Below are 144,179 nucleotides of genomic sequence, written 5' to 3'. Positions count from 1 at the left end.
ATGTTTATTAACTCTGAATGTCCTCCAGATCTCTAAAAACTTTATTAAACTGTTCACTAAGGTACAAAAGCAGCTTTTTGAGCTCGTTATCTGTTTGGAGATACTTTCTTACCAGAATTTACTTTTAAAACATGACTTTTCACGTACGTCACTAAAATGTAAAATAAAGCATTCCAAGTTAAAATGCATAATCATGACATGTTTTCATATAATATTTGAGATAATGACATTCATGAAGAACTGTAAAAACCTCATGATACAGCACACAATTGCACAAAAGCAACTGTTTGAGCTCAGAAAGCAGTCGATCCATTTCTCTCCACTGCAATTAAGCTATAAAATGCAATACAAAGCCAAAAGCCATAATCACAACATGTTTTCATATAATATTTGAGATAAAGTGATGTTTATTAACTCTGAATGTCCTCCAGATCTCTAAAAACTTTATTAAACTGTTAACAAGGTACAAAAGCATCTTTTTGAGCTCGTTATCTGTTTGGAGTACTTTCTTACCAGAATTAACTTTTAATACATGACTTTTCACGTACGTCACTTAAATGTAAAATAAAGCATTCCAAGTTAAAATGCATAATCATGACATGTTTTCATATAATATTTAATGACATTCATGAAGAACTGTATAAACCTCATGATACAGCACAGAATTGCATAAAATGTCCTCCAGATCTGTAAAGACTTTATTAAATAGTTCACAAGGTACAAAAGCATCTTTTTGAGCTTGTTATCTGTTTGGAGAAATTTCTTGCCAGAATTTGCTTTTCAATAAAACATGATTTTTCACTTTCGTCACTAAAATGAAGCTATACAATGCAAAATAAAGCATTCCAAGTTAAACTGCATAATCATGACATGTTATCATATAATATTTGAGATCATGACATTTATGAAAAATTGTTAAAACCTCATGATACAGCACACAATTGCACAAAAGCAACTGTTTGAGCTCAGAAAGCAGTCGATCCATTTCTCTCCACTGCAATTAAGTGATCAAATGCATAATCACAACATGTTTTCATATAATATTTGAGATAAAGTGATGTTTATTAACTCTGAATGTCCTCCAGATGTCTAAAAACTTTATTAAACTGTTCACTAAAAAACAAAAGTAGCTTTTTGAGCTCGTTATCTGTTTGGAGAAATTTCTTACCAGAATTTACTTTTAATACATGACTTTTCACGTACGTCACTAAAATGTAAAATAAAGCATTCCACGTTAAAATGCATAATCATGACATGTTTTCATATAATATTTAATGACATTCATGAAGAACTGTAAAAACCTCATGATACAGCAAATAATTGCACAAAAGCAACTGTTTGAGCTCAGAAAGCAGTCGATCCATTTCTCTCCACTGCAATTAAGCTATAAAATGCAATACAAAGCCAAAAGCCATAATCACAACATGTTTTCATATAATATTTGAGATAAAGTGATGTTTATTAACTCTGAATGTCCTCCAGATCTCTAAAAACTTTATTAAACTGTTAACAAGGTACAAAAGCATCTTTTTGAGCTCGTTATCTGTTTGGAGTACTTTCTTACCAGAATTAACTTTTAATACATGACTTTTCACGTACGTCACTTAAATGTAAAATAAAGCATTCCAAGTTAAAATGCATAATCATGACATGTTTTCATATAATATTTGAGATTATGACATTTATGAAGAACTGTAAAAACCTCATGATACAGCACACAATTGCACAAAAGCAACTGTTTGAGCTCAGAAAGCAGTCGATCCATTTCTCTCCACTGCAATTAAGCTATAAGATACAATATAAAGCCAAAAGCCATAATCACAACATGTTTTCATATAATATTTGAGATAAAGTGATGTTTATTAACTCTGAATGTCCTCCAGATCTCTAAAAACTTTATTAAACTGTTAACAAGGTACAAAAGCATCTTTTTGAGCTCGTTATCTGTTTGGAGTACTTTCTTACCAGAATTAACTTTTAATACATGACTTTTCACGTACGTCACTTAAATGTAAAATAAAGCATTCCAAGTTAAAATGCATAATCATGACATGGTTTCATATAATATTTGAGATTATGACATTTATGAAGAACTGTAAAAACCTCATGATACAGCACACAATTGCACAAAAGCAACTGTTTGAGCTCAGAAAGCAGTCGATCCATTTCTCTCCACTGCAATTAAGCTATAAAATTCAATATAAAGCCAAAAGCCATAATCACAACATGTTTTCATATAATATTTGAGATAAAATGATGTTTATTAACTCTGAATGTCCTCCAGATCTCTAAAAACTTTATTAAACTGGTCACTAAAAACCAAAAGTAGCTTTTTGAGCTCGTTATCTGTTTGGAGAAATTTCTTACCAGAATTTACTTTTAAAACATGACTTTTCACGTACGTCACTAAAATGTAAAATAAAGCATTCCAAGTTAAAATGCATAATCATGACATGTTTTCATATAATATTTGAGATAATGACATTCATGAAGAACTGTAAAAACCTCATGATACAGCACACAATTGCACAAAAGCAACTGTTTGAGCTCAGAAAGCAGTCGATCCATTTCTCTCCACTGCAATTAAGCTATAAAATTCAATATAAAGCCAAAAGCCATAATCACAACATGTTTTCATATAATATTTGAGATAAAGTGATGTTTATTAACTCTGAATGTCCTCCAGATCTCTAAAAACTTTATTAAACTGTTAACAAGGTACAAAAGCATCTTTTTGAGCTCGTTATCTGTTTGGAGTACTTTCTTACCAGAATTAACTTTTAATACATGACTTTTCACGTACGTCACTTAAATGTAAAATAAAGCATTCCAAGTTAAAATGCATAATCATGACATGGTTTCATATAATATTTGAGATTATGACATTTATGAAGAACTGTAAAAACCTCATGATACAGCACACAATTGCACAAAAGCAACTGTTTGAGCTCAGAAAGCAGTCGATCCATTTCTCTCCACTGCAATTAAGCTGATAAAATGCAATATAAAGTCAAAAGCCATAATCACAATGTTTTCATATAATATTTGAGATAAAGTGATGTTTATTAACTCTGAATGTCCTCCAGATCTCTAAAAACTTTATTAAACTGTTAACAAGGTACAAAAGCATCTTTTTGAGCTCGTTATCTGTTTGGAGTACTTTCTTACCAGAATTAACTTTTAATACATGACTTTTCACGTACGTCACTTAAATGTAAAATAAAGCATTCCAAGTTAAAATGCATAATCATGACATGGTTTCATATAATATTTGAGATTATGACATTTATGAAGAACTGTAAAAACCTCATGATACAGCACACAATTGCACAAAAGCAACTGTTTGAGCTCAGAAAGCAGTCGATCCATTTCTCTCCACTGCAATTAAGTGATAAAATGCATAATCACAACATGTTTTCATATAATATTTGAGATAAAGTGATGTTTATTAACTCTGAATGTCCTCCAGATCTCTAAAAACTTTATTAAACTGTTAACAAGGTACAAAAGCATCTTTTTGAGCTCGTTATCTGTTTGGAGTACTTTCTTACCAGAATTAACTTTTAATACATGACTTTTCACGTACGTCACTTAAATGTAAAATAAAGCATTCCAAGTTAAAATGCATAATCATGACATGGTTTCATATAATATTTGAGATTATGACATTTATGAAGAACTGTAAAAATCTCTTGATACAGCACACTATTGCACAAAAGCAACTGTTTGAGCTCAGAAATCAGTCGATCCATTTCTCTCCACTGCAATTAAGTGATAAAATGCATAATCACAACATGTTTTCATATAATATTTGAGATAAAGTGATGTTTATTAACTCTGAATGTCCTCCAGATCTCTAAAAACTTTATTAAACTGTTCACTAAAAACCAAAAGTAGCTTTTTGAGCTCGTTATCTGTTTGGAGAAATTTCTTACCAGAATTTACTTTTAAAACATGACTTTTCACGTACGTCACTAAAATGTAAAATAAAGCATTCCAAGTTAAAATGCATAATCATGACATGTTTTCATATAATATTTGAGATAATGACATTCATGAAGAACTGTAAAAACCTCATGATACAGCACACAATTGCACAAAAGCAACTGTTTGAGCTCAGAAATCAGTCGATCCATTTCACTCCACTGCAATTAAGCTATAAAATGCAATACAAAGCCAAAAGCCATAATCACAACATGTTTTCATATAATATTTGAGATAAAGTGATGTTTATTAACTCTGAATGTCCTCCAGATCTCTAAAAACTTTATTAAACTGTTAACAAGGTACAAAAGCATCTTTTTGAGCTCGTTATCTGTTTGGAGTACTTTCTTACCAGAATTAACTTTTAATACATGACTTTTCACGTACGTCACTTAAATGTAAAATAAAGCATTCCAAGTTAAAATGCATAATCATGACATGTTTTCATATAATATTTGAGATTATGACATTTATGAAGAACTGTAAAAACCTCATGATACAGCACACAATTGCACAAAAGCAACTGTTTGAGCTCAGAAAGCAGTCGATCCATTTCTCTCCACTGCAATTAAGCTGATAAAATGCAATACAAAGCCAAAAGCCATAATCACAACATGTTTTCATATAATATTTGAGATAAAGTGATGTTTATTAACTCTGAATGTCCTCCAGATCTCTAAAAACTTTATTAAACTGTTAACAAGGTACAAAAGCATCTTTTTGAGCTCGTTATCTGTTTGGAGTACTTTCTTACCAGAATTAACTTTTAATACATGACTTTTCACGTACGTCACTTAAATGTAAAATAAAGCATTCCAAGTTAAAATGCATAATCATGACATGGTTTCATATAATATTTGAGATTATGACATTTATGAAGAACTGTAAAAACCTCATGATACAGCACACAATTGCACAAAAGCAACTGTTTGAGCTCAGAAAGCAGTCGATCCATTTCTCTCCACTGCAATTAAGTGATAAAATGCATAATCACAACATGTTTTCATATAATATTTGAGATAAAGTGATGTTTATTAACTCTGAATGTCCTCCAGATCTCTAAAAACTTTATTAAACTGTTCACTAAAATACAAAAGTAGCTTTTTGAGCTCGTTATCTGTTTGGAGAAATTTCTTACCAGAATTTACTTTTAATACATGACTTTTCACGTACGTCACTAAAATGTAAAATAAAGCATTCCAAGTTAAAATGCATAATCATGACATGTTTTCATATAATATTTGAGATTATGACATTTATGAAGAACTGTAAAAACCTCATGATACAGCACACAATTGCACAAAAGCAACTGTTTGAGCTCAGAAAGCAGTCGATCCATTTCTCTCCACTGCAATTAAGCTATAAAATGCAATACAAAGCCAAAAGCCATAATCACAACATGTTTTCATATAATATTTGAGATAAAGTGATGTTTATTAACTCTGAATGTCCTCCAGATCTCTAAAAACTTTATTAAACTGTTAACAAGGTACAAAAGCATCTTTTTGAGCTCGTTATCTGTTTGGAGATACTTTCTTACCAGAATTAACTTTTAATACATGACTTTTCACGTACGTCACTTAAATGTAAAATAAAGCATTCCAAGTTAAAATGCATAATCATGACATGTTTTCATATAATATTTAATGACATTCATGAAGAACTGTATAAACCTCATGATACAGCACAGAATTGCATAAAATGTCCTCCAGATCTGTAAAGACTTTATTAAATAGTTCACAAGGTACAAAAGCATCTTTTTGAGCTCGTTATCTGTTTGGAGAAATTTCTTGCCAGAATTTGCTTTTCAATAAAACATGATTTTTCACTTTCGTCACTAAAATGAAGCTATACAATGCAAAATAAAGCATTCCAAGTTAAACTGCATAATCATGACATGTTATCATATAATATTTGAGATCATGACATTTATGAAAAATTGTTAAAACCTCATGATACAGCACACAATTGCACAAAAGCAACTGTTTGAGCTCAGAAAGCAGTCGATCCATTTCTCTCCATTGCAATTAAGTGAATCAAATCAAAGCCATAATCACAACATGTTTTCATATAATATTTGAGATAAAGTGATGTTTATTAACTCTGAATGTCCTCCAGATGTCTAAAAACTTTATTAAACTGTTCACTAAAAAACAAAAGTAGCTTTTTGAGCTCGTGATCTGTTTGGAGAAATTTCTTACCAGAATTTACTTTTAAAACATAACTTTTCACGTACGTCACTAAAATGTAAAATAAAGCATTCCAAGTTAAAATGTATAATCATGACATGGTTTCATATAATATTTGAGATTATGACATTTATGAAGAATTGTAAAAACCTCTTGATACAGCGCACAATTGCACAAAAGCAACTGTTTGAGCTCAGAAATCAGTCGATCCATTTCACTCCACTGCAATTAAGCTACAAAATGCAATACAAAGCCAAAAGCCATAATCACAACATGTTATCATATAATATTTGAGATAAAGTGATGTTTATTAACTCTGAATGTCCTCCAGATCTCTAAAAACTTTATTAAACTGTTAACAAGGTATAAAAGCATCTTTTTGAGCTCGTTATCTGTTTGGAGTACTTTCTTACCAGAATTAACATTTAATGCATGACTTTTCACGTACGTCACTTAAATGTAAAATAAAGCATTCCAAGTTAAAGTGCATAATCATGACATGTTTTCATATAATATTTGAGATTATGACATTTATGAAGAACTGTAAAAACCTCATGATACAGCACACAATTGCACAAAAGCAACTGTTTGAGCTCAGAAATCAGTCGATCCATTTCAATCCACTGCAATTAAGCTGATAAAATGCATAATCACAACATGTTTTCATATAATATTTGAGATAAAGTGATGTTTATTAACTCTGAATGTCCTCCAGATCTCTAAAAACTTTATTAAACTGTTAACAAGGTACAAAAGCATCTTTTTGAGCTCGTTATCTGTTTGGAGAAATTTCTTACCAGAATTAACTTTTAATACATCACTTTTCACGTACGTCACTTAAATGTAAAATAAAGCATTCCAAGTTAAAATGCATAATCATGACATGTTTTCATATAATATTTGAGATTATGACATTTATGAAGAACTGTAAAAACCTCATGATACAGCACACAATTGCACAAAAGCAACTGTTTGAGCTCAGAAAGCAGTCGATCCATTTCTCTCCACTGCAATTAAGCGATAAAATGCAATATAAAGCCAAAAGCCATAATCACAACATGTTTTCATACAATATTTGAGATAAAGTGATGTTTATTAACTCTGAATGTCCTCCAGATCTGTAAAAACGTTATTAAACTTTTCACAAGGTACAAAAGCATCTTTTTGAGCTCGTAAGCTGTTTGGAGAAATTTCCTACCAGAATTTACTTTTAAAACATGACTTTTCACGAACTTCACTATAATGTAAAATAAAGCATTCCAAGTTAAAATGCAAAATCATTTCATATTTTCATTTAATATTTGAGATTATGACATTTATGAAGAACTGTAAAAACCTCATGATACAGCACACAATTGCACAAAAGCAACTGTTTGAACTCAGAAAGCAGTCGATCCATTTCTCTCCACTGCAATTAAGCTATAAAATGCAATACAAAGCCAAAAGCCATAATCACAACATGTTTTCATATAATATTTGAGATAAAGTGATGTTTATTAACTCTGAATGTCCTCCAGATCTCTAAAAACTTTATTAAACTGTTAACAAGGTACAAAAGCATCTTTTTGAGCTCGTTATCTGTTTGGAGTACTTTCTTACCAGAATTAACTTTTAATACATGACTTTTCACGTACGTCACTTAAATGTAAAATAAAGCATTCCAAGTTAAAATGCATAATCATGACATGTTTTCATATAATATTTGAGATTATGACATTCATGAAGAACTGTAAAAACCTCATGATACAGCACACAATTGCACAAAAGCAACTGTTTCAGCTCAGAAAGCAGTCGATCCATTTCTCTCCACTGCAATTAAGTGATAAAATGCATAATCACAACATGTTTTCATATAATATTTGAGATAAAGTGATGTTTATTAACTCTGAATGTCCTCCAGATGTCTAAAAACTTTATTAAACTGTTCACTAAAAACCAAAAGTAGCTTTTTGAGCTCGTTATCTGTTTGGAGAAATTTCTTACCAGAATTTACTTTTAATACATGACTTTTCACGTACGTCACTAAAATGTAAAATAAAGCATTCCAAGTTAAAATGCATAATCATGACATGTTTTCATATAATATTTAATGACATTCATGAAGAACTGTAAAAACCTCATGATACAGCAAATAATTGCACAAAAGCAACTGTTTGAGCTCAGAAAGCAGTCGATCCATTTCTCTCCACTGCAATTAAGCTACAAAATGCAATACAAAGCCAAAAGCCATAATCACAACATGTTTTCATATAATATTTGAGATAAAGTGATGTTTATTAACTCTGAATGTCCTCCAGATCTCTAAAAACTTTATTAAACTGTTAACAAGGTACAAAAGCATCTTTTTGAGCTCGTTATCTGTTTGGAGTACTTTCTTACCAGAATTAACTTTTAATACATGACTTTTCACGTACGTCACTAAAATGTAAAATAAAGCATTCCAAGTTAAAATGCATAATCATGACATGTTTTCATATAATATTTAATGACATTCATGAAGAACTGTAAAAACCTCATGATACAGCAAAGAATTGCATAAAATGTCCTCCAGATCTGTAAAGACTTTATTAAATAGTTCACAAGGTACAAAAGCATCTTTTTGAGCTCGTTATCTGTTTGGAGAAATTTCTTACCAGAATTTGCTTTTCAATAAAACATGATTTTTCACTTTCGTCACTAAAATGAAGCTATACAATGCAAAATAAAGCATTCCAAGTTAAAATGCATAATCATGACATGTTATCATATAATATTTGAGATCATGACATTTATGAAAAATTGTTAAAACCTCATGATACAGCACACAATTGCACAAAAGCAACTGTTTGAGCTCAGAAAGCAGTCGATCCATTTCTCTCCATTGCAATTAAGTGATCAAATGCATAATCACAACATGTTTTCATATAATATTTGAGATAAAGTGATGTTTATTAACTCTGAATGTCCTCCAGATGTCTAAAAACTTTATTAAACTGTTCACTAAAAAACAAAAGTAGCTTTTTGAGCTCGTTATCTGTTTGGAGAAATTTCTTACCAGAATTTACTTTTAAAACATGACTTTTCACGTACGTCACTAAAATGTAAAATAAAGCATTCCAAGTTAAAATGCATAATCATGACATGTTTTCATATAATATTTGAGATAATGACATTTATGAAGAACTGTAAAAACCTCATGATACAGCACACAATTGCACAAAAGCAAATGTTTGAGCTCAGAAATCAGTCGATCCATTTCACTCCACTGCAGTTAAGCTACAAAATGCAATACAAAGCCAAAAGCCATAATCACAACATGTTTTCATATAATATTTGAGATAAAGTGATGTTTATTAACTCTGAATGTCCTCCAGATCTCTAAAAACTTTATTAAACTGTTAACAAGGTACAAAAGCATCTTTTTGAGCTCGTTATCTGTTTGGAGTACTTTCTTACCAGAATTAACTTTTAATACATGACTTTTCACGTACGTCACTTAAATGTAAAATAAAGCATTCCAAGTTAAAATGCATAATCATGACATGTTTTCATATAATATTTGAGATTATGACATTTATGAAGAACTGTAAAAACCTCATGATACAGCACACAATTGCACAAAAGCAACTGTTTGAGCTCAGAAAGCAGTCGATCCATTTCTCTCCACTGCAATTAAGTGATCAAATGCATAATCACAACATGTTTTCATATAATATTTGAGATAAAGTGATGTTTATTAACTCTGAATGTCCTCCAGATCTCTAAAAACTTTATTAAACTGTTAACAAGGTACAAAAGCATCTTTTTGAGCTCGTTATCTGTTTGTAGTACTTTCTTACCAGAATTAACTTTTAATACATGACTGTTCACTTACGTCACTTCAATGTAAAATAAAGCATTCCAAGTTAAAATGCATAATCATGACATGTTTTCATATAATATTTGAGATTATGACATTCATGAAGAACTGTAAAAACCTCATGATACAGCACACAATTGCACAAAAGCAACTGTTTCAGCTCAGAAAGCAGTCGATCCATTTCTCTCCACTGCAATTAAGTGATAAAATGCATAATCACAACATGTTTTCATATAATATTTGAGATAAAGTGATGTTTATTAACTCTGAATGTCCTCCAGATGTCTAAAAACTTTATTAAACTGTTCACTAAGGTACAAAAGCATCTTTTTGAGCTCGTTATCTGTTTGGAGTACTTTCTTACCAGAATTAACTTTTAATACATGACTTTTCACTTACATCACTTAAATGTAAAATAAAGCATTCCAAGTTAAAATGCATAATCATGACATGTTTTCATATAATATTTGAGATTATGACATTTATGAAGAACTGTAAAAACCTCATAATACAGCACACAATTGCACAAAAGCAACTGTTTGAGCTCAGAAAGCAGTCGATCCATTTCTCTCCACTGCAATTAAGTGATCAAATGCATAATCACAACATGTTTTCATATAATATTTGAGATAAAGTGATGTTTATTAACTCTAAATGTCCTCCAGATCTCTAAAAACTTTAATAAACTGTTCACTAAAAAACAAAAGTAGCTTTTTGAGCTCGTTATCTGTTTGGAGAAATTTCTTACCAGAATTTACTTTTAAAAAAAGACTTTTCACGTACGTCACTAAAATGTAAAATAAAGCATTCCAAGTTTAAAATGCATAATCATGACATGTTTTCATATAATATTTAATGACATTCATGAAGAACTGTATAAACCTCATGATACAGCACAGAATTGCATAAAATGTCCTCCAGATCTGTAAAGACTTTATTAAATAGTTCACAAGGTACAAAAGCATCTTTTTGAGCTCGTTATCTGTTTGGAGAAATTTCTTACCAGAATTTGCTTTTCAATAAAACATGATTTTTCACTTTCGTCACTAAAATGAAGCTATACAATGCAAAATAAAGCATTCCAAGTTAAAATGCATAATCATGACATGTTATCATATAATATTTGAGATCATGACATTTATGAAAAATTGTTAAAACCTCATGATACAGCACACAATTGCACAAAAGCAACTGTTTGAGCTCAGAAAGCAGTCGATCCATTTCTCTCCATTGCAATTAAGTGATCAAATGCATAATCACAACATGTTTTCATATAATATTTGAGATAAAGTGATGTTTATTAACTCTGAATGTCCTCCAGATGTCTAAAAACTTTATTAAACTGTTCACTAAAAAACAAAAGTAGCTTTTTGAGCTCGTGATCTGTTTGGAGAAATTTCTTACCAGAATTTACTTTTAAAACATGACTTTTCACGTACGTCACTAAAATGTAAAATAAAGCATTCCAATTTAAAATGCATAATCATGACATGTTTTCATATAATATTTGAGATAATGACATTCATGAAGAACTGTAAAAACCTCAAGATACAGCACACAATTGCACAAAAGCAAATGTTTGAGCTTAGAAATCAGTCGATCCATTTCACTCCACTGCAGTTAAGCTACAAAATGCAATACAAAGCCAAAAGCCATAATCACAACATGTTTTCATTTAATATTTGAGATAAAGTGATGTTTATTAACTCTGAATGTCCTCCAGATCTCTAAAAACTTTATTAAACTGTTAACAAGGTACAAAAGCATCTTTTTGAGCTCGTTATCTGTTTGGAGTACTTTCTTACCAGAATTAACTTTTAATACATGACTTTTCACGTACGTCACTTAAATGTAAAATAAAGCATTCCAAGTTAAAATGCATAATCATGACATGTTTTCATATAATATTTGAGATTATGACATTTATGAAGAACTGTAAAAACCTCATGATACAGCACACAATTGCACAAAAGCAACTGTTTGAGCTCAGAAAGCAGTCGATCCATTTCTCTCCACTGCAATTAAGCTGATAAAATGCAATATAAAGTCAAAAGCCATAATCACAATGTTTTCATATAATATTTGAGATAAAGTGATGTTTATTAACTCTGAATGTCCTCCAGATCTCTAAAAACTTTATTAAACTGTTAACTAAGGTACCAAAAGCATCTTTTTGAGCTCGTTATCTGTTTGGAGATACTTTCTTACCAGAATTTACTTTTAATACATGACTTTTCACGTACGTCACTAAAATGTAAAATAAAGCATTCCAAGTTAAAATGCATAATCATGACATGTTTTCATATAATATTTGAGATAATGACATTCATGAAGAACTGTAAAAACCTCATGATACAGCACAGAATTGCATAAAATGTCCTCCAGATCTGTAAAGACTTTATTAAATAGTTCACAAGGTACAAAAGCATCTTTTTGAGCTCGTTATCTGTTTGGAGAAATTTCTTGCCAGAATTTGCTTTTCAATAAAACATGATTTTTCACTTTCGTCACTAAAATGAAGCTAAACAATGCGAAATAAAGCATTCCAAGTTAAAATGCATAATCATGACATGTTATCATATAATATTTGAGATCATGACATTTATGAAAAATTGTTAAAACCTCATGATACAGCACACAATTGCACAAAAGCAACTGTTTGAGCTCAGAAAGCAGTCAATCCATTTCTCTCCATTGCAATTAAGTGATCAAATGCATAATCACAACATGTTTTCATATAATATTTGAGATAAAGTGATGTTTATTAACTCTGAATGTCCTCCAGATGTCTAAAAACTTTATTAAACTGTTCACTAAAAACCAAAAGTAGCTTTTTGAGCTCGTGATCTGTTTGGAGAAATTTCTTACCAGAATTTACTTTTAAAACATGACTTTTCACGTACGTCACTAAAATGTAAATAAAGCATTTCAATTTAAAATGCATAATCATGACATGTTTTCATATAATATTTGAGATAATGACATTCATGAAGAACTGTAAAAACCTCAAGATACAGCACACAATTGCACAAAAGCAAATGTTTGAGCTCAGAAATCAGTCGATCCATTTCACTCCACTGCAGTTAAGCTACAAAATGCAATACAAAGCCAAAAGCCATAATCACAACATGTTTTCATATAATATTTGAGATAAAGTGATGTTTATTAACTCTGAATGTCCTCCAGATCTCTAAAAACTTTATTAAACTGTTAACAAGGTACAAAAGCATCTTTTTGAGCTCGTTATCTGTTTGGAGTACTTTCTTACCAGAATTAACTTTTAATACATGACTTTTCACGTAGGTAACTAAAATGTAAAATAAAGCGTTTCAAGTTAAAATGCATAATCATGACATGTTTTCATATAATATTTGAGATAATGACATTCATGAAGAACTGTAAAAACCTCATGATACAGCACACAATTGCACAAAAGCAACTGTTTGAGCTCAGAAAGCAGTCGATCCATTTCTCTCCACTGCAATTAAGCTATAAAATGCAATACAAAGCCAAAAGCCATAATCACAACATGTTTTCATATAATATTTGAGATAAAGTGATGTTTATTAACTCTGAATGTCCTCCAGATCTCTAAAAACTTTATTAAACTGTTAACAAGGTACAAAAGCATCTTTTTGAGCTCGTTATCTGTTTGGAATACTTTCTTACCAGAATTAACATTTAATACATGACTTTTCACGTACGTCACTTAAATATAAAATAAAGCATTCCAAGTTAAAATGCATAATCATGACATGTTTTCATATAATATTTAATGACATTCATGAAGAACTGTATAAACCTCATGATACAGCACAGAATTGCATAAAATGTCCTCCAGATCTGTAAAGACTTTATTAAATAGTTCACAAGGTACAAAAGCATCTTTTTGAGCTCGTTATCTGTTTGGAGAAATTTCTTGCCAGAATTTGCTTTTCAATAAAACATGATTTTTCACTTTCGTCACTAAAATGAAGCTATACAATGCAAAATAAAGCATTCCAAGTTAAAATGCATAATCATGACATGTTATCATATAATATTTGAGATCATGACATTTATGAAAAATTGTTAAAACCTCATGATACAGCACACAATTGCACAAAAGCAACTGTTTGAGCTCAGAAAGCAGTCAATCCATTTCTCTCCATTGCAATTAAGTGATCAAATGCATAATCACAACATGTTTTCATATAATATTTGAGATAAAGTGATGTTTATTAACTCTGAATGTCCTCCAGATGTCTAAAAACTTTATTAAACTGTTCACTAAAAAACAAAAGTAGCTTTTTGAGTTCGTTATCTGTTGGAGAAATTTCTTACCAGAATTTACTTTTAAAACATGACTTTTCACGTACGTCACTAAAATGTAAAATAAAGCATTCCAATTTAAAATGCATAATCATGACATGTTTTCATATAGTATTTGAGATTATGACATTTATGAAGAACTGTAAAAATCTCATGATACAGCAGACAATTGCACAAAAGCAACTTTTTGAGCTCAGATAGCAGTCGAGCCATAGCAGTCGAGCCATTTCTCTCCAGAATTTACTTATATTTCAATAAAACATGCCTTTTCACTTGCATCAGTCAAAAGAAGCTACACATTGCAAAATAAAGCATTTCAAGTCAAAACGCATAATCACAACGTTTTCATAAAATATTTGAGATAAAGTGATGTTTATTAACTCTGAATGTCCTCCAGATCTCTAAAAACTTTATTAAACTGTTAACAAGGTACAAAAGCATCTTTTTGAGCTCGTTATCTGTTTGTAGTACTTTTTTACCAGAATTAACTTTTAATACATGACTGTTCACTTACGTCACTTAAATGTAAAATAAAGCATTCCAAGTTAAAATGCATAATCATGACATGTTTTCATATAATATTTGAGATTATGACATTTATGAAGAACTGTAAAAACCTCATGATACAGCACACAATTGCACAAAAGCAACTGTTTGAGCTCAGAAAGCAGTCAATCCATTTCTCTCCATTGCAATTAAGTGATCAAATGCATAATCACAACATGTTTTCATATAATATTTGAGATAAAGTGATGTTTATTAACTCTGAATGTCCTCCAGATGTCTAAAAACTTTATTAAACTGTTCACTAAAAACCAAAAGTAGCTTTTTGAGCTCGTTATCTGTTTGGAGAAATTTCTTACCAGAATTTACTTTTAAAACATGACTTTTCACGTACGTCACTAAAATGTAAAATAAAGCATTCCAAGTTAAAATGCATAATCATGACATGTTTTCATATAATATTTGAGATTATGACATTTATGAAGAACTGTAAAAACCTCATAATACAGCACACAATTGCACAAAAGCAACTGTTTGAGCTCAGAAAGCAGTCGATCCATTTCTCTCCACTGCAATTAAGCTATAAAATTCAATATAAAGCCGAAAGCCATAATCACATGTTTTCATACAATATTTGAGATAAAGTGGTTTATTAACTCTGAATGTCCTCCAGATCTCTAAAAACTTTATTAAACTGTTAACAAGGTACAAAAGCATCTTTTTGAGCTCGTTATCTGTTTGTAGTACTTTCTTACCAGAATTAACTTTTAATACATGACTTTTCACGTACGTCACTTAAATGTAAAATAAAGCATTCCAAGTTAAAATGCATAATCATGACATGTTTTCATATAATATTTGAGATTATGACATTTATTAAGAACTGTAAAAACTTTATGAAACAGCTCACAATGGCACAAAAGCAACTGTTTCAGCTAAGAAATAAGTTTGGAGTAATTTCTCACCAGAATTTACTTCTTTTTCAATAAAACATGACTTTTTTTGTCAACAGAGAGGGGACTTATTAATACATAATTTGGGTTGAGCCATATACTTGAGGCAACATTTAAATAAATGTCCGAATTAAATACTGTGGCCACTCGTCTCCAAATCACATGCAAATATGAAATAACGGGGTGTGACAACTTCTCCAGTTAGTTTGATCAAAAGGATTTGCAATGGTGAAATAGAGGCAGGACTTCCTGTTCAATAAGAAACCGGGAGGGGCTCTCTCAGGTGGAAGCGACCAATGAGCCAAATGTCTGAGACCGAATGCATAATTATAAAACAAAATCTTGGGTAGGCCTAGCCCACCCTTGTCAATCGGCGTATGTAACATATTGAAATGTAACCTGGGACGTTTTCCATTCCAAATAAAGGACTTCGCTATGCAATCATATTGTTTGAAATAAGAGAGGGGTACATCTACAGGGAGAGACTGTAGCGTAGTTGAATTTTGGAATACAATTCATTTTAACATTAACCTTCCCAAATCATAGATAAATGTAATGAAGCCCACCTGCCCACAAAACCTTTTTATTAAAGGGTCAAAATGAACTGACTAAATCAGACAAATTTGTTTGGAATAAAATGCCCAAATACTTAATGCCCTGTTTGGGCCACTGGAAGGCGCCTGGCTGGAAGGCCGTTACTCGTATGCTGTCAAATCCAAGGCTTCGAATTTAGACCAATTGACTTTGTATCCTGAGAACTTGGAAAAGGAATTAATAATTCTGTGGAGGCAAGGCATAGATCTAGTGGGGTCGGAGACGAATAATAAAATATCATCTGCATAAAGCAGAAGCTTATGCGCCACATCTCCCGCCATCACCCCTGGAAAATCATCATCTTTTCTTATCGGGGCTGCTAATGGTTCCAGGGCAAGACAGAACAGTAATAGGGAAAGAGGGCAGCCCTGATGAGTGCCCCAATCCAGAGTAAAATAATCTGAAATTAATCCATTTGTTTGTACCGCTGCTACAGGGTGTTTATAAAATAACTTAATCCAACCAATAAACGTACTCCCGAACCCATATATTTCCAAAATCTTAAAAATATAATTCCATTCTACCATATCAAACGCCTTTTCGGCGTCAAGTGAGATGGCAGCGACCGGAGTCTGATCATTCGCCACTGACCACATGATGTTGATGAGACGCCTAATGTTGTCAGAAGAGCTGCGCCCCGAATCAACCCCACCTGATCTATATGTATAAGAGTACATATTTAACCACAACTGTGTAATTCCACAAAACAAGCTCCAGCCGTTAGGCAGAGCCAGCACGAAAAACAAAACCGGCATCCAGGTTCCTCGGATGATCAACAGCCAAACTAACTCAGAGGCCGCACCAAAAAAAACCCACCAAAACTTACTCAGCCCATCAACTTTATAAAAGACGTCCTTTATGTGAGCATATAGATATTTTGTGGTCATCCAAAGTGTCCATTCTCGATCTGGACGGAAACTTCAGTGTAACAAAAAAATCTTCCGTCAATGCAAAATCTCTCAATCTCAAAATTTCTTGGAGTCATACCATAAAACAAACTCCAGCCGCTAGGCGGAGTCATCACAAAAAGAAACAAAAATGGCACCCACAGCTTCCTCAGATAATAGAGTGCCTCAACCGCGAGTCAGTCCACTAATGTAAGAAATATCAAATGGCTTGCTCCAATGTATTTATAAAGGAGAGTGCCTATTTTGGACAAGTAAATACTTTGCGACCATTCTTCGTTTCTATTCTCAGTTTGGCCGGGAACAACAGAGCAAACGAGATCTTTTTCTGATGTAAGAGTTTCTTGCATTTCTCTCTTGTGGAATTCACAAAGTCCGGGAAAAAGAAAATATTATGGTTCTTCCAAGAAAGCTTTCCTTTACTCCTCGCCTGGTTCAACACGAGCAATTTATCGGATGATTTCAGAAATTTGGCCAGAATGCATCGAAGCCTATCTCCCCCAGTAGTTCTGCGAGCAGGCACTCTGTGAGCTCGCTCGATTTCTAGCTTGTGGCCTGTTATGTCGACCAGACTCGGGAAAAACTCGTCCAGGAATTTCACCATATCTCTGCCCTCTTCATGCTCAGGAATTCCAACAATTCGTATGTTATTCCTTCGGCTCATATTTTCGAAATATTCCAGTTTTTCCGAAATTAATTCCAAATCTGTTTTGGATGCGGGCGGATTAGCAGATAATTCCCTTTCCGATGACTCAAGATAATCGATTCGTTTTCAACTTCTGTCACTCTTGTAAACAGCTCGGAGAATTTTGTTTCCATCGCCGTAATCGATTGACGTATTACAGCGAGATCATTCAAGTCAGCAAGAACCTTTGTCAGCATCACCGACATGTTGGACAACTGACGCTGAATATCTTCTCCCGATGTGCCATCCAAATCGAGTCCCCGTCTTGCAGTCCTGTCAGAGGCCTCAGCTTGAACACGTTAATGTCTTTTAATGTCTCCAGAGTCTGAGAATTTTGACTTCTTTGTCATATTTACCTCAAAGAGCATGTAATTGGGTGTATCGAATCTCACCGGATCACAACATGAAAATAATTAAAAAACTAGCAAAGTTCGCAGAGCTCGTCATTCACACGTCTGTCTCTCGCATGGCGTCACGTGAACCCCGAAGCTTTCCATTCTTTAATGATTCCGTAGCGGTACACCCAACCAGCCACCCGGTCTACCTGCTGTTACAGCGTAATACTCGGGTCAAAACCGGGTCTATGCCTAGGTTATAAAACCTTGGGCGTAGCCCAACCCGCAGCTCTGCATATGTCTGCTAGAGAGGCCCCCCCCTTGCCAGTGCCCAGGAGAATGCATTGCCTCTAGTGGAGTTCGCCCAGACTCCCAAGGAGCCCGGACTCTGAGTGAGAAGGTCCTGCCTCAGGGGAATGCGCCAGGGAGGTGCTACTGTCAGGAGCATCAGATCCAAGAACCAAGTCTGGTTGGGCCAGTACGGCGCAACGAACAGGAGTGGCTCACTCAGAGTGGACGAGCCCGCGACGCGTGCCTTCCACGACTTCGTTAGCTCCTCGTGCACTTCTGGGAAGAAAGGCACCAGGGCGGGGCAGTCGCGCTCCGATCCCAGAAAGTCGCGCTCCGAACCCAGAAACCAATCATCCAGCCGCGAACGCTCAGGGCAGGGTGGAGGGTTCCACTTCAGCCCAGTGTTCGCAGCCGCCCGGGCAAGCATGGCTGCCATCTCTGCATTTGCCTCATCCTGTGCTCTACCACCTGTGGGCGGGAGCTCAGACGATTCGTCCGCTTCCGATAGCAGAAGCCCACCCTCCGATGCCGCAACCGAAAGGTTAAATCCGCCCTGAGGCAGACCGCCTGCATCACTCGACAGCTCGTCAGGACAGAACGAGCGTGCTGGGGGATGGGAGGTCCACGGGGGCTGAGCCCGCGGTGCTTGCCAAACCGGCCGGCACCCCAGACACTCGAGGCAGATTTCATGAGTATCTGGAGGGGAGAGATAACAGCCACATCCAGTAGGGCAAACGCAGAAGGACATCTTTAAAAACAAACAGTTTGTCTGTTTGTGTGAGCTCTTTTAAAAGGAAATATACTCTTTCTAATATACTCACACAACACTCAACCGTGTGAGGGTGACCGCTGATATGCGCCGTAAGAATCCAGCAGCGTAGCAAAGGGTGAGAGGAGGAACACACAAGCATTCGGCTCCGAAGACAAAATTTGAATGAGTGATGCACGCCATCTCCTTTTATACCCGTATATCCGGGGCGAAGAGTGGCATGCAAATTCCACTCGCCAATTTTCATTGGCCTTTTCTATTTTGAGCAAAGGTGATTGGGGCTCTCAAGATTGAACCCCTAGAGTCACTACATTGATACAATGTCAAGTGAGTGACAGACAGGGAACCTGCATTTATACAAAGAATCCCTAACATTCACTTAAAATCTCCATTAGTTGTGTAATAAAATGTGATTAGAATTTGAAGTGCTATTATAGTATATTTTTTATATAATATATAATAATAAAGGTACTAATGCAGAAAAAGTTTGGGCATTGTGTAGGCCAGAAACCTGTACATGTGACTACGTGGCTATGCTATGGCAAATACACATATGTTGTTTTTAACTTAGGTAATGCGAAACACACATATGTTTTTTTTTTTTTTGACAGATAAAGCACACTCAGCAAGGTTAATGTACACTCAGCAATGTTACAGTTGCAATCAAAATTATTCAACCCCCCTGACCAGCAATACATTCTGGTGATGTGAATTAAAACACATAAACTAAAACCTCAGTAAACAGTCAAAGTAAGTTTTTAATACACATTTGAGTGATTTTGAGAACAAAGAGTTCAGTTTACCCAAATTTTAAAATAAAAAATAACTAATTCTCTCCACAAATGTCATGTCAAAAATATTCAACCCCCAAAGTCAACCATTTGTGGAGCATCCTTTATCCTCAATAACAGCAAATAAATGTTTCAGGTAAGTGTTCTCAGGCTTCGGACACCTCTCTATTAGAATTTTTACACATTTCTCATGAGCAAAAGCTTCCAGCTCATTGACATTCTTTGGTTTCTGTGCTGCCACTGCTTCCTTGAAATCCCAACAAAGGTTTGCAATGGGATATTAATGATGGACTGAAAGGGCCATTTAAGGACATTCCACGACCTATCCCTGAACCAGATTTTGGACAACTTGGATGTATCCTTGGTGTCTTGCTGGAAAGTCAAGTGATCACAGAGCTTCAATTTACACACTGAAGGCATCACATTTTTCATGCCAAAATGGCCTGATACCTGAAAGAATCCATGGTGTCAGTCACATAGTCAGGATAGCCGTTTTCTGCAGCTGCAAAACACCCCCATAACAGGACTGACCCACCTCCATACTTGACTGTGGGGATGGTGTCGTTCTTGTCATCACCATGTCATCTTACTCCAGATGTACTGCTGACCCATGGGTCTAAAACTCATTTTCAGTTTAGTGTCATACATCTATAAAACCTTCTTCCAGGACTCCACAGGTCTTTCCTAATTACTTGAATAATCAAGTCAACATTTCCCTTGGTGAAGTTTTGCTTTCTTCCACACCCCAAGAAGGTTGCTGTTGTACTATATTTAAAAAATGTATGACTGGTGCTGCCAGCTTTGTCTATTGGAAATTGAAGTGCCTTGGAAATGTACTTTTAGCCATGACCTTTCTTGTGTAATGAAATAATCTCCTCTATTAGCTTTTGAGCTTTTTAAATTTTAAAACTTAAGTGCCATTGCAGACTGATGACTTAATTTTGTTTTAAAACAATTACTTGTGTAGCCTTACATATATAAGAAACAGCTACATGCAATAGGGGTTGAATAATTATGACATGGCTGTATTTAAAAAAAAATTCTGCTATTTAGAAATATTAGGTTATATATTCACACTATGACTTTAAATGTGTCACTCAACTGATATAGATGTAAAGTTTACAAATTATGGGTCATCAGAAAAGCTTAACTTTGTAAATCCTTACTGTCTGGGGGGGGGGGGGGGGGTGTTGAATAATTTTGATTGCAACTGTGTATTTAGAATGGTTTGTTATATTCCATATACTTAGAATGTAGACTTTCATAATAAATGATATACATTTAAAAAAAAATTTTTTTTTAAATAAGCTACGTGTTGAGATTTCACAATTAAAAAGAAATCAGATGGTCTGATAAATAATAGTGGTGAGCAGAGACAGGTGGGGAAGCAAGCCCACTGGTTAAGATAACAAGAATGTATGATTAATGGCTCAAAAAGAGATAGTAATGTACAAGAATGAGAGTTTGGAACTGGGAAGACAGAACAGACAGCTGGCCTTTTCAAGTTTGTTGGTTTACTCAATAAATTTTCATAATTAAAATTATATACAGTAGATATATGCAATATACACAGTATGACAAAAATTAAAATTTTCATATATCTAACATGTTTTTTAAACACTTGTGGAATTTAAATGTGTATGTAAATACTCAAATACATGAACTCTAATTGTATTTGTTCCTATATGGCCAGTGGCAATTTCTCAGGGCCAGCAAAGCCTTAACATAGCCTAGCTAGCCTAGCATAACATGCCTAATAAATAAATATTTTTTCATCCTTTCATTCTCATTGACCTTTTGCCTATGTATTTTCAATCACTTTCCACTCCTAAATTTTTTTATCCAATTCCTGGATGCTTACAAGCAAAGCCACATAATGTATGATGGGCATACGGGCTTATTCATTGTGAAACTGTGTTTTTATTAATGGCATGAATCGCACTGAAGGCCTAGTCTTAAAATGCACGGCTGTATATGGCCATATACCAGATTTAAATATCAGACAATGTAATAATGGCAACAGGCCTAATTACTGAATCCTCATTTGTGTTTTTAGCTTACAGATTTATTGTGTCTATTTTAAACTTGGACAGGTTTTATTGCATTCTCTGAGGCAGAAAATGATAATACAAAAAGAATTAAGGGTCTTTCAATACCAAAAGCTTTCACCTAAATGTATGCTATTTTTGTGTGTATTTCTTTTTTTTTTTTCTTCTTCTTCTTCTTTTTTCTTTTTTGGTTACTAACTGCATATTCAGTAATTATTTTCTAAAATATTTACATGTAATTGCAATTAAAATGTAATTAACACAATTACAGATGTATATAATGATGATTTGTGAGTTTTCACTGCAAAACAACCCCAAAAAATGCAGCAAATTGCATTGCAAAATTTGAGAAAAGCAGCAGCAAATTCAGCCATTTTGTAATTCCAGCTAGCCAAATTACGTGGTCATTTCCTAACTACAGTGTAATTTGATGACCAAACTTTAGTTGTGGCAATGTAACTGATTATGTTGTGACAACCTGAAAAGTGAAATTTCTGTATTCGTTACCACAATGTAACTCTGGAGCGGTGCCAGTCTGTCATGACGACATTGTGGCAAGGTCGTAGTTCAGTAGTGTCACGGGGGGGACACGGGGGGTGGGCAAAGGACCCAAAAGCAGAGATGACGGTTCAATGGTTTTATTAACAAAGTTCTCAATGTCAAGATAAGGCGCCAGCTGCAGAAGGCTGAAATCCAGCGAGCCGCAATGGGCTAGTGAAGGGTGTGTTTGTATAATAAGGGTGTGCTTTGTGGAAGTCAGGAACAATCCGAAGAGATTCCGTTGAAGCCGGTGTGTTGCGAAGCAAAGCCCAGATGATATTGTCCCCGAGATACGGGCAGAGACCGAGGAATCCTCCTCCACAAGAACTGGGCACAGAACTGGCGAGGGTGACGGCAAGCAGGAAGGTGCAACCTCTACAAAGGGGCAACAGACAGACACACGAGCATGCTCCAACTACACAAGAGTGCACAGTAAACATGACAGTGAACAATAAACTTGCAAATAACGAGGTAACACACAAGGAATAAGTAGGGAGTGCAATCAGAGTGAAGCAGATGGTAACAGGCGAGTAAATCATTGCTGTGATCAGCATCTCCCTGAGATCCGTGCCGGCTCCACCTGTGAGACACGAGGGAAAGAGAAAAACAAACAACAGTATGAGCTGGCACAAATCATGACAAATAGTTGTTTGTTGGTAACCAACTGGTAATTTATGCTTTGAATAATTATTCTATGGGCGAACATGCAGTATTCTAAACTAATTTATGTCCTCATTTGCCCTACATTAATTTAGAAAGTCTCCACTCCCCGCGGAGCATTACCTGCCATGAAAGCACGTCCGCTGCACAGATGAGGGTGCCCAGAAGGTGAGTGGATCACAGAGATTTCAAGGTCTGCTGACTCCAAAGGAGGAGGTGGCAGGCGAGTTGCGACATGCGACGCGAATGTACGCCGCCTTGGAGGTTTATGTACAATACGGTCACCGTGTTGTCGGTCCGGACCAACACATGCTTGCCCTGAATCACTGGCCGGAGCCTCCTTAGGGCCAGCAATACTACCGGCAACTATAAGCAATTGATGTGCCATTGGATTTGGGGCCCCGTCCAGAGCCCCGACACTACCTGCCCATTGCACACGGCGCCCCAGCATGAGTTCGAGGTGTCTGTCGTGACCATGACGCACTTTGAGACCTGATCTAGGGGAACACCTGCCCATAGAAACACCAGGTCCGACCAAGGGCTGAAAGTCTGACGGCACTGTGGCATGATGGTCACACACCAGGTGCCGTGGCACCATGCCCACCTCGGGACTCGAGTCTGTAGCCAGTGCTGAAGTGGTCCCATATGCATCAACCTGAGGGGGAGAACCGCCGCCGAGGATGCCATATGCCCCAGGAGCCTCTGAAATTGTTTCACTGGCACCGCTACCTTCTGCCTGAAGGTCTTCAGGCAGGTCAGCACTGACTGAGCATGTTCGGTTGTAAGACGTGCCCTGAGAGCGACCGAGTCCAACTACATACCGAGAAAAGAGATACTCTGCACAGGGGAGAGCTTGCTCTTCTCCCAGTTGACCTGAAGCCCGAGTCGGTCGAGGTGCTGAAGCACAAGATCCCTGTGTGCACACAATAGATCTCGCGAGTGAGCTAGGATTAGCCAGTCGTCAAGATAATTGAGAATGCGTATGCCCTTCTCCCTTAGCGGGGCCAGGGCAGCCTCTGCAACCTTGGTAAAGACACGAGGGGACAGGGACAGACCGAAGGGGAGGACCTTGTACTGGTATGCTCGTCCCTCGAAAGCAAACCAAAGAAAGGGTCTGTGTCGAGGAAGAATCGATACGTGAAAGTATGCGTCCTTCAGGTCGATGACTACGAAGCAATCCTGATGTCGTACTGATACCAGGATGCGCTTCTGCTTTAACATCCTGAACGGAAGCCTGTGTAAGGCCTTGTTCAGGGCATGCAGGTCCAAGATTGGGCGCGACCCTCCCCCTCTCTTGGGCATGATAAAATAAGGGCTGTAGAAGCCCTTGCGCAACTTGGCTACAGGGATGGGCTCTATTTCTCCCTTCGCCAGAAGGGTGGCGACTTCCACCCGAAGGACGGAGGCACCCTTGCCCTGCACCGTAGTGGAGAGGACACCACTGAAGTGTCCTGAGGGCGTCTGGCGAACTGGATCACGTAGCCAAGGCAAATCATCCTGATGAGCCACCGTGAGGGGCTGGAGAGCTCTAACCAGGCCTCCAGCCTCCGTGACAGCAGCACCAGGGGGATGACTGGACTTACTGTGCCCGGGCAGGGTGGTTCGTGACAAGGCAGAGCAGGCGCCCCATCTGGATGACAGTCCGGGGGACGTGCTGCTCCGCAAGCCCGCAATGGTGGCCGATGACTGGGGTAGGCGAGCGGCCCCTGAGACCAGCACACTTACTTGTTCGCTGGCTGTCTCTCGACGGAGAACGAGGGAACAGGAAATACTCGCGTTCGCCTGATTGACCGGAAAGACTTCCAGAGCCTGGCCGTTGTGAGTGCACTGGCCCAGGGAATGAGGAAATTGCTCTTTTATTGACCATGTGGGTGCCGAGGCCCAGAGGGTGAGAAGCAGATGGGGTACGGACCTCGGTGGCCTGAAGGCGGCCGGGTCACGCCGTGGCAGGATGTGTTTAATTGCCTCGGTCTGCTTTCTAACCGTCTAGAACTGATGGGCGAAATCCTCAACGGTGTCGCCAAAAAGCCCCCCTTGGGAGATGGGTGCATCAAGAAAGTGGACTTTCTCGGCGTCATGCATCTCCAAAGGTTGAGCCACAGGTGCCATTCTTGGACCACAAGCGTGGACATTGTCCGCCCCAGGGCGCGCACCGTGACCTTCATCGCACGAAAGGTGAGGTCGGTTGCAGTGCGCAGTTCCTGCATCAGCCCTGGGTTGGTCCTACCTTCGTGCAGGTCTTTTAGCGCCTTGGCCTGGTGGACCTGCAGGATGGTGTAGGGCTTTACTGGTTGTTTAGATCATTGTTACTATCAGAAATAATTAATAATTATTTCTGTAGTTATTAATCAATATTTAAATTAATTAATTGGATCTAAACCATTAAAACCTCATATGGGACTCCAGTAAATGTAGTGTGCTACGTTTAGGAGCAAGTTTGGTTATTAGCAATAATTAATAATTATCAAAGATAATTATTAATTATAAAAATCAATAGAACATTGATGAGAATCAATGTTAGCTTTTTTTAATCCTTTAAAATCAACACTTATCAAAGATAATCGTTAATTGTTAACATCGATGAAACATTAAAATTAACACTAGCTTATTGATCATTCAAATTCAATCAAAGATAATTATCAATTATCAAAAATCAATAGAATATTAATAAGGATTAACATTGATGGGGCACCACCCTGGAATCAGGGACTAATAACCAAATATTAAAACAGTCTCAATATTAGATCGTTTTCTTAGGAAAATCGACATCCGAAGAATATTGATTTTCGGGAAAAAAAAAAAAAACAATGAATGAAGGTTTGAATCCGAGCACTGACATCCCGTCAGCATGACACAGGCGTATGCAAAACAAACCAAAACACTTCTCTTTGTAATATAAACAAAGTTTATTTATGCAGTAATATCAATTAATAATTAATACAATGCAGTCAATAAACTTCCGACTTACAACTACAAACTAAACAGTGACATGATTAGACATGGAAATAAAAATAATCCTATAACACATAAGGTGTGTGTGTGACAGTGTGTGTGTGTCAGTGTGGTTAGTGAGAGAGAGAGAGAGAGAGAGAGAGATTATTCAGTGACAGCCCGAAAGCTGAGTTCATGATAGCTGGAGATAAAGCAGCCGTGTTCATCACTCAGAGACGCGGTTTTACGAGCGGGGCTCGTAAAAGTCCTGCATTATTTGACTCTAATGGATGAACTCAGTTGCTGTCTCACCCGCGATGGCGAAAATGCACAACAATCCAATTTGGTTGGACCACAATACAGCAAACAAATTCGTGATAATTAATACCCTGTGTATTAATAATGAGCGGACATGGCGATCCGTAAACTGTACAAGCAAAAAACCTTGAAACACAAGAATAACATGCTATAATATTCTATCTCTGCCCAGACGTAAACCTCTTACTTGAATCGCATGAGGACACAGGTAGAATGTGTTTTCCTCCATCCTTTAACTTTGACCTGGTTCCTTGAGGCTCGGGTGATGACGGGAGGCCATTTCCTCGCGCTGTCGGCGGGCGGTACAGCTGTTGATTCTCGGCGGGCTGGCAGAGAACTCAGAAATGTCAATTTGACGTTCTGTTGTGTGCCTCATCCTATAGGAGTTGAGCACTCGATCCTTTAGTGAGCAAGGCTTCATGGATTTGTAGTCTGTTTTGGACTCCCTTTGTTTGATTTTGGTGCGATTTTTATCAGTAGAATTTACGATTTAGCATGAGGGGGCTTGAGGAATGTTTTTATGACTGTTAGGCCTGCCTTTGTCTTCTATCTGAATACATGAGGACCAACATTCCCCCCTTTGTTCTGAAGAGTTGGTTGTTGTCCAGCATCTTTAGAGCAACTGAAGGGCCGAACAGTTCTTGTCAGTTCACAGTAACCTGTGGGTTACGCCATCCATGTATTCCTGATAGGAAAGAGAAATGGTTGCACAGTCCATACAGTTCATTAGAGTTCACAGAGGTTTTATCGTCTGGACAGAGATTGAGGCACTTCTGGGCATAGAACTTCTAGCTAATTCTAAAACTACATTCATCACACATAAACATTTCAAGTTATTGGAAGGCACAGCATTAACCATAACACAATCCTTTGTTGTTCTTTGGTCATAACACAAAATCAAAGTAGAACCTGTGTGCATTGGTTACTAGGAACAAAATGTTAGAGGAAAGGAGGGTTAAAGGTTAAAAGGCTTATCCTTGGAAATGATGGAGTTAACCTGTGTGATGGGCTCAGACTGGTGTGTAAAACGCGGTTGTATGAGAAGTGAGTCCAGTCTGGCCTGTAGGTGTTGAATGTACCTGTACATGGCGTGTGCAATAATTGTGATGATCTAACCACTAAGGAGGAGCCAGAGGGCAACCAAACTGATAGGGTGTTCTTGGTAAGATGACGATCTGCTTATGTGACTATGAAACATAGTTCCATCCCTTCAGCCTGAAGCTGCTGTTGAAGGGTGTCATCAACGGTGAGGCTGTGACCTCTAAATGCGTCCATGATATCAATTTCTGCGTCATGATTGTTGACGTTGAGATGATGGAGGACAATATCGTCAATGTGCACGATGGCTCTTTGGGGAACCGTTAAGAACACCGTTTGGTTTGGTAGCCTTAGTTTAGTGGCCTTAGCTTAGTGGCTGTATCATGGCAGTCGTATGACTTCGGTGGCTGGTGTTAACGAGCCAGCGACTGCCTGCTCGCTCTACCTTTGTCTCTGTTCCTTCATCTTTGATGGACATGCTATCATGACACTTGTTCATGGAATTTGGGTCTTTGGCCGCAGAGGTTGTTAGTCACCTCTCTAACAAAGGGGTTGCATTTTGACAAACCCAATTAATGTACTTTGTCTTGGTACACATGTTTAGGTTAGAGATAAGGTAGAGCGAGGGGTCATCATCATGGTAGGCGAGTGTTGGTGGTGTTTTGAGGTGGATGTGTGCATTACCTCTCTGAAAACCAACATTAAATACAGATTTTAGTCTATATATATTCTGCCTATGATGGTAGATTGAGGATAAATCCTATTTTGAGGTTCTGAGGATTTACATGGATTGGAATTTCAATGCCAAACTATATGCCATGTGTATCTGTGAAGGTTGCACAATGGAGATAGTAGCAGATCTAAGGATTTGTTCGAAAAGGTCTAGGGAGACCAGGTAAGCTGGAATCCTTCCACCACTCAGACTGTTGACTGAGGAGCTAATTTCCCTGAGGAGGTCCTGCATTAGATCTCTAACGATACACACATAAGTTGTTTTCTCTGACAAAGTCCCTAAAGTGTGCAAAGTGTTATTGATAAGAACGGATTGCAAATTTACAGTGACTATAGTACCCTGAAGGGTTTTACCCAGGCCCTGTAATTGTTCTTATTAGAGTCGTCGTCTCTGCTGGATTTTTGGACGATGGCAACGTGTGTATCTGAAGCTGGCGAACTGTTTTCTGGACCAAGTGGTCTCGGTATGTCAACCTGAGCCCACATGTGTCCACGATGGCAGTCAATGAGCGGAGCCAATCAGTTCAGTAGGTCCTGGCCAACTAACGGTGGTTCTGTATTAATGGGACATGTAAACAGGGTATGTTAGCATCATCCCTTGAAAGGTCAATCCAGGCACGTTTTGTGATAGACGACCTATCTTGCGTGTAGCTTGTGACGCTTACGTTGCAGGTCTCTGTCTATAACGGTTTGCCAAACGGCGCGATTTTTATCAGTAAGATTTACGACTTGGAATGTGGGGGCTTGAGTTAGGTTTTTACGACTGTGTTAGGCCTGCCTTTGTCTTCTATCTGAATACATGAGGCCCAACACAAACATAAACACATGCTGAGCAGCTGCCCATAACTCTCTCTCTCTGTCGAACTGCCACCTCCGGTCGCCTTTATCCCTTTCAGGCTTGATCAGCCTGATTAGGGGCCGGGTGTGCAGAATCATGGCCCGGCCCCGCCCTACGCCCTGCCACAACATGTTACATATGAAAATTCTAATTTTTGTCATATTGTCATATTCTGTATATTGCATATACTGTATCTACTGTATATAACTGACATTTTTATATCAGTAAAAACATTTATGAACACTTACTTTCAGCATATAAGTGTTTAGCATATATTATCATTTTCAGATTCGTAATTAAATGCACTTCAAATTCGAATCACAATTTATTACACAACTAATGGGGATTTTAAGTGAATGTTAGGGATTCTTTGTATAAATGTGGGTTTTGTATCTCATTCTCAGCACGCAGGGTGAAGATTAAACGCGAGCTGTGATGTATGTGTTCTGTCTGCGGTCTGTGAATGTTTAGAAGGATTTTGATAGTAAACGCACAATGTGGAGGAGATGCTACACTGTTACTATGGAGATGATGCAAACATCATAACATATTCCTTTCTTTGTATTTAAAAAGTATTTAAACCCCATGTAAATCATTCTCACCTGTCTTCATCATTTGTGCTCGCTTCTGGTTTGTGCCGTGTTTGGAATCGTTGAAGCATTAATTTTTGACAAAGATTTAATCTTTCATCACATCAAACTCAAACACATCTATACCAGAAGTTGATTGAGAAAATGAACTGTGTGCAGAGTAGGCATGGGCGGATCGATCCTGAAGTATCGATATTTCCGATACTGATGTTGTATAAAAAATATAGATCCTCACACAAAAATACAGATTCTAAATAATTGTATTTATTTTTTAACTAGGGACATTATTAGTTGGTTACCACGAACAATAATCATAAGCTTCGAAGTGAAATAAAATGGAAAAGGCTATATTAGCAAATACTTGTGCAGAATGGGAACTGTTTCTTCTCCACTCATCTTAACATTCATAAATGCTGAAAAACACAAGCAGACAAGTGCTTGCGCCATCACAAGACTCGTTCAAACAAGAGGGATCAGTGCCTTGTAGAGGTAATGATAGAAAATCTGAGAAACTGCTTCTGGTTGTGTAGTCTAGGGCATACGCAGACATACGTCATATGCCCTCATATTTGTTTTAGGATTTTGCGTATGCCCACCTGAAATAAGTGATGATACGTGTGGCTGCCAGAACAATGAGTAGGATTTTGACCCGGAACTTTTTCAATCTAATAATGCGATGCTGCAGCACCGTTGAGTGAATTGTGTTTTATTATTATTATTTTAAAAAATGTACAGAGATTCTCTCTAAACGTGCACGGAGATGCACTGGGAAGCACTGGCAAGACAGACAGTCGGACTAAGCTGATCCACCAATCAGAACGTTCATTTCAAACGCGATTGGATATTTGCTAACCAATCATATTTTCTGTTTTAGTAAGGGGCGGACCACAAGTTGAGACATATAAGTTTTGCTCTTTTGTGGTGCTGCGTATCATTTTAGTGCAAAAACAAATGTATTCAAGCATGTGAAAGGTAAACATCTTAAACGGATATTTAACTTGATCTTTTTGTTCTTTTGATAAACATAGTTATCTGAAGAACGTAGTTACACATACTTAGACATACATAACAGACTGCTAGAAGTTGACGAAAGAGGGATCCCTTCAAAGTCCGAAAGGGACTTTGAGTTGGGAATCATTCAACAGACAAATGGCATGATTTTCTAGTATTTTTACATTTCAGTTGATATTTTTATTATATGTAAAAAATAAGAAATATGTTTATTAACAATAAACTTGAAAATTCAAGCATACCAAATACCTCAAAACATGTGAATATACACAAAACAGAATGATGACATTTAATGCATTGCCATGGCAATAGTATTTAAGATATCAAGAATCCCTTAATAATTTTAGATCTGCACTGTCTTGACGTTATTCTAAAAATGTTTGAAGCAGTTCAGGTTAACATAATGGGGATATTTCAAAGCCTGTTAAAAGTAACACACTTCCTTCCGCCAGTTGGTGGCGCTAAGGCCGTGACCCACAATAGCCAAGAACAAACATTTGGCTCAATTTTGATATAAATCTCACCATGCACGCAGAAGATATGAAACATTTCCTTATTCCGATTTTTTACGTTATTTTATCACGTCGCCAACACCGTTCGATATATCAAAAATCCCTTTGCAATTTAGCAGTCAATGTCTTGGCATGACTGCCCATGACATAATGGGGATATTTCAAAGTCTGTTAAAAGTAACACACTTCCTTCCGCCAGTTGGTGGCGCTAAGGCCGTGACCCACAATAGCCAAGAACAAACATTTGGCTCAATTTTGATATAAATCTCACCATGCACGCAGAAGATATGAAACATTTCCTTATTCCAATTTTTTTACGTTATTTTATCACGTCGCCAACACCGTTCGATATATCAAAAATCCCTTCGCAATTTAGCAGTCAATGTCTTGGCATGATGTCGCCCACAATTGGTACCTGTAACATGAAATCCCTGGGAGAAGTATTTTAAATTCCAGAGGATGCATTTTTCAAACAATCCAAAATGGCCAACTTCCTTTTGGGCAGAGCTTATGACTGTCAGCGCGAAAGTTGTCTGGCTTCATGAGATCTATATGTGTACAAAGTTTGGTGACTGTAGCTCAGAAGCGATGTGCTACAGAGCCCCCCGAACATGCCCATGTTCTAGCCTGTACTAAGGAGCCCCCCCTGCAAGGCCCCCCCTGCAACTTTGCCAAGCCCTAATGACCAGCGACTCTGATGTGTGTGCAAACTTTCAAGAGTATTCACGCATGTTATGTACAACAAAATTACCGAAAACCTTGGAAAGCGGAATAATAAATATAGCTGCAAGCAGCGAGATGGGCCCAAGCACCATGGGTCCATTTCCACTCGGTGGCTTTCGGAAAACAAAGCATGATGGACACAGCAACAACTCAACATGAATGTAAACTTGGACCCTAAACATACAATGTGTAATAGATATATGCCACCATTCCAGTTTGACTACAACTTCATGTAATTTAATCCACTGCCATGACAACACTATTAAAGCTATCAAGGATCCCTTCAAAATTTTCCATTAGCAGTGTCTAAACAATTTTGAAGTAATTTGGGTAAAAGTGGACTATTTCAAAGTCTGTTGTAAGTGCCACACTTCCTGCTGCCAGTTGGTGGTGCTATGACCATGACCCACAATAGCCACATACATGTGATTAACCCCCAAGAAAAAACATACAACTCTATTTTGATCTAAATCACACAATGCATGCAGAAGATACGAGACACTTCCTGTTTCCTTATTTTTCCCATTAATTTAGTGAATCGCCGTGGCAACATTTGATATTTAAAAATCTTTATTCAGAGTATCTATCTAGCTATCTGTCTTTAATTGTAATTTTTTTTTGCTAACTGATTAATTTTACATTTGCTATAATTTAATATAATTATTTATTGAAAAAAATATGTAGATCTAAAGATTATATTGTAATGATTTCATTTACATTTGTATTTATCCTTAAAATGGCTTTAAATTAAATTAACATATGTAATTCAAAGCATTAGGTGTTAAGATAGTCTAAGTAGATTTTAATATGAGCACAGCAATAGTTTTCAAATTAATTTACTGTTGCATTTTTCTCTGTTCACTGTCAAAATGAATGAAGTATATAAAATTTGTGTCTCCATTCGTTATTCATATGCACAACTGTTTAAATAGCCTCTAAATTAATGTTGGGCAAATGAGGACATAAATTAGGTTAGAATATTGCATGTTCACCAATAGAATAATTATTCAAAGCATAAAATATCAACTGGTTACCAACAAAATTATTTGTCACAGTTCCGGCATTTGTGCTGGCTCATACTGTTGTTTGTTTTTCTCTCTCCCTCGTGTCTCACAGGTGGAATCGGCATGCGATCAGCGTTTCCATGGGAATGGTGATCGATCTCAGGGAGATGCTGATCACAGCAATGATTTACTCGCCCGTTACCATCTGCTTCACTCTGATTGAACTCCCTACTTATTCCTTGTGAGTCACCTCATTATTTGCCCGTTTATTGTTAACTGTCATGTTAACTGTGCTCTCTTGTGTAGTTGAAGCATGCTCGTGTGTCTGTTGGTTGTGCCTCTGTAGAGGTGCGGTTACCTTCCTGCTTGCCGTCACCCTTGCCAGTTCTGTGCGCAGTTCATGTGGAGGAGGACTCCTCGGTCTCTGCCCACGTCTCGGGGACTATATCATCTGGGATTTGCTTCGCAACACACCAACTTCAGCGGATTCTCTTCGGATTGTCCGAAACTTCATTTGTTTACTTGTTGCCATATCAACACTGCATAAGTAATAAAATTTAAACAATTGCGGGAAAATCCGCTCTGGGAATTTACGCAAGAGCACCGGTGACCAAGATGGCACAGCTCACAAACCCCCATGAACATTTCGGTCAATGCTGTGGCTTTGTTGTGTATTTATTGTGAAGTGTCAAAATTATTGTAAAGTTAATAAATGGCTTTTATTGACATGAAAATGTAGTTTATCTTCTAGGTTTTTACACGCTGTATTCATGAAACAAGACCACATATGTGTAATAGACACGTTTGAAATTAATATGAACAAAGAAAAATACATTGAACCCCAAGTGCATTTACACAAACGTAAGAAAACCAAAAAGTGTTAATTTGTGCCCTGCTCTCTCCTACTGTATTAATAACACTTCAAATTCTAATCACATTTTATTACACAAATAATGGGGATTTTATGTGAATGTTAGGGATTCTTTGTATAAATGCGGGTTTTTGTGTCTCATTCTCAGCATGCAGGGTGAAGATTAAATGCAAGCTGTGATGAATGTGTGCTGTCTGCGGTGCCGCCAATGTTTAGAAGGATACACAGTTAATATGTAGATTATACAAACAGCTGCTGTATATTTAGAAATGTTGCGACTGCTTCAGACTTTAAGGAAAATCTGCTCCAGCAGTGGGAATTTGCACGAGAGCACTGGTGACCAAGATGGCACAGTTCACAAACACCCACGCACAACCCAGCCATGAAACACGGTTTATATAGGAAGGAAACACACTGCATGCCAGCGCTGCACATTAACAATCAGATCACCTGGTTACCCCACACCTGAGAGCGATTAAGAGAGAGAGAGAGAGAGAGAGATAAAGACAAAACACACGCTCTACAAACACACAAACAATACGGCCGAGAAGGCAATCACAATGGGGGTCCTAATAATCCTTAGAACAATAGGCCCTCCGCACTTTCAGTGCTTGGGCCCTAATAATAATAATCATTAAAAGAACAATACGGCCTCCACACTTTCAGTGCTTGGTACCTAATAATAATAATAATAATAACAATCCTTAGAAGAACAATAGGGTCTCCACACTTTCAGTGCTTGGGCCCTAATGATAATAATAATCCTTAGAAGAACAATAGGGTCTCCACACTTTCAGTGCTTGGGCCCTAATAATAATAATTCTTAGAAGAACAATAAGGCCTCCACACTTTCAGTGCTTGGGCCCTATTTAGTCATTAGAAGAACAATAGGGTCTCCAGACTTTCAGTGCTTGGGCCCTAAATATAGCTGCAAGCAGCGATGAAGGTCCCAAGCACCATGGGTCCATTTCCACCCGTTGGCTTTCGGAAAACAATGCAAGGTGGACACATGCATTTAGCATTTGACATTATTCTAAACAATTTTGAAGCAATTTGGGTAAATATAAGAGAACTATTTTAAAGTCTGTTATAAGAGCCTGCTGCCAGGTGGTGGCTATGTCCGTGACCCAAAATAGTCAAATCCATGTGATCAGCCCTCAACACATCTCAATTTTGATCTAAATCACACATTGCACACAGAAGATATGAGACACAGAGATATTGTTTCCCATTTTTCGCCATTATTTTAATGCCTCGCCATGGCAACACCATTCGATATGTCAAAATCTGTTCGCAATTTAGCATCTTCGATGTCTTGGCATAATGTTATCTAAACGTGGTGACAGTCTCATTAATTCCCTAGGATGAGTATTTAAAAGTTCAGAGACTGCAATATTCAAAAAATCCAAAATGGCCGACTTCCTGGTGGGCGGAGCTAATGATTTTAATTCTTAAAGTTGTCCAGCTTGATAAACTATATATGTCCCAATTTTGGTGACTGTAGATGAAAATGGGGTTGCTACAGAGGCCGACAGGTGGGCTGTTTAAGTGTGGCTATAAAACAAATGCTTTGTTTTATATCAAAAACTTCATCAATGTTCATCAAGGATGAACCAGACTTGTGGAGGTCCACACATTTTTTTCTGAGGTCTTTTTTTATTTTCCCATGATGTCAAGCAAAGAGGCACTGAGTTTGAAGATAGGCCTTAAAATACATCCACAGGTACACCTCCAATTCAGTACACCTCCTATCAGAAGCTAATTGTCTAAAGGCTTGACATAATTTTCTGGAATTTTCCAAGCTGCTTGAAGGCACAGTTAACTTAGTGTATGGAATTGTGATATAGTCAATTAAAAGTGAAACAATCTTTCTATAAACAATTGTTGGAGTACTTGTGTCATGCACAAAGCAGATCTCCTAAACGACCTGCCAAAACTATAGTTTGCTAATATTAAATGTTTGGAGTGGTTAAAAAACGAGTTTTAATGACATTAGCCTCAAATGTGACAAAGTATCCGGGTTTCATTTTTTCCCGATATATTTGACCTATATGGCTGAAGTAGATGAACAGTAAAAAGAGAAAAAATAAGAACTAGTTTTGCTAATGTCCTATGCTGAATAAAGGTAAATAAAGTGGTTATTTACCAAACTTCTGTTTTAAACATTTGAAAAGCATTTCCATTCATTGAAAAATGGCGAGATTAAATTTTGGTGAATGACCAGCAGTGTTGGGTATAACATGACTTGCTAAGTACCCTGCCTGGCCAAATAAAAAAGTCGCCGTTTGGTTTTAAATAAGCTGATATTTAAGAGCCTATGATTGGATCATTTTTGCAGTGATTAATATGTTTCAGCTGGCAACAATTATTTTAACCCTAACTGATGCAGTGTGTTCCAACTATGTCGGAAGACGTGTGCCGTGGTCGTGGAAAAGATGTTACTGTGTTTCAGAAGGGGTAAATTATTGGTCTACATCAAGCAAAGGAAACAACTAAGGAGATTGCTAAAATCACTGGAACTGGGTTAAGAACTGTCCAACACATTTTTAAAACCTGGAAGGATAGTGGTGAACCGACATCTTTGCTGTAAAAATGTGATCAGAAAAAAATTCACATTGTAAAAAAATCACCTGTTGAACTCGCTGCTGTTTAATAGCGAAAGTAAGAGCATTTCCACATGCACAATGCGATGAGAACTTACAGGACTGGGACTAAACAGCTGTGTGGCCACAAGTAAGCCACTTGTTAGTGAGGCTAATCGGAAATAACTTCAATTTAATAGGGAGCATAAAGTTCACCGATAAGGAAACTTGAAGCTGATACCGATCTCCGTTCTTTTTTTTATTTTTTTTTTATTTATTTTTTTAATACTAATCATTTTAACAAAGTGTTTTGTGCCCTTTACCACACTTTTGCGAGTTATATTGTGCAGTTATATGTTAATGCCCCACATAGATAAATTACGGTAACACTTTACAAAAAGGTTCTATTTGCTAATATTATTTAACAACATTACTATAGTTAACATGAACTAATGAACTTGATGTTAGTTACAACCTATACTATTACATCTTTAAAATCAAAAGTTGTATTAGTTAACATTAGTTAATGCACTATGAACTAACATTAACTAATAATGAACAATTGTAATTTTGTTAACTAACATTATGATTAATAAAGGCTGTAAAAATATATTGTTCATGATACCTAATGGATTAACGAATGTAAATGAATGGAACCTTTTTATAAAGTTACCAAAATTACATTAAAATTACAGTAATTATGAATTGCTAACATTTATCTGATTGAAAACAGTTATGAATATGTTGTCAATATCAAAAAGTCATTGTGACACTGGTAAGCAGTAAAAACCATGAGAGCATCACACGCTCAAAAATAAGAAAAAATATATCCATTACAAGCTCTAAAACTGCTCCAATGAGAATCATTAATATCTATGATTTGTTTACTGTTATGGTTAAAATGTAATTGCAGTGATCAGTGGTAATGTGACCAACATTAATCTTATTTAAATTGAAATCCTCACAGAATAACGATATTGAGAGCACCTGGCGAGTGCGCATGTTTGATGACACCACGATTGAGCATACTGAAGGGAGTGAAGCTGAAAGTGCTCATGATCGCTGAGTCTCTATCGCTCAACACAATGTCTGTGCATCCTTAGCATAAAGATTGGACTGTGGAGCAATGGAAAAAGGTCATGTGGTCTGATGAGTCCAGATTTACTCTATTCCAAAGCGATGGCACATCAGGGTAAGAAGGGAAGCGCATGAAGCGATGCACCTGTCATGCATTAGTGTCCGCTGTACAAGCCTCTGGAGGCAGTGTTATGATCTGGGGTTGCTTCAGTTGGTCAGGTCTAGGCTCAGCAATGTTATGTGGCAATAAAATGAAGTCAGCTTAAAAACCTGAATGTACTGAATGACCAGGTTATCCCATCAATGGATTTTTTCTTCCTTGATGGCAAGGGCATATTCCAGGACGATAATGCCAAGATTCATCTGGCTCAAATTGTGAAAGAGTGGTTCAGGGAGCATGAGGAATCATTTTCACACATGATTTGGCCACAGTGAGTCCTGACCATAACCCCATTGAAAGTCTTTGGGATGTGCTGGAGAAGACTTTACAGAGACTCTCGTTATCAGTACAAGATCTCGGCCAAAAATGTATGTAACTCTGGATGGAAATAAATGTTGTGACATTGCATAAGGTTGTCGAAACAATGCTATGATGAATGCATGCTGTAATCAGGGGATTACAATTACAATTAATTTCATTGGATTTGTTACTTTAATTTCAATACAATTGCATTATTTGGTTTACACAATTTTACATTTAATATTTTTACATTGAGTGTATTTGAACCGTGAATTTTGTTCACACCTGCATCTTTATTTCTGTGATAGTTGAATGCTGTGTGTGCCCTTGTAGTGGAGGAATGCGCAGACATCTGGAATTTGTGGAGCAGAAAAAATTTGAGAAGTTTTAGTAGGGGTTTTAGAAAGTAACTTAGATGTAAGTACACCACTAAACGAATAAGTAGCATAATCTCAGCAATGTACAGTGGCCTAATTTGTTCACATTGGTCACCCTTGAAAATGAATGTAGCATTGGCTACAAAATGTCACAGGATGTGGCATCTGCAAACAAATGCGGCTAGATTTTTTTTTTTGCAACAACTTTGCAGCAACTGGTGATTTTTAGTGGATTTTTAGTAGGGTAACGAGTTCTTTTTGCTATACTGCACAAATACTGATCAGTGCTGGGTACTGTTTTAACACTATCCTAGGACACATCTGTAATTTGCTTAAATAAGGCATTAGGCCTACAGGTATGTTAAAAATACAAATACTTTTTATACTCTTAATTGCTTACAAATATTTGTAATATTTTCATATGCATCAATTCTAACACATCAGCTGAAACTATTATCTTGGTTTTCTAACCCTGATCGAGGCATCGTGTGACAAGCACACACATGCAAACAAACAACAATACATATTTACTATACATTTTTGGACTAAACCTACTTAAAAGTATTTCCACTGCATCTATCTATGCCACTGTAAAATGTATTATTCACATTGAGAGTAAGAATTGTTCAGAGCATATTATTGAAAGTCTGCTATACACTTTTATAGAAATACTTTAACATGTAAAAAATTACAGCACAACTATATTTTTTAGTAAACTGATAATCTACTGTATATATTATACCTCACCCACAGTTTGTCTGCAGTTTTTATTCACTTGTTCTTTAATCTTCATGGCTTGAGTCCAATGGTTCTTCAGTAGGTGTTGTGCTTTTTAGAATTTTGATGATGCACGTCATAGCTGCATCACAGCAAGTGTTTAATAAACCAAATTTAAATGTCTAAAACAAATCAACACTTACCAAAAACTAAACATCCTGTTGAAGATGATTTGTGAGGTGGTCAAATAAAAATCTTGAAATTAGTGTAATGTTTTTCATCTGAAGTCCAATTAATCTGGTTCATATTTTCACAATTGAACATTTTATTGTTCTTGATGCAATCTAAAGTTTTGTTTTGTTAGATGCAAGAATTTTCTTAAAGATTGTGTTTGGTGCCACCTGTGAAATAAGACATATGGACCACAAATATTTGCATTGTCTTTATTTAACCCAGTATCTGTGATATAAAAAGACTGGATACATGTGAAAAGGCATGCAATGAAAAAGATATGCATATCTTAGTTGATAATTCAGTGTAGTGTTAGTTTTATCCCAGAGGGAGGGGGAATCACAATAAACATGAGTGTTGTCAATGTAAACTGAAAACTTGAAATGACAATCTGTTGTTAAAAATATGAATATTCATAATACCATCATTAATAAGTAAGCAACTCAAAAATGTGCAGCGAAAGTATTTTGGTTATCTCAGAGTAACTATAAGGTAAATTACATTCGTTCAGCTCTAATCCATCAAATACGTATTTTTTTTACTGTTTTGTTTCTGTAAATGTCTAACCATCCAAAAATTAACAATTAAAATAAAAAAACTTTACACTTAAAATAGAGTTGAAATATTGTTATGAGTAATGGCATATGTCAAATCTTTATAATTAGGCATAATGTGGTGAAATTCACAATTCAATATTAAATTCTTTAACATTTTTTAAAGAGTCGTGCATGTATGGTACTACAGCTTTCAAAGGCAAGATATTAAGGACGATACATTCAGCCACTGGTCCACTGATTTCATACCACCTTTTAAGAAGTCAATGTCTTTGGTGTAAATAGTTAATTATGTTCTGAACGTACATCATGTGAATACCGCACACAACCAACTTTGTGTCACACTGCTACAGCTTGAAGTTGTCTCCACTGGAAGTGTTAAAACTGCACGTCACCTCTACAATGCTCACTAAACACGAACCTCTGTAAGCTTGAGGTGACACTCCAGCAACTGCAAAATCGGTTAAAAATTAAATCCTACTTTATTTACAATGAAAGTACTTGGTATAACTGATTCTGCATGGGTTATTTTAGAATAGCAATAACAATTATTCAATGTTTGTAATGCTACAAATGCATATACATGTGGTTAGAAATGACTTAAAATAATTTTCAGTCTGGCGAAGAAAATAAAGTGGTTGAAGTAGCTGTGCACCGCATCAATAGAAGCCTGGCATCGCACCGCATTGGACTCTTCCAGGGTAGACAGCTTTATTGATTGTAATGGGAGTGATCTAGATTAGTTGCGTTTGCGATGCACCACACGTTCTCGGTGTAAACTTGCAATGCAATTCATAAGTAAAATGAAAAGTTCAGGACAGCCAGATGACAGGGTTCCCACACTTTTTGACCAGTGAATTTCAACAACGGTTCCATGATTCTAGTCATTTGTGATTACTTGGGAGTTTTATAAATCATTTTGATTGACCGATTCACTAATGAATCATTCAGACAGTTCTGTGAACTGATTCACCAAAAAGAACCGACTTGGATTTTCTCACAACATCCAACATTACTATGGCTTGCGAACAAGTTTTACTCCACACAAGAGCAATATCTTGCAGATGAAATATTTTACACAATTTTAAAACGACCTGATATTTTCAGGTTTTCCATATCCGTGGGAACCCTGCAATGAACGTGACATTAATGAACGTGACATTAATTGTTCTTTTTTATACTGACTGATAGCTTAAGTTCTCAAAACTGAGATGAGCCTGTCTGTACGAATGTTTCTCTTTATTGAGGTCTATAGCCACTCTGCTGTGGCATGTAACATGATGTGGAGGTGGGTAGATCCTCTACGATAGGAGACATCTGCTCCTCCGCTGGACAGAAAGTCAGAGAGCTCCCGTTCGGTTCCTCGCACTCGGCAAGCTCGAGTCCTCTGCCTCGCCTGAAGTAAGAGTTTCTAGACTGGCCGTTGCCCTCTTGCAGATGTTCCGTATGTTCCTCACAATCTAGGAGGGGCTGGGTGGACTCGGAGCGTGCAAACACAGGCGTCTGATGGTTGGGGGTCTGGCCCTTGTAGCCACTTGCCACCACGGCCGAGTACTGCACGATGCTGGCCGTGGTCTGCCCCGAGTCTCCCTCGTCACTGTCGGACACACTGTGGCGGGGTGACGACATGCAGGACGAGCCGCCGATACCGCTGCTGTGCTCCTCAGACAAATATTTGTCCTTCTTGAGTGGCAGCACAGCTTTGTCTTCCTCAAACAAAGACTTCCTGTCAAACACATCTACTTCCACCACGCTAACGTCTTCTTTGGGTAAATCGGTCTGTTGAAAAATGTAGAAGGTGTTACACTTTGGGAGTCAGACATCAGAAATGTGACATGGGCATGTTTTTGTGAGATTCACCTGTAAATAGTTTTGATGGCTAATAGTTTACTGACCTTTACAGAGAAATCGGGTGACCAGTGGGCAATAGAGCTGTCATTGGGGTCCGGGACATGCGGCCACAAAAGCTCCTTAATCCTGAACACACACAATAATGACATTTCACACGACAGACAACCATTTGAAAATGCTTACATAAGATTGTGTAAGAGTGCTAATAACAGACCAAGTGTTCTCCTAATTTAACTAAAGTGGTGAGAATAATTGCTCTGTCTTTCATTTTAAGAGCAGATGATGTGATGTGAAAGGGAAGTGGTGACTCACACTTCTCTTTTCCGAAGGCAGAACATGATGATGAAGACGGCGAAGAACAGGAAGCTGAAGCACACCACCACCACGATCAGCTCCACCTCTCCATCACCTACAGACAAGACACCAATGCCTAAGGGCATACCTTTATGTAGCTTAATGCCCTCAATGGATTTCAAATTACTTGTTTGGTAGGGCTATGCAGGGCTGCACGATTATGACAAAAACAAAAACTCTGAATTGATTATTATGTACCTTGATATTTTAATTGTGACTATTCATTTTGATTAAGGGAATTTACATTAAAATCCTTATTTTACATTGAGCAACTGTAGCCATTTTCTTTATATAGACAACACATCCAAAACCAACAAATAGGCAAAATATCTGATTATGAAAGCTAAAAATAAAGGTGTTTTGTCAGATTACAAATAACTGTATGAATTGCTGAGCCGCCAAACACTGCATAAAACAGCTGTGCATTCACATGTCATACACTGTTAATCATGTACATCACGGTTTCAATTATTGTCTTTTGAAAAGCTCGACCAATCATCACCTAGAAAAGCCGGTCTTCCAGGCAGGACAAAAATAAAGAGACTGTAAGCCCAATGAACCAATAGGCAATCAGATGTAGATCCAATGCAAATAGCACTCACAAAGCTCCATAGACTCCATAGTGCCATTTGTCCAATCAAAAACAAAGAAAAATGTGGATGTTACTTAAACCAACAGCGTGACAGTGATGTGTAATTTTTAAGACTTTTATTTGCTAAAATATTCCAATGCACAAAAGAGTAATATGTAATTTAAAGAGACATCGAGTGAAGCGACATCGAACAAATCCAAAATAAATCCAAATGACTTTTTCACTCTTTTTGAGGTGATGTTTCCTTCCATAATAATTTTCACATGTGTACAAAAGTGAAAGATAAAGCAAGCATCTGTGCATCAATCTTGCACACTAGGACCAGTTGTCATTCCTGAGCAATGTGTCTGTGATTGGTTACAATTAGGGATGCTATATGAACACTTTAGGCTGATACCGATCTTAACAAACACCATTGGCCTGACACCGATGCCATTACTGATATTTTTCAACTTACTGTATTTTGTCATCAGATCAGTTTTGCTCAGGACTTATGTTTTAAAAATGTACAAAGAGCTACAAAAGCTTTTTCTCTGTTTTAATAATAAATAATTTCATTGAACACTGATTGGATCTGTTGAACACTTGACAGGCCAAAATTTTAAAGAGAGCCACAATGAAAGATACAATTTCTGTTTTTTTTTTTTTTATTCAAAACAATAAGTCACATTTTACATGTTTGTACTGTATATTAAAAAAAACATCACAAATTCATATCATGCATATGTTGGGCAATTCCACAGAAATGTCAACCACATCATGGAAAAATCAAGTTACCAAATGGAACAAAATGGCCTTTTAAGGTTTATTGTGGTGTAAACGATAATGGAAAATGCCATCCAGACCGCTAGAGGGCGCCACTTGCTTACACAATGCTGACTGAAGCGCTTACTCAAGAGCTGATTGCAGTCTTTTTTTTTTTAAACAAAGCCTTTCAAGCTTTCGTAAACGCGTAAGGCCTTATTGCAATTTCAATCTTTTTTCTGATTAACAATTTTTTATTGATTCACATTAAACATAGAAAAACAAAACATATATACACAGAATCAACAATTAACCCCCATTATTACCCCTCCCCCTCCCAATCCCTAACCCCTCCCTGGCCCCCAACAATATCTCAGTGGTCATACATGATTATAGACACACAAAATAAATGATAATAATCACACATATTGACAACTACACCTTTCTCTCCACTGCCCATCCCTGGAAGCCCTCCAGAAACGCCAGATATCCGCCCTATTTCCCCACAGACAAGTCCAATTTCCCCAGTCTTCTAAATGACCCTACTTCAAAGGCCGCCACCCTCCCCATCTCCGAGCACCACTCCTGGAATAAGGGTGCTCCAGCCGACCTCCATCCCCTTAAAACTATCTGTCTGGCGATCATGACACTCGTTAGGACCCAACTCTTTATGTGTCTATTCTCTACATCGATGACCGCCCCATCGCCCACAATACAGAGTCTGAGGGCAAAATGAAACCCGAGTGCCCAATACGTCACACACAAAACTCTGAACCTTCAACCAAAACCCTTGGATCTTAACACACCACCAAAAGACATAGGTTGTGTCTCCATCCTCTAATTGGCATCGCCAGCAGGTAGGTGTGTCTTTAAGACCAAGCCTATACAATCTAGAGGGGGTCCAATAGAATCCATGTAAAATCTTGAATTGCATAAGGCACACCCTTGCGTCTCCAGATGCAGACTTGACATTTTTTAGAATCCTAGCCCACAATCCCTCCTCCAATACCAAGTTTAAATCTTTCTCCCATAATCTCTTGATAGAAGTTAAAGCTACATCCCCCAGACTCTGAATTAGCAGGAGTAATACACTGATGCTTCATGACCTTTTCCAAAAGCAGTAATCACCCCTCACAGAGTGTCTGCTGCTTTACGGGGGTGTATGCTACTCCCAAAAATAGTACAGAGCAGGTGGCGCAGCTGTAAATACCTAAAGAACTGAGATCTGTGAATCCTAAAATGCTGAACCAAATTTTCAAAGGATCTCAACACTCCACTCTCATATAGGTCACCGAGTGTAGTAACCCCCCTCACAATCCACTCTGACCAGCAGAAAGGGGACTTATTAAATTAATACATAATATTGGGTTCAGCCATATGCTTGAGGCAACATTTAAATAAATGTCAGAATTAAACACTCTGGATACTTTTGTCCATACCGAGTGCAAATGCGAGATAACGGGGTGTAACTTCTCCGATTAGTTTGATAGAAAGGTTTTTTGTAATGGCGAATTAGGGGCAAGAAATTCCTGTTCAATACAAAACCAGGGAAGGGCTCTCTCAGGTGGAAGTGACCAATGAGCCAAATGTCTGAGACCGAACGCATAATAATAAAACAAAATCTTGGGTAGGCCTAGTCCACCTATGTAATCGGCCTATGCAGCTTACTGAAATGTAATCTGTAGGGGTGCCCCTGACCAAAGATTTTCCTAGTCGATTAACAGATGTTAGTTTAAGCCATTAGTCGACTAGTCATCGCATGTTTATGATATTAATTTAATTACTTATATATATTTTTGGGGGGCATCAGAAAATGGTTTGAGTTCCAGGGCTGAAAAAGAATGTTATAAGTTACATTGTTCTACAATATGGAGAAATACTAAACCGTAATAATGAGCCTTTAAAATATACATTTTACAAGCGCACGCACAAAGCGTCGGAGAAACCAGCAAGAAGACTGTCATTTTGAACATTTAAAAAAAATTTTTTTTATGATTAACATTTTTATTTATTAAACACAGGAAAACAAAACATAATTATAAATACACAAAATCAACTTTAACACCCACTACCACCCCTCCTCCTCCCCAACCCCACCCCAAACCTCAACAAACATCTCTGTGGTCTTAGATGAACACATATAGAAGAATACAAAAACCAAACAACTAAAAGAGGAAAAAAGAGTAATAATAATAATAATAATAATAATAATAATAATAATAAATATATATATACAAATATAAAAATCACACACACTGACAATTACCCCTCTCTCTCCACTATTCCACCCGAGAACCCTCCAAGAATGCTAAATATCCACCCCATTTTCCCACAAACAGATCCGGATTCCCCAGTCTTCTATAAGACCACTCCTCTAAGGCTGCCACTCTCCCCATCTCCGAGCACCATTCCTGAAACGGGGGTGCTCCAACCGACTTCCAACCCCTCAAAATCACCCGCCTGGCAACCATAACACAGGTCAGGACCCAATCCTCCACATGTTTATTCTCCACATTAATTTCTGCCCCATCTCCCAAAATACAGAGTCTGGGGCAAAATGAAACCCGAGTGCCCAAGACCTCACATACAAAATTCTGAACTCTCAACGAAAACCCCTGGATCTCAACGCACCTCCAAAAAACATGGGTTATATCTCCATCCTCCGATTGGCATCACCAGCAGGTAGGTGTGTCTTTAAGACCAAGCCTATACAGTCTAGAGGGAGTCCAATAGAATCTATGTAAAATCTTGAACTGAATAAGGCGAACTCTTGCATCTCTAGATACAGACTTGACATTTTTCAGAATCTTAGTCCACACTCCATCCTCCAATACCAAATCCAAATCTTTCTCCCATAATCTCTTGAAAGAAGTTAAGGCTCCGTTCCCCATACTCTGAATTAACAGGGAGTAGTACACTGATGCCTAATGACCTTTTCCAAAAGCCGCAATCACCTCACCCAAAGCATCTGCCTCCATCGGGGGGGGGGGTGTGCTACTCCCAAAAATAGTACAAAGTAGGTGGCACAATTGTAAATGATCCCAAATGGGGATTTGGGAGTCTGGGGATCCCAAAATGTTGGACCAAGTTTTCAAACGATCTCAACACTCCACTTTCATATAGATCACCGAGTGTAGCAACCCCCCTAACAATCCACTCTGGCCAGCAGAAAAGAGACTTGCCAATACGTAATCTTGGGTTCTGCCATATACTCTAGGCAACATTTAAATAAGTGTCCAATTTAAACAATCTGGACACTTTAGTCCATAATAACGGGGTGTAACTTAACTTTTCCGATTAGTTTGATAGAGATGCTTTGTAATGGTGAAATAGGGGCAAGAACTGCCTGTTCAATAACAAACCAGGGAGGGGCTCTCTCAGGTGGAAGTGACCAATGAGCCAAATGTCTGAGACTGAACGCATAATAATAAAACAAAATCTTGGGTAGGCCTAGCCCACATTTGTCAATCAGCCTATGTAACTTATTAAAATGCAATCTGGGACGTTTACCATTCCAAATGAAGGACTTTGCTATGCTATCAAATTGCTTGAAATAAGAGAGGGGGACATCTACTGGGAGAGACTGTAGCAGGTAGTTAAATTTTGGAATACAATTCATTTTGATAACATTAACCTTCCCAATCATAGATAAATGTAATGAAGCCCACCTGCCCACATCGCTCTAAAATCTTTTTATTAAAGGGTCAAAATTAACACTAACTAAATCAGACAATTTTGCTGGGAATAAAATCCCCAAATATTTAATGCCCTGTTTGGGCCATTGGAAGGCGCCCGGCTGAAAAGCCGTTACTGGACAGTACGCTGTCAAAGCCAAAGCTTCGGATTTAGACCAATTGACTTTGTATCCTGAGAATTTGGAAAAGGAATTAACAATTATGTGGAGGCAAGGCATAGATCTAGTAGGTTCAGAGACAAATAATAAAATCATCTGCATAAAGCAGAAGCTTATGCACCACACCTCCCGCAATCACCCCTGGAAAATCATCCTCCTTTCTTATCACGGCTGCTAATGATTCCAGGGCAAGACAGAACAATAAAAGGGGAAAGAGGGCAGCCCTGCCGGGTGCCCCTATCCAGAGTAAAATAATCTGAAATTAATCCATTTGTTTGTACCGCTGCTACAGGGTGTTTATAAAGTAACTTAATCCAACCAATAAATGTACTCCCGAACTCATACATTTCCAAAATCTTAAAAAGATAATCCCATTCTACCATTTCAAACGCCTTTTCGGCGTCAAGTGAGATGGCAGCGACCGGAGACTGATCATTCGCCACTGACCACATGATATTGATGAGACGCCTGATGTTATCAGAAGAGCTACGGCCCCGAATAAATCCCACCTAATCTATATGTATAAGAGATGTCATAACCTTACTTGGTTAGCCAAAATTTTTGACAATATTTTTACATCTAGTTGGATCAGGGAGATTGGACGGTAACTTTTACACTCGCTTGGATCTTTGTCCTTTTTAAGAATCAGACTGATCCGGGCTTGCGTCATGGTTGGAGGAAGCTTTCCGTTCTTTAATGATTCCGTATAAACTTCTAGCAAAAGTGGAGCCAGTTCTGTAGCATAGGATCTAAAAAATTCTGCAGCAAAACCATCTGGCCCCGGAGCTTTGCCAGTAGGTAGGGACTTAATTACAGAATCAAGAGAGTTTTTTTGCTCAATCGTCAATTTAGGAAGATCTAATGGTTCCACAAAGTTTCTAATATCTTTATCAGTAGACGAAGACGTGGAACTATAAAGATCAAGATAGAATTCTTTAAATGCATTATTAATATCAATGGCTGAGGTAAAAATTTCACCACCAGCAGATTTCACTGAGGGAATGATAGAAAGAGACTCTCTCTGCTTTATATATCTAGCCAAAAGCTTCCCTGCTTTGTCACCCGACTCAAAGTATGACTGTCTTGCCTTGAATAACCAAAACTCCACTTTCCGCGACAAAATAGTATTATACCTATATTTCAATCGGGTCAATTCTCTGAGGCCATCAGATGACATACGGCGCTTCAGCTCTGCCTCGGCACTTTTAATATTTCCTTCCAACTCCACGAGTTCTTGTGCTTTGGATTTTTTGGTGAATGAGGCATACTGTATGATCTGACCCCTAAGAACCGCCTTAAGTGCCTCCCAAGCCACGCCCACAGAGGATACTGAGGACCAGTTGGTCTCCATATAAACACTGATTTCAGTCTTTAACATATGTTGGAAATCAGGATTTTGCAAAAGGGACACATTAAGGCGCCAACTGTATGATTTCTTTTTCTCTGTATATGGCAACACCTCTAAACTCACCAGGGCATGATCTGAGACTAAAATGTTTCCAACTGAGCAATCAACAACAGATGAAATGAGGGATCTGGATATATATATATATAAAAAAAACTATTCTGGAATAAATCTTAAGGACTGATGAAAAAAAATGTATAGTCCCTCCCAGATGGGTTCAAAAGTCTCCAAATATCCGCAAGACCAAGATTTTTACACATCCTGTGAAGCATAAATGTTGCTCTAGGGGGTTTACACACTTTTGCTTCACTGTGATCAAGGACTGAGTCCATCAAAAGATTAAAGTCTCCTCCCAATATTATATCATGAGGGGTACCAGCGGCTTGCAGCATCCCTTCAAGATCTATTAAAAGCCCCGATAATCAGCGTTAGGTGCGTAAATATTAGCCAAAATCAACCTTTGCCCTTGAATTTCAGCTAAAACAATAATGACTCTCCCTAATTTATCTTTAGTCTGTTTGAGACATTTGAATTGTAAATGTTTATTTACCAATATAATGACTCCCTTGCTCTTACTTGAGCCAGCACTAAAGAAAACATGTCCACCCCATATCTTCCCAAATTTTTCAGCTTCCTGCGGGGAGAGATGTGTTTCTTGAAGAAACACAACATCATATTTCTTACGTTTAAGAAAAGTAATAACCTTCCTTCTTTTTATGGGGTGCCCCAACCCATTTACATTCCATGTGGAGAGAGATAATACACTCATATTAACAACTGACATACTGATATATTAAAAAAAATAAACTGTGTTAAAAACAAAATTATACAGACCACATTCCCCATTAGTGAAACAATCAAACCCCGAACTTCCCCCCGAACAAAACAAACAGAAAAAAGAAAAACGTGCGCATTAACCCCGTGCACGAAAGCGCCAACCGGCGACAATCCCTCTAAACTCAAAAGGTCCATGAACGCCCACGAGTCCGCACGACAACTTTGCCATCGGATTGCTCAATTTTGCCTCACAAATTTGTGAGGCAAAATTACATTACAGAAAATACTTTGTAAAATAAACCCCAGCAAATAGGAAGAATGAACACAAAGAATGTGTAGATTCATTCACAGAACTGTCTCAAAGATGTGATCTTCCACAAAACAAATTCCAGCTGATATAAAACCGTTCAGATTCCTCGGACAGACAAACAAATGATCAGTGAGCCAGCTGTTATGAGTTCAACGGATGACATATTCATTCAATGTCCCGTAAAAAAAACTCAAACAAACTACAGCCAGCAGGAGGAATAAGTACGAAGAACGAACAGATTAATCCACAGCTGTTCCAAAGGAGAGTTTTTCAATAGAACAAGCTCCAGCCGCTAGGCGGAGCCAACACAAATAGAAACAAAATCGGCATCCCGGTTCCCCTGGTGATCGAGTCAATTCACTCGGAGGCCGCACAAAACTACATACCATGACTTACACAATCCGTCAACTTTATAAAAGACATCCTTTGTGTGAGCATGTAGATATTTTGCGGTCATCCGTAGTGTCTATCCTCAATCTGTCCGGGAACTTCAATGCAAAAGTTTCTTTAAGGAAAAGTGTAATTCACAAAACAAGCTCCAGCTGCACGGTGGAGCCAATGCAAAAAAAACAAAATGTCGCCCAGCTTCCTCAAGAGTAAGTACAGTGAGTACACCCACTCACATGAGAAATATCCACTGGTTTACTCAGACATTGATTCAATAAAAGACATTGCCTGATTTGGACATGTAAATACTTTGCGACCGTTTTTCGTTTCTATTCTCAGTTTGGCCAGAAACATTAGAGCAAACGAGATCTTTTTCTGATGTAAGAGTTTCTTGCATTCCTTGAACCGATCGCGTTTCTCTCTTGTTGAACTCGCAAAGTCCGGGAACAAGAAAATATTATGGTTCTTCCAAGAAAGCTTCTCTTTGCTCCTCGCCTGGCGCAACACCAGATCTTTATCGGATGATCTCAGAAATCTGGCCAGAATTGATCGGGGCCTGTCTCCCTCAGCAGATCTCCAAGCTGGGACTCTGTGAGCTCGCTCAATTTCCAGCTTGTGACCTGTTATGTTGAGCAGACTCGGGAAAAACTCGTCTAGGAATTTCACCATATCTCTGCCCTCCTCATGCTCAGGAATTCCAACAATTCGAACGTTATTCCTGCGGCTTCTATTCTCAAGATCTTCAATCTTGTCAAAGAGATGTTCCAAATCAACTTTGGTCACGGGTGGATTAGAGGTTAATTCCCTCTCCGAAGATTACAGAAAATCGATTCGTTTTTCAACATCAGTCACTCTTGTGACTAGCTCAGAGAATTTTATTTCCATCGCCGTAATCGATCGACGTATTACAGCGAGATCCTCCAAGTCAGCAAGAATCTTCGTCAACATCACCGACATGTTGGACAACTGACGCTGGATTCCTTCTCCCGCCGCGCCATCCAAATCGAGTCCCCGGTCTGTAGGTCTGTTGGGGCTTTCATCCTGAACACGTAAGTGTCTTTTAATGTCTCCAGAGCCTGAGGATTTTGACTTCTTTGCCATGTTTTGCATCAAAGAGCAAATGTGTAACTGGGTGTATCAAATTCACCAGATTATAACATGAAAATAATAAAAAATTTAGCAAAGTGCGCAGAGCTCGTCGCTCACACGTCTGCTCCTTGCATGGCGTCACGTGTTTTGAACATTTTGTTAATTTATAGAGAGAAATGCACATTAGATAATGATGATCTCGGGGATCGACGATGGTCAGAGTGATTGCCAATAGCTGATGCCTTTGACCATCTCAAGCCGATATTTGGCTCATTTTCCCATTAATGTATTAAATTATTATTATTATTATTAGGCTATTATTATTATCAAATTAATATTACAAATAATTTGCCCATAGACACACAGACACGTGCTAGAAAAAACACACTTTATTATATTATTAAGAACAGATGATAGAAAAGCCATCTATGCTCATGTCTGACACGCTGTTTGTACGGAGGCGTGCAGTCTCGTGGAACACACGTATGTAAAAGGTTCTCACTCTTTCTTTGTTTCTGTCTTCTGATTTTTTTCTTGCAAGAACAGTATCGTCTATGAGTGCTGCAAATGACCTCAGACATCTCAGCTCAGGAGGTGCTTTGAGTTCAGTTCACTTTATTTCCACAGAGCAGTTAATTGTGACCCCAACTCTGCAGCCTGTACATCTGTGTTTAAAACGTAAAATAATACAAAAACACGTTCACCTTGAACCATGATTTATATTTCAGTGATTATGATCATCATTATAATTATCATTTTTACATTTATAATTGTTTTTATAGCTTCATTTGTGCAAGTATTTTCCGCCTGCATGTTTAAATGGATACTTGCACGACAGTAAATGGAAAGGTGGTTACTTATATAATTTTTTTTGATCACTTCATTATTTTTGACTGTCAAGGTATCTTGCTCTGGAAAAAGATGGTGTGGTTGTTTCAAGGAGCACAATACTTGTTGACCCCTCTCCAAACATAGCGCTTATGGTTGTGACCATAAAGCTCTATTTTGGTCTCGTCACTCCAAATTACAGTGTGCCAGAAGCTTTGGGGCATGTCAAGGTGTTGTCGGGCATATTGTAACCGGGCTTTTTTGTGGCATTGGCTTCTTTCTGGCAACTCGACCATGCAGTTCATTTTTGTTCATGTATCGTCGTATTGTGCTCCTTGAAACAACCACACCATCTTTTTCCAGGAGCACAATACGACGATACTTGAACAAAAATGAGCTGCATGGTCGAGTTGCCAGAAAGAAGCCTTTACTGCGCCAATGCCACAAAAAGCCTGGTTACAATATGCCCGACAACACCTTGACACGCCTCACAGCTTCTATATATTCTACAATAAATCTTATGGACTGATGAAAAAAAATTATAGTCTCTACCGGATGGGTTGAAAAGTCTCCAAATATCTGAAAGACCAAGATTTTCATACATCCTGTGAAGCGTCAATGTTGCTCTAGGGGACTTACACACTTTTGCTTCACTATGATCAAGGACTGAGACCATCAATAGATTAAAGTCTCCCCCCAATATTATAACATGAGGGGTGCCAGCGACTTGCAACATCCCTTCAAGATCTATAAAAAAGTGTAAATATTAGCCAAAATCAGGCTTTGCCCCTGAATTTCTGCTAAAACAATAATGACTCTTCCTAATTTATCTTTAGTCTGTTTGAGACATTTGATTTGTAGATACTTAGTGTAATGTCTCCCCTGCTCTTACTTGAGCCAACACTAAAAAAAACATGTCCACCCCATATCTTACCAAATTTTTCAGCTTCCTGTGGGGAAAGATGCGTTTCTTGAAGAAACTATATCATATTTCTTTCTTTTAAGAAGAGAAATAACTTTCCATCTTTTTATGGGGTGCCCCAACCCATTCACATTCCACATGAAGAGAGACAATCCATTCATACTAACATTTGACATTGACATATTAGAAAAAATTGATCGTGTCAAAAATAAAATTATGAAGACCACATTCCACATCAGTGCAACAATCAAACCCCGAACCAAACAAACAGAAAAAAGAAAAAAAGTGTGCATTAACCCATGTACAACAGTGCCAACTGGTGTCCATCCTTCTAAACTCAAACAGTCCATGTACGCCTACGAGAGCCCCGCCACAAATTTGCCGTCGGATTGCCCAAGTCCGGTGTTTCTATACATATTTTGTAAAATAGAATTACACAACAGAAGATAATCTATAAAACAAACTCTAGCCAATAGGTGGGATAAACACAAATAATGTGTAGATTCATCCACAACACTGTCCCGAAGGTGTGCTGCTACACAAAACAAACTCCAGCCGCTAGGCGGAACCAGCACAAAATTAAAAAAAAAATAAATAAATAAGCTCAGCTTCATCGGATGATCAAGTGAATGTTTAGTGAGTCAGGCTCACTTGACTGCAATATGAGAACCACAAAATAACTTAATCATTGACTTTATGAAGGACATTGCTTGCTGGGGACATGTAAATACTTTACGGCCATCCTTAGCATCTATTCTTAATTTGGCCAGGAACATAAGTGCAAAAGCGACCTTCCGTTGATGTAAGAGTTTCTTGCGTTCCTTGAATCTATCATGTTTCTCTCTTGTCGAATTCACAAAGTCTGGGAACAAGAAAATGCTGTGGTTCTTCCAAGAAAGCCTTCCTTTACTCCTCGCCTAGCATAACATGAGATCTTTATGGGATGATCTCAAAAATTTGGCCAAGATTGATCAGGGCCTGTGTCCCTCAGCGGATTGCCGAGCCGGGACCCTGTGAGCTTGCTCGATTTCCAGCTTATGGTCTGTTATGTCAAGCAGATTTGGAAAGAGCCAGTCCAGGAATTCCACCATATTCTGACCCTCTGCTCCCTCAGGAATTCCAAAAATCTGGACGTTATTCCGCCGGTTACAATTCTCCATATCCTCCAGCTTCTCCCAGACATGCTCCAAATCCACCTTGGTCGCTAGCAGATTAGCAGCTAATTCCCTCTCCGATGACTCCAGATAAATGATCTGTTTCTCGACACCCACCACTCTTGTAACCACCTCAGAGAATTTCATCTCCATGGCCGTGATTGATCTACGTATTGCAGCAAGATCCTCCAAGTCAGCAACGACCTTCATCAGCATTGCCGATACGTACAAGAGACCGCAAGATCATGCACACTCTACAATATCAGGAAGATAAGACCCTTCCTCTCTGAACATGCCACACAACTGCTTGTCCAGTCACTTGTCATAACTAGACTGGACTACTGTAACGCTCTCATTGCAGGCCTCCCTGCATGTGCAATTAGACCCCAGCAAATGATCCAGAATGCAGCTGCACGTCTGGTCTTTAATGAACCAAAGAGAGCGCATGTTACACCACTCCTTGTCTCTCTCCACTGGCTGCCAGTTAATGCACATATCAAATTCAAGGCTCTGATGCTGGCATACAGAACAGTCACTGGGTCTGCTCCAGTATACCTAAAATCATTTATGCAGAGCTACGCGCCCACTAGAAGCCTGCGGCTGGCTAAGGAACGTCTCCTTGTTGTACCAACACAAAGAGGCACAAAAACACTTTCCGGACTTTCAGCTTCATCATACCACGTTGGTGGAACGACCTTCCCAACTCCATCCGAGAAGCTGACTCGCTCTCTGTCTTCAAAAAAACGACTAAAAACACATCTTTTCCATGAGCATTTAACCAGTCATTACAAAAAAAAAAAAAAAAAATTAATTCCTGTTGCACTTTATTCTGTTTTGAATACTATTCTGATGCTAGTGAAACTTTGTAATACGGCACTTTTCATACGACTGTTTCCTTAAGATGATTTGCTTATGTTTTCCTCTTTTCTAAGTCGCTTTGGATAAAAGCGTCTGCCAAATGAATAAATGTAAATGTAGATGTTCAGCAATTCTCACTGAATCTCTTTCACCTCTCCGGCCAGATCGACTGGCTCGATGCCTCCGGAGGGGCGTCAGCTTGAGCACATAAGTGTCTTTTAATGTCTCCATAGCCTGATGATTTTGAATTCTTTGACATATTGTCTTCCTAGAACAGTTATGGATCAGGGTGTAGCGAATCTCACCGGTTTATGACCCAAGACCCAAGACTAGCAAAGTGCACAGTGCTCGCCGTTCACACGTCCGAACCTCGCATGGCAACTCAATCAAATGTGCAGCTTTAATGGATACAATACCAATGTCTCAGAAGTCAAAATCTGCTACAGTTTCAAAGCATTTTGGATGGTTTTACCTCATCATGTATAGGTAAGTACCACTTTCACAACTGTCACGTCTGTAACAACGATTTTTCTTCAATGTGAGAATGATTATAAATGAAATAATACATGTTCTTAGGAGTGCCAACACTTCAACATTCTGTTGCTAACAATATTTTTGGATTGTGCATTTGAATTCAAAGAGTTTTACAAAGTGTGTTGATAATTAAATATAAAGCATTTTCAGGCTTAAACCGATTTGTTGATGTTTTAATTTGGTCAATAACTGGCCAAAAAATATCAGCGGCTTATACACTGGTGCATCCCTAGTTACAATGTTCAACCGGTGACATTTGTTTTATTAAAACTGATGCAAATAGAATGCTGAAAACTCTTTTCTGTAGTACGCAAATCCTTAGACAAAGCCAGCAGCTGTAACACTGTGTAATACATTTTTTATTTTTTTTGGTTCCTGGGTAGTAAATGTTATTTCCTAATTGCTTATGCCTCAAAAGTATAGAAAATGGCTATTATTCCCCACAAACCTTGCTTTTGTGACCAGGACAGTGATATTTTGAAATGTACCTATTTCCAATGAGAAAATGGGCAAATTTGTGTCTTTTCGTTCACATAAAGTCAGAAAAAAACAACATATGAATCCAAATTAACATGTATTTATATTAAAGTAATACAAAAATGACTACAGAAGATTAAGAAGTGAGTCGTTTTTTTGAGGTTTATGATTATACTGTAAATCACTTTCATGAATCAGCCACCAGATGTAGTCTCCCCTCATGTCCTTGGTAGCGGCATTCAAAGTCCAGTATATCCTGATGGAAGTGCTTGCCTTGCTCCGAGAACGCTCCCATGTTCTCCTTGAATCTATCAAGATGAGCATCAAGGATATAGACTTTGAGGGATTTCAGAGGTGGAGCTGAGGAGAGTATCCCATACTACCCCAACCAAAAGACCTCAACGACTTGACTAGAGATCTTGGTCTCACCAAGTCTAGTGCCGAGCTTTGGACGTCTAGGCTCCAGCAGTGGAACTTGTTGTATCAAAATGTGCAAATCGCAGATCAGAGGAAGCATCACCAACATTTTTCCAGCATCTTCACCTGTCAAGATGGGCTCTGCTTCTGCCACAATGTGACCAGTCTGTTCGAGGCAATCGGAATCGCCTATAACCAGAATGAGTGGCGCCTATTCATTGACAGCTCATCCAGGAGCCTCAAAGCCATGCTGCTCCATAATGGTAACAAGTACCCGTCTCTTCCGCTGGCTCACTCAGTGCACCTCAAAGAGGATTACAACAGCATCAAGTCCTTGCTGGATGCCTTGAAGTTTGATGAGTACAGCTGGGAGGTCATAGGAGACTTCAAAATGGTGGCATCCCTGATGGGTCTCCAAGGCGGTTTTACCAATTTCCCTGCTATCCCTGATTTGGGACAGCAGCGACACCAAGGCGCACTACCACAGGCGGGACTGGCCACAGCGGACCGAGTTCTCTGTGGGGAGGAACAACGTCAAGTGGGAGCCACTGGTGGACACCCGGAAGGTGCTGATGCCACTGCACTTCAAATTGGGCCTTATGAAACAATTTATCAGAGCTCTAGATAAGGAGTTGGCAGCTTTCAAGTACCTTCAAGACTTCTTCCTTAAGCTGTCTGAGGCAAAGGTCAAAGCCAATGTCTTCGTCGGACCACAGATAAAGAAGATCCTGGAGTGCAATGAATTCCCCAAGAAGCTCATTAGTAAGGAGAAAGCAGCTTGGAACAGCTTTGTTGCAGTGGTTTGGGGCTTCCTGGGCAATCACAAGGCTGAAAACTATGTGAACCTGGCTGAGATTCTGGTGAAGAACTACGGCACAATGGGCTATAGGATGTCCCTCAAAGTCCATATCCTTGATGCTCATCTTGATCAATTCAAGGAGAACATAGGTGCGTACTCGCAGGAGCAAGGCGAGCGCTTCCATCAGGATATACTGGACTTTGAAAGCAGCTACCAAGGACAGTATACGAAAACATGATGGGAGACTACATTTGGCGGCTGATTTGTGAAAGTGATTTACAGTATAATCGTAAATCTCGAAAAATTACTCACTTCTAAAGCTTTTGTAGTCGGTTTTGTATTACTTTAGTATAAATACATGTTCATTTGGATTCATATGTTGTTTTTTTCTGACTTTATGTGAACGAAAAGACAAATTCGCCCATTTTCTCATTAGAAATAGGTAAATTTCAAAATATCACTGTCCTGGTCACAAAAGCAAAGTTTGTGGGGAATAATAGCAATTTTCTATATTTTTGAGGCATAAGAAATTAGGAAATAACACTTACTGCCCAGGAACATAAATTGTGTTACATAGTGTAATCAGCATATCGATTATTTATTCAGATGCTTCATCAAACAAATACAAGAAAACTAATAAATATGAAATACTTACCATACTTTGCCGTTTTGAAATTGAAATCTGATCCATTTTTGGAGCCTGCAACTGTTGACACCATGACGTGAACCACATATTCACTTTCACTGGTCAGATCAGTCAGCACCGATGAACGGAGATGAGCTTTTACCGGCAAAACTGCCAGAAATATCAAATGAACATCAGACAATGTATATAAAAATCTAAATGATTAATGCTTAAACATGCTGTGTTAAACATACATTTCTCAATGTTCCCTGTCTTATAGAATATGGTGTAGCCGGTGATAAATCCTCGCTGACTGTCCAGTGGAATTTCCTCCCATGTCAACTCGGCACTGGTTTTCTTGGATTTTGTAACTTTTGAAGTAGGGCCTTCTAGTGGCGCTAGATAAATAATAAAAACATTTTTTTAAAAGTTTTTTAGAACAACTATAGTAATGTGTTACTATAAATTAAAAACCAAAAGCCTGCATTAAATGAAATGTAAATTTGAGACATATATTTGCAATACATACACCCTTGTTGAATGTAGGCTGCTGTGGTAACTGGTCGTCCTGCTTCTATGTATCTGTGTGTCGTGTTGGAGTGACGAAAACGATACGAGTAAATTGGAAACACTGATATGTTGTACCGCTGGAATGGCTTGAAATCACCTTGATGGGGGAGGGAAAAAGTTGTTCCATCACCTTAAAATGGCACAATGTTTCTCAAAAACAGTGTAAAAAGTAACAAGTACTGTATTAAAGGAATATTTCACCCAAAAAGGAAAATTCTCTCACCCTTATGCCATCTCGGATCTGTATGACTTTCTTTCTTCAGCATAACACAAATTAAGATTTTTAGAAGAATATCTCAGCTCTTTTGATCCATACAATGCAAGTGAAAGGGTGCCAAAATGTTGAAGCTCCAAAAATCACATAATTTAGCATAAAAGTAATCCATACGATTCCAGTGGTTAAATCCATATCTTCAGAAGCTATATGATTGGTCTGGTTGAGAAACAGATCAATATTTAAGTCATTTTTTTACTATAAATTCAACTCACTGCTCAGGCAATCTCCACTTTAACTTTCACAGTCTTCTTGTGTTTTTGATGATTCACATTCTTCATGCATACGCACCCTCCTGGGCAGGGAGAAAAATTTCTAGCAAAAAATGGATTTAAATATTGATCTGTTTCTCACCCAAAACTATCATATCACCTCTGAAGATACAGATTTAACCACTGGTGTCATACAGATTACTTTTATGCTGTCTTTATGTGCTCGGAAAATGGAGCGCAAGTGGAAGAATACAAAATTAGAGCTATTTCACGGTGCATGGAAGGATAGTGTCTGTAGCTACAGACAGGCACTAAAAGCTGCCAGATCAGCATATTTTAGCAAACTCAAAAAATAACCACAAAAATCCTAGGTGTTAATTCAGTACTGTGGCTAAATTGGTTAGGAATAAAGCCTCAACTGAACCAGATATTCCATCACAGCACAAGAGTAATGACTTCATGAATTTATTTACTGATAAAATTGAAATAATCATAAATAAAATTGGAATTGTGCAATCGACTGTCACAGTACCACAGTAAATGGCAGTTATCAAACCGCTTATTAAGAAGCCACAGATTGATCATGGAAAATTGGCTAATTATAGACCGATTTCAAATCTCCCGTTTATGTTGAAAATACTAGAAAAGGTAGTGTCCTCACAATTATGTTCATTTCTACAGAGAAATAGTATATGTGAACAATTTCAGTCAGGATTTAGGCCACACCACAGTACAGAGACTTCACGTATCAGAGTTACAAATGACTTGCTCTTATCATCGTGGCTGTATTTCTCTTCTAGTGCTTTTAGATCTTAGTGCTGCCTTCAACACCACAGATCACAACATTCTCTTGAATAGGGTTCTTTATGTTGGCATTTGTGGACTTGCATTAGCATGGTTTAGTTCCTATTTAGCAGACTGCTACCACTTTGTCTGTGTAAACGAGGAACTGTCAAATCAAACAAAAGTTAAGTATGGAGTGCCACAGGGATCAGTTTTAGGGCCTCTGCTTTTCTCCATATATATGCTTCCCCTGGGAGTTATTATCAGAAATCGTGGAATAAGTTTCCACTGTTATGCAGACAATACCCAACTTTATATTTCTTCTAAACCTGACAAAATTTCACAATTCTCCAAATTAGCAGAGTGTATCAATGAAATCAAAGATTAGATGGCCAGAAATTTCCTTCTACTCAATTCCGACAAAACAGAGGTACTAATTATTGGACCAAAAACCTCTAAAAATAAGCCGCTAAAATATAATTTGACTCTTGATGGATGTACTGTTACATCGTCTTCAACAGCGAAGAACTTAAATGTTATATGTGATAGCAAACTGTCCTTTGAAAATCAAATTTCCAATGTTTGTAGAACAGCATTCTTCCACCTCAGAAATATTGCTAAGTTACGACACAAGCACTCTGTTGCTGATACCGAAAAACTAATTCATGCATTCATGACCTCAAGACAAGGATGTCCTGCAAGTTTAATAAATTTAAAAATTCAAAGGTTCAAAAAGCAGCAACCAGAGTGCTGACTAGAACCAAGAAATATGATCATATCAGCCCCATTTTTTCATCGTTACATTAATACACAATTTAACAGGTAGCCAATGTTCAAATTTTGTTAACTATGTAAAAAGCTTTGAATGGTCTAGCTCCTCAGTCCTTAAGTGACCTTCTACCATGCTATATTCCATCAAGATCATTACGATTGCAAAAGTCTGTCCTGTTAATAGTTCCTAGAATATCAAAATCCACAAAAAGAGGTAGATAATTTTCCTATTTGGCTCCTAAACTATGGAATAGTCTCCCTAACACTGTTCGAGATGCAAACACACTCACTCAGTTTAAGTCTAGACTAAAGACTCATCTATTTAGCCAGGCATACACCTAATTTATCCATCAACTCACAATTAGGCTGCTTTAATTAGGTCTGCCGGAACCAGAAACATTTATCATGCCCTATAACGCTGCAACAAAATTGAATGGCATCTACGCTAATATTATTCTATTTGTTTCCCTGTTTCCCTGATATGAATCCCGAGGTTACCAGAGCCGGCCAGATTCACCTCCGTTCCTGATTGGCATCTCTGAGAGATGACAACTAAACGGAGCTGGTGCCAGCCAGACATCACTTCAGTCTTTTACGATAGACTTCAACGGATGAACTGATGCCAACTCCAACCATAAGACATGGGATACTTCATATGTCACTGCCTGAACCTTTAACTTAGGACAAACCTCACCGAAATGACCTGTCAGTTGAACTGCGATGCACCTCACTGATCTCTGCCTGCATCACCTTGGTCTAATGATGGACTACACTCTTAAAATGGAATACATAGACTCAATTATTTGCCAACAAAATCCTTTATCAGCCAACTAACAAAGGACAATGCATCTATGTGAACTTCTGCAAATAATCCAGTATGAACTTCAAAGACATTAATCTTACAGTTAATACAAAATTTTTGTTTAAACACTGACCCTTATCACTTACATAGTTTAATAATTTTAAACCACGACTTGCACTGCACACAAATAACTAATATTGGCATTATATTCATGATGTTTATCCAGAGGGGAACTGGCCCCCACAGTGAGCCTGGTTTTTCCCTAGGTTATTTTTCTCCATTGACCAACATCTTATGGAGTTTTGTGTTCCTTGCCACAGTTGCCTTCAGCTTGCTCACTGGGGTTCTAAATACAATTATTATTAATTTATTTACTTTTATACACAATTTACAATCATATTTAATCAAACTACACAATGATGACTCTAAGACTTTATAGATATTACGGTTTTATTTTCTGTTTATGTATGATTTTCAGTAAAGCTGCTTTGAAATGATGTGTGTTGTGAAAAGCGCTATACAAATAAAAATGACGACTTTTTGGAGAGTCAAAATTTTGGTACCCATTCACTTGCATTGTATGGCCCTACAGAGCTGAAATATTCTTCTAAAAATCTTAATTTGTGTTCAGCAGAAGAAAGTCATACACATCTGGGATGGCATGAGGGTGAGTAAATGATGAGAGAATTTTCATTTTTGGGTGAACTATCCCTTTAAGCTGCATATTGACTGACATTTATACTGTATAAATTAGAACCTCAGTTTACGTCTGCAGAGAATCTGCCAATTCTTAATGAACCCATGAAATGGCTTGACTAGTGCAGTTTTCTATTTTGTGTTGACTGATTAAACATTTGACTGGACAAAAATCTGAACAAGATTGAGTCATTAATATTTCTGGTCTGTTTTTCTTAAAAAATAAATAAAAAAAAGACTGTCAATTTTAAATGTGTATCTGCTAAAGGTTAATTTTGTCAACTTTTAGGAGTACACTAGCATAGAGATGACCTCCATGTCAACAAAACTTGATTAATTAAAAAAACTTTGATTAAATCGGTTCAATACATGTAAAGCTCAATTGACAGCATTCGTGGCATAATATTGATTATCACAAAAGTTTTGAACTCGTCCCACGTTTGTTTAAAAAACAGTTACAGAAGGGCGCCAACAATGGAAGTGAATGGGGCCCATCCATAACTGTAAAATACTCACTGTTTAAAAAGAATAGCCACAAGAAATAAACATTATTGTGTTTATTTGAAGATGTGAGTAGTATGTGGGGTTGGTACCGGTCAGTGTGGTCCTGTTGACGTGTGGAGAAACTCTCTGCCAGTGTGTATCTGACTGAAACTCTCTCAGTGGGATTTTCATCCACTCCAGCAGATATTGAGAGACCAGCGGGCCGCCGGGAGGAGGGGGCAGCCACTTCACCTGCAGCTGTCCATCATTCACCGACCAACTGACGTCCTGCACACCAGGAAGCTCTGCAGGTACACAAACCACATCAGATACTACACCATTACATTCCCCCTTGCTTACATCGCAAATGTCTCAAGTATGTGGATATGTCATTAAAAACCATAAAAAAAATCTCAAAGGAGTTCAATGGGGTTCAGGTCTGGATTTCGTTTAGGTCAATCAAGTTCTTCCACACCAGACTCTGTAAATCATTTCTACTAGAGATTGACCATTACAGTTTTTTAAAAATCGAGTCCTGGTGGGTCTGTTAAGAACAGCACTCAAAAACATCATTATACTACAGTGCACTAAACAGGAAACAGCGGTGTGCACAGGTTAAATAACTTATTCCTTGCATTGATCACTTTAATAATAATACGTCATTTCCATAACAGACCTTCATGCTCACTTCTGTCAATAGGCATTTAGTTAGGCAACTGTCATAGGCTGAGATAAACGTTAGTAATAGTTCTGATGGGGTGGATGTATGTACAGTTAATCACTTTTCTTAGATTGTATGATTATTCCAGTAACTTTGACTATCACAGAGCAATAAACACTATCAAAACCTTTTAAAACACAATAGTAGTTTAAAAGAGACAATTATATTTATGAAAATCTTACTATAAATATATTTTTTATAAATATATTTTATATTTGTGATTTGTATTATTTATCTGATTAACTTTAATAAAATATGTGTAGTCTGTAGTCTACTGATTATTTAGTAACCACTGTGTAAAATTATAAGTCAATTATTAAATATATCGGTTCAGCGTATCGAACCCTTTCACACAAAAATAATTAATATCCTTTGTAATTTCTATATGGACCTTGCTCTTGAATTTTTTCTTTTTTTATGTTATTTCTTGTTTTAATTAACATTTTGTTAAACATTTCAAAAGGCTGCATGAAAGATGCAATAAAACTAAATTTACAATTTTCAGTTTGTAGCCTGATATTATCACTTTCTTCACCTAAAAGTGAAAAAACACTTCAGTCTTTTTGATACCTTTATCTGTTCTGGGAATGAATAAAGTTGCTTTCGGTGACACTCCGGCTGAATTTGTTGCCGTTATTTCAATAGTGGCCACTTTTCCTGGTGGCAGATCCATGGAATACGTCTGATGTGATCTGATGTGTTCCAGTTCATTTAATCGAACAACTCGTCTTTCAAATATCTCATGGTCTTGACTGATTTCTAGATCATAGCGCAGTATTTTACCATTAGCTTGCACAGGAGCCTGCAATAGGAGACAACACAAAAAGTTTAACATTTAACCTGTAGACATCAATGAAATGTCAAACAGTGTCAACACTTGAAGTGAACAATGACGCATCACAAGTCTAGATTCTAGACTTTAGCAACTGTAAATGGGTAAAACTACGTATCCGTCTTTATTTTCAACAGAAATCCATTGATATAAAATAGACAGGTATAATTATATAATTTATGTTTGAGTACTTTAATATGGAATTTACCGTCCATATTAAAGTGATGTTTCTATTATGAGTAGTGAGCTGAATGATTCTCCACAGATCTGGACTGCTTGCAGGTTCTGAGAAAATAAAACAAGTGACTTGATGAATATCAGTGACTCTATACATAAATAATAATATTTCCAAAGTCATTCACAGTGTTTAGAATTTTTTATTTTTTTATGATCCAACTCAGGATCTGTCTGTCAGCAATCCAAATAAAAACATTTCAGAGCATATAGATCACTTTATCTCAATATGTATATGTCATACTGGCTTCTGCGGTGCGTTCTGTAGCATTGGCGCTCCAGTCACTCCAGTAGCTTTCATGCTTTATGTGAATGCATTGCATCTGCACCACATAATCAGTGTACGGATGCAGGGACTGCAGTCTGAATGACTCTGTGTGGGAATGCATCAAGTCCTCAGGCACCTAAAACCATCAGCAAATTCAATATTAAAACAGTATGTCACATGAAACATGAAGTATAGGGCTCTATTTTCTTGAGTGAGCAAAACGCAGCACTACGTGCCAAGACCGTGCGCAACGTCTTATACAATTTTCGTGAGAGCGCTAATTCTAGGCGAAATTTTCCCACCAGCGCAAAGCGCAAGTGGCCTTTGATGGGAGTGCTTGCGCTACTGTGTGTGTATGCGCACAGACTGTGAGTGTAGAGTTGGGGTTCTTGAGTTCGGTCTCGAGTCCGAGTCACCAGTCCAATTTTAATGGACTTGGACTTGTCATGAACTCGGATGCATTTTTACTTGGACTTGACTCGGACTCGATCCTTTCGGACTCCGGAATTTTTTCCGAGTCCATGGCATTTGTGATGCAATGAAAAAAAATATAAAATAAAAACAATAATGAAACAGAAATAAATGAACACATCTCTATCTGCATGCAGCTGTAGCACCCCCTGATGTCGCAGATGCAGCCAGAGTTGGTTTCGCCATGTTAGCAAACACACACACACACACACACACACACACACACACACACACACACACACACACACACACACACACACACAGGCTCACCCATCAATACACTTGAATGTTACTACAGAGATAGTGTGACCAGTGCCGGTTTTAAGAGGTGTGTACCAGTGTCCTGACAATTCTCTAAAAAAATGTAATTATGTCCCAGTTTCAGCTGGTAGGCTCACTGATTTCTTTCTTCTTAAAGTAAATATCCTCATTGTCCTTCTCGCTATTGTCTCTGTTATCGTTTGCAGAGAAGAGGAGCAAATTCGTTGCTTCGCAAGTTGATTTGACATGATACAAGATACTTTCATTTTAGTCTTTCAGCAAAATCAGCTGAAATGTATCTGGTTACCATGGCAATGACGTCATGCGCTTGGCGCTCACACTCTTTGTCGCTCTGTCAGTCAGTGCAAGTTAGAAATCCCCCCCGATGTCAACAACGAGCTGAAAGAAGCCGATCCATTTCTTCGTGCGACATGTGAAAATGCGAGGTGTTTTGCTGTAACTGTGTTCATTTCCCCATGATCACGGAGGTAAATCAGACAATGTCACATTCAGACAGCTACACTGCACTTTTTACATAGTACAACCCTGCTGGAAAATCCAGCGTAAGCTGGTAGCTGTGTTTTGGAACATGGTAGCTGGTCCAAGCTGGTCCTTAGCTAGTTCAAGCTGGTCCAAGCTAGTCATGAGCTGGTGCATGTTGGTCATGAACTGGTCCTTAGCTGGTCGACCAGCTACCATGTTCCAAAAAAACAGCTTGACCACATTGAGCTGGTATAGCAAGCTGGTAGCCAGCTAATGACCAGCTTGAACCAGCTAAAGACCAGCTCACGACCAGCTTGGACCAGCTAAAGACCAGCTTGGACCAGCTCATGACCAGCTAGAATCCAGCTACCATGTTCCAAAGCACAGCTACCAGTTTAAGCTGGATTTTCCATTAGGGAAGCACTTAAATGTTGAGATGTGGGGGTTGTATTCTGAATTTTAGGTTCCAATGTTGTGAACTTTGTGTTAAAATGTGTACCTGACATGACATCTCATACTTACACATATGACATCGTATGGATAGAAAAGGCTACATGGAATTTTTCATTTAAAAAAATGTGATTACATCTTGAAAAACAAAATATAAAATAAAATATACACTTTCACAAACTATATATATATATATGCATACAGTTAAGTGCAGAATTTTGCATGTCCCTTTTGTTTGATCAGTTTTCACACCCCTTTCAGAATTTATACAAATATAAGAAATAAAAGATCATATATTTTTTTATGTAGTACTGCCCTTCAGAAGCTACATAACACCAAATGTACTGTTCTTTACACAAATCATCCTGTTCTAAAGTTTGCATCCCCTTTCTTCTTGGTTTTTGTGTTGCCTTCTTGAGCATCAATGAATGTTTACATCTTTTGTAATAGTTGTGTATGAGTCCCTCAATTGTCCTATGTGTCAAAAGCTGGATATCAATATCATATATCCACTGTTGGGAAGAACTGAAATCTAAGGAAGATGTGGGGAAACCAAAGAATGGACAGTTGTAAAAGAGCTCTGTGAAATTTACTTTGGTTGGTATTTAAAGATTTCATAATAATTGCAGACCAACGCGGCTGCCGCTCAAGCAAATATCAATTTATTTATTTTTTAATCTTCGACGGCAGATATTGCAAGACGCACACAGACGCATCAGGGTTTTAGGTGCACGAGCAGCGCGCAGAACTGCCCCGCATTGTGCCGTGTTCCGCAAATTAACAAGACAATACTGTCATGTCCGTATTAAATGGCCCTAATATTAGCAGTGGGGTTTTCTAGTGTTTTTGGATGTAGCATTTGCAGTCAAATCATGAGATATAATTTCTCGGCAAGTGCTAATTACTACTGTGTTGACTCATTTGTATATACTGTATTTTCCCAAACCAGTCGGCAGATAGAGACTCAGAAAGAAATCTCAGTATATGTTATTTCTTTATATAGGGATAATGTTAGATAAAACTAAACTTGAAAGGACAAATTGAAAATGAAGTACAAATAAAAACTAAATTAACATTCGAAACAATAATAACCATAGTTGTAATGACTAACACAGCTTTCACTTTCTTTGGTGTATGTTTGAGTGGAGGGGAAAAAGCGATAAATAATTGAAATGTCAACAGAACACAATAAGAAGTGTGTTGAAGGACAGTTTTATCTTCATACACCTAAAGCATATGCTTTCATTCTGAAACCGCTTTGAAGTTTGTTCAGCAGGAAACTAATCATAAAATGTATATATGAAAGGCAACAGAGGTGCTTTTGTTACATTTATATTGAAAAATTGTTTTTTCTTAGTTGTGAAGGTTAAAATAAGCTTAAAATACTGATGTTGAGTTTACAGTTACAATTATAATATAGATTCATGAACATTAATTCGGACTCGACTCAGATTGCTATGGATTCGGTCTTGAGTCCAACTTGGCCCGTTTTGGACTTGGCCTTGATTGTTTAAAGAATTGGACTTGACTCAGACTCAACTAAGGTGGACTTACATGTATTGTATGTAAATGAAGTGGCGCAAAGCGCAATTCGCTATTTTCCTGAGAAATAGGTCAATGCACTAAGATGTTTCAATACCACATCTTATCTCAGCAAAGAAAAGTCTAAATTCAGTTCCTGCATTTAAAGTTTGGAGATTTGGATGTCCAAACTCTGAAAATACAGTGGGATCACTGTTGTAGCAGCTTTATGAAAAACATTTATGCGACTATTTTTAGGTCATGGTTTATTTTTTCAATTATTATTATAGTTATTATTATTATAACGATTACGATTATAATTATTATTATCTTTATATTTATAATTGTATTTATGATCTCACTTGTATTTGTAATTTTCCACCTGTTATCATAGAGTGATTTTAAGTCACTGCAAAAGGGGCGGTTGAAAAATTTAAGAAGTTAAAACAAATTTATAAAAAAATTTTGACCACTTCATTATTTTGATTATATTTTCGTTTAGTTTGAAGTGTAATTTGAATGTAGAAATATTTTTGGTTAAATTTTTTTTTGTTTAAATACATGAATTAAAAATGTTTAAATCAAAATCGACCAGCCTAGACTGGACTACACTAGACTGCGCTAAGCATGTTTGCACAAAAATACCAAAACTTAATGGCAATGCCCACTGTCTTTGCGCTAATGACTTATGGCATAGTGCTGTGCTTTGCGCTAGTGATCTTAAAATAGGGCCCATTATATTGTGTTATGACTACTTCTTTAACAGTGATAGCTTCTTGATCTGGAAATCAGATTTATGCTGTTTATAGAGTAAACAAAAAAATCCCCCAAAAAACAAAATGTTTTTAGGACAGCAAAATAATTCAATTCAAGACCAAAAGAATTCAAGTTTTACTGCATTGTTTGAACAAAAGAATGTTGATATAATTTCAAGTTTGATATCAGACATAAAACAAGAGATTGTATCAGAAAAATAATATAACTATTACTTCTTCCGTGTATACCTGACAAACCGTCATAAACCTTCTCTATTACATTGTGAGAACCATGATTTTATACAGTGACATTTTAAAATATGAACTGAATCAGGCTCTTATACCTCGGTCCAAACGCTGAAGCCTGCTTGGCAGTATCTGATGATGCAACTGAGTTCCATAACATTTGGGTCAAGGGGAGGTTTCCAAGTAACCATCAGAGACGTGGAGAAATTAATCTCACTGAGAACTCGTACATCAAACGGTGGGCTTGGTTTCGCTACAAACACAAAAACAAATAATCAAAAAAAAAATTTAACTACAGCAACAGACACCAATAGATTAAGCTGGTATGCATTCAAATGAATTTTTTCATAAAGCAACAGCTGAAATTATACCAAAATATGAGGAATCTCTCAGGAGCTTGTCTGAGTGCTCTGAGCCCAGCATGTTATTCACTTCCACCCACACTCTCAAATCCATATGATAGGGATACGTTCGCAGGTCGACCGTACAACTGCTTGCAAGACGATCTTTAGAGATGGTGCTAAATGACTCAATTCTAAAACAAAGACAATAGACAGCAAATAAATCACACAGTTGTTCTTAATTTGAATCACAAAACATTTGACAGAAAAGTTAAAATAAAAAAATTAAAAACACTTTTAAAGGTAAAAGAAAGTGTAGTTATAGTTTAGAATTGTTCATTTTGTTGTTATTTTTAATTATTTAAAGTTTTTCCTTTCAATTTACTTTTTTTTTTTTTTGTTGCTAGTTTAGTTTTTTCAGCATTTTCTAGTTTCAGTTCTTATATTAGTTTTAGTATTTCAGGACTGAAAAAGTTAATGCTTTAACTGATTTCAATTAGATATTTTTAATAGTGTGACATTTCTCGGGGCCCTCTAGTGCCATCGCTGTCTAGTGGTATTTTCATGTTTAACGAAGGCGGATTGTAATAAAAAATGTACTGTGCATTAAACACTAAAGCTAAATGTGTAAAAGTCCAGTAGTTGCTGCTTGCAGCTATATTTATGTTTGTATTTATTTTATGATATGCATCTTATTTTTATCAGTAGCACATTACCCTGCAGCCCACTGAACAGGTCTGAGCCTGGCTAGATCCTCCTGGATGGGAGACCTCCAGGCGAAAACTATGGTTGCTGGTAGTATAGGTATTACTGAGGCCAGCAGGGAGTGCTCACCATGCTGTCTGTGTGAGTCCTAATACCCCAATATAGTGACGGGGATGCTACACTGTAAAAAGGTGCCATATTTCAGATGAGACATTAAACCGAGGTCCTGACTCTCTGTGGTCATTAAAAATCCCAGGGTCTTTCTTGAAAAGAAAAGGGGTGTAACCCCTGTGTCCTGGCCTCTATCCATCATGGCTTCCTATTAATCCCCTATACATATGAATTGGCTACATCACTGTTCTCTCCTCTACACCAATGGCTGGTGTGTGGCGAGCGTTCTGGCGCACTTTGGCTGCCATTGCATCATCGAGGTGGATGCTGCGCACTGGTGGCGGTTGAGGAGTATGTAAAACACTTTGAGTGCCTACAAAAGCACTATATAAATGTAAGAAATTATTATTTCTATTAAAGGAATAGTTCAATCAAATAAAAAAATACAAATTCTGTCATCATTTACTCATGCTGTTCCAAATATTCTTTTTTTATTCTGAGGGGAAAAAAGGAGATGTCAGGCAGTATAAAAAAAGGTACAATGAAAGTGAATGATGACTGTGGCTAACGTTCTGCCTAACATCTCATTTTGGAAGAAAGACAACATGAGGGTATTAATTACAGATTTTTTAATGTGGGGTGAGCAATCCCTTATACAAAAAAAGTTCTTATTTGGTTTTCGTTATTGATAATAACACTGGTATGTCCAATACTTACACTGTTAAATGCTTTTCAGACTCAGAACACAGTTGGGCATAAAGAGTGTACGTGGTGTCGAGCAGTGGGTCTCGCGTTCCTGGATCCCAAGAACATTTTAATTTAGGGGAAATATTCTTGTCTTCTTGCACAGCAATGCACGTAAGATTCTTTGGCACCAACGGTGGGTCTGAAAGTCATAAAAAGAAAAGGATTGATTGCATTCGAAAGTTTCTTTGAAATGCCTCTTTGGCAAATATTTTGTCAGCTTATCAAAATCCATTTGAAAAAATTGGCTGCCATTTTCCATTGCTCACCATAAAAGGGCTGAATTGTTTTTTTCCCCCACATTACTAAAAGAATAGTATAAAACCTGTATAAAATATCTTTAAGGGATAGTTATTCAATCATAAAAATTCTGTCACCATTTACCAATTCTAAGTCCCCTTAAGTCATACAATAGCTTGTGTGTGAGGAATAGTCCCAAATTAAGAATAACTCTGTCTCTTACCCTTCATTGAAGCTCTCGAATCTCAATATTCATTTATTTCAAATATGGTTTGTCAAGGCACAACACGATAGAACCAATGACATTTGACATTGATCTCAAACCTCGTGCAACCTCGTTTGACATGCCTTATCTGAACTGAACATGAGTGCTAATGAGATTTGAAAAGGTAATTCAACAACTAATGATTTAAACATCTGCCTTTTCCTCACACAAAGCTGTCGTGTGTCTTGGAATATGGCGTGTCGGGGAATATATCTTCTTTTATGTTCCACATAAAATCATAAAGGTTTGGAAAGATATGAGGGTGACCAAATGATGACAGAATTGTCATATTTAGGCGAATTTTCCATCTAATGTGTTCAAAACTAGAACCTGACTAGAGTAAAAGAATGAAAAATGCTTTAAATGAGAAAGCAACATTTGATGGGCTAGACACATTAAAACACTCACATCCCGTAATAAGGGAGATTCCGTAGAGACATGACGGTTCGTATGACAAGGACTCCTTAGCGGCTCTGCACTTCAACCAGCCGTTCATGTTACTGCTGATGTTAACTGTAACACTGACAGCTGTTTCATTGATTTTGACATAATTCTGCTTTGGAACACTTTTATTTTCGAACAACCATTCGATGTCGTCGGTGGTGTAGCGGGACCCCTCGAGCAGGTGACAGGTTGCACTGAACTCTTTTCCAACTTCAGCTGCAATCGGCTGATCAGAGTCTGGAAATATTTTGACACAGCTGCTGGACGGACCTGTGTGGAGAAAACCACACTGAGCATCATAACAATAAACATGATATAAACTTAGTTAATGGAATCATTCAGTGATTTTCAAATCCTCAGATGGGACACAAGTTTTTTTTTTTTAAATGGTTTGCCAAAATGGATGAGGGAAAATAAGACTTATTAATTAAACTTTAAATTAATAGCAATACAATGTATATTTAATATAAAGTATCAGCTGTGCTAAAATACACGGTAGAGTAACAGTTATGAGGCAAAGCACCAGTTCATCATATCAATGTGCAGCTGCTATTGTTGTTGCATAGCAACATTCTGTTATTGTTTTAGGTACTATTGGTGCGTCATTATGAGATTCCAACTTGTAAAATGTGTTCACGTCTTCGTAGAACTCGCAATTCAATGAAAGCTCAAATTTGACAGTCGTGGCGTCATGAAAAAAGAACCAATATGGCAACAGCATCAACAGTTCTGTGTCATTTGAAATTCTAATATTCATCGAATTTAAGATAAAAAGCACATTTGAATGCTAAAATTAGCATTTTAATTTTGGTTGAGTGCCAAGCACTGATGATGACTTACGACTGCATTCTTGGGATAAAACAGACCCAGTGCAAAAAATAAAACAGAACGCAGGTGTCTCGAGATGCATTTTAAAGGCTGAATTTCCTTTATAAAAAAAAAAAAAAAAAAAAAAAAAAGCCTCACAAGATGCTGAAAAACAACGAGACATGGCGCAACAAAGCAGTCTACTTGACAAGCCCACAATAACTGATGTGGTGCTGATTGGTTTATATTGATTTGTTGCACCCTCTTGTGGATGTAGGAGACAACATCGATTTCATATTTCTGTGAAAAATCCAAGTTTAGTTTCTCAGCCCTGTTGACAGCCCTGCACAGTATTTTAGTTTGATATGCCATTTTACCATGCCATTGTTACCTGGAATACTTTCTTCTTTTTTTTTTTTTTACATTTTGCAAGGTCATATAGAGGTGAATTAGTGAATTAAATGTATGTGATAAATATTTTGCTGTAATCAACAACAAAGTCTCACAGGGATCCGTTTTGGCATTATGAGTGTTGCCATAGAAACTAATAATTTTAGATGACCAAGAACATAAACAGCTCCAGTTAGAATCTCAGAGAAGCTAGTTAGTAATTACAGAAATTCACGCACAACATGAACGTAGCATATATTTTAGAAGATGAAATTTAATGAATTTTTATAATCAAAAAGGATTTTAATTTAAATATTTATTTTGGTATTTTTTAAGGCTTTTGCCTAAGATGGTGTTGTTATGTGGGGGGATGCTGTTAATTGACTGATTGCACAACTTACCTACTGCATACTGCAAATACATCACGATTAAGAGTAAATGAAGTGAAGTATCCATTGTAACATCTAGATTGGAATCTGAAAAAAAAGAGCAGATAAGATATTCATGCTACATCCACACACACTGTAAACAAAATGATAAGTTTAGAAAACTGTTGAATTAAAATGAGTAGCCTACTTCACACAACATAAATGTTTAGCTTTGCAATATAAAACAAGAAATAGTTAAGACAAATAAATAGAAAAATAAACAAATAAATTAGGGATGGGCACGAGTGCTCGGGTACTCGGACGTGGCAGCAATGATCGATCATGAAAACGATGATCGATAGTGATCATGCATGATGTGACTTTTCACTTAATTCAAAATCCAGTGACAATTACCTGACAACTAAACACAAACGTGTCAAAGAGAGAGCTTATTTTTTAATTTTGAGACTGATTATGTTGTGATTTTGAGGGGTACATTGATTATCAGAGATATCTCATAGCAACCGAACTGATATACGAAGTTGCAATGCTATCGTTACGATAATCAAAAGAGAGTGCAATTAACCGTGTTTTGAACACCTGTCTCTGCAAAACGTTTGCTAAACACGTTTTATTATCATTTAATGTAATGTAAGAACTTTGACTCGTTAATGGACATCATTTAATAAAAGTGAACATTTGTCACTGACTGTAACCCCCCCTGCCCTGGGTGGCGTTATGTTTGCGTGATGTAACACACACCTGCATCTCAACGAAATGAATGAAGATTTCCGCACAAGTTTCTAAATTAGATGTCTGGCATAAAGTGTCATTCCGTTGCACTTTCCCCAGTTTAAAGGTGGAAATTCTGAATCTCTGAGTTGAATGGAATGCTTCATGAATCATAACAAACACAAAACGGAGCATCGAGGTTTTCCCCACAAGAGCGAACACTTGGACACATGCACACGCACACACACACCAGGCGTGTGGCAGTGGACTCAATGCGCTGAAGCAACGCATATACAGCAGGCGAGTGTTTCAAACACTTTGACAGAGTGCAGCTAAATGGAACAGAATGCAGCGTCTTCAAAACTTCAACTTAACACGCATATTACATCATGATGGCGCCGTGGATGGCCGCCTTGGTGTAGAGCGCTCCTATTGTTTTGTTGTTTTTGTTTGTTTGTCCAGTTTTTAGTAATCTTTTTCCAGTCAGTTTTACCAGAGACGAACTGCTGAACATTCGACATCTTAAACCAGACAGTCTTTTCCCGGTTTTTGAATATTCAGACATTTTGCTAGACATTTTAGTTGGAGGCGCGGCTTTGTTGTTCAGGAGACGCAGGCGAGGAAGATGAGCCGGTGCGCTGGTCAAACTCCGTCGGCGAGGCTTTCGAACAACGCTGCCGAGCATTCAGCTTGCGAATCTCCACTCTCTTCCTAACAAAACGGAGGAACTACATCTCTTCACCTGCACAAACAAGGACTTTTCAACCTCTGCTGCCTTGTGCTTCACAGAAACCTGGCTGAGTGAAGCCATTCTGGACAGCGCGTTACATCTGCCGGGCTTCCAGCTGTTCAGAGCGGATCGCTTCGCGGAGTTAACGGGGAAAATGAGAGGCGGTGGAACATGTTTTTACATCAATGAAAGTTGGTGTACAGATGTAACAACGTTAAAGAGGATGTGTTGTCCTAATTTGGAAGCGCTCTTTATTAACTGTAAGCCTTTCTACTCGCCGCGGGAGTTTTCCTCGTTTATTCTGGTGAGTGTGTATATTGCGCCAAACGTGTGTTTGAATGCGGCGCTGCAACAGCTGGCTGATCAAATCACAGACATGGAACAACAATACCCGGACTCAGTTATTGTTATTCTTGGGGATTTTAACAAAGCAAATTTCACACGTGAACTGCCCAAATACAAACAGCACATTACATGCCCCACCAGAGACAGGAACATACTGGATCATTGCTACTCAACAATAAAAGGATGCATATCGCTCTGTCCCTAGAGCAGCTTTGGGACTCTCTGATCACTGTCTGGTTCATCTTCTTCCAATCTACAGGTAGAAATTAAAATCAACCAAACCAGAGGACTGTAAAGAGATGGACCAATGAAGCAGAGCGGAAACTACAAGCCTGCTTCGATTGCACAGGTTGGAGTGTTTATGAGGCTGCAGCCACAGACCTGGACAAACTCACAGATACTGTTACATCATATATCAGTTTCTGTGAGGATATTTGCATTTCTATTAGGACTTATTTAAAGTTCAACAACGACAAACCGTGGTTTACAGCAGAGCTCAGGCAGCTTCATCAGGCCAAAGAGGATGCTTAAAAGGGTGGGGATAAAGTCTTGTACAATCAGGCCAAGAGCACACTGAACAAGGAAATCAGAGTGGCTAAAAGAAGATACTCTGAGAAGCTGAAAAAGAAGTTTTCAGCTAACGACCCTGAATCAGTGTGGAGTGGCATGAAACAACTCACAAATTACAGGACTCCTACCCCCAACCCTGTGGTGGACCAACAACTGGCTGACGACCTGAATGTGTTCTACTGCAGATTTGAAAGGCCCAATCTCACACCCCACACCCACTCTGACCTTCATTTCACACAAACACCAACACCTCCTGCAACCCCCCTCCTGCACCTGCACTTAAGATCTGTGAAGATGATGTGAGCCACGTCTTTTCGAAACAAAAGACGAGGAAAGCTTCAGGCCCAGATGGCGTCTCACCGGCATGTCTTCGATCCTGTGCTAACCAGCTGGCACCCATCTTCACACAGATCTTCAATAGATCACTGGAGCAGTTTGAAGTCCCATGCTGCTTCAAATGCTCAATCATTATTCCTGTCCCAAAGAAACCAAAAATCACAGGACTTAATGACTACAGACCTGTCGCCCTGATGTCTGTGGTCATGAAATCATTTGAGAGACTGGTGTTAGCCCACCTGAAGAACATCACTGGACCCTTTCTAGATCCCCTTCAATTTGCTTAACAAGCAAACAGGTCTGTGGATGATGCAGTCAACATGGGATTGCATCATATCCTGCAACATCTGGACAGACCAGGAACATAGTTCGGCTTTCAAACACCATCATCCCAGCTATACTCCAGAATAAATTACACCAACTCTCTGTTCCCATGTCTATCTTTCAGTGGATTACCAGCTTTCTGACAGACAGGCAGCAGCTTGTGAGACAGGGGAAACTCACTTCCAGCACCTGTACAATCAGCACTGGTGCCCCCCAGGGATGTGTGCTCTCCTCACTACTCTTCTCCCTCTACACCAATGACTGCATCGCCAAGGACCCCTCTGTCAAGCTCCTGAAGTTTGCAGACGACACCACTGTCAACAGCCTCATCTGAGATGACGATGAGTCTGCATACAGAAGGGAGGTTGAACAGCTGGCTGTCTGGTGCAGTCAAAACAACCCTGAGCTGAACACGCTCAAAACGGTGGAGATGATTGTGGACTTTAGGAGGAACACCCCAACACTGACCCCCCTCACCATTCTAAACAGCACTGTGGCAGCAGTAGAGTCATTCAGGTTCCTGGGCACTACCATCTCACAGGACCTGAAGTGGGAGACACACATTGACTCCATTGTGAAAAAGGCCCAGCAGAGGTTGTACTTCCTTTGCCAGCTGAGGAAGTTCAACCTGCCACAGGCGCTGCTGATACAGTTCTACTCAGCGGTCACTGAGTCTGTCCTCTGCACTTCAATAACTGTCTGGTTTGGTTCAGCTACGAAATCAGACATCAGAAGACTACAAAAGGACAATTCGGACTGCTGAGAGGATTATTGGTTGCCCCCTGCCCACCCTTCAAGAACTGTACACTTCCAGATTGAGGAAAAATGCTGGAAAAATCACTCTGGACCCCACTCACCCTGTCTACTACCTTTTTGAACTGTTGCCTTCTGGCCGACGCTTCAGAGCTCTGAGCACCAGAACTGTCAGGCACAGGAACAGTTTTTTCCCTCAGGCTATCCATCTCATGAACAGTTAAATTGCCCCATTGAGCAATAACTATGTGCAATACACAGTTTAGTCTTTTTTTATATTTATCCAACACATCCAACGTCTTCTGCCATTTCATTCCTCTGAAGAAAAAAAACAAAAAAACATTTGCACTGTACATAACAGATAACAGATTTGTATTAGATTGCACTACGTATGTGTATGTGTTAGGGCTGCAACTAACGATTATTTTGATAATCGACTAATCTAACGATTATTAGAACAATTATTCGACTATTCGGGTGATTATTGCAATGATTAATCATTAGCTCTAATCCGACTATTCAGCTTGTGCCCCGACTTAAAAGGTTGTATTAAATGTGCTTGCTAACAATAAAGAGGACAAAATAATCTTTTAAAAATACCTCTAAATGACATTCACTGAATTAAAGGGAAAAAATACTTTTTATTATGTTTAATTCAGTAAAACTTTCACTACAAAAATTTCCTATTGTTATCAAGTGTATTTGTCTTTTTTTCCATTTAAAATTGTCTAAAAATCCTTAAAACAAGATACATTTACTTGAGAAGTAACATAAGATATTTAGACTTGCTTTAAGAGAATGTATCTTAAATATAAGTGTATTTTGTATATAAGTGTATTTTTTCACTTGGTTATACTTCTGCGAGTGCAGGTAAGACAAAATACACTTATATTCAAGATCTATTCTCTAAAAGCAAGTCTAAATATCTTATATGCTGCTTCTCAGGTGAATGCATCGTTTTTTAAAGGATTTTCAGATATTTTAAAATATTTGTATTTTTAATATTATATTCAATATTCTCAGATAATAAATAAAATAAATTATTCTGCAGTATAATTTATTTTGAAGTAAATGTACGTTGTTTTAAAGGAGTTTTAGATATTTATATTGGAAAACAAGCCAAAACAAAAACAAATAAAAAATGTATTTTTATTTATTTTTTTGCAGTGTATAATGGGGCGAAGACTACCCTCTCTCACCTTTTTGTTCATTTAACTCAGAGAAAAAATAAAAAATAAAAAAAATAAAAATAAATAAACTCTCTCTTATTATCTTCACGATAAGAAATGCACAGTGACATATTATGATTCAATAAGTTGCCATCGCGTTATAATCTAGCTGCATTAATCGCGCGCAATCGAGGGATAAGCGTCCCGCAACAGAGTGTACCTCAGCCGGGTGCAATTTCAATCTCTCCCCCTTAGATAGGGCAGCTCACAGAAGAGGCGCTGACCGCACAGAGAAATGCCAGTTTCCTTATTATTTGAACTTTAATAAAGCTATAACGCATTAAATAGAACTGGATTAAAGATGTAACGCCGGGGTGTTTCCTTTGAAGACGCTCGACACGCAAATTTTGCTTAAACTGAGCGTCAGCTCCGGCTCTGCTTATACCACAACAAGAGTGCTTCTGTATTTAGATTTTGTATTTTTGCATTATAATTCCCTCATACTTTGCGATCCACATCACCTGAAGCTGTTTGGAAAGTTTAGAGTGCGTCTGGACTGTGAGATGTGTTTTCTTCCTCTCCTCAGTCAAGTGCGAGCTGCAGTGCTGCTCTTGTGTGCAATCATTAGAGTTTCATATGATCTTATGTTACGTTAAGATCAAACGACTACTCGACAACGAAAATATTTGTAGACAATTTTTTATTGTCGACGTTGTCGATAACGTCAACTAACCGTTTCAGCCCTAGTATGTGTGTGTATGTACTTATGTGTATAACTATTTTTTATTATTATCTATGTCTTGCTGCTGTTTTTGTATTGTTGTACATGGAAGCTCCTGTCACCAAGACAAATTCCTTGTATGTGTAAGCATACTTGGCAATAAAGCTGATTCTGATTCTGATATTAAAAACGTGATGGTTTCGCCAAATGCGATTTGAAAATAAACGGTTCAGACAGTCACTAAAAAAAACTGGTGCGCTCTTACAAAGATTACTACGGTAACCTGAAGGAAGAACAGACAGACGTGCGTTGTGCAAATTCTTTCCGAGCTAGGCAGTGAATCTTCACATAATCACAAAATATGATGCATTATATTTTGATTATGCAATATTTTGTACATTTTGTAACATTTTATTTTATAACAGCCTATAATAATGAATAGACGATACACTGGAACAACAAGACGTTTATAATAAAACAGCAGCAGCCAAAGACGTTTGTCAGACGTTATTATATATATACAGTTATGTACGTGTCATTGCCCCTAGAGTACTCATTAGTCCGAGTACTCGAGTAGACAAAATGACCAAAATGCCCTTCCCTAAAATAAATGCAATACGATCTGTTCTCTTATTAACTGTCCTCAATGTTTTTTGGAGCAAACATGCTCCAAAATGTCCCACGTCTCAGTCAGTACATTTACATGCGCAGTTATAATCGAGTTACAGCAGTTTTTTGTGTAATCGAGCTACACTTGTCACTCCAAATTGTCTGTCCAAATATACATGGCACAATGGGCAAATTCCAATAAACAATTATTATCCTTATGCCCTACTCACTCCAAAGGACAGAGCTCTTGATGTGGGCACTCTAAAGGGAGCATAAAATTACTGTATGAATGTACTCTTCGCTAACAGTCTTGTGGAAGGGCCCTTTGTGGAAAAACAAATATTTTCTTACTTTTGAGTGGTTTCTCCTTCCCGCTGTGCCCGTTTAAGGGTGCAAAAATGCTACTTGTAAAACACCCTATGTGTAATCGAATATTTGAAGAAAGGACGTCAAATACGCTGTGTTAAATACACATTGTGCATGGGTTGCCATGTTTCTTCCAGCCAAATAGCTAGCAACTATTATTTTGTGTTCACCTGATTAACAGAACATTCTTAAACGACTAACATGAAAAATGCTTAATGTGACTTAATGTACGAATACTACAACCATGCAGAACCAAATTTCTCTCAATCTCACTATCTATTGCCAATAGAACAAAACTACATTTAGGGCCCTGTAATTTGCAGATTTGTGATGCGGAAAGCAAGGACGGAATTGAGGAATTCTAAATTAACCATAAAATGTGGAATGTCCAACAACAACAAAAACAGACCCCAACCAATACATTATCAACTGCACTGATGGAGACATGTAGAGAACTGAAAACATTACTCTCCAGCAAGATTGTAGGCAAGTTGAGATTTGCAAAGCAAAGATATTATGAACATGGCAATAGGGCGAGCAGACTACTAGCATTCCATCTGAGAAAACAACAATCCACAAATACAGTACTAGGGTTGCTCCGATACCAATATTTTTGCTTCGGTACGATACCAGCCCTGGTATCTCGGTATCGATACTATAATCAACAAATAAAAAGCCTCAGATTTTTTATGAAAATACACAGAAAATGACGATTAAAAGAACTGCATAAAGTCTCACAGATACAAATGATGTGTTTTCTGTCTAAATTTTTCTGGATTCCATGTTAACTGTTTTAATTAAATGTTATGATCAAATGGTGTTTAATCAAATTGATACATACAGCTTGGTGTAGTGGACTAAAGCACTGAACTGGTAAGCAGAAGGTTGTTGGTTCAATCCCCACAGCCACCACCATTGTGTCCTTGAGCAAGACAATTAACTCCAGGTTGCTCCAGGGGGATTGTTCATGTAATAAGGGCACTGTAAGTCACTTTGGATAAAAGTGTCTGCCAAATGCATAAATATAAATATATATGTATATACACACACACTACTGGTCAAAATGAAATGTTTCTCATGAGCTTAAAAATCTTTTGATCTGAAGGCATATGCTTAAATGTTTGAAATTAGTTTTGTAGACAAAAATATAATTGTGCCACCATATTAATTTATTTCATTATAAAACTAAATTGTAATAATAAAAAAAAAAGGTTTTGAAATTGATGACTTGGACCAAATAATAAAGAAAAGCAGCCAATAAGTGTCCAACACAGATGGGATATCCTTCAATACTGTTTAAAAAGCATCCCAGGGTGATACTTCAAGAAGTTGGTTGAGAAAATGTCAAGAGTACATGTCTGCAAATTCAAGGCAAAGGGTGACTACTTTGAAGATGCTAAAATATAACACAGTTTTGATTTATTTTGGATTTTGTTTAGTCACAACATAATTCCCATATTTCCATTTATGTTATTCCATACTTTTGATGACTTTACTATTACTCTAAAATATGAAAAAAAAAAAATAATAATAATAATTAAAAAAATAAAGAATTAATGTTTCAAAACTTTTGACCGGTTGTGTGTGTGTGTGTGTGTGTGTGTATATATATACACACACACACACACACACACACACACACACACACACACACATTTTTTTTTTTTTTTTTTTTTTTACAAAAACATTGCAATTTTATTTTTGGTAAAATAAAATGCTGCACAACAGAGCTTCACAGTATTTATGAAAACATTAATGAAAACAAAATGCTGATAAAATACTTGCATTTGTGATATTGCATACAGATAATAATAATAATATTATTAAATCAACCATTTAATATTATATAATTGTTATTATAAGTATTATTGCTACTTTTTGAATATTACATTTTTCTACAGTAGTACAAATCTTCAATTTCACGCATCCATTTGAATAGAGCTTTCATGTTAGTGGGACTTTTATTTTGACAGGCCCTTAGAGTTGTTCCTGTTTTTCAGATTAGTTATAACAAGCTTCCCATTAGTGCTGGGATAATCCTATCGTGACTCTTGAGCTGAAATCTCCGAGCTGCACTGTAGTGTTAACAGCCGTTTAAGTGTTAACAGCCGTTTATACTATAAACACACTGCATGAAAATTAAGAACCAGTAGCATGTGTTGAGTTTGTGTGAGTGTGTGCACGTGTGTGTGAAGCAGATGAACAGAGTGGCACCTCTTGTTAATTCTGTAGCGTGCATCACAGGTGACTGTATATTATTTAATTAAATTACATCCTTCTGCTGTTTAATGATCACATTTGGCCATATCCAGAGGCTTTTTATTTTATTTTCAATTTGTCATTGATTTCATCTCAAAACTGTCACATCTCATATCGTTTTGCTAATGACAGCATACTGTAATATGGTACTGAAACAAGCAACAAAATGATATTTACATTTACGCATTTGGCAGACGCTTTTATCCAAAGCAACTTACAGTGCCCTTATTACAGGGACAATCCCCCTGGAGCAACCTGGAGTTAAGTGTCTTGCTTAAGGACACAATGATGGTGACTGTGGTGATCGAACCAACAACCTTCTGCTTACCAGTTCAGTGCTTTAGTCCACTACGCCACCACCATATCATATCGTTTACATTTTTTTGGTATCGCGATACTGCGTTAGTACCGGTAAACCGCGCAACCATATACAGTACAAAAGCTAAAATCTAGGAAAATATCTACTTTCCTTACAAAATCAGATGAGATTTCCGAATTATTTGGCCCTGTAAAAAAAAAACACTGAAACATTCATGAATGATGAAGAACTAAAACACTTCATGTGGAGTATAAAACTACCTCAGCTAACTGACTCGATGAAAGCAGAACTAGACAGACAGGTTACAGAAGAGGAGATTTGGGAAACAACATTAAGACTTAAAAATAACAAAAGGCCTGGCCCTGATGGCTACACAAATTAATTCTATAAAATGTTCAAAGAGATTATCACACAGCCCTAGAGACAGGAGTCTTGGCCCCTTCATGGAATGATGCAACAATAGTAGTTATCCCTAAGGAGGGCAAAGATACAGCATTATGTCTGTCATACAGACCAATCTCACTATTAAATGGAGACCTCCGTATATTAACAACTATTTTAGCTCAACGGTTATATAAGGTTATTACCTATATCACACATCCAGATCGAACAGGGGTTTATAAATATAGCTAACCACTCACTACATAAAAGTGAGGAGGCAGCAATTATATCACTAGATGCACAAAAAGCATTTGACCGGGTGTCTTTGCAGTTTCTCTTCCAAACCAAGAGAGGATTAAACTTTAGACCTATTTTTTTTAAATGGATACAAACTCTGTACTCCAATCCACAGATGCATCAACCAAAGTTAGTGGGTACAAATCAGGGGCATTCAAATTAGAGTGAGGATGTAGACAGGGCTGTCCCCCTGTATGCCATAAGCATAGAGCCAAAAGTATTGATATAAAAGTCATAATGATAGGAGGTGAGGAGCAAAAAATCTCATTATATGCAGATGATGTCTTGCTTTAATTATCAAATCCTACATCAACAATAACCCAATTTAAAAAGCTAATTTCTGAGTCTGGATTCTACTCAGGGTATAGAGTAAATACAGACAAAACAGAGGCAATGAACATAGGAGTGGCTTCAAGTGGCCCAAAGAGGGCATCACGTACCTGGGAATCCACATACCCCCATCATTAGAAGTTAATCAAAGACACTTGTAAAGACCTGCAGCGATGGTCAGCCCCCTATCCTTCCTAGGCCGTATAGAATGCATATGCATGAATGTGCTACCAAGACTTCTCTACCCATTTCAGAGTCTGCCTGTGGAAATCCCCAAAAGTAAAATTAGAAAAATTGATATCCAAATTTATTTGGGCAGGACAGAGGCCAAGAATTAAATAAAAAACTTTACAGCTTATAAAGACTGAAGGAGGGATAGGTCTCAAGTATTACTGCTGGGTAGCACAAATAAAACCCATAGGGAAATGGATGAAGGATTATGTCGATACACACTGGCTAAACAAACAGAAAACATTTTGTCAGCAGCCCATGTCCTCACTACCCATTGTAGACACCCACCCTGAAAGTACTGAAATGGGTAAATGGACAAGGGCCAATCTAAAAACATGGAATAAAATACAATCGTCATTAAAATGTACTCACTCCACATAGGTTTAAAAAAAAAAAAAATCAAATTTTTGGTCAAAACCAATGAAGCTTGTGAACAGCATTCTCTTGTAAACAAATCGTGCTGCACTTCTGGTTGTATCAAGTCAGTTCTTGCGTGAACATAGGGGGCTTTCACACTGGGCACGTTAGCTGTGGTCCGATTCCGAGTGCGATTGTTCCCGGTGCCCCCCGCAGCGTTGGTCTGGTTTCACACTCACTTGATTCTATCGAACCCCAGTCCATTTGCGTTCATCTTACGTCATCACAAACACGCATGGAGAACACAACGCGACTCATCATACTTTTTGTTTTGTTTTTTGTTATTTTGGTGCCATTATGCACAGCAGAGTGAACGATAACTGCGTATATGTGCACTTCATGGCGTAATTCATCAGATGTCCAGGGGAAGGCGGCTTGCTGCTGCTCGCAAATGCCGTTTTTTTTAGGCGACAGCTGATTGCAAGGAATTCATTTGCATCTTTGTTTACACTGCACGCTTACACTCGTGTCCAAGGTGAAGTTATCGCCACTGTCATCTCTTACTATACCCTATATTTATAACCTATAATAGTATTTATATATAGTATTTATAAGGTGTATAGATAGACAGACAGACAGACAGATAGACAGATAGACTGTACTTGTATGTAATTGTGGTGTCATTACTTTTTTGGGACTTTCAAGAATGTGTGGATCCCGTGCGCACCCGAGTCCGAGTTGCTTTCACATTCACGCGAATCACGCTACAGTTCCATTGCAACAGAACGCAGACCACCTCCTACAGGTAGTCTCGGGTTCGGTACCACGGTGCGCTCCCCGGTCCGCATGACAGCTTTCACATTACCAATTTTTCATGCGAACCGTGCTCTTTTTTTTAACTAAACTGCCAGTGTGAAAGCACAGTTACACGAGAGGCGGAGTGAGTCCCATTGTGGACAGGCATCGGAGAGCGACCAGAAGTAAACAATTATAGTGAAAAAGACTTAAATATTGATCTTGTTCTCACCCAAAGTGAACGTATCGCTTTAGAAGACATTAATTTAACCACTGTAGTTGTATGGATTGCTTTTACTACGACCGTCTGCGCTTTTTGGAGCTTTAAAGTGCTAATCACCGTCACTTGCATTGTATGGACTTACAGAGCTGAAATATTCTTCTAAAAATCTTTGTTTGTGTTCAGCAGAAGAAAGAAAATTATAAACATCTGGGATGGCATGTGGGTGAGTAAATGATGAGAGAATTTTCATTTTTGGGTGAACTAACCCTTTAACTACAAAAAAGTATGCAATTAAAAAATAATTAATTGACTGCAGCACTAGTTAAAAGATGAGCTCTTAACATCACCACACAAATAACTAACAAAACAACAGGTGACGTAGGGACATGATAAAAATGACAACAACAGCAACAATAAAGCCAGCAAACAGTAAAACAATCTGTTTCAGAATAGCTTGTTCATGCAAAGCGTACTGGGAACTTGCAAACCCTGGCAACATTTGGGCAAATATTGTGTTTTTTGATTTATTTATGTATATTGAATTTAATTTCCTTTTTCCCAGTATTTCTGCCTCAGTTTCAAAAATGAATGTCACTGAGTATGGGCATCAACTCCAAAATGCTCATTCGGCAACAATAATTTGTTGGATTTATAGTCCATGCTGTCCCTAGTACTGCCTCATTATGGAAATCAGAAGAGATCTGTGTCTATATGCAGATTCATTTCATTAATTAAGTAATATCAATAAATTACATAGTGCTTATCAGAGTAATAATGTTTATTCAAATAGTCAGAAATGTCTTATATATAATGCTAAACTATAATGTTAGGGCATGGACAAATATACTAATGAACATTTCTGGTTGTGGTTGCATTATTATCATCGCTTAACTGAATGCATTAGTTTCATCTTTCTATTTTATTTCCATACCTGGTCTGACATTAATTAACAAAATTAAAAGCAAATTATTCAAACACCTAAAATATGGGGATGCACAATATATTGGTGACAATTTGCTTTTTTTAATTTAGTATCTGTCTGGACAGGCCAATATTGCAAGCAGATGATGTTAGACCTTATTTCAACAGAACTAAAGAGTTACCCATCTTTTCTACTCAACATTATGTTTGTTTTGATGTGTGATTTTACTTGAAGAATACTAAATTCTATATTGAAACGTTTAGCGTGAATGCCGTATTTTGTTCTTTTAAATGAGCAGGTTGAAATTACAACATTTATAATATCGGATATCTAATACAATTCACAACACATACAAAATCAAATCCACAACAACTATACCTACAAAAGACTATAACCGTGTAGTATATATAGTTTACATTACAATCATCAGATTACAAACAGGTCAGTTACATTTTAATTAATTGAAATAGCACAAGCATAATGTAAATACAAGCTCAACAAAATGATTAACATAGTAAGCACATTTCATTTCCTAGTATTAACAAGCGCAATAAGTGTATCAATGTAATAAAATGATGTAATTAACACAAAAACATGATCACTGTAAAGCGTAATCTATAACGTGAACCATACAGAAAACAAAAATAACAAACGATATCACAGAGTTATACCAGAGAGGCTGAAAATCACACCTAATGGTTTTCTTACCATAAGAGTGTCATCACATCATGCGAGTTACTTTCTATTTTAACATCTGAAAAACATCGCAGAAGCTCATGGCGACTTGTCTCTCAGCTCGTCCTGTGTCAGGGATTTCCGGTCTGATCTGAACACACACACTGAACGCGTGTGGATTTCCCTGAAGCTCGCGCTCACTATCACGCAAGACCGTTACTGTCTGCTAGAGATCGAAGTATTCTGAGCATGCGCACAGCACAGACGATCGGTCTTCTGAACTCCTCTCGTGATTGGTCACCAGAGCTGTCAGTCATTCAAATATGCCCTGTGATTCATAATCTATTTCATTTCCAGTTAGTCTCCGCCCACTACCCTGAAAGAGCTGTAAAATGATCTTTCTTCAGCCAATAGCAGCTCGTGTGGCTTGAGTTTATTTACATGGGGAACAGCATAAAAACGAGGGAGAGCACTTTCTCTTTTTGTTATTACACTTATGTTTTTATGAAAACTATGCAGTATAATTTATAAGTAGCTCTACATCTTTTTTGTTGTTATCAAACAGTGTTGCGTAATTCTGGGAATTTTATTGGAATGACCACGCCCTTTGTTGGCAAAAGTCTCATGTTCAGGATGTGCTTCGACCTGCTGAGAGAAAAGCAATCAGTTTCTAAATGACTCCCAGTGTCCCAGCAGTGCATAAACATAAGTTGCCTATATTGGTCATTACCGTAATATTAAGAAGGAAGAACTACAAATGGAAAAGTGCGGTAAAGTTAGTTTTATATTTGACATTCGCGACAATACTCATTAAACTCTCCGTGCCGATCACATTTTCAAGCCAAACCAACTTGGAAATGCATGAATAGCCTAGCCTAGCACAAAGCTGAAATGTTAGCCCTATAAATAAATTAAACAATTTAACCATTTTACATTATGACATCACAACAAATATGAAATGTTGTTAAAAATATCCCTTTCATGACACAAGCCTCTGTGGAATTTACATTCTATATGTTTTCAAAGAAATATAGTAGTGTAAATGTTTGTAATATTCTAATTCCATTAAACTCAATGACCGTTTGACCTAGAGACATAAAACCAACTGTAATACACTCAGAATAGTATTCTTTATATAGCACAAGACTTGCTTTTGGAGTACACGTTCAGTACTTTTTAAAAGATATTTGCATCCCTATAATTCCATTAAACTCAATGACCATTTGACCTAGAGACATGAAACCAACTGCAAAACACTCAGAATATGATTATTTATATAGCACAAGACTTGTTTTTGGGAGTACACGTTCAGTACTTTTTATACAGATTCAATGATCCCTATAAATCTATTAAACTCTATGACCGTTTGACCTAGACTCAAAACCAATGGCAAAGCATTATTATTACAAGAAGGTTCAAGATAGTGAAGAGGGCTGGCAAAAAAAAAAAAAAAAAAAAAAAAGAGACACAGTTATTGTTCAAACCCAAAATGACTTTTTTCAGTAGTTGTGCAAAATAAATAGGAAAATAATTATAGAACATCTGAAAGTACAGTATAAGTTTTTAAAAATAAAAATCATAAATATTTTGTTAAATAGAAAAAACATAATAAACCAAAACTCCAATAAACATACTTTAGGAGAAAAAAAAAATTCCTTTAATAATTAAAAATAATTATTTTATTACAAATCTCTATTTTTTTCCTCTTGTCCTGTTCTATGTTTTATTTATTATTGTAATACACAGGGCACAATACCATGTAGATTGTTTGTCTGGGACACTATATGATTTCAGGCAACAGTCATGAAACCAGTGTTCACAGCTTTCACACTGAATCTGAAACAAACAAAACACAGAAAAACAAGGGACAATAGTTAATACATGCAAAGAGAGAATATAGCACACAGGTAAACTAAAAGTCTAAGAATTCCAAAACTACAATTGTACTTTAAAAAATGATCAAAACAGTATCACAACAAGTTTTTACTCCTTAACAACAGTGATGCCAAGAGCTCATTAATATTTATGTTAAGTAGTTATTTTTCAAGTAATCAAAAGCAGATGTTTTTGTCTAACACCAGTTTGTGGCAGCGGGGGCGTGGTCAAGCATCTCTCCGGAAGCGGTAAGCACGCTTACACCTGAGCTAAATTATGTCTAACACCTGTCTCTAATTTCAGTGAGCACGGGGAGAGCGGCATAAATAGAGCCACACCGCAAGTAGACGAGAGAGAGAGCCTGGGCACCAGAGACCCTATTGTGAAGCCAAGAGTTTATTATTGCGAAGCTGAGAGTTTATTATTGTGAAGTAGTTTGTTTATTTTTAGAATGAATTATTGAACAGTGTGAAAGCCCTGAAAGAGTGTATTTGCTGCAGTGAGGAGTATAAAACGCTTACCTGAACCAGGAAATCTGCTTCTCACCTCCTCCTTTCACTGAGAAGTGTTACACTGGTACCGAAACCCGGGAAAAAGGTTTGAAGATGGACGGAAGTCGCCCCGTAGAGTCCTCCCAGTTGGCTGAGATCCTCCAAGCCCTCGCTGGCTTACATCGGAGCCACCAGCAATCCCTGCTTGAGCTCCGGCAAGATCAAGACCACCAGTTTGTGGAGCTCATGCGCGCTCAAGCAGAAGACCGACAGGCGATCCGGAGCCTCCTCAGCCAGGAGGCATCCCCAGCTGTGACCCCGGACACCCACACGCCGTTACCCCCGCCTGCGTTACAGAAGATGGGGGCGGCGGACGACCCAGAGGCATTCCTGGATCTGTTCGAACGCACTGCCGAGATCTGGGGCTGGCCGCTCGGCCAGTGGGCGGCCCGACTCATCCTGCTACTGTCCGGGGAAGCCCAGCTCACGGCTCAACAACTGCCAGCGACGAGCCTCCTGGCTTACGGAGACTTAAAGAAAGTCATCCTACAACGGGTTGGTCGGAGTCCGGAAGAAAGTTGTCAACTCTTCTGGAACCTGAAGCTGGAGAGCTCCGACCGCCCGTTTGCCTTCGCCCAACGGCTCCGCGATGTCTGCCGAAGATGGTTGCTAGTGGGGGACCGCGGCGTCGACGGGATCATCGACCAGGTGGTACTGGAGCAGTTAATACATCGACTGCCAAAGGGGACGGCGGAGTGGGTCCAGTGCCACCGCCCGGCGTCGCTGGAGGAAGCCATCCGGCTTGCGGAGGACCACATGGCGGCGATCCCGAGGGCGGAAGAGCCCTCCCACTCTCTCTCTCTTCCCCGTCTCATTCCCCTCCCCTCTCTCCTCTCGTTCTGCTCTCTCTCCAGGTCCCATTCCTGCCCCACGCAGACGAGGAAGACTTCAGCCACTGAGACCAGTTCCCCGGGTGTGGGAGCCGACACCTTCCCCTATCCCGATGCCCCGCCGCTCTCCCCCTCGGGGGGGGGGGGCGCCCGCCGACGTAAGTGCAGGCGTAGCGCCTGGGCCAGCCTGCTGGAGGTGCGGGGACCCGGACCACTTCCGTGATCAGTGCCCTCTGATGGAGCTGGGGATGGTGGTGCGGGTCTCTGACCTCCCACAGGCTGCCCCCGACCGGGCCGGAGCGTATCGGATACCGGTAAGTGTCAAGGGGGGTTCTCATCAAGCGTTGGTGGACACCGGTTGTAATCAAACCACTATCCACCAACGCTTGGTTCAATCCGAGGCACTGGCCACAACTAAAACGGTGAGGGTGAAATGTGTGCACAGGGATATTCATAAGTATCCGGTGGTGACCCTGACGATTAAATTCCGGGGGAAAAAGCATAGAGTGGAGGCCGCAGTTAGTTCCCGCCTCACCCATCCGCTGATTTTGGGGACTGATTGGCCTGATTTTAGAGTTTTATTAAAGGGAATTTGCGCGGATGGGTCCTGTATGAAGTTAGGGAGATGTGCAATGTGCGATGCTCTGGCAGGGGAGGCGGAGCAGGGGCCGTCCTCGACAGCTCCGCGTCATAATGACGAGAGAGGGGGAGAGGCTTCAGCCCCTCCCCTTCTCAGGGAATTCCCTGAGGGGGATTTCCCTTTGGAGCAGTCACGAGACGAAACCCTCAAACACGCCTTCGATCAAGTGAGAGTCATCGATGGTCAACGACTCGAGCCGGACACTGCCCTTTCATACCCCTATTTTGCGATTATAAATGAGCGGTTGTATAGAAAGACACAGGATGCTCAGACTAAAGAGGATACAACCCAACTTTTGATTACACGGAGCCGTCGGGAAATGGTATTCCAGGCGGCTCATTATAATCCCATGGCGGGTCACTTAGGAGAAAGGAAAACACTGAACCGTCTAATAGCCCATTTCTATTGGCCGGATATTGGCGGCGATATCCGCAGGCATGCCGCGAATGCCAGCTGGTTAACCCACCGGCCACCCCAAAAGCGCCCTCTTCCTTTGATCGAGGTCCCCTTTGAGAGAATTGGAATGGACCTTGTTGGGCCATTAGAACGGTCAGCACGCGGACATTGCTTTGTATTGGTCCTAGTGGACTATGCAACGCGATATCCGGAAGCAGTGCCTCTTCGCAACATCTCAGCACGCAGTGTTGTGGAGGCACTCTTCAAAATAATCTCCCGGGTGGGGATTCCGAAAGAAATCCTCACCGATCAGGGCACAACGTTTATGTCACAGACACTACGCGAATTGTACGAGTTGTTAAGTATTAAATCGATTCGCACCAGCGTATACCATCCTCAAACGGATGGCCTGGTGGAACGATTTAATAAAACCCTCAAAAACATGATTCGTAAGTTCGTGCACGACGATGCTAGAAATTGGAATAAATGGCTCGACCCCCTGTTATTTGCAGTACGAGAGGTCCCGCAAGCCTCCACTGGCTTCTCCCCATTCGAGCTGCTGTATGGGCGACGCCCACGTGGTGTGCTTGATGTATTGCGAGAGGCCTGGGAGGAGGGACCTTCAAACAGTAAAAATGAAATTCAATACGTTCTTTTTTATTTTATTTTTTTTGTTATTACATTTTTTTATTGATTCATAAATTAACACAAGAAATACAACAACATCTATATAATGAATCAAAAACTTTTAACATTAAACCCCCACTATATCCCCTCCCCCTACCAAACTCTCAAACCACCCTGACCCCCCCCAAGAACACACCTGTGGTCAATAGAATATAGACACACACACACAGAAAACTAAAACAACAACATAAAATAACATACAATAATCAAGTATAATAATAATAAAAAAAAAAAAAAAAATTAAAAAAAAAAAAAAAAAACCTTTAAATTACTCCCTCCACCGCCCCACCTCGAGATTCCCTCAAAAATGCTAAATAATTGCCCCATTTCTTATTGTAAGTTTCCCTAACCCCCATCCTAATACTCGACCCCTCCTCGAAGGCAGCCACCCTCCCCATCTCCGCGCACCACTCCGGGAACGAGGGTGCTCCATCCGACTTCCAACTCCTCAAAATAATCTGTCTACCAATCTTCACACCGGTCAAAACCCAGTCCTTCTTGTGCTTATCTACCAAATCCATGACCTCCCTATCACCCAAAATACAGAGTCTGGGGCAGAACAAGACCTGAGTGCCCAACACATCACACACAAAACTTTGCATCTTCAGCCAAAATTCTTGGATCTAAAGGCACCCCCAAAAAACATGGATGGTGTCTCCATCTTCAGTATGGCATCGCCAGCAGATGGGTGTGTCCTTAAGACCAAGCCTATACAATCTAGAGGGGGTCCAATAAAATCTATGTAAAATCTTAAATTGCATAAGGCGAACCCTTGCATCTCTAGATGCACACTTTATGTTTTTTAGAATCCTTGCCCACACTCCCTCCTCCAATACCAAGTTTAAATCTTTCTCCCATAATCTTTTAAGAGAATTTAAAGCTCGGTCCCCCAGACTCTGAATTAACAAGGAGTAATACACTGATGCCTCATGACCCTTCCCAAAAGCAGCAATCACCACTTCCAGAGTATCTGCCACTCTAGGGGGGTGTATGCTACTCCCAAAAACAGAGCAGAGCAGGTGGCGCAGCTGTAAATACTTATAAAACTGAGATCTGGGAATCCCAAAATGTTGAACCAAATTTTCAAAAGATCTCAATACTCCACCCTCATATAGGTCACCAAGTGTATTAACCCCCCTCACGATCCAATCTGACCAACAGAAAGGGGACTTATTAATGCATAGTTTAGGGTTCTGCCATATGCTCGAGGCAACATTTAAATAAATATCAGAATTAAACACTCTGGACACTTTTGTCCATATCGAGTGTAAATGCAAAATAACGGGGTGCGACTTAACCTCTCCAGCTAGTTTAATCGAAAGGCTTTGCAGTGGCAAGATAGGGGCAAGAACTTCCTTTTCAATACAAAACCAGGGAGGAGCTCTCTCAGGTGGAAGTGAGCAATGAACCAAATGTCTAAGACTGAATGCATAATAATAAAATAAAATCTTGGGTAGGCCTAACCCACCTTGGTCAATCGGCCTATGTAATTTACTGAAATTTAACCTGGGACGCTTACCATTCCAAATGAAGGACTTCACTATGCTATCAAATTGCTTAAAATAAGAGAGAGGGACATCTACAGGGAGAGATTGTAGCAGATAGTTAAATTTTGGAATGCAATTCATTTTAATAACATTAACCTTCCCAATCATCGATAAGTGTAATGAAGCCCACCTGTCCATATCATTCGAAAACCTTTTTATTAAGGGATCAAAATTAACTCTGACTAAATCAGACAAATTTGCTGGGAATAAAATTCCCAAATACTTAATTCCCTGTTTGGGCCACATGAAGGCGCCCGGCTGGAAAGCCGTTACTGGACAGTACGCTGTCAAAGCCAAAGCTTCGGATTTAGACCAATTGACTCTGTATCCTGAGAATTTGGAAAAGGAGTTAATAATTTTGTGGAGGCAAGGCATGGATCTAGTGGGGTCGGAGACGAATAATAAAATATCATCTGCGTAAAGCAGAAGCTTATGCGCTACACCTCCCGCCGTCACCCCTGGAAAATCATCCTCCTTTCTTATCGCGGCTGCTAATGGTTCCAGGGCAAGACAGAACAATAATGGGGAAAGAGGGCAACCCTGCCGGGTGCCCCTATCCAGAGTAAAATAATCTGAAATTAACCCATTTGTTTGTACCGCTGCTACAGGGTGTCTATAAAGTAACTTAATCCAACCAATAAATGTATTCCCGAACCCATACCTTTCCAAAATCTTGAAAAGATAATCCCATTCTACCATATCAAACGCCTTTTCGGCGTCAAGAGAGATGGCAGCAACCGGAGATTGTTCATTTGCTACTGACCACATGATATTGATGAAACGCCTAATATTATCAGAAGAACTACGGCCTCGAATAAACCCCACCTGATCTATATGTATAAGAGATGTCATAACTTTACTTAATCGATTAGCCAGAATTTTGGACAAAATTTTTACATCTAACTGGATCAGCGAAATTGGGCGGTAACTTTTACACTCGCTTGGATCTTTATCCTTTTTTAGAATCAGACTGATCCGGGCTTGTGTCATGGTTGGCGGAAGCTTTCCATTCTTTAATGAATCAGTATAAACTTCTAACAAAAGTGGAGCCAGTTCTGTAGCATAAGATTTGAAAAACTCAGCGGCAAAGCCGTCAGGCCCTGGAGACTTGCCTGAAGGCAGGGACTTAATTACCTCATCAAGCTCCTCCAAGGTTATCTCAGAATCAAGGGAGTTTTTTTGCTCATTCGTCAGTTTAGGGAGATCTAATGGTTCCACAAAGTTCCTAATATCTCCATCAGTAGACGAAGACGTGGACCTATAGAGATCAAGATAGAATTCTTTAAAAGCATTATTAATATCAATAGCCGAGGTGAATATTTCACCACAAGCAGATTTCACTGAGGGAATGATAGAAAAAGACTCTCTCTGCTTTATATATCTGCTTTATCACCTGACTCAAAGTATGACTGTCTTGCCCTGAATAACCAAAACTCCACTTTCCGTGACAAAATAGAATTATATCTGTATTTCAGTCGGGTCAATTCTCTGAGGCCATCAGATGACATACGGCGCTTCAGCTCTGCCTCTGCACTTTTAATATTTCCTTCCAACTCCACAAGTTCTTGTGCTTTGGATTTTTTGATGAATGAGGCATACTGTATGATCCGACCCCTAAGAACCACTTTAAGTGCCTCCCAAGCCACGCCCACAGAGGATACCGAGGACCAGTTGGTCTCCATATAAACACTGATTTCAGTCTTTAACATTTGTTGGAAATCAGGATTTTGCAAAAGGGACACATTAAGGTGCCAACTATAAGATTTATTTTTCTCTATATGTGGCATCACCTCTAAACTTACCAGGGCGTGATCTGAGACTAAGATATTTCCAATTGAGCAATCAACAACAGATGAAATAAGGGATTTGGATATTTAAAAAAAATCTATTCTAGAATAAATCTTGTGGACTGATGAAAAAAATGTATAGTCCCTACCAGATGGGTTCAAAAGTCTCCAAATATCTGTAAGACCAAGATTTTTACACATCCTGCAACACAAGATCTTTATCGGATGTTTTCAGAAATCTGGCCAGAATCGATTGGGGCCTGTCTCTCTCAGCAGATCTGTGAGACGGGACTCTGTGAGCTCGCTCAATTTCCAGCTTGTGGCCTGTGATGTCGAGCAGACTCGGGAAAAACTCGTCTAGGAATTTCACCATATCTCTGCCCTCCTCAAGCTCAGGAATTCCAACAATTCGAACGTTATTCCTGCGGCTTCTATTTTCAAGATCTTCAAGCTTTTCAAGGAGATGTTCCAGATCAACTTTGGTCGCAGGTGGATTAGCGGTTAATTCCCTCTCCGAAGATTCCAGAAAATCGATTCGTTTTTCAACGTCACTCTTGTACCTAACTCGGAGAATTTTATTTCCATCGCCGTGATCGATCGACGTATTACAGCGAGATCCTCCAAGTCAGCAAGAATCTTCGTCAACATCACCGACAAGTTGGACAACTGATGCTGGATCTCCTCGCCGCGCCATCCAAATCGAGTCCCCGGTCTGTAGGCCTGTCGGGGCTTTCATCCTGAACACGTAAGTGTCTTTTAATGTCTCCCAAGCCCGAGGATTTTGACTTCTTTGCCATGTTTTGCAACAAAGGGCAAATGTGTAACTGGGTGAAACAAATTTCACCAGATTATAATATGAAAATAATCGAAAATTCAGCAAAGTGCACAGAGCTCGTCGCTCACACGTCTGCTCTTTGCATGGCGTCCAGCCTAACTCCAATTCAATACGTTCTTGATCTTAGAGCAAGTCTCCACACTTTGGGGCAGCTAACACAGGAGAATTTGCTCCAAGCTCAAGAACGACAGCACCGACTGTATGAAAGGGGAACTCAGCTAAGGGAATTTGCACCGGGAGATAAAGTGTTTGCATTGCTTCCCATATTGACCTCTAAATTACTCGCCAAGTGGCAAGGACCCTTTGAGGTCACACGACGAGTGGGAGATCTCGATTATGAGGTTAAACGAACCGATAGAGGGGGCGCACGTCAAATATACCACCTCAATCTCCTGAAATTGTGAAGGGAGGTGGTCCCCGTGACGTTGGCTACGGTAGTTCCCGAGAAGGCGGAGCTCGGACCAGAGGTGAGTTCAAAGCATAAACAGTTCACCCCGGTCACTTGTGGAGACCACCTCTCACCGAGTCAACTCGCGGAGGTTGCTAGGTTGGAACAGGAGTTTGCGGATGTGTTCTCTCCTCTACTGGGACGTACAAACCTCATCCATCACCACATCGAGACCGAGCCGGGGGTTGTGGTGCATAGCCGCCCCTATCGATTACCCGAATCGTTCGGGAAGAATTGGATGCAATGCTCGATATGGGGGTAATAGAAGAATCCCACAGTGATTGGTCCAGCCCAGTTGTTCTAGTGCCTAAGGGCGACGGGTCTGTACGGTTCTGTGTGGATTATAGGAAAGTCAACGTGGTGTCTAAATTTGATGCATATCCAATGCCTTGCATTGATGAGTTGCTCGATCATTTGGGCACTGCTCAATTTTATTCGACATTGGATTTGACAAAGGGTTATTGGCAGATCCCCTTGACACCAATTTCCTGTGAAAAAAATGCCTTCTCCACACCGTTTGGATTACATCAATTTGTGACTGTGGCAGCGGGGGCGTGGTCAAGCATCTCTCTGGAGAGAGAGAAAGCGGTATGGGCGCTTACACCTGAGCTAAATTATGTCTAACACCTGTCTCTAATTTCAGTGAGCACGGGGAAAGCGGCATAAATAGGGCCATGCAGCACTTAGACGAGAGAGAGAGCCTGGGCACCAGAGAGCCAATTGTGAAGCCAAGAGTTTATTATTGCGAAGCTGAGAGTTTATTATTGTGAAGTAGTTTGTTTATTTTTAGAGTTAGTCATTGAACAGTGTAAGAGCCCTGAACGAGTGCATTTGCTGCAGTAAGGAGAATAAAACGCTTACCTGAACCAGGAAATCTGCTTCTCGCCTCCTCCTTCCACTGAGAAGTGTTACACTGGTGCCGAAACCCGGGAAAAAGTTCGAAGATGGACGGAAGTCGCCCCGTAGTGTCCTCCCAGTTGGTGGAGATCCTCCAAGCCCTCGCTGGCCTACATCGGAGCCACCAGCAATCCCTGCTTGAGCTCCAACAAGATCAAGACCGCCGGTTTGTGGAGCTCATGCGTGCTCGAGCAGAGGACCGACAGGCGATCCGGAGCCTTCTCAGCCAGGAGGCATCCCCAGCCGCGAACCCGGACACCCACACGCCGTTACCCCCGCCTGCGTTACAAAAGATGGGGGCGGCGGACGACCCAGAGGCCTTCCTGGAACTCTTTGAATGCACCGCTGAGATCTGGGGCTGGCCGCTCGACCAGTGGGTGGCCCGACTCATACCGCTGCTGTCCGGGGAAGCCCAACTCGTGGCTCAACAACTACCAGCGATGCCATCCTGCAACGGGTTGGTCGGAGTCCGGAAGAAAGTCGTCAGCTCTTCCGGAGCCTGAAGTTGGAGAACTCCGTCCGCCCGTTTGCCTTCGCCCAACGGCTCCGCGACGGCTGCCGAAGATGGTTGCTAGCGAGGGACCGCGGCGTCGACGCGATCATCGACCAGGTGGTACTGGAGCAATTAATACGTCAACTGCCAAAAGGGACGGCGGAGTGGGTCCAGTGCCACCGCCCGGCGTCGCTGGAGGAAGCTGTCCGTCTTACGGAGGACCACATGGCGGCGATCCTGAGGGCGGATGAGCCCTCCCTCCCTCTCTCTCTCTCTTCCCCGTCTCATTCCCCTCCCCTATCTCCTCTCGTTCTGCTCTCTCTCCAGGTCCCGTTCCTGCCCCATGCAGACGAGGAGGACTTCAGCCACGGAGACCAGTTCCCCGGGTGTGGGAGGCGACACCTTCCCCTACTCCAATGCCCTGCTGCTCTCCCCCTCGGGGGGGGGGCGCCCGCCGACGCAAGTGCGGGCGTAGCGCCCGGGCCGGCCTGCTGGAGGTGCGGAGACCCGAGCCACTTCCGAGATCAGTGCCCTCTGATGGAGCTGGGGACGGTGGTGCGGGTCTCTGACCTCCCACAGGCTGCCCCCGACCGGGCCGGAGCGTACCGGATACCGGTAAGTGTCAAGGGGGGTACTCACCAAGCGTTGGTGGACATCGGTTGTAATCAAACCACTATCCACCAACGCCTGGTTCAACCCGAGGCATTGGTCACAACTAAAACGGTGAAGGTGAAATGTGTACACGGGGATATTCACAAGTATCCGGTGGTGACCCTGACGATTAAATTTCGGGGGAAAAAGCATAGAGTGGAGGCCGCGGTTAGTTCCCGCCTCACCCATCTGCTGATTTTGGGGACTGATTGGCCAGATTTTAGAGTTTTATTAAAGGGAATTTGCGCGGATGGGTCCTGTACGAAAATAGGGAGATGTGTGAAGTGCGATGCTCTGGTAGGGGAGGCGGAGCCGGGGCCGTCCTCGACAGCTCCCCATCATAATGACGAGAGAGGGGGAGAGGCTGCAGCCCCTCCCCTTTTCAGGGGATTCCCTGACAGGGATTTCCCTTTGGAGCAGTCGCAAGACGAAACACTCAAACACGCCTTTGACCAAGTGAGTCATCGATGGTCAACGACTCCAGCCTGACATCGCCCTTTCATACCCCTATTTTGCAATTATAAATGACCGGTTGTATAGAGTGACACAGGACACTTGGACCAAAGAGGATACAACCCAACTTTTGATTCCCAGGAGCCGTCGGGAAATGGTATTCCAGGCGGCTCATTATAATCCCATGGCGGGTCACCTAGGAGAAAGGAAAACACTGAACCGTCTAATAGCCCGTTTCTATTGGCCGGGCATTGGCGGCGATGTCCGCAGGTGGTGTGCGGCATGCCGCGAATGCCAGCTGGTTAACCCACCGGCCACCCCAAAAGCGCCATTGCGCCCTCTCCCTCTGATCGAGGTCCCCTTTGAGAGAATTGGAATGGACCTCGTCAGGCCATTAGAACGGTCAGCAAGCGGACATCGCTTTGTATTGATCCTAGTGGACTATGCAACGCGATATCCAGAAGCAGTGCCTCTTCGCAACATCTCAGCACGCAGTGTTGCGTAGGCTCTCTTCAAAATAATCTCCCGGGTGGGGATTCCGAAAGAAATCCTCACCGATCAGGGCACAACATTTATGTCACGGACACTATGCGAACTGTACGAGTTGTTAAATATTAAATCGATTCGCACCAGCGTATACCATCCTCAAACGGATGGCTTGGTGGAACAATTTAATAAAACCCTCAAAAACATGATTTGTAAGTTCGTGCACGATGATGCTAGGAATTGGGATAAATGGCTCGACCCCCTGTTATTTGCAGTACGAGAGGTCCTGCAAGCCTCCACTGGCTTCTCCCCATTCGAGCTGCTGTATGGGCGACGCCCACGCGGCATGCTTGATGTATTGCGAGAGGCCTGGGAGGAAGGACCTTCAAACAGTAAAAATGAAATTCAGTACGTTCTTGATCTTAGAGCAAAACTCCACACCTTGGGGCAACTAACACAGGAGAATTTGCTCCAAGCTCAAGAACGACAGCACCGACTGTATGACAGGGGAACTCAGCTAAGGGAATTTGCACCGGGAGATAAAGTGCTTGTATTGCTTCCCACATCGAGCTCTAAATTACTCACCAAGTGGCAAGGACCCTTTGAGGTCACACGACGAGTGGGAGATCTCGATTATGAGGTTAAACGAACCGATAGAGGGGACGCACGTCAAATATACCACCTCAATCTCCTGAAATTGTGGAGGGAGGCGGTTTCCGTGACGTTGGCTACGGTAGTTCCCGAGAAGGCGGAGCTCGGACCAGAGGTGAGTTCAAAACATAATCAGTTCACCCCGGTCATTTGCGGAGACCACCTCTCACCGAGCCAACTCGCGGAGGTTGCTAGGTTGCAACAGGAGTTTGCAGATGTGTTCTCCCCTCTACCGGGACGTACAAACCTCATCCATCACCACATCGAGACCGAGCCAGGGGTCGTGGTACGTAGCCACCCCTATCGATTACCCGAACACAAGAAGAAAATCGTTCGGGAAGAATTGGATGCGATGCTTGATATGGGGGTAATAGAAGAATCCCACAGTGATTGGTCCAGCCCTGTTGTTCTAGTGCCTAAGAGCGATGGGTCTGTACGATTCTGTGTGGATTATAGAAAAGTCAACGCGGTGTCTAAATTTGATGCATATCCAATGCCTCGCATTGATGAGTTGCTCGATCGGTTGGGCACTGCTCGGGTTATTGGCAGATCCCCTTGACACCAATTTCCCGTGAGAAAACCGCCTTCTCCACACCGTTTGGATTACACCAATTTGTGACTCTTCCGTTCGGTTTGTTTGGAGCCCCGGCTACGTTTCAGCGTCTCATGGACCGAATCCTCAGACCACATTCAGCTTACGCCGCTGCCTATTTAGATGATATCATTATTTATAGCAATGATTGGCAGCGGCACATGCAACATCTGAGGGCGGTTCTGAGATCGCTGCGCCAAGCGGGACTCACAGAAAATCCGAAGAAGTGCGCGATTGGACAGGTGGAGGTACGGTATCTGGGGTTCCACTTGGGCCACGGGCAGGTGCGTCCCCAAATTGACAAGACAGCGGCGATTGCGACCTGCCCAAGACCCAAGACTAAAAAGGGGGTGAGACAGTTCCTGGGGCTGGCTGGCTATTATAGAAGGTTCGTACCTAATTATTCGGACGTCACCAGCCCGCTGACTGATCTCACTAAAAAGGGAGCTCCAGATCCGGTCCAGTGGACGGAGCAGTGTCAACGGGCGTTCACGCAAGTTAAAGCCGCACTTTGCGGGGGGCCGCTTTTACATTCACCTGACTTCTCTCTCCCTTTTGTTTTACAGACAGATGCTTCAGACAGGGGGCTGGGGGCCGTACTCTCGCAGGTGGTGGAGGGGGAGGAGCGCCCGGTGCTGTACATTAGCCGTAAGCTCTCATTAAGGGAAACTAAGTACAGCACCGTGGAAAAGGAGTGTCTCGCCATCAAGTGGGCGGTCCTCACACTCCGATACTACCTGCTGGGGCGGGCCTTCACCCTCTGCTCGGATCACGTCCCACTCCAGTGGCTCCACCGCATGAAAGATACTAATGCCCAGATCACCCGTTGGTATCTGGCTCTTCAGCCGTTTAAGTTCAAGGTGGTCCACAGACCGGGGGCGCAGATGGCTGTCGCCGACTTCCTTTCAAGGAATCGGGGGGGAGTGGTAGGCAGGCCGGATGCCGCCCCGGCCTGAGTCGGGTGGTGGGGATATGTGGCAGCGGGGGCGTGGTCAAGCATCTCTCTGGAGAGAGAGAAAGCGGTAAGGGCGCTTACACCTGAGCTAAATTATGTCTAACACCTGTCTCTAATTTCAGTAAGCACGGGGAGAGCGGCATAAATAGGGCCACGCAGCACTTAGACGAGAGAGAGAGCCTGGGCACCAGAGACCCTATTGTGAAGCCAAGAGTTTATTATTGCGAAGCTGAGAGTTTATTATTGTGAAGTAGTTTGTTTATTTTTAGAGTGAATTATTGAACAGCGTGAAAGCCCTGAAAGAGTGTATTTGCTGCAGTGAGGAGAATAAAACGCTTACCTGAACCAGGAAATCTGCTTCTCGCCTCCTCCTTTCACTGAGAAGTGTTACACAGTTATTGTTCATTTACTGGAGGAACAGTCCCATTGCAGCAACTATAGGTTATTTGTCTAGCTCAAGACCAGAATGGTGATGGCTCATAGCTCACTCATTATGTGACTTTAAACCAGCAAACTTATGGTTACCAGTCCTAAGCTTTAGACACTGTCACATTAACACCCTGAAATGTACCCAGTCAATGACTGCTGCTCCTCTCCCCCTACTTTGTGAAAGTTCTTGTAGTCTAACAGCACAGTATTCCTCTTTCGAATCTAACAAGAAAACGGTACAAATGTACTATTTTGGAGCATATTTCATTGCTGTTGTGTGAAATAATGTATACATTTTATCATCACATTACCTGAGGAAGAGTGCAAACTCTGTGCCATTTCTGTCCGGAGCTTTGAAATTGAATTTTTTGAGGTATTGATGCAAAATGCCTCAGGAATACACTACCGGTTTTGAAAAGTTTTGAAACACTTACTCATTCTTTATTATAATTTTTTTTCTTCACATTTTAGAATAATAGTAAAGTCATCAAAACTATGGAATAACATAAATGGAACTATGGGAATTATGTTGTGACTATAAAAATACAAAATAAATCAAAACAGTGTTATATTTTAGCATCTTCAAAGTAGTCACCCTTTGCCTACAATTTGCAGACATGTACTCTTGACATTTTTTCAACCAACTTCTTGAGGTATCACCATGGGATGCATTTAAAAAAGTATTGAAGGAGTTCCCATCTATGTTGGGCACTTATTGGCTGCTTTTCTTTATTATTTGGTCCGAGTCATCAATTTCAAAAACTTTTTGAAGGAGGGATCAGACGAGTGGACCTCCTGCCGGACCCGTTCTTTGGACCCCCGGACGCCGTAATGAGTCGCTGGGGGTGAACTGCTCACGTTGCCACCGACGGGCTGGATGCTGGGCCGCCTTCCCCTCACGCTTGCCACGGGCCTGGGAAGACAGGCCGCCAGTGACGCCGCCACCCCACGCGCCGTGGACTTTGGAGGGGAGCGTGAGCAGCCGACTGACCCAGGCTTTCCTTATGAACACTACCCTTTCACGGAGCCCCGTTCACCGCGAGGATGCCAGATTCCCCCTTTTATTATGAACACTATTCCCCCTTGGACACTTTTTTACCCCTTTTGGACATTTTTACATTTATTATTGTTTCCAATAAATGCCTCTCCGAGGCTTGACGCCACACCCACTGTGTCTGTCTCTTGCTCACCCTGCCACATCCGTCAACTTTGCTGTTTTGTTGAGCATCATTTTAATAAAGTAATAAACGCATGGAAGAAACAAGTGTTAACAGACTCATCTTATTCTTTCGCTGAGTCACTAGTCCTGCAAAACCTCACTGGTGTGATGATAATAATGCTGTCACTGATGTGTGATAATGCCAGTAGTTCTCTAACTAACAAATGTGCTGGGAGGGGCAATTGTGCAACAGGAAGATCACAGCACATCTCAAAGCCCGCAACAGATGTGTTCTACGTCCTCCTGTCCTTCTGGGTATGTTTTTCGAAGGTAGCTTGGCAAGACTGGTCATTATAAGAACATAAGTCTGTCTTCCGCATTCTTAGCGTTGAAAAAACACCCAGTACGATGGGGAATGTAGGTTTGTTGCTAACAATTGTTGCTCATAATACAGCTTAATTTTTATTTTATTTTTTGGCAGGTTTTATTGTAATTTTTCATTATCAGTACAAAAAATGCATACAGACTAAACCGCACAGTCAAAATCCTCAAGTGATACTGAATTATTACCAATAAAAATTTGCTTCTGCCATAATTCTTAAATCGACACACACTCAACTCAAAAAGTCAGGGCTCGAAGACAATCTCCCAAGTGTCCCACATTTGTAATTACGACTTTGTGATGCCGTTCATGTGCGTTTAACTTATACGATCATTCTGACATGACTTGAACGCACTATATTTCCATTTAGTGTGGTAAAGTTAGTTTTATATTTGACATTCGTTTGACATTCGCGACAATACCCATTAAACACTCACATTTTCAAGCCAAACACATTTTCAAGCCAAACCAACTTGGAAATGCATGAACAGGTTTTCTTTGCCTAGAACAAAGCTGAATTTAAAAAATAATTGTTTTTCATATCAGTTTTATTAGCCCTGTAAATCAATTAAACAATTTAACCATTTACATTATGACATCACAACAAATATGAAATGTTGTTAAAAATATCCCGTTCATAACACAAGGGTCTGTTTGTGGAATTTACATTCTATATGTTTTCAAAATCGAGGGGTGAGGACCAGAGGGGCGTAAGTGACAATTTGGGTGAGATAGAGATTTATCAAATGAAAGCTCTTGATGAGCTCTTTCTACTGCCAAAAGGACACAAGTGAATTCTTAATCATTTTGGAGTTATTCATTAGAAACCAAAAGGGTGTAACTGCACTTACGCCCTTTTGGCATTGAGAAATGTATTGTGGGTAAAGCCTGTGGATAGCACATGAGTCAAAATGGCCAACACCACATGCAAGCCACGTAGGTCAACCATGAGAAGAAAACAGTTTTTAACTGCTGAAGATGTATTATTAAGCTTATTAAGTGACAAAGAGCTGGATGATGATGGAGAAAATGAAAATATCCACATATTAAGTCTTTCCCCACAGTTGAATCACACTACTGCAGGAAAGACTCAGCAAAGCAGTACCTTAAGGAAAATCTTAATGTAACCAAGATGTATGACCTCTATGTACATAAATGCAAGAATGAATGGAAACTGAATCCTGAGAAACTCAGTTTCTACAGGCATATATTCAATACAGAGTTCAGTTTAGGCTTTCACCAACCCACAAAAGATGCATGCAAGTACTGTGAGTTGTACAAGCATTTAAATGCCATTGACAAACAATTCAATGAAGAACAATACAATGCCCACCAAAACAGAAAGACATAGGCCCGAGAACATAAAGAACATGATAAGAGGTTTCCGAGGACACCATGCAAGAAGCAGACGTGTGAGACACGAGCTCTGCGAACTTTGCTATTTTTAAAATTATTTTCATGTTATAATCTTGTGAGATTCGATACACCCAATTACATACTTGCTCTTTGAGGTAAACATGGCAAAGAAGTCAAAATCCTCAGACTCTGGAGACATTAAAAGACACTTACGTGTTCAAGCCGAGGCCTCTGGCGGGACTGCGAGCCGGGGACTCGATTTGGACGGCACATCGGTAGATAAAATTCAGCGTTAACTGTCCAGCATGTCTGTAATGCTGACGAAGGTTGTTGCTGACTTGGAAGGTCTCGCTGTAATACGTCGATCGATTATGGCGATGGAAACAAAATTCTCTGAGTTGTTTACAAGAGTGAATGAATGAATCGATTATCTTGAGTCATCGGATAGGGAATTATCCGCTAATCTGCCCGCATCCAAAACAGATTTGGAATTAATTTTGGAAAAACTGGAATATTTTGAAAATATGAGCCGAAGGAATAACATACAAATTGTTGGAATTCCTGAGCGTGAAGAGGGCAGAGATATGGTGAAATTCCTGGACGAGTTCTTCCCGAGTCTGCTCGACATAACAGGCCACAAGCTGGAAATCGAGCGAGCTCACAGAGTCCCTGCTCGCAGATCTGCTTAGGGAGATTGACCATTCTGGCCAAATTTCTGAGATCATCAGATAAAGATCTCGTGTTGCGCCAGGCGAGGAGCAAAGGAAAGCTTTCTTATTATTTTCTTTAACCATAATATTTTCTTGTTCCCGGACTTTGCGAATTCGACAAGAGAGAAACTCGATCGGTTCAAGGAATGTAAGAAACTCTTACACCAGCAGAAGATCACTTTTGCAATGATATTCCCGGCCAAACTGAGAATAGAAACGAAGAATGGTCGCAAAGTATTTACATGTCCAAAACAGGCACTCTCTTTCATAAATACATTGGAGTTAGTAAGCCATTTGATGTTTCTTATATTAGTGGACTGACTTGCGGTTCAGGAACTCTTATCTGAGGAAGCTGGGTGCCATTTTTGTTTCTTTTTGCGCTGGCTCCGCCTAGCGGCTGGAGTTTGTTTTGTGCCATGACTCCAAGAAACTTTTGCACTGATGGAAGATCTTTTTACACTGAAGTTTCCGGCCAGATCAAGAATGGACACTTTGGATGACCGCAAAATATCTACATGCTTACATAAAGGACGTCTTTTATAAAGTTGACGGGCTGAGTAAGTTATGGTGTATTTTTTTTTTTTTTGCGGCCTCCAAGTTAGTTTGGCTTTTGATCATCCGAGGAACCGGGATGCCAGTTTTGTTTATCGTGCTGGCTCCGCCTAGCGGCTGGAGCTTGTTCTGTTGAATATCACTCCTTTGGAACAGCTGTGGATAAATCTGTTTGTTCTTCGTGCTTATTCCTCCTGCTGGCTGGAGTCTGTTTTGTTAAGTATTTTTACGGGACATTGGAATGATTATGTCATCCGCTGAACTCATAACAGCCGGCTCACTGAACAAATGCTTGTCTGTCCGAGGAAACCGAATGGCTTTATATCAGCTGGAGTTTATTTTGTGGAGGAACACACCTTCAAGACGGTCCTGTGAATGAGTCTACATGTATTTTCTGTTTTTCTGCCTGTTGGCTGGGGTCTGTTTTACAAAGTATTTTCTGTTATGTAATTTTGCCTTACAAAATTTGTATAGAAGCACCGGACTTGAGCAATCCGACGGCAAAGTTGTCGTGGGGGCTCTCGTAGGCGTACATGGACTCTTTGAGATTTAAGGGATTGATTGTTGCATAAATGGGGAATGTGGTGGGAGAAGGAATCCAGCGTCAGTTGTCCAACATGTTGGTGATGTTGACGAAGATTCTTGCTGACTTGGAGGATCTCGCTGTAACACGTCGATCGATCACGGCGATGGAAATAAAATTCTCAGCGTTAAGTACAAGAGTGACTGATGTTGAAAAACGAATCGATTTTCTGGAATCTTCGGAGAGGGAATTAACCGCTAATCCGCCCGCGACCAAAGTTGATCTGGAACATCTCCTTGAAAAGCTTGAAGATCTTGAAAATAGAAGCCGCAGGAATAACGTTCGAATTGTTGGAATTCCTGAGCATGAGGAGGGCAGAGATATGGTGAAATTCCTAGACGAGTTTTTCCTGAGTCTGCTCGACATAACAGGCCACAAGCTGGAAATCGAGCGAGCTCACAGAGTCCCAGCTCACAGATCTGCTTAGGGAGACAGGCCCAAATCGATTCTGGCCAGATTTCTGAGAACATCCGATAAAGATCTTGTGTTGCGTCAGGCAAGGAGCAAAGGAAAGCTTTCTTGGAAGAACCATAATATTTTCTTGTTCCCGGACTTTCCGAGTTCGACAAGAGAGAAACGCGATCGGTTCAAGGAATGTAAGAAACTCTTACATCAGAAAAAGATCTCATTTGCTCTGATGTTTCCGGTCAAACTGAGAATAGAAACGAAGGTTGTCGCAAAGTATTTACATGTCCAAATCTGGCAATGTCTTTTATAGAATCAATGACTGAGTAAACCATTGGATGTTTCTCATGTGAGTGGGCCTTACTCGCTGTACTAACTCTTGAGGATGCTGGGCGACATTTTGGATTTTTTGCGTTGGCTCCGCCAAGCGGCTGGAGCTTGTTTTGTGAATAACACTCTTCCTTAAAGAAACTTTTGCATTAATAAAAGATTACTTTTGCATTGAATTTCCCAGACAGATTGAGAGTGGACACTACGGATGACCACAAAATATCTACATGCTGCTCACACAAAGGATGTTTTTTATGAAGTCGACGGATTATGTAAGTCATGGTATATACTTTTATGCAGCCTCCGAGTGAATTGACTCGATCATCCGGGGAACCGGGATGCCGGTTTTGTTTCTTTTTGTATTGGTTCCGCCTAGCGGCTGGAGCTTGTTCTGTTGAATAACATTCCTTTGGAACAGCTGTGGATTAATCTGTTCGTTCTTCGTGCTTATTCCTCCTGCTGGCTGTAGTTTGTTTTGTTGAGTTTTTTTTACGGGACATTGAATGATTACGTCATCCGCTGAACTCATAACAGCTGGCTCACTGAACATTCGTTTGTTTGTCCGAGGAATCTGAACGGTTTTATATCAGCTGGAATTTGTTTTGTGGAAGATCACACCTTTAAAACAGTTCTGTGAATGAATCTACACGTTCTTTGTGTTCATTCTTCCTATTGACTGGGTTTATTTTACAAAGTATTTTCTGTTATGTAATTTTGCCTCACAAATTTGTGAGGCAAAATTGAGCAATCCGATGGCAAAGTTGTCGTGGAGGCTCGTGGGCGTTCATGGACCTTTTGAGTTTAGAGGGATTGTTGCTGGTTGGCGCTGTCGTGCGCGGGGTTAATGTGCACGTTTTTCTTTTTTCTGTTTGTTTTGTTCGGGGGGATGTTCGGGGGTTGATTTTTTCACTAATGGGGAATGTGGTCTATATAATTTTGTTTTTGACACACAATTTATTTCTTCTACAATATCAATATGTCAAATGTTAATATGAGTGTACTATCTCTCTCCACATGGAATGTAAATGGGTTGGGGCACCCCATAAAAAGAAGGAAAGTTATTACTTTTCTTAAACATAAGAAATATGATATAGTGTTTCTTCAAGAAACACATCTCTCCCCGCAGGAAGCTGAAAAATTTTGGAAGATATGGGGTGGACATGTTTTCTTTAGTACTGGCTCAAGTAAGAGCAAGGGAGTCATTATATTGGTAAATAAACATCTACAATTCAAATGTCTCAAACAGATTAAAGATAAATTAGGAAGAGTAATTGTTGTGTTAGTTGAAATTCAGGGGCAAAGGTTGATTTTGGCTAATATTTACACACCTAACGCTGATGATCAGGGCTTTTTTATAGATCTTGAAGGGATGTCGCAAGCCGCTGGCACCCCTTATGATATAATATTAATTAATATTTTGATGGATTCAGTCCTTGATCATAGTGAAGCAAAAGTGTGTAAACCCCCTAGAGCAACACTGACACTTCACAGGATGTGTAAAAATCTTGGTCTTACAGATATTTGGAGACTTTTGAACCCATCTGGTAGGGACTATACATTTTTTTTCATCAGTCCATAAGATTTATTCTAGAATAGATTTTTTTTTTATATACAAATCCCTCATTTCATCTGTTGTTGATTGCTCAATTGGAAATATCTTAGTCTCAGATCACACCCTGGTGAGTTTAGAGGTGATGCCACATATAGAGAAAAATAAATCATATAGTTGGCGCCTTAATGTGTCCCTTTTGCAAAAACCTGATTTCCAACAAATGTTAAAGACTGAAATCAGTGTTTATATGGAGACCAACTGGTCCTTGGTATCCTCTGTGGGCGTGGCTTGGGAGGCACTTAAGGCGGTTCTTAGGGGTTGGATCATACAGTATGCCTCATTCATTAAAAAATCCAAAGCACAAGAACTTGTGGAGTTGGAAGGAAATATTAAAAGTGCAGAGGCAGAGCTGAAGCGCCGTATGTCAGCTGATGGCCTCAGAGAATTGACCCGACTGAAATACAGATATAATACTATTTTGCCACGGAGAGTGGCGTTTTGGTTGTTCAGGGCAAGACAGTCATACTTTGAGTCAGGTGATAAAGCAGGAAAACTTTTGGCTAGAAACTTTTTCTATCATTCCTTCAGTGAAATCTGCTTGTGGTGAAATATTTACCTCGGTTATTGATATTAATAATGCCTTTAAAGAGTTCTATCTTGATCTCTATAGGTCCACGTCTTCATCCACTGATGAAGATATTAGGAACTTTGTGGAACCATTAGATCTCCCTAAACTAACGACTGAGCAAAAAAATTCTCTTGATTCTGAGATAACCTTGGAGGAGCTTGTTGAGGTAATTAAAGCCTTGCCTACAGGCAAGGCTCCAGGGGCCTGACAGCTTTGCTGCTGAGTTTTTCAAATTTTATGCTACAGAACTGGCTCTACTTTTGTTAGAAGTTTATACGGAATCATTAAAGAATGGAAAGCTTCCACCAACCATGACACAAGCCCGGATCAGTCTGATTCTAAAAAAGGACAAAGATACAAGCGAGTGTAAAAGTTACCGCCCAATTTCCCTTATCCAGTTAGATGTAAAAAAAAATTCCAAAATTCTGGCTAATCGATTAAGTAAAGTTATGACATCACTTATACATATAGATCAGGTGGGGTTTATTCGAGGCCGTAGTTCTTCTGATAACATTAGGGGTTTCATCAATATCATGTGGTCAATAGCGAATGATCAATCTCCGGTTGCTGCCATCTCTCTTGACGCCGAAAAGACATTTGATATGGTAGAATGGGATTATCTTTTTAAGATTTTGGAAAGGTATGGGTTCGGGAATACATTTATTGGTTGGATTAAGTTACTTTATAGACACCCTGTAGCAGCGGTACAAACAAATGGGTTAATTTCAGATTAATTTACTCTGGACAGGGGCACCCGGCAGGGTTGCCCTCTTTCCCCATTATTGTTCTGCCTTGCCCTGGAACCATTAGCAGCCGCGATAAGAAAGGAGGATGATTTTCCAGGGGTGACGGCGGGAGGTGTAGCGCATAAGCTTCTGCTTTACGCAGATGATATTTTATTATTCGTCTCCGACCCCACTAGATCCATGCCTTGCCTCCACAGAATTATTAACTCCTTTTCCAAGTTCTCAGGATACAAAGTCAATTTGGCTAAATCCAAAGCTTTAGCTCTGACAGCGTACTGTCCAGTAACGGCTTTCCTGCCGGGTGCCTTCCAGTGGCCCAAACAGGGCATTAAGTATTTGGGGATTTTATTCCCAGCAAATTTGTCTGATTTAGTTAGTGTTAATTTTGACCCTTTAATAAAAAGGTTTTCGAGCGATGTCAGCAGGTGGGCTTCATTACATTTATCGATGATTGGGAAGGTTAATGTTATTAAAATGAATTGTATTCCAAAATGTAACTACCTGCTACAATCTCTCCCTGTAGATGTCCCCCTCTCTTATTTCAAGGAATTTGATAGCATAGCGAAGTCCTTCATTTGGAATGGTAAACGTCCCAGATTGCATTTTAATAAGTTACATAGGCCGATAGACAAAGGACGGCTAGGCCTTCCCAAGATTTTGTTTTATTACTATGCGTTCAGTCTCAGACATTTGGCTCATTGGTCACTTCCACCTGAGAGAACCCCTCCCTGGTTTGTTATTGAACAGGCAGTTCTTGCCCCTATTTTGCCATTACAAAGTATCTCTATCAAACTAATCGGAAAGGTTAAGTTACACCCCGTTATTTCGCATTTACACTCGGTATGAACTAAAGTGTCCAGATTGTTTAAATTGGACACTTATTTAAATGCTGCCTCGAGCATATGGCAGAACCCAAGACTATGTATTGGCAAGTCTCCTTTCTGTTGGCCAGAATGGATTGTGAGGGGGGTTGCTACACTCGGTGACCTATATGAAAGTGGTGTGTTGAGATTGTTTGAAAACTTGGTCCAACATTTTGGGATCCCCAGACCTCAGTTTTATAGGTATTTACAACTGCGCCACCTGCTTTGCACTATTTTTGGGAGTAGCACACATCCCCCTAAGGAGGCAGATGCTTTGGGAGAGGTGATTGCGGCTTTTGGAAAAAGTCATGAGGCATCAGTGTACTACTCCCTGTTAATTCAGAGTATGGGGGACGTAGCCTTAACTTCTCCCAAGAGAGTATGGGAGAAAGATTTTAACTTGGCATTGGAGGAAGGAGTGTGGGCTAAGATTCTTAAAAACGTTAAGTCTGCATCTAGTGATGCAAGGGTGCGTCTTATACAATTCAAAATTTTGCATAGATTTTATTGGACCCCCTCTAGACTGTATAGGCTTGGTCTTAAAGACACACCCACCTTCTGGAGATGCCAGTTGGAGGATGGAGACATGGCCCATTTTTTTTGGTGGTGTGTCGAGATCCAGAAATTCTGGTTGAAGGTTCAGAATTTTGTGTGCGATGTGGTGGGCACTCGGGTTTCGTTTTGCCCCAGACTTTGTGTTCTGGGCGATGGGGCGGTCATCAATGTGGGGGATGGCCATATAGGGAACTGGGTTCTGACATGTGTGATGATCGCCAGGCAGGTTATTTTGAGGGGTTGGAGGTCAGCTGGTGCGCCCCCATATCCGGAGTGGTGCACGGAGGTGGGGAGGGTGGCAGCTTATGAGGAGGTGTCATCTAGAAGACGGGGTGGCTTGGATAAATTTGTTTGGAAATGGGGAAGGTATTTGGAGTTTTTGGAGGGCTCTCGGGTGGGGTGTGGATTGAGTAATGTATTATAGTTTGTATGATTATTATGTGTGTGTATGTATGTATGTGTATACAGTATATATATATATATATATATATATGTATTTATGTTTGTATATGTATGTATGTATATGACCACAGGGTTGTTGTTTTTTTTTGGGGGGGGGGGGGGGTTGTGGGGTTTAAATGTTGATTATATATATATATATATATATATATATATATATATATATATATATATATATATATATATATATATATATATATATACACACACACACACACACACACACACACACACACACACATTTCATTGTAAAAACAAATGCTACACTCAAAAACATTATTCCTTGCTTCAGCAAATATTGCTCATTAAAATAAACAGATTTTACGGAAAACGTAATGCTGTCAACTTTCCTTAATTATATGCTATATTTGTGACAAGATATTGAGATTATTCTGTACTCATTATAATAAAGAAACGTTGCTAATTATTTTGAGTGAAGCGACAATAATCTGAAGTTTAGTCAACCCAGCCTAATTTTTTAAGATTCCATGAGAAACCACGTGATGCAGAATGTGATTGAATTTTAAGCAAGCATATTAGGGGCTGGCTGCCGTTTTGGATGAGGAGAGCTCGTGGTGGACAACACAAAGTTTTTGCCAAAAAGTTCAAAGGTAAATTACTTTAAACATAGTGTGAAATAAGTATTTTTTTCTGTTGATATCAGTTTTCTGTGTATTCAAGTTTCTATTCGCTTAAAAAAGTTAACTTACGTTACGTTTGCAAATCTACAGTATATATTTAATGTTTGTCTGCATGAGGCTAATTAGATGTGCATGTTCACAGTCGAACAAACACAAAGGAGCCCTCGCATGTTTTCACCAGGCAGATACTCTTGATCTTCAACCGCTGCTCAGGGCCTTCACCTACAACTCCTCACTTACATCGCAGAAACTCCGCAAACAACGGGTAATTCCAGTAAATTAATCGCATTTCTACACCAAAATGTTTAATGCAAACTTCAAATTGTACATCTTGAAACCAGCTAACATTTTCTGAATGTTGGTTTATATTCAGCTTCATCAACTGCATCTATAGTTTTAGTGTTCAGTTAGTGTTAGAGACGACATTAATAAATACATCAATATCATGTGAAGCATACATTTCGGTCTCTATCATGAGTTTCACTGTTGTGGTTGCCGCTTGCCTTAAACGACATTGAGGTTGTCAATGACAATAATTAATATTCTGTATGTGGCGCTTACACCACACTTTTCTCATGGGAAAATACTGTGCTTTCTAATTGTAGGGCAGTGGCGGAGAATTCCCGCCAATTTTTCACCAGAGAGACAACCGCTGCTCAAGCATCACTCACACAGCAGAAACTCAGCAGGCAACAGGTAACACCAAGTAAATCGCTTTTCTACATGTTTCAATGCAAATGTCTCATTGAACCCCTTCAACTTAAAGGGAAACCAGCTTACATTAGCTGAGTGTTGGTTTATGTTAACTTTTCAGCTTAATCAAATGATTTTAGTAGTTCACCCAAAAATGCTATTTCTCTTGTCATTTGGCCTTCTCACCCATTCTGTCTTCTGTGGAACACAAACCAAAAAAGTCATGGATTACATTGATGCTGCCTTTATGGATCTTGAAAGTTTTTAACCTCACTGACTTCCATTATATGGACAAACACACATCATATATCCTTCAAAAAGCTTTGTTTGTGTTCCCCTGAAGAAAGTCAGATGAGTTTGACATGGCATAAGACTGTATAAATTCTCTCATAATTATCATTTTTGGTTTGCCTCAAGGATCAACAAGTGTAACCCTGATATCTTATTTGGACCCTGATATCAACATGTGTAAGTTGGTTTGTAAAAAAGAGTCACATTATAAGTATAATACTGTTGAAATAGCCATACATGTTGCTTATCTTGTCAGTTACAATTATTATTATTATTATTATTATTTTTTTTTTTTTGTCTAACAGAATAGGGTCATTTAAATTATAGTCCTGGCAGGTCTACAACTATAACTGAAAGAAGAGTCATCAGAGGATTTCAAGGCAAAAAAAAAAAGGTAGGAAATACATTTGGATGATATTATTCATATTTATTTAGCACCATTTAAACATATCCGCTGCCATTCATATAAATGTATGCATTTGGTACAGTGGTTGAACAGCTGTGTGCTTTAAATGAAAATTCTCTCATCATTTATTCACCCTCATGCCATCCCAGATGTGTATGACTTTCTTTCTTCTGCAGAACACAAACTAAGATTTTTAGAAAAATATTTCAGCTCTGTAGGTCCATACAATGCAAGTGAATGGTGATCAGAACTTTGAAAGTACAAAAAGCACAAAGATTGCATTAAAGATATGAATTAGACTCCAGTGGTTTAATCCATGTCTTCAGAAGCGAAATTATAGGTGTGGGTGAGAAACAGATCAAAAGTCATTTTTAATATGGATTTTCCTCCCTGCCCAGTAGGTGGTGAAATGCACAAAGAATGTGAATCCCCAAAAACGAGAAGACAAATATGAAAGTCAAAGTGGAGATTGATAGTAAAAAAGTACTTAAATATTGATCTGTTTCTCAACCACACTTGTATCACTTCTGAAGACATGGATTCAACCACTGAAGTCATATAGATTACTTTATGCCACCTTAATGTGTTTTTTGACCACCATTCACTTGCATTGAATGTACCAACAGAGCTGAGCTATTCTTCTAAAAATCTTTGTTTGTGTTCAACAGAAGAAAGTCCTACCCATCTGGGATGCATGGTGGTGAGTAAATGAGAATTTGTATTTTTGGGTGAACTATCCCTTTAAGCATCACTTTTCTTTTTACTCTGTAATTATTGATTTTGAGGATATTTAATTGTGCAAATAAATACAATGGAAACTGTTAATATACATTTTGACAAGGATTATTTCTTTGGATTTAGGAAGAGGAGCTTAACCAAGCACAGAAAGGAGCAGATGCCATCAATGCTTTGGAGCAGGAAGAGCAAAAGTTGCCTTTCAACCCCCTGGATGTATTGATTGTCCTTGAAAATGAGCTGGGGACATTTGTCAAAACTTGGGTCAGTGCACTGACTTTTTGGGCTACTTTATGCCCTTCACATTAGCTACCCAAAGAAGCTGACACTTTTTCTTTCTTTTTTTGAGGTCATACAGTAAATGGTGTTGCATCTTGATGATGGCAATGTCTGGCCAAGTTGAAAAGATCTTTTAAATGAATAGTTTCATTTATAAATACAAATTGTTTCTGGTGTTTTTGTTACAGTATTCAGAGAGTTTTGTCCTACCTGCATATATTTCTGCAGTGTGCAGTCTGTTAAAATGCATTTTAAATTGTGTTTATTTAGATTTACCGATTCATTGCATAGCCCTCTTGTTTTTGTTTTTTGTTTATCATCATGATTTTGTCACTATTTTTGTATTTGAGAACGTATTTTGGTTCTAGGAGAGCATGAATATCTAAGTTAGATGGTATATTTGTAAACAACAATAAAAACCTTTGACATTCACTAGCTGTCTGTTATTTCTTCAGGTCATTTTTTTTTTAAAGTTAATTGAAAGTAAATAAACAACCTAGAATTTGAAGCTGCTAATAGCACTTACAATTGAGCTAAATGAGCTTAAAATGCATAGTTGGGTAAACAGAGACTCTTAGGGTTAAAAAACCTTAAATGTAGTAGCTGGCGTGGCACAGTATTTTAAGTAAATATTTTTGAATGGAAGCTCATTAATTTAGGTATAGCAACGTGAGCAGTTCACCCCCGGAGACTCATTACGGTGTCCGGGGGTCCGAAAAACGGGTCTGGCAGCGCGTCCACTTGTCCGATCCCTCCCAGCTCTGGTCCTGGCTGTGCGAGGATGCCAGTGTGTGCACACATGGAGATTTGAAGCCGGCTCCCCGAGAAGAGGTGCGCACTGCATTTTAAAGACAGCGGTGATGAAGCATTATTCACATCAGGTGTGCTTCATTCACCACTGACCAAACAAGGCTTATTAATTATGCACCTCTTCTCGCTCTCCCACCCAACTCCCGTCATGAGCCTGGCTGAAGGGCGTCCCTAAGAGGTGGGGTGACGATGACGAGCCAGAGGGGCGGATCATTCCGCCACACGGAGTACAACGACTCTCACTAGCCGTCAGACTTTCACAAGCTTACACCGGGGAACTCTTGAGGGAAGGAAAACACAACGATAAATGTAAAAGCCACCATAGTGCCACTGTGACTTCAAATGCTCATGCTCACAAGTCACCATCCAATGCATCCTCAATACGCGGCCTGATCAAGAACACAGCCGGGTAATTTTAGGAATTCTCACTACTTGCATTCTTAAGTACTGGAATTGAACTTTGGCAGTGGATGATGAAGTCAAATGAGTCCACGAGAACGTAAGAATGCATAAGAACGCACACTGAGAAGCAGCCAGAATGTGACCACACAAGAATGATAAAATATCTACCTCCTGTAGCTGCCCACACCAAATTCAATGTTTTGACTTTGGGCTTCTGGACAGCCAATGGTACAGCGCCCTTTTCAACTCACTCCACCAGGTTTATGACCCCACACTCTCTCTCTCTGCGGTCATTGAACGAGTGGTGCCTGGTGGTTCCATTGCAATGAGGCACAGAGTCCACTTCACAATTATTCACTTTCTCTATTCCTCTGTGGTGGGAATGGGATGAGCTTCCAACCTCCACCCGATCTGCTGAAACCATCTCAACATTCAAAAAACAGCTGAAAACACATCTTATCTGTGAGCACTTAAAACAAGTCCACACTTACTATTTAATTATTTAATAATACAAATAAATAAAAACATTTCCTTGTCTGTCTCTTTCTTCTGTGCTAACTTCTATATTACCAAAAGTCCTTTTCAAAGCAAGTAAGAGGCCATCTTGGGAACACACCAGGGCAGCTATTTTCTATTGATACAAGCGGCATGAAAGTACATCTCCTATCTACTTGAATGGGGAAAGACCAAAATCTCCAAAATGGTTGGTCAAGACTAAGATCAAAACATATTTCAAATCAGCAGTAAAATTTACAATGGTATCATAAATTGTGAAAATTGTGGAATTGCAAACAGACCTGAAACAGACACCAGCCATAATTACACTAAAGATGGAGCGGTAACTCATAAATGCTGAACCGATTGCATTAGTGCGGTAAAGTTAGTTTTACTTTTGCAAATTGCGTTTGTACTCCGCTTGAATGCACTTTTGCTTTTGAGACTTTTTTTTTTTGTGACGTTGATTCACAAATATAAATGGTCTGATCTGTTTCCACACATAGATGACGTTTCTAAAGCCAAAATTGCTGGTGTAAGGATATTTTAAGTGCCTTTTCTATTTCACTCAGATAAAAACAAACAGCGAGTAAAACACACACACAAATTAAATAAATTCTCATATTTTGATCCATAAAGTAAGTTTTCTTTAATGCTTTTAAGCTACATTGTCAAAATTTTACAAGCTAACCATATTTAAATGCATGTGACATCAAATAAGAAATAATCCAAAAGTAATCAGAATCCAATAGAATATGTTACTGACTTCAATTTGTGTAATTTTTAATCAGCACTGTCGCCTAACAGCAAGTAGGTCCCTGGTTTGAGTCCCGGCTAAGCCTTGGCCTTTCTGTGTGGAGTTTGCATGTTCTCCCAGTGTTCGCTTGTGTTTCCTCTGGGTGCTCCGGTTTTCCCCACAGTCCAAAAACATGCAGGACGAGTGAACTGGAAACTCTTAATTGGCCATAGGTGTGAGCAAGCATGTGAATGTGTTTGTCTGTGTGTGTTAGCCCTGTGATGGACTGGCCACCTGTCCAGGGTGTTTCCCTGCTTTTGGCCCGAGACAGCTGGGATAGGCTCCAGCGCTACCTGAGACCCAGCATAGGATAAGTGGCTATAGAGAATGAATGGATGGATGGAAGTAATCTAACCAACATTGTCTATCTAAAAGGCAATTGGCTATTTTACATGTAAGGCTCGACTTCCATTTCTACATCCACCACATTAGGTGTTTCAGTTTCTCATTCATTTTAATACAAGTGACCGTCTCGGGCTAGTCTCCGATACTACTCTTCTCTTGGAACGTGACAGTACGATATTGCAGATATTGTTGGCTTTTGTCTAACAAATTGCTTATGTTCCTCATTTGTAAGTCACTTTGGATAAAAGCATCTGCTAAATGGTTAAATTTAGAAGTAATATAAATGTCTGACTGTTACAGAAAGCTAATAGTGACCTGAGCAAATGCGTTCATTTATGTGTGAGGATGTTCAAATACAGTACATGCAACCCAACCAACTATTATTAGACAACTTAGAGTTATTAAATGGACAAATTGAGTGTGCATATTATGAAAATGGACAAAAATATTTCTTTCAGGAGATAAGCCCAAAGAAAAATCAAGACTATGGATTCCAGACATTTTGGGTTCAAATATACACTGGCGGCCAAAAGTTTGGAATAATGTACAGATTTAGCTGTTTTGGAAGGAAATTGGTACTTTAATTCACCAAAGTGGCATTCAGCTGATCACAAAGTATAGTCAGGACATTACTGATGTAAAAAAAGTAATATTTGATCAAATCTAGACAGGTCCCATTTCCAGCAGCCATCACTCCAACACCTTATCCTTGAGTAATCATGCTAAATTGCTCATTTGGTACTAGAAAATCACTTGCCATTATTTCAAACACTGCTGAAATCTATTTGGTTCATTAAATGAAGCTTAACATTGTCTTTGTGATTGATTTTGAGTTGCCACAGTATGCATGTCTTAAGGTCAATATTAGGTCAAAAATGGGAAGAAAAAAAGAAACCGCTTTCTCTAGAAACTCATCAGTCAATTATTGTTTTGAGGAATGAAGGCTATACAATGCTTGAAATTGCCAAAAAACTGAAGATTTCATACAAAGGTGTACACTACAGTTTTCAAAGACAAAGGACAACTGTCTCTAACAAGGACATAAAGAGATGTACAACTAAAGAGGATAAGTACATCAGAGTCTCTAGTTTGAGAAATAGATGCCTCACGTGTCCTCAGCTGACAGCTTCATTGAATTCTACCCGCTCAACACCAGTTTCATGTACAACAGTAAAGAGAAGACTCAGGGATGCAGGCCTTATGGGAAGAATTGCAAAGAAAAAGCCACCTGTGAAACAGAAAACAAAACAAAAAGGTTAGAGTGGGCAAAGAAACACAGACATTGGACAAAAGATAACTGGAAAAGAGTGTTATGGATCTTAACCCCATTGAGATTTTGTGGGATCAACTAGACTGTAAGGTGCGTGAGAAGTGTCCAACAAGACACATCTATGGCAAGTGCTACAGGAAGCATGGGGTGAAATGTCACCTGATTATCTTTACAAACTGACAGCTAGAATGCCAAGGATATGCAAAGCTGTCATTGCTGCACGTGGAGGATTTTTTGTTGAGAACACTTTGAAGTAGTTTAAGAAGTTCTGAATATTTTTTTTCAAATTGTAATAGTAATTTTTCACATTATTAATGTCCTGACTATACATTGTGATCAGTTGAGTGCCACTTTTGTGAATAAAAGTACCAATTCTTTCCATAAGAGCAAAATCTGTGCATTATTCCAAACTTTTGGCCGCCAGTGTATTATGGAAATCTTTCCACTGTACAATGTAATTAATGATGCTGATGTACCATAAATTTTCCTCCCTGCCTAGTAGGAGGCGATATGCACAAAGAATGCGAATCACCAAAACCAAAGAAGAAAGTGGAGAATGTTAGTAAAAAAGGACTTGAATATTGATCTGTTTCTCACCCACACTTATCATGTCGCTTCTGAAAATATGGATTTAACCACTGGAGTCGTATGGATTACTTTTATGCTGCCTTTATGTGCTTTTGGAGCATCAAAATTATGGTACCCATTCATTGCATTGTATGGACCTACAGAGCTGAAGTATTCTTCTAAAAATCTTTGTTTGTGTTAAGCAGAAGAAAGAAAGTCTTCTGGGATGGCATGAGGGTTAGTAAATGAGAGAATTTTAATTTTTGGGTGAGCTATCCCTTTAAGGTGTGGTAACCATGATATCACCTTATGCACCAGAGAAACTAGCGCACAGCCATCTTGAAAATTTTGTCTCTGAACTTCCGGTCTAGTATAGTATATTTTTATTAAACAGAGAAAATATATTTGTATAGAGTAGCCTGGGCATTATGTAAACCAGGAAAATGTACACAAGGCCGTATGGCCTACATGATTATGCTATGGGAAACACACACACAGTTGTGCTCAAAAGTTTGCATACCCTTGGAGAATTTGTAATATATGTACCATTTTTAAAGAAAACATGAGTGAGCAGGCAAAAAACATTTATTTTATTTCTTATGGGATTCATATTCAACTGTAGGTTATAACAGAATGGCACAATCATAAAACAAATCATGGCAACAAAGAAAAAAATGAAATGACCCGTTCAAAAGTCTGCATACCCTTAGTTCTTAATACTGTGTATTGCCCCCTTTAGCATCAATGACAGCGTGCAGTCTTTTGTAATAGTTGTCTATGAGGCCCCAGATTCTTGCAGGTGGTATAGCTGCCCATTCATCTTGGCAAAATGACTCCAGGTCATGCAAAATCTTTGGTTGTCTTGCATGAACCACACGTTTGAGACCTCCCCAGAGTGGCTTGATGATATTAAGGTCAGGAGACTGTGATGGCCACTCCAGAACCTTCGCCTTTTTCTGCTGTAACCACTGGAGGGTCAACTTGGCCTTGTGCTTAGGGTCATTGTCATGCTGGAAAGTCCAAGAGCATCCCATGTGCAGCTTTCGTGCAGAAGAATGCAAATTGTCTGCCAGTATTTTCTGATAACATGCTGCATTCATCTTGCCATAAATTTTCACAAGATTCCCCATGCCTTTAGAGCTCACACCCCCCCAAAACATCAGTGAGCCACCACCATGCTTCACAGTGGGGATGGTATTCTTTTCACTATAGGCCTTGTTGATCCCTCTCCAAACATAGCACTTATGGTTGTGACCGTAAAGCTCTATTTTGGTCTTGTCACTCCAAATTAAGTGTGCCAGAAGCTGTGAGGCTTGTCAAGGTGCTTTTTTTGTGGCATTGGCACAGGAAAGGCTTCTTTCTGGCAACTCGACCATGCAGTTCATTTTTGTTCAAGTATCGTCGTATTGTGCTCCTTGAAACAACCACACCATCTTTTTTCAAAGCAGCCTGTATTTCTCCTGAGGTTACCTGTGGGTTTTTCATTGTATCCCGAACAATTCTTCTGGCAGTTGTGGCTGAAATCTTTCTTGGTCTACCTGACCTTGGCTTGGTATCAAGAGATCCCTGAATTTTCCACTTCTTAATAAGTGACTGAACAGTACTGACTGGCATTTTCAAGGCTTTGGATATCTTTTTATATCCTTTTCCATCTTTATAAAGTTCCATTACCTTGTTACGCAGGTCTTTTGACAGTTTTTATCTGCTCCCCATGGCTCAGTATCTAGCCTGCTCAGTGGATCCACGTGAGAGCTAACAAACTCATTGACTATTTATACACAGGCACTAACTGCAATTTAAAAAGCCACAGGTGTGGGAAATTAAACTTTAATTGCCATTTAAACCTGTGTGTGTCACCTTGTGTGTCTGTAACAAGGCCAAACATTCACGGGTATGTAAACTTTTGATCAGGGCCATTTGGGTGATTTCAGTTATCATTATGATTTAAAAAGAAGCCAAACAACTATGTGATAATAAATGGCTTCATATGATCACTATCCTTAAATAAAAGACAGTTTTTTTGCATGATCAGTCATATTTTCAAAATCAATGCCAAAATTTCACAATTTCTGCCAGGGTATGCAAACTTTTGAGCACAACTGTATTAGGAGAAATTATGATGTCACACCGTGGTAAACACACAACTGTCACAATATTTTTGGAGCATGTAGCAATCATCTGATTTGAAATGTTTTTATTTTGTTTTTTGTTTTTAATCACAAGTTAATAATGTGTTGTTGTACCGTGTCCAATATAGCACAGGGAAAATAGAGTTTTTATTATTGCTATTTTGTATTGGGTCTAATAGAACAACTGAGCAAAATTTGACTAAAATTTATATGGTGTCCCACCGCTTACATCTGTGACCAAAAATAAAGTACTTACTTTCACTAACTCTTTTTTTTTTTAAATTTTTTTTTTTTTTTTTTTTATACAAAAGACATGCAGTTTGTTTTATTGGGCTATCCAAGGAGTAAAATATATGTGCCCACTTAGCTGAAGAAAATTTCTTCTCTTCAACATATCAGAAACATCCTGGTTATGTAACTTATTGGTCAGTGATGACGGTTTAATCTTTCCTGACCCATTGATGCTTTTAAACTTGGATTACAGCAACTTGCTCATTACAAAGTTTTCCAATTCACTAATGTGTCACATGCAATATATTCTGAGACCCAAAGCCCAAACACACTTTTTCAGCCTTTCAATATTGCCATGGTCCAACAGCTTTGACCCTGTTAAGAATAGTCACTTGTGTTACATGTGCTTGCATTAGTTATAACACTATCCTAAATGTACCTATTTTACGCATAATGCATTTGGTTTGTAATTTTTAACTGTTAAATCATTTTATATAAATTATAACTTTACATTAATTTTCTTTTAAAATGTAAATGAATGATATCAACACAATACCTCTAATTTAATTATGTAGAATACACAAAATATTTACTTGCTCAGATATGCGTTATGAAGGATTTCTAAGTCGGTTTTTAGCACTAGTGAATGTTTTATTGTATGTACAGTTTCAATCCATGTAACAAATACAAATGTTACAGTACATTGTTATGTGTACAGAAAAACATTCTCTCTTCTGATTTCTCTCTTCAGGAATAAAACCGATCCCCATGATTAAAGAGTTTACCCATACAGGTAGTAGACCTGTAAAACTTGCTCTTTACATTACTGAATGTACTTTTTTTTTTCCGATTAACATTTTTTATCGATTCAACCATTAAATATATACATAGCAGAACACACATATACAGAATCAATATACAACCCCCACTATCCCCCCCAATCCCCCACCTTACCCCCAACCCCCCCCTCACCAGTGGTCACACAACCATAGACACACAACAAAAATAAATTAATAAAAAAATTGAAATAAAATAAAATAAATCAATCACACACACAAAACCCCTACACCTCTCTCTCCACTGTCCCTTCCCGAGAGCCCTCCAAAAAAGACAGATATCTGCCCCACTTCTTCGCAAACATGTCCAGACTCCCCAGTCTTCTGGATACCCCCTCCTCAAGAGCTGCCACTCTGGCCATCTCTGAACACCTCCATCTTCTAACTGACATCGCCAGCAGGTTGGTGTGTCTTTAAAACCAAGCCTATGCAATCTAGAGGGGGTCCAATAGACTCTATGTAAAATCTTAAATTGCATGAGGTGAACCCTTGAGTCTCTGGATGCAGATTTGACATTTTTTAGATTCCCAGCCCACTCTCCCTCCTCCAATACCAAATTTAGATTTTTCTCCCATAATCTCTTAAAAGAAGTTTAAGTTCCATCTCCCAGACTCTGAATTAGTAGGGAGTAATACACTGATGCCTCATGACCTTTTCCAAAAGCAGTAATCACTTCTCCCAGAGTGTCTGCCGCTTTAGGAGGGTGTAAACCACTCCCAAAACAGTACAGAGCAAATGGCGTAACTGAAGATACCTAAAAAACTGAGATCTGGGGATCCCAAAATATTGAACCAGATTTTCAAAGGATCTCATCACACCACTCTCGTAAAGATCACCGAGTGAATTAACCCCCCTTGCAATCCAGTCTGACCAACAAAAAGGGGACTTATTAATGCATAGTTTGGGGTTTAGCCATAGGCTCGAGGCAACATTTAGATAAATGTCAGAATTAAACACTCTGGACACTTTTGTCCATACTGAGTGCAAATGTGAAATAATGGGGTGTGATTTAACTTCTCTATATAGTTTGATGGAAAGGCTTTGCAATGGCAAAATAGGGGCAAGAAGTTCTTGTTCATTGCAGAACCAGGGAGGGGCTCTTTCAGGTGGAAGCGACCAATGAGCCAAATGTCTGAGACAGAATGCATAATAATAAAACAAAATCTTGGGTAGGCCTAGCTCACCTTTGTCAATCGGCCTATGTAATTTATTGAAATGTAGTCTGGGGCGCTTACCACTCCAAATGAAAGACTTCGCTATGCTATCAAATTGCTTGAAATAAGAGAGGGGGACATCTACAGGGAGAGACTGTAGCAAGTAGTTAAATTTTGGAATACAGTTCATTTTAATAACATTAACCTTCCCAATCATCGATAAATCTAATGAAGCCCACCTGTCTACATCGCTCGAAAACCGTTTTATTAAAGGGTCAAAATTAACTCTGGCTAAATCAGACAAATTTGTTGTGAATAAAATGCCCAAATACTTAATGCCCTGTTTGGGCCACTGGAAGGCGCCTGGCTGGAAGGCCGTTACTGGACAGTACGCTGTCAAAGACAAAGCTTCGGATTTAGACCAGTTGACTTTGTATCCTGAGAACTTGGAAAAGGAATTAATAATTCTGTGGAGGCAAGGCATAGATCTAGTGGGGTCAGAGACGAATAATAAAATATCATCTGCATAAAGCAGAAGCTTATGCGCCACACCTCCCACCATCACCCCTGGAAAATCATCCTCCTTCCTTATCGCGGCTGCTAATGGTTCCAGGGCAAGACAGAACAATAATGGGGAAAGAGGGCAACCCTGACGGGTGCCCCTATCCAGAGTAAAATAATCTGAAATCAATCCATTTGTTTGTACTGCTGCTACAGGGTGTCTATAAAGTAACTTTATCCAACCAGTAAACATACTCCCAAACCCATACATTTCCAAAATCTTAAAAAGATAATCCCATTCTACCATATCAAACGCCTTTTCGGCATCAAGTGAGATGGCAGCGACCGGAGTCTGATCATTCGCCACTGACCACATGATATTGATGAAACGCCTAATATTATCAGAAGAGCTATGACCCTGAATAAACCCCACCTGATCTATATGAATAAGTGATGTCATAACTTTACTTAATCGGTTAGCCAAAATGTTTACATCTAGCTGGATCAGGGAAATTGGACAGTAACTTTTACACTCGCTTGGATCTTCGTCCTTTTTAAGAATCAGACTGATCCGAGCTTGTGGCTCATGGTTGGCAGAAGCTTTCCATTCTTTAATGATTCAGTATAAACTTCTAACAAAAGTGGAGCCAGTTCTGTAGCATAAGATCTAAAAAATTCAGCGGCAAAACCATCTGGCCCCAGAGCCTTGCCTGTAGGTTAGGCCTTAATAACCTCGCCAAGCTCCTCCAAGTTTATCTCATAATCAAGAGAGTTTTTTTGCTCATTCGTCAGTTTAGGGAGTTCTAATGGTTCCACAAATTTTCTAATATCCTCATCAGTAGACGAAGATGTGGAACTATAGAGATCAAGATAGAATTCTTTAAAAGCATTATTAATATCAATGGCTGAGGTAAATATTTCACCACCAGCAGATTTCACTGAGGGAATGGTAGAAAAAGACTCTCTCTGCTTTATATATCTAGCCAAAAGCTTCCCTGCTTTGTCCCCCGACTCAAAGTATGACTGTCTTGCCCTGAATAACCAAAACTCCACTTTCCGCGACAAAATAGTATTATATCTGTATTTCAATTGAGTTAATTCTCTGAGGCCATCGGATGACATACGGCACTTCAGCTCTGCTTCGGCATTTTTAATATTTCCTTCCAACTCCACAAGTTCTCGTGCTTTGGATTTTTTGATGAATGAGGCATTCATTCATTCTAAGAACCACCTTAAGTGCCTCCCAAGCCACGCCCACAGTGGATACTGAGGACCAATTGGTCTCCATATAAACACTGATTTCAGCCTTTAGCATTTGTTGGAAATCAGGATTTTGCAAAAGGGATACATTAAGGCACCAACTATGTGATTTCTTTTTCTCCGTATGTGGCACCACGTCTAAACTCACCAGGGCATGATCTGAGACTAAGATGTTTCCAATTGAGCAATCAACAACAGATGAAATGAGGGACTTGGATATAAAATAAAAAAATCTATTCTAGAATAAATTTTATGGACTGATGAAAAAAAAATGTATAGTCCCAACCAGATGGGTTCAAAAGTCTCCAAATATCTGTAAGACCAAGATTTTTACACATCCTGTGAAGCATCAAGGTTGCTCTAGGGGGCTTACACACTTTTGTGTCAAAGATTGAGTCCATCAAAAGATTAAAGTCTCCTCCCAATATTATATCATGAGGGGTACCAGCGGTTTGCAACATCCCTTCAAGATCTATAAAAAAGCCCTGATCATCAGCGTTAGGCGCATAAATATTAGCCAAAATCAACCTATGCCCTTGAATTTCAGCTAAAACAATAATGACTCTTCCTAATTTATCTTTAATCTGTTTGAGAAATTTGAATTGTAAATGTTTATTTACCAATATAATGACTCCCTTGCTTTTACTTGAGCCAACACTAAAGAAAACATGTCCACCCCATATCTTCCCAAATTTTTCAGCTTCCTGCAGGGAAAGATGTGTTTCTTGAAGAAATACTATATCATATTTCTTACGTTTAAGAAAAGTAATAACCTTCCTTCTTTTTATGGGGTGCCCCAACCCATTCACATTCCATTTGGAGAGAGATAGTACACTCATATTAACAACTGACATATTGATATAATAAAAAAATAAATAAACTGGGTTTATTATACAGACCACATTCCCCATTAGTGAAACAAATCAAACCCCGAACTTCCCCCCGAACAAAACAAACAGAAAAAAAAAGAAAAACGTGCGCATTAACCCCAAGCACGAAAGCGCCAACCGGCGACAATCCCTTTAAATTCAAAAGGTCCATGAACGCCTACGAGCCCCCACGACAACTTTGCCATCGGATTGTTCAATTCTGCCTCACAAATTTGTGAAGCAAAATTACATAACAGAAAATACTTTGTAAAATAACCCCCAGCCAAAAGGAAGAATGAACGCAGAACATGTAGATTAATTCACAGAATTGTTTTAAAGGTGTGATCCTCCACAAAACAAATTTCAGCAGATATAAAACCGTTCAGTTTCACAGACAGACAAACAAATGTTCAGTGAGCCAGCTGTTATGAGTTCAGCGGATGATGTAATCATTCCAGTGTCCCGTAAATGGCACAAGTTCCAGCCACTAGGCAGAGCCAACACAAAAAGAAACAAAACCGACATCCCGGTTCCCCGGATGGTCAAGTCATTTCACTCGGAGGCCGCATAAAAGTATATACCATGACTTACTCAATTTGTCAACTTTATAAAAGACATCCTTTGTGTGAGCATGTAGATATTTTGCGGTCATCCGTAGTGTCCACTCTCAAAATGGCCGGGAAATTCAATGCAAAAGTAATCTTTCATCAATGCAAAAACTTATTTAAGGAAAGTGTTATTCACAAAACAAACTCCAGCTGCTAGGCGGAGCCAACGCAAAAAGAAACCAAAATGACACCCAGCTTCCACAAAAGCCAGAGTAAGTACAGTGAGTCATACCCACTCATATGAGAAACATCCAATGGTTTACTCACACATTTATTCAATAAAAGACATTGCCTGATTGGGGCATGTAAATACTTTGCGACCGTTCTTCGTTTCTATTCTCAGTTTGGCCGGAAACATCAGAGCAAACGAGATCTTCTTCTGATGTAAGAGTTTCTTGCATTCCTTGAACCGATCGCGTTTCTCTCGTCGAACTCGCAAAGTCCGGGAACAAGAAAATATTATGATTCCTCCAAGAAAGCTTCCCTTTGCTCCTTGCCTGGCGCAACACAAGATCTTTATTGGATGACCTCAGAAATTTGGCCAGAATTGATTGGGGCCTGTCTCCCTAAGCAGATCTGTGAGCTCGCTCGATTTCCAGCTTGTGGCCCGTTATGTCGAGCAGACTCGGGAAGAGCTCGTCTATCTCTGCCCTCCTCATACTCAGGAATTCCAACAATTCTGACATTATTCCTGCGGTTTCTATTCTCAAGATCTTCAAGCTTTTCAAAAAAACGATCCAGATCAACTTTGGTCGCGGGCGGATTAGCGGTTAATTCCCTCTCCGAAGACTCCAAATAATCGATTCGTTTCTCAGCATCTGACACTCTTGTAACTAACTCAGAGAATTTTATTTCCATCGCCGTAATCGATTGACGTATTACAGCGAGATCCTCCAAGTCAGCAAGAACCTTCGTCAACATCACCGACATGTTGGACAACTGATGCTGAATCTCCTCTCCCGCCGCGCCATCCAAAACAAGTCCCCGGTCTGTAGGTCTGTCGGGGCTTTCATCCTGAACACGTAAGTGTCTTTTAATGTCTCCAGAGCCTGATGATTTTGACTTCTTTGCCATGTTTTACCTCAAAGAGCAAATGTGTAACTGGGTGTATCGAATTTCACCAAATTATAACATGAGAATAATAAAAAATTTAGCAAAGTGCGCAGAGCTCGTCGTTCACACGTCTGCTTCTTGCATGGCGTCACATGACCTCATTGAATGTACTTTTGGCTTTTTGCATTGAACTGTAGATGTCTTTGGCTTCATGGAACTATTATGGGATGGTTAAGAGGATTTTACATGACCATTAGAAACCTGCTGCTGCATGCACTTGTCACCACCCATGAAACGATATGTTGATACGTTAGCATCCAGGGAAGCAACCTAAGCCCAAGACATTAAAATTGAATGTGTAACTTTGATTTGACTATCCCAACTCTACTATCCCATTTCATCCAAGAGGAAACAAACATGACCAAGCCAAAATCATAGAAATGCTTAGCTTTACATATTACACACACACACACTCCATTCCATCAATGCCAGGCTGTTTTTATACGATTTACTACAGTATTTATCAGTGGTAGAGGTACTTATGCTCGCGAGAGGAAGGCAAAGTACATTATGCGAGGGATGCAGACTAAGTGGTCAGCCAGAATGGCATTCATGGATTGCTGAACACAGTATAGAGGATCCAAGGGTGGAATCATCTTTGAGTTCCTGCCTCCAAATGGAGACATGCTAGAGTAAAATGGATGGTTAACAGACATTCAATGTGCTTTAAGATGTGAGAGGGTCATGCTAATGAATACATTTCCCACAAATGCAGTTTATTTTGTTGTGTTGTTCAAAAAACACAACTTTTTATCGAACTTTCACTGTCATGTTATAACAACCTCAACCATACTGAGAATGCGACTGCTATAAATCTGTTTAAGGGAAGGACCCACCAACTTGTATTCACATAAACATAAATTAAATCAGGTATAAATCAATAAAACAGTAAGGCAAAATAAATAAGAAAACAAAATCAGCACTAAGCATATGAGAAATAAATAAATAAATAAATAAAATACAGATGATAGCTGACTCCGCTGTAAATAACTACAGTCCTTGAAACCTATAGTTTGGAACCAGTCTGATATGGAGCAAAAGAAACAACTGTGAGTATGTTGAAATGAAGTCGAAAGTCATATTGTCCGATGATGATGTAGATATGGAGGTAGTTGGTGTTACTGAAGTCCGTGAAATAATCCAATTGAAAATAAATCCATGTAGATAATCCAACATAAAGATACATCTTTACAATCCTTAGTCATGAGCTCTCAAGAGATCCACAAGGCGATGTATAGGAATTGTTTGTTAATGAAAATCTTCTTTTTAATCTTCAACTGTTGAACAAAAGCAGCAGACTACTACTAGAACTAAAGAGTCCTTCTAAAATAAAAGACATAAACTTAACAATAGCATTGAAGCCAGTTAGCAAACAAACTCATATAATACATACGAAGCATGTGCAGTGATTACAAACCCATACAAAAACCAAACCATAAAATACATAGAATGAATGAAAGAAAACAATCCTTACATTGATTGAGCTTAAAACCACAGTTTTCCAATCAGGACTCAGTGAGGCTTGTGGCAACGCAGAAGGTAAGCCATTCTTACTCTGTCCAACAAATATGACTAATTCTTCTTCTTCTTCCTCGTTTTTGATGGCAGATTGCAACAAAACTTGTGCATTACTGCCACCCTCTGTGATCATGAACCAGAGACTCTAACCACTACCTCTCCTCTCCCCAACCTCCAGCCCAACAAGTGTTCAGCTCCTCTAGCTTTCGCTAGTAACCCTTCCTAGACCAGAGGGAGGGGGGAGAGGGAGAAAAAAATTAAATAAAAAGATTTTTTTTTTAATAAATATATAAATATTTACATATACATTCATACCCACACACTCCTATATTTTTACTAGGGTTTTAATACTCTCATATCCTAATTACCTATATCCTACCAATTAGGCCTGTACACTCCAGAAACTTGAACAATACTGTTATTATATTCCCTCCTATCTTCGGATTTAAAAGATATTTTAATGAAATATCTTGTTCCCCATTTCACCTCATCTCCTCTACTAGAATTACTCTTTCCTCTGTGTATCTTCCTCAATGCATAATGACATGTTCTACTGTTTCACTGATTCCACACCATTCACAAAGCCCTGTTGGATGTTTGGATATCAATTGCATTTAGCCCTGTATGCCCCAGTCTGAGTCTTGATCAAATATTTTCCTCTCTTCTATTTCTACCAGAATGCCTTCCTTTCCCCACTTTTGGCTATATTGAATAAAAATGTCTTCCTTTGGTTTCAGTATCCCAATACTGCTGCCATCTTTGATACATTTCCTTTTTAACTATTGCTTTGATTTCTGATCTACTATATGATATATCCATTTCCACTTCTGTATCCTGTACTGCTTGTTTTGCCATCTTATCTGCTACCTCATTCCCTTTCACACCCACATGTGCTGGAACCCACAAAACTGTACCCTCACCCTTATTTGTTGCAACAAATATAATTCCTGGAGAATCTCCATTACTAAATCTTGTCTTGTGTCAGACTGTTGGGCATTGATACTTGAGAGAGCTGCACTGGAATCTGAACATACTACTAAATCCTTTACATCTGTTTCATTAATCCATCTTAATACCATCACACTAATAAATCATACCACCTACTTCTACCTGTAACACTTAAACTGGAGATGATGGATATGCTCCACAACAAATCCTTAATGCTTGTGCTTGAATTTTATCTTATTTAGCTAAATGAGTTTTAGCTGCAGATCCATAAACTATGCTTCCATAATCCATCACTGATCTAATTAGTGTTATGTATATGGTTTTTAATCTGACTTCTTCTACTACCTATCTAGTTATCTATTAATCACTAAAGCCTCCTAGCACCCCCTAGTGGTGAGTAGTAGAATAACTCTCTGAGAGAAACATGGTAACCGACATGTGACTGTTACAATGTTCACTGCTAAAATATTTTGCAGTATGTTTGTTTTTGCTAAAACAGTATGCTAATTTTCACTATGCATGGAATACCCAGATCGCCCACTAGATTTGTGAATATGTGCATTAATAGACCGGATTGCCAAATGTTTATCCGTTTTTACACAAACTTGGATTACAAATGCAAAACTAGACAAGCTTAACAAAGCCTTGTCTGAAAGTATTAGTTTTAAAGGTTTTAAGTTTTATGATTGTATAGATATTACAGTAAGACTAATTGCTAGCTAGATAGGTAGACTGTGACACAGATCAGATAAACCATCAGATAGAGAAGAGAGGGGGCAACTTAAAGGAGACCTATTATGCCCCTTTTTACAAGATGTCTCAGGTGTCCCCAGAATGTGTCTGTGAAGTTTCAGCTCAAAATACCCCACGGATCATTTATTATATCATGTTGTAAATGCCTCTTTTTGGGTGGAATCAAAAACACGCTGTTTTTGTGTGTGTCTCTTTAAATGCAAATGAGCTGCTGCTCCCCGCCCCCTTTCCGGAAGAGGGCTGTGCCTTTACAGCTGGTACTTAGGATACTATAGCAACAGCAAATCAGAACCAATATGACTGACACCAGAAATACCGGAGTCCAGCCATATATGTATGAGCAACCGTAAACGACGCAAAACAGAGGCATTTTGAATTTGTGATAGTGCTTCTTATGTAGAAAATCACTTCCTGCCCTCCATCTGCATTTCATGCCACAGCAACGCAGTGATGTGACGTCATGTGCAAACAAGCTATAACGACATAGCTCTGGTCTCCATGAATACAATCAGAGACAATGGTAACTTTAGCTGCATTAGCCGTGGAATCAGCTAACACGCACATTCAGGATATAAAGCTGGAACACGAACAGTTGGTATTGATCCTTGCTTGAGAGTCAAATTTTTTGAAAATCCTGCTTTATATTGATCCTCATTCACAAAGCAGTCCGGTGTAAAATGATTTGCACAAACATACACAAATTTTGGTATGTTTTGGGGCACATTTTCTTCAAAAACAAAACTTGTCCACTGTGTCTTCAGTGGCTCTGATGCCGGGAGTACATGAAGACTCTTATGTTCACATTTATAGCCAACAACAGAACACTTATGATAGCTTGTTTGCACATGACGTCACATCACTGCATTGCTGTGGCATGAAATTGCTTAATTTAATTGCTTAAGCAATTAAAGTAGATATGTGGTTAGCTAGTTAGCTATAAGCTCGTTGTCACGGAGAGCAGAAGATGGACATTATTTACTTTCCAGCACTGTGTCTCACCAATTAGATAACAATGTAGCATGAAATCAACACTCAACAGACACAATCCACCACCGCACCGTTGTCTGCTGAGCTGCAAAAAGATGCTCTGACAAATTATAGCTGGCTAACATAGCAAACAGATGTGATAAACATGAGTGACATGGTTGTCAGGGACAGGGTTAACATTATATTAGTTATACTGAAAAGAGAAAATGATGGGGTCATTGTTTATTAACTTTCCAGTATGTATTTCACAAACTAGTTAGCAACTTGCTGTGAAGACACCACTTAGCTCCGCACCACTTAATACCGCACCGCTTAAATCCGCACTGTCTGCAGAACCACCAGAACCACAGTCACCTCAGCTCTGTAAACAGCGGAGTCGGAGCACGCTCTGCTGGACAAACTACGTTATGACACCAATTCTAAAGCATTGTTTTCTGCATTCTATGTTCTGAAAAAAGTTTTCATATCTGTGCATATCAGTAAACATATACGCCAATACCGATATATCTGTGAAAGGCTAATATTGGCTGATAATATCTAATCTTGATATTGTTTGAGCCAGCCAATATAAAAAAATATTATACCAAATTGTGATATATGTACTTGTATATCCCTGTTTTCCATCTTCGCATCTCTGTTAACCAAGAACCCCTGCCAGTTTACCTCGCTAAACGTAAGACACATGAGAAAAACAGCAAATGAAAAAAAAAAAAAAAAAAAAAACCAATACATTTAAGTCCACATTAACAAAAAAAATAAATAAAAAATAAATAAATAAAAAAAAATAAACTTTGTGGGCACTAGTGATAACTTACTAGCCCAAATGAACTCTTTCTTAACAAAAAAACATCCAATCTACAACTTGTAGGATAGAACCAAACCCCCCAATCATAATATTCATATGCCTGTAATTTTATAAGAACTTCTTTTGAACACATCGCCCGGAAAATTGTTCAAAACCAATCACACTTGACTGTCATGTCATATGAACATATGTTTAGCGACAGATAACGGTTATCCGTCGTGTTGTTCATTAAAGAACATTGTCGGTAATGCACCAAACATGCAAGTAGTACATCCTTAGTAATTAGAATATGTATCCATGGTCTCTTGCGTACCCATGTCCAAAGATTCACAAACCAAGAATGTTCTTAGAAATGATAGAGCATTAATAGCGTCAAGTTTTCGATGCGTTATCATTACTAACCAGTGTTATCTTGACGCAAGTTCTCAGCATACCTCTGAGCCTCTGCAGCAGTCTTGAAACACCTGTGATTTTCCGTCATGAGTGACGCGCAGCAGCTCAGGGAAAAGCATCCTGTATCGGATACCCAGTGTTGCCTTCTTTGCCTCTAGGAACCCCTCTCTTTTCTTCTCCATGGCTCTTGAAAAGTCCTCGAAAAGGTGTATGCGACTTCCATCGACTGTGATTTCTCCCGCATTGCATGATAAGCTGTTTGTCTGCAAAGTTGTGTAGCCGAATGTAAACTACCATCGGTCTGGTCATCTCACGTCGGCGGAACGTTGGGCTCCGATGGCATCTGTTAATTTTGATGCGATCATTCTTCACATCTAGCCTTAACACATGTGGTAGCCATGATTCGAAAAAATATCTGGGGTTGTTGCCCTCTATCTGTTCTGGTAGACTAATCATTTTTATATTGTTGCGCCTGGCCCTGTTTTCTTGGTCTTCGAGACTATGAGAGCTTCAGTCAAGGTGTGTGTGCTCCAGATTTTAATTTAATTTGCCGATTCTGTCCTCTGTGTCCGAGATTCTTTGTTCTGTTTGTCTGATCCGTCGTTCCACGTCCTTAACATTTTCACAAACCGTGCTGACTGATTTGACTGTTTTATCCAGTTTCGCATCCAGTGATGCACTGGCTTTCAAAATGACCCCTTCGCTTATCTTCGTTACCAATATCCACATCCTGAGTGTCAGACATTTTTTCTGAAGTTGCCCCAGCCTTGGATGAAAGTTTCAGTGTTTTTTATCGTAGATTTCGTCTTTTGTCTGGTGTTTTTGCCCACAACTCTCAAAGAGACATTTCCTTTTCAATCTTATTGCTTTATAATCAGATATTTATCTTAAAACTGTCAAAATTCTCCAAACGGTCAGGGAGCTAAGTTTCTGCGCTCCTACACCCTCCGCATCACGTGGCACTCCTCTGGTGGTGGATCTTTAATATTGTGGGCTGTTTTTCTGCCAGAGGTTCTGGACATCATATTTGGATACATTACATCACGGACTCTGTCAAATACCAACAGATACTAAATCAAAACCTGACTGCCTCTTCCAGAAAGCTTAAAATGAACTGTGGTTGGATCTTCCATCAGGACAATGATCCAAAACACACATCAAAATTAACACAAAAATGGTTCACTAACCACAAAATCTAGGTTCTGCCATGGCCATCCCAGTCCCCTGGCCTGAACCCCATAGAAAACCTGTGGGATGAACTGAAGAGGAGAGTCCACCAGCGTGGACATCGGAATTTGAAGGATCTGGAGAGATTCTGTATGGAGGAATGGTCTCAGATCCCTTGCCATGTGTTCTCCAATGTCATTAGGCATTTTAGGAGAAGACTCAGAGCTGTTATCTTGGCAATGGGAGGCTGCACAAAGTATTGAATAAAAGGGTGTCAATAATTGTGCAACAAAAATATTTGTCTTTTGATAAAACTTGGGTTGTGTTTGCAGTTGTTTGATATCCATTAGAGGATAGATTTTTGTTAATGTTTTGAATGAAAGATCAAAAGGATAAACAATAAACAAACATATTTTCACAAACTTCTTTGAACATATTTACTGTGGGTGCCAATATTCCCCATCCATTAATTGGCTCAATCACTTTTCTCTCTCCTCTCCACCAACAGCTGGTGTGTGGTGAGCACACTATGGCTGCTGTCACACCATCCAGGTGGATGCTGCACACTGGTGGTGGTTGAGGAGAGTCCCCTGTTCATGATGTAAAGCGCTTTCATTCAATATTAATGGAGGGCACTGTAGCTTGTGGCATTAACCCTTGTACTCTGTTTATTACGGGTACATTCTCTTAGTGTTTGGGGTAAAATTTTGTTTTTCTTACCTTATTTACCTCTAAATTACTAAACTACACCATTTATTTTCATATAAAATAAGAACATTTTATGTTGCATTCACTTCTCAATTCCATTCATGGAGAAAATATGAAAAAAAAAACTGTCATGCATTAGGGGCAAATTGCTCCCATCTTCTGGAAAAATGACCTGAAATTACAGCTATAACCAATAGATTGCTGCAGAGGTCCACTCATTTGCTTTATTGTAGCAGATTTTTTTATTTTTTTATTTTTATTTTATTAGATCTTATCACAAGTTATGCATTTGGATATATAATTAGACATTATCAAAGACATTAAAGATTTCACTATTTTTGTCAAAGTTTAGCATTTTGTTGGTTTGAGGTGTTTTGAAATTTCAGTTTTTGCAATAATACCACATTATGATTACGGATCATGGTGTTACAAAGAGAGATTTTTGTAACCTATCATTTATTTCAAACATCCCAATTCAATAACTCAGTAAATTAATTAAAAATGTAATTTATTTAAAATGTCAATAAAACCAACAGCAATAAACAGAAATGAATAGGAATGAACAGTGAAGGTGCAGCTCCCGCCCCTAAGTATAAACTTTCTTATAGTGGAAAAGGTGAACTGTCTCAGACTCAGCCTTTGATCTGTGCGTGTGTGTGTGCACGTGTGTGTGTTAGTGTGCGTGCATGTGTGTGAGCATGCTTGGTGTGTGCTAAGTATTGTCTCACCCTTTCATTTCTGTGTGTGCATGTGTCTGTGCGTGCTGGTGTGTGTGCATGTGTGTGAGCATGCTTGGTGGGTGCCAAGTATTATTGCCTCACCCTTTCATTTCTGTGTGTGTGTGTTTTCTCCATTGTGTATGTGTTATGGTCTCACCCTTTCATTTCTGTGTGAGTTCTGTATTGTGGCTGATTTTATTTGACAAATTCTATAAAAATGCTCTCTTTTATAGATTCACCTTTTCATTTCTGTAATTGATTGTGTGTATGTGTGAGCATATGCGTTCCGCACTGTGTATGTATAGTATCACCCCTTCATTTCTCTGTGTGTGTGTTCTGCATTGTGGCTGATTTATTGATTTTATTTGACAAATAAAAAAAATCCTCGGTTTTATCGTCTCATCCATGTGGGGTCAAATTTGATCCTGAACAGGATGAGTGTGAGTATTTTTGTCACAGCACCACACCACCACAATCCAGCCCAGTTTTTTGTGTGTGTATAGATAGCAAATGTAGGAAAAGTCACCAAACCTCGTGCCACTTCGATGAAGGAAACCATGTTTTTTAAAGAAGCAAAGTTCAAAAGTGGTCAACCCTAACCACTATATTAGGGTTAATGATCTATTTATAGTTTCTGTTAACAATTCCCTAGCTTCCCACCTGACCTGGCATCCAGCAAACATGCCCGTGTTGACGATGTATGGGCAGGTCAGGGTGGTTTTCACCCCATCCACACCATCCTCTGTCAACAAACAATGGGTTAGAGATTTATGGAAGCCTACTGCTCCAAATTTACTTGCACAATAATCCTACACCAGGAGAGACAAAAACATAGACAATCAGTCAACATACTTGCATGCTGTAGATACATTGCATTTCCTGTATATATACTTTCCCATAACCTTTTAGGAGTTCAGCCAAGCAAACAGATGTGGACTAAAAGAAACAAAACTCCAACTTTGATTTCATGGGGTGTTTAAATATATGGTTGCAGACAGTTTTACAACATGTTAAATGGGTAATGTTTACTCAACTCTACACATGCAGTACTAAACAGACCAAGAGTGCTTGCAACAGTAACAATATGTCCATGCTACCTAGCTTTCATTTGAGGCAGAAAGGCTTTTGTCATTGGTTACAGCAGAAAAAAACAGTAAGTGTGTTTAGTCAACTAATGCATTGTGTCTTAGATGTAAAGGCCTTCCAGCTTAGTGCAGGAGATTGTTTGACCGGATGGTTTCTTGAGATGAGTCATGTTCAGCCACTGCGTTTGTAGTAATCTATCCAGCCCTTAAACGTGGTTACAGTAAGAGGATAATATTTGTGAATTACATTCCTTAGTAATTGGAGCTGTTTTTCACTGCATTGTAAAGCATATTGTCAAGTCTTTGAGCTGATTGTGACTTGTGGTGTTTTTGTAGGGGGTAATATGGGCTGAATATTGTGTAGTGTTAAAAACAGCAATGCAAATCAAAGCTTCATGACTTGCTATGAGGATTTCACTTTCTGACAAGACATAGGTAGATAAAACACCAGAGTGGTGATATTCTAAGCACTGAATTGTGCTGGACAAGTTATGTGCTGAATTTTATTACTTTGGGGTAGGGCTGTGTTTAAAATTCCTAACCCTAAGTATGAGCAATAGCTAAATATTAATGATTGGTTTACTTTTTTTTCTGTATAATGTCTTGTTATGCACTAGACCTTATTCAATCTTCTGAAGAGTGACTTGAGGTCATATGAGGTTTCTAAGCCATTTGTGTGAACCTTTTTAATATAGCAGATTATAGTTACTCCAGGTTTGATCCCTTCATGGAGCCTTTCTGCTAATTGTATAGTTTCCAATTCAGTATACTCTGAAAGTCCAATGGCAACAATCATGTTTAGTCAAATATATTTAGACTTTAGCACTGGCAGCACAAAGGATAGGATGTCCTCTCTTCAGACAGGAGTGTTCAGTCCGGCTTCTGGAGACATATTTTCATGCGAAGTCCTCAAGCACACCTAAACCAGCTTTTTAAGGTCTACTTGAAAAGTACTGACAGATGTTGGGCCTCATGTGCTCAGATAAAAGACAAAGGCAGGCCTAGACACAGTCTAATGGAGGCCTGTAGGAACACTCAAAGCCTGATAACACAAAAACGGCACCAAAATCAAACAAAGGGAGTCCAAACAGACTGCAGATCCCATCAAGCCTTGCTCACTTTACACCTAGGTGTAAAATTCTGAAAGATCGAACTCTCAAATCCTATTGGATGAAACGCACGACAGAACGCATCCCTCAACCATGATGTCATCGAGAATATAAAACCCTGGAGATTCCTCCTAAGCCTTGCTTCCAGCAACAGAATTCGCCGCATCTAGTTGCAGCCCTGCTGCTCCCAGGTGTAGCCTCGCTGCCCAAGGAAGTAACATACGTACCTGAACTTTGGCCATACAATCTCCATCTCGCTGGATGAGCCAAGATTCTCTGTGTTCCACTGAGCACGCTAACGGATCCGAAGGAGACCGCTGAGCAATTCGCGTCTCACCCTTTTGCCTGTACAAGTGAAGAAAGAAGATTTCTCTTCCTTCTTCAACCGAGACGACTTCGCTGATATCTCCGCCAACCCACCGAGAATCAGCCGCCATACCACCCACCAACAGCATGAGGAAACACACATTCTACCCATGTCCTCACGCGACTCAAGTAAGAGGTTTACGTCTGGGCAGAGATAGATTATCATAGTGTGTTATTCCTGTGTATCAAGGTTATTGCTTGTATAGTTTACGGACCGCCAAGTCCGCTCATTGCTGATAATAATACTCAAGGTATTACTGTAACTTACTGTTAACACGAATGAGATTTGCTGTGTTGTCATCCAACCGCGTTGGGCTGTTTGTGCATTTCCGCCATCTCGGGCGAGACCGGCACACTGAGTTTATCCATTAATGAACCAATGACCGTAGCGGACGGATTATGTGCCATTCACCACGTCTCTGAGCGATAAAGCTAATGGTTGCCGTCTCTCCCACGATCGCTAAACCGGCTTCGGTGCCATCACCCTATTCTCTCTCTATCTTTTTTGTGATTAACATTTTATTAATTTTCAAAAGAAAGAAAAACAAAACATATATACAGTGAATCGACATTAACACCCACTACTTCCCCTCCCCGATCAAGAACCCCACCCCAAACGAACATCCCAGTGGTCTTACATAAGTACACACATTTACAGAAAATAAAATAATAAATAAATATATACATATATACACACACATACATACATATACATATACATATATACATACATACACACATACACATACATATACACACATATATATATATATATATACATACATACACACATACACATACATACATAAACATATACACATACACACATACATACACCTATAATAAACATACAACTCTAAACTATACCTCTCTCTCCACAGACCCACTGCAAGAGTCCCCCAAAAACGTCAAATATCTACCCCATTTCCCAATAAAAGAATCACATATCCCCAGCCATCTACATGATACCTCTTCGAAGGCTGCCACCCTTCCCATCTCTTCGCACCACTCCCGAATTGAGGGTGCTTCCACCGACTTCCAACCCCTTAAAACAATCTGCCTGCCTATCATCGCACTAGTGAGGATCCAACTGTTTATTTATTTATCACCTACGTCGATGACCGCCCCATCACCCAAAACACAGAGTCTGGGGCAAAACGAAATCCGAATGCCCAACACGTCACACAGAACACTCTGTACCTTCAACCAAAATTCCTGAATCTCAGCGCACCACCAAAAAACATGGGCCATGTCTCCTTCCTCTGATTGGCATCGCCAGCAGGTGGGTGTGTCTTTAAGACCAAGCCTATACAATTTAGAGGGGGTCCAATAGAACAGATGTAAAATCTTGAATTGTATAAGGCGCACCCTTGCATCTCTCGATGCAGTTTTTATGTTTTTTTTAAATCCTAGCCCATTCTCTCTCCTCCAATTCCAGGTTTAAATCTTTCTCCCATAATCTCTTGAGAGTGGTTGAGACTCCGTCCCCCAGACTCTGAATTAATAAGGAGTAATACACTGATGCCTCGTGGCCCTTTCCAAAAGCAGAAATCACCACTCCTAGAGTAACTGCTGCTTAAGGGGGGTGTATGCTACTCCCAAAAATAGTACAGAGCAAATGGCGTAACTGAAGATACCTAAAAAACTGAGATCTGGGGATCCCAAATATTGAACCAGATTTTCAAAAGATCTCATCACACCGCTCTCGTAAAGATCACCGAGTGAATTAACCCCCCTCGCAATCCACTCTGACCAACAAAAAGGGGACTTATTAATGCATAGTTTGGGGTTTAGCCATAGGCTCGAGGCAACATTTAGATAAATATCTGAATTAAACACTCTGGACACTTTTGTCCATACTGAGTGTAAATGTGAAATAATGGGGTGTGATTTAACTTCTCTATTTAGTTTGATGGAAAGGCTGTGCAATGGCAAAATAGGGGCAAGGAGATCTTGTTCAATGCAGAACCAGGGAGAGGCTCTTTCAGGTGGAAGCGACCAATGAGCCAAATGTCTGAGACCGAATGCATAATAATAAAACAAAATCTTGGGTAGGCCTAGCTCACCTTTGTCAATCGGCCTATGTAATTTATTGAAATGTAGTCTGGGGCGCTTACCACTCCAAATGAAAGACTTCGCTATGCTATCAAATTGCTTGAAATAAGAGAGGGGAGAGACTGTAGCAAGTAGTTAAATTTTGGAATACAGTTCATTTTAATAACATTAACCTTCCCAATCATCGATAAATGTAATGAAGCCCACCTGTCTACATCGCTCGAAAACCATTTTATTAAAGGGTCAAAATTAACTCTAAATCAGACAAATTTGTTGGGAATAAAATGCCCAAATACTTAGTGCCCTGTTGGGCCACTGGAAGGCGCCTGGCTGGAAGGCCGTTACTGGACAGTATGCTGTCAAAGCCAAAGCTTCGGATTTAGACCAATTGACTTTGTATCCTGAGAACTTGGAAAAGGAATGAATAATTCTGTGGAGGCAAGGCATAGATCTAGTGGGGTCAGAGACGAATAATAAAATATCATCTGCATAAAGCAGAAGCTTATGCGCCACACCTCCCACCATCACCCCTGGAAAATCATCATCTTTTCTTATCGCGGCAGCTAATGGTTCCAGGGCAAGACAGAACAATAATGGGGAAAGAGGGTAGCCCTGATGGGTGCCCCTATCCAGAGTAAAATAATCGAAATTAATCCATTTGTTTGTACTGCTGCTACAGGGTATTTATAAAGTAACTTAATCCAACCAATAAACGAATTCCCAAACCCATACATTTCCAAAATCTTAAAAAGATAATCCCATTCTACCATATCAAACGCCTTTTCGGCGTCAAGTGAGATGGCAGCGACCGGAGTCTGATCATTCGCCACTGACCACATGATGTTGATGAGACGCCTAATGTTGTCAGAAGAGCTGCGGCCCCGAATAAACCCCACCTGATCTATATGTATAAGAGATGTCATAACCTTACTTAATCGGTTAGCCAAAATTTTAGCCAGAATTTTTACATCTAGCTGGATCAGGGAAATTGGACGGTAACTTTTACACTCGCTTGGATCTTTGTCCTTTTTAAGAATCAGACTGATCCGGGCTTGTGTCATGGTTGGAGGAAGCTTTCCATTCTTTAATGATTCAGTATAAACTTCTAACAAAAGTGGAGCCAGTTCTGTAGCATAGGATCTTAAAAATTCAGCGGCAAAAGCATCTGGCTCCGGAGCCTTACCAGTAGGTAGGGACTTGATTACCTCGTCAAGTTCCTCCAAGGTTATCTCAGAATCAAGAGAGTTTTTTTGCTCATTCGTCAGTTTAGGAAGATCTAATGGTTCCACAAAGTTCCTAATATCAGTAGATGAAGACGTGGAACTATAGAGATCAAGATAGAATTCTTTAAAAGCATTATTAATATCAATGGCAGAGGTAAAAATTTCACCACCAGCAGATTTCACTGAGGGAATAGTAGAAAAAGACTCTCTCTGCTTAATATATCTAGCCAAAAGCTTCCCTGCTTTGTCCCCCGACTCAAAGTATGACTGTCTTGCCCTGAACAACCAAAACTCCACTTTCTGCGACAGAATAGTATTATACCTGTATTTCAATCGGGTCAATTCTCTGAGGCCATCAGATGACATACGGCGCTTCAGCTCTGCCTCGGCACTTTTAATATTTCCTTCCAACTCCACAAGTTCTCGTGCTTTGAATTTTTTGATAAATGAGGCATACTGTATGATTCGACCCCTAAGAACTGCCTTGAGTGCCTCCCAAGCCACGCCCACAGAGGATACCGAGGACCAGTTGGTCTCCATATAGACACTGATTTCAGTCTTTAACATTTGTTGAAAATCAGGATTTTGCAAAAGGGATACATTAAAGCACCAATTATATGATTTCCTTTTCTCTGTATGTGTCAATATCTCTAAACTCACCAGGGCGTGATCTGAGACTAAGATATTTCCAATTGAGCAATCAACAACAGATGAAATGAGGGACTTCGATATAAAAAAAAATCTATTCTAGAGTAAATCTTATGAACTGATGAAAAAAATTTATAATTCCTACCAGATGGGTTCAAAAGTCGCCAGATATCTACAAGACCAAGATTTTTACAGATCTTGTGAAGTGTCAATGTAGCTCTAGGGGGCTTACACACTTTTGATTCACTGTGATCAGGGACTGAGTCCATCAAAAGATTAAAGTCTCCTCCCAATATTATATCATGAGGGGTGCCAGCAGCTTGCAACATCCCTTCAAGATCTATAAAAAAGCCCTGATCATCAGCGTTAGGTGCGTAAATATTAGCCAAAATCAACCTTTGTCCCTGAATTTCTCCTAACACAACAATGATTCTTCCTAATTTATCTTTAATCTGTTTGAGACATTTGAATTGTAGATGTTTATTAATCAATATAATGACTCCCCTGCTCTTACTTGAACCAGCACTAAAGAAAACGTGTCCACCCCATATCTTCCCAAATTTTTCAGCTTCTTGCGGGGAAAGATGCGTTTCTTGAAGAAACACTATATCACATGTCCACTAATAGAAGAAACATCAAATGGCTTACTCCAATGTATTTATAAAGGAGAGTGCCTGTTTTGGACAAGTAAATACTTTGCGGCCATTCTTCGTTTCTATTTTCAGTTTGGCTGGGAACATCAGAGCAAACGAGATCTTTTTCTGATGTAAGAGTTTCTTGCATTCCTTGAACAGATTGTGTTTCTCTCTTGTGGAATTCGCAAAGTCCGGGAACAAGAAAATATTATGGTTCTTCCAAGAAAGCTTCCCTTTGCTCCTCGCCTGGCGCAACACGAGATCTTTATCGATGATTTCAGAAATTTGGCCAGAATGCATCGAGGCCTATCTCCCTCAGCAGTTCTCAGAGCAGGCACTCTGTGAGCTCGCTCGATTTCCAGCTTGTGGCCTGTTATGTCGAGCAGACTCGGGAAAAACTCATCCAGGAATTTCACCATATCTCTGCCCTCTTTCTGTTCAGGAATTCCAACAATTCGTATGTTATTCCTTCGGCTCATATTTTCGAAATATTCCAATTTTTCCGAAATTAATTC

At 39.2% G+C, this 144,179-nt stretch overlaps 1 protein-coding gene across 4 annotated transcripts; it reads right to left on the bottom strand.

Moving 5' to 3' along the window:
• Nucleotides 1–39,607: 39,607 nt before the first annotated feature.
• LOC127433366 (interleukin-6 receptor subunit beta-like) lies at nucleotides 39,608–88,443 on the bottom strand. Of its 4 annotated transcripts, none has more exons than XM_051685212.1 (16): nucleotides 88,388–88,443; nucleotides 73,221–73,295; nucleotides 71,587–71,892; nucleotides 70,647–70,815; nucleotides 69,144–69,307; nucleotides 68,871–69,025; nucleotides 64,562–64,721; nucleotides 64,292–64,368; nucleotides 63,822–64,053; nucleotides 62,641–62,835; nucleotides 58,469–58,606; nucleotides 58,194–58,337; nucleotides 57,970–58,110; nucleotides 42,127–42,244; nucleotides 41,859–41,940; nucleotides 39,608–41,742 (listed from the first exon to the last, which is right to left on the bottom strand). In XM_051685212.1, the coding sequence occupies exons 2-16, from the start codon at nucleotides 73,273–73,275 to the stop codon at nucleotides 41,203–41,205; spliced, it is 2,676 nt and encodes an 891-aa protein (XP_051541172.1). In that variant the 5' UTR covers nucleotides 73,276–73,295; nucleotides 88,388–88,443; the 3' UTR covers nucleotides 39,608–41,202. The 4 variants fall into 4 exon arrangements, with proteins under 4 accessions (XP_051541172.1, XP_051541171.1, XP_051541169.1 ...); XM_051685211.1 differs by lacking the exon at nucleotides 88,388–88,443 and adding an exon at nucleotides 86,665–86,822; XM_051685209.1 differs by lacking the exon at nucleotides 88,388–88,443 and adding an exon at nucleotides 83,539–83,575.
• Between the last annotated feature and the right edge of the window lie 55,736 nt (nucleotides 88,444–144,179).

Source organism: Myxocyprinus asiaticus, chromosome 43 (genome assembly GCF_019703515.2).
Source record: "Myxocyprinus asiaticus isolate MX2 ecotype Aquarium Trade chromosome 43, UBuf_Myxa_2, whole genome shotgun sequence".
Lineage (NCBI taxonomy): Eukaryota > Metazoa > Chordata > Actinopteri > Cypriniformes > Catostomidae > Myxocyprinus > Myxocyprinus asiaticus.
The sequence above is the reverse complement of the archived record's forward strand: the minus strand, read 5'-3'. Positions and strand labels throughout refer to the sequence as shown.

Coding starts and splice junctions, on each gene's coding strand:
- LOC127433366 (XM_051685209.1), bottom strand. CDS start 83,563: ATGATGGGGGTATGTGGATTCCCAG. Junction 69,308..70,646: donor TCTGAAAAGCATTTAACAGT/GTAAGTATTGGA, acceptor TCTTTGTTTTAG/AATTGAGTCATTTAGCACCA. Junction 64,054..64,291: donor ACATCACTTTAATATGGACG/GTAAATTCCATA, acceptor CTCCTATTGCAG/GCTCCTGTGCAAGCTAATGG.